Below are 144,179 nucleotides of genomic sequence, written 5' to 3' on the forward strand. Positions count from 1 at the left end.
TGCAATACAACAATATATCATGTAGGGGACATAGGGTACAAGATTCCAGGTTCTCATGTCGGTATTGAACAGACAATTCTAACTAATATCTCACAATCATATAACTTTTCCAAAAAGACTAAAAAACAAAATTTGGGGATATAAGTCCTTGACCCAAATTAACTATTGAAGCCATTAATTTTGTTGTTCATTACCAAATTTATTACTTATTTTCAATAACTTCCATAATGCATCACCATTCCTCTACAAAAGGAAACATTTCTAGACTAGGATGAGATGTCAATATTTACTAAACATTATCTATTTATTTTACTTTCAATCGGGAAAAGGCATAAAACTATAGTGCATCACACTCCGCCAGGGATAGTATAATAGGCACTCAAAGTCAAACATGGACACCAATCAACAACTCCAACTAAGGGGTCACACAAGTGAAAAAGCCACACTAAGGCACATTGATTTCAGCTAACCCCCAAGGGTCGACTAATACCCATCAAATATCATTCCATATCAAAATACAACACATTGTTGCCAAGGTGTGCACATGGACCACACAAGAGTCACAAAACACTTAATGTTCAAGAGCAGCACACCAACCACATGGTTTAAGGTGCTCTGATGAAGTTCTCAAAAATTGTATCATCCATCCTTGAGAGGTGTAAGAAATTATAAGATTCACTTCCTTCTCCTTGCATAACTCAAGTCACTTTTATTGGATAAACCAATTCCTCACATGTAGGTATCCAAGTAACAAGATGTCACAAGCCCACAAAACTAAATGCACATGCTCATACAATCACAACATCTATTATGCAAGCAATATATACACAAAGATCTCAATGTTTGAACATGGGCTCTGATACCAAATGTAATGCCCCACCCAGGAATCCTTAGAAATAAGGATCAATATTAAGATATTTAATTTTAAAGCATAATTAAAGACATATATTGATCAATGGTAGCAAGTGGAAGACTTAACCAACTAACCAACAATTCTCAAGACAGTCATTATTTTCCAACGTATACACTTTACCGTCTAGATTATTAACATACAATGTTCATCCCATTATCCATAATTGCATAAGTTACAGTGTTATTTTTAAATCCCAAAAATAAATTCCTAGATGGTTAACCATACATGTTCATTTCTTGTTTAAAAGTATCAACAATATAAGATATCTTCTAATTGCCCAAAAGTGATCGATATCTGATATGTTCTAACTTGGGAAGGTACCAAACCAAAAAGGGTATCCACAAGTCCAATTTGCACCCTCATAACTTGTGCAAAAAAACTCATTGCTTGTGATGCAACATTATAGGAGTAATCCTCGTACGAGACATAACTAGTTGTAGTATGAGGATTCTCCAAAAATAATGTGAGACAGTGCTAGATTCGTACAAGACCATACTCCGCGTATGAGATCATGCCTTCTCATACAAATCAATGCATCAATCGTATGAAGAAATGAATTATCGTACAATATTTTGAAGGAATCAATGAAAATATTAATTAAAAGTTAAAATTTCCACACCAAGGAGTAATAGACTACACATATTGAAGGTGAAGGTACTCAATTGCATCCAAAAGCATAAATACCAAAAACGTGCAAAAATCTAAACCAACATCATAGATCTAAGATCTCATCCATCACCACTAGTCTAGCGACATCAAATATACATTCATGGACATCATCAAATACAACTTAATAATAAAGTGAGCAACAAGATCATCATAAGAGAACATATATCAAGAGTACAAGAATAATAATAAGAGGACAAGAAGAGCAAGAATGTCAAGGAAAGGTCCTGCAACTAGAAGAATGTCATCCTTATTCTCCAATCTCCAACAGTGGTAAAGGTAGTAATGCCTCTCAATCACGAAGATCTTGTAGGCCCACCTCTTCATGCTCGTGTAGATAATGACCCGACCACATTCAAAAAAGATAAAAGCATTCAAGGCTAACTCACATGTCAATCAGTGTGTGACAAAAAACCTCAAGATGAAACATAAGATCATGAATATATTGCAATACATAAAGTCACTAGCCCAATACGCTATAAGGTAACTATATAGGTACTCTAGTGGAGTGTAAATGCTTGGCTCATACTATCCCAAGTCTTACTAAATGGTATGGTAAATAAACTCCCTCAAGAGATCGCATAACTATGGTATGGAAATTCTACTCCCTTAGGAGGTCACATATTGTGCCTTTGCGCCAAATTTCGCAAAAGACTGGCTACCATTTGGACACACCATCCTCATGCAGGCTCCCTCCGGACACTCAACTACCATCTGCATGGTTATATCTCATATCTCATAGTATGTTCTACTATCTTATGTTTAATATTTGGTTATCACATGTTGAGAACCTCTTCGCATTACCTTGTTGACCACTTTTGGGTTGCGATACACAAGAGAAGCCACTCCACCCCTCTACCTTACATACCCATGCTCATCACACGATGAGTGTGTGTAAGTAGTGCAAATTATAAAACCCAAACCTACAAATGAACGATCACTTGATATCTAGGAGTTTGAGTCTCGCAAGGTCCCATCATATGCATGTGCACATGCTCTTAGGTGTACAAAACCAACTCCACATAAGATTGTGATAAAATCAATGCAAGGGTTGGATTCAGGAAATGCAACAAATGAATCAAGCATAAACACACTCAGGGAAAAATATCCGAGTGAAAACTAGAATAAAGCTTAATAAAACATATCATAATCGATGACTTTTTTAGAGCATGAATTCCCATGGAATCCTCTAATCAACTTGTTAGAATACGAGGATAACATACAATGCCAAAAAACACCAAAATCCAGTAAAATCCAAAAAGAACTAGAAGTCCACATATATAATTAAAAGCACAATTTTGAATCAGCATATAAAATACCTCAAAATGTCTTTTAATCATTTTGAATCCACGAACCTACTCTTTGTAGTAGAGGCTACAAGAACATAATCTAATTCAAGCCAAATAAGGTGATAGACAAATACTATGTGGCACACAAAATGAGGCGACATGAAAAACACCCAAGATTTTAAAATTCTGGAATTTGGTGAAATCAAAAACCTATTTCCAAATCATGCCCAAAACCTCATTTATAAAATAAAATGCAAGTTTTGGGCGCACACACAAAATCCGACAGCACAGCATTACCAAAAGATTTATTTTCAAAAACATGAAATAAGGAAATACACACTCCCATCCAACCAGGTGATAGAATTGCATGAAAATAGAGGGAAACACTAGTTCTCAAGCCCAAAACATGTAGCAAGCGAAAGTAATCAATATAATTAAATCACACCAATTTAATTATAATCAATATAATTAAATATTTAATTAAATCACAAGGGCCCTACCTCAAGGTAAAAGCTCCAAAAATTGGAAAGAGGAGAAATAAAGAGAACACCAAAAATGCTAAAAGTCGTAGCATAGGAGATCCTCACTATGAATCCAACGAGACCACTCTAATGAAGATCTAGCAAGCCAAACTCTAACAATGAGAAAAACACTAAATCCTCACAAGTGAGACTTGGAGTAAAATCCTCCAAACATGAAATTGCAAAGTGAGAAGTGAGGGTAATGAAACTCACTTTTGCCAATATATTAAAGTGACTTGTAAATTAGATTATTAAATCACTTAATAATCTAATAAGCCCCTTTTCCCAAATTAATTAGAAAATTCAGGCATTTAGAATTTAGCTAGGGAAAATTAGTCGATAAAAAAAATGCTCCAAATACAATTAATTAAATTACATTTTATGCGACAACTATGGAACCCTAAATGCATAGACATGCTCATGGATCGAATCACATAATGCATTATAAATATGGATTTACCAATTACTAGAGGGTTGGTAATAAAAAATATATAGATACATCACTCATACAAGGATGGCATTGGCTCAACATAAAAGGCCAAAGTCACTATCTCTTGGTACCCATTATCAGAGATATAAGTACCCACTAAAATCCTAAATTCAAATATCAAACAAGCAAACATCAAGTGCAGATGCTCAATATATAATAGTCGAAGCACAAATAGACACATAGTCACATGAAGGAGAATGAGACTACGTGTAGATCCCGCATTAAAATGACATCATCTTCATTCCTACTTTATACTAGCACCAATAGAGAATCTACAAATAGCAGTGGTGCAAAAACATATAACAACATATAAATACATGATATTTCATTTAAATAATCATTTCTAGTCCTTTAAGCATATATATGAATTGAAATTAAAGGACAAATATCCAGAATATAGAAGCACAATAATCTATAATCCAAATGAACATTTTTCGTATGCAATTATAATCCATAATTGCAAACCCAAATATAGATAAATCTTTTCTCGAGTATTCTAGGCATATAAAAATGGAAATACAATTGAATTACTTAACAACAAGCGAGGCTTAAAACTTTACCAATCCCAGACAGTCATCTTGAAGCAACATCAATAACCTCAAATGTAAAATACACTAGATAACATCACATAGATATGGTCAAAATACCACAAACACATAAGTTAACAGTATTGTAGGAGCTAGAATCAGGTGTAGCAGTCTAATGCATCCCACGGTGCAACCATTGTTCACATCTCAAGGGTACTCACAGAACAACATCATTGTAACATACAAATCTAAGTAAACATCGACACACACCTTAATGAAACCATCAAATACAGCATAAGTCTCACAAGTCGAATGTAAAGCATAATCAGTTTGTTGATACATCATAAATCAAATCACCCCAAGTGTGTAGACCACTCATTAGTCCTAACATGATCGCTCAAAAAGCAAGAACATCAAGGTCACATCAATTAGGATGGCATACATAAATTAAATGGGAGAGGCATACTTACCTCCTTCGTATTTGATGGTTTTTTTTTCTTGTTCTTTTTTTCAAGGCATCAAAATAGTCCTTTTTATCCATCTTATTGGGGGCACATATGGCCTCCTTATTGCAAATATTTTTTATACTTCAAACATGTCAGGTAGATTGCACTAGGATAATACAACGTGTTAGGGCTAGATCACTCTCCTTTATAGATTTTTAGCAAATTCCTTAATTACAATGTTTTCCCTTGTTATCCTTGGTATTGGTTAAACCAACATAACACAACTTGCTAGCCCATTTGACCTCTCCTTTGTGCACATTTTCAAGATTGGTTGAGTAGCATAACACAATTTGCTAGACCATTTTACCTATTTGTTTTATGGGTTGACTAACATAAAACAATTTGGGAGACCATTCAATCTCTCATTTGCATAGATTTTCATGAGTTGACTAGCATGAGCTAGACCATCAAAGGCCTCTTTTTGTTATCTTTAATGGGTGGAACTAACATAAAGTAATTTGATAGACCATTTCCCTCTCCTGTCCTCCTTTCTCTTGCATAGATCACCTACACAACACAATTTATTGGTCTATGTCATCCATGGTTGTCCTTTTCTCTCCTCAATTATTCTATAATGTCCCCTTTTCTAGCCCATTATTTCATGGTGTATCGCTAGCCCTATTTGTCTTGGTCACATGTTCTTACCAAGACTTTACATCGATCATAGTGAAATTTAGCCTGAACAATTCCAGTTTCAAGCCAATTAAAGTTGGTCTATCAGGGTTTCAAATTTATTTTCTATTTATAATAAGTCAACAGTGTCCAATTTTATCGAGCGTTTCAACTTTGGATTTGGAGCATCTCACCGAGAACTTTCCAATGAGCTATCAAACATGGTTTTCCTAGATTGATTGGGTGTTTTTTTGAATGCCTAAAGATTAAATAGTTTGTTAATAAAGTGACAATTAAATTAAAGTGTACATTAATATGTCATTTTATTATTAAAGGGCCATTTTATTATCTAAAGTGGAAAAGGGATATTTTAAAAGGGGGTTAAAGATGAAAAGGAAAACAAAGGAAAAAGAATACTCATAGTGTTATGCTTTAAAAGAACAGTGAGAGGCTCAATCTCATTTTGTTTTTAAAAACAACAGCAGCCAAATAAGGGGTCTAACCCTTTTACAAATACAAGGCCCAACAAGGCAAGAGCCTACAACATAGCAATAAATTGTGAGCCTCGTATCAGAGAGGTCTTGGGTTCAACTATACACAAGCTTAATAAATAATAATAATTAATCACATCACATAATAATAATGAATCTTGGCTTCGGCTTCTTACCGATCGAAGAAAAAAAAAAAAAAAAACAAGGCCCAACAAATGGCAATAGGCCAACAACACAAAGTCATAATGAGGGGTGGTCATTGAAAACTAAACTAAAAGAACAAGGCACTGAGGCCTTTTCCCAAATAGAGTAAGTCAAAACTCACACCACAAGAGAGGGCGGGAGAGAAACATCCTAAACCTTCAGACAACTGGTTGAACACAAAGTGAAGCCCACAAAGGGTCAAACTCACACGACAAAAGGAGATTGAGAGTTCTTCTTGGCCTTTGGACAATTGTCCAGGAGATACAATCCTTAGGTTCCCCAACAAAAGATACATTGCTAGGACAATTGACAGTGCAATAGCCAGAGTGTAGAAGAAGTTGAGCAACATCAACAAAACCATGTTGCAAGGCCACATAACAAGAGGGATAGAAGTGCATCGAGCACTAACAGAGTTGTGGGCAACAATGAGGGAAACAGTAGGAGGAAGACTTGGAAGAACAACAAAAGCCCATTCATGAATGACAATTGAATCTCATTATGGTTTGTTTATATTTTTTATTTGATATTCTCTTGGAGAATTCTAGGAAGCTTTGGCTTTCAGTTTTGAAACCTAGGGATGGACACCTTTAGGATATTTGGTGGATTGGGCAAAAACCCAATTCACTTGTTAGATTCACAACAGAGTTCACAACTGGGCAAGAGAGTGAGCTGGGTAAGGAGGGTATAGAGGGTGAGGGTATGTTGAGGATTGGTGAGAGGGGGAGAAGGGATGGTGAGTGGGTCAGTGGGTGAGGGTAGGTAGTTGGGCGTTAATGGATGGTGAATGGATGATGATAGTGGGTGAGGGGTGGATGGTGATAGTGGGTGAGGGGGGGTAGGGGCATTTCATAATTGTGTTGGAGCTATTTGCATCTATTTGGACAAATTGTAATGGTTTATCTTCTTAATTGGTTTTAGATCTTATTTTATATGATTTCTTGTAATTTGTTGAATGAAGTGATATCAATGTGCATGCATATTGTTTGCTTAAGTTTTTGTGCAATATTTGAAAACTAATTCTAAGAAAAAATATCCTAGCAGATATTATAGAATCCATAGCAATAAACTTTGATATTTGATCGGATTATGGAATTCTTTGTTATCTTTGCTAAATTTTGAACAAGAAATAAAGTAACCAAAAATTAACACAAATAGATGCAAAGCAATCAGGCAATACAAAGCAATTATCCTCTGAAAACCCCTCCATGATGAGGGAAACAAATCCAACATGCCAAAAATTAGTTCTTTTATTGAGACCTAATCAAATTACATGAAAATTAAAGAACGTTGCTCAAATTTCAAGAAAATAGCCCTTGTCTAGAATTGACACCATATTTCCCAAAAGTCCCAATATGAATCACTATGTGAATACAATTTGCCAGAAGCTCCAAGGAATTGACCACCACTTTGATGCATGAACAAGTAACAATAAGAAACATCAATAGCCATTACTAAGAGAAAGTCATTAGAATGAGCAAAGAACCAACAACTGAAACCGTCAACTATGTGAAGAGTTTACAGCTCGAGTGAATTAAACAATTGATGAGAAGAGAAAAAGGTCAAACATAATGAAGCAACACTTAAGGTCATTGTGTCTTATTGGGTGACCTATTTCACCTTTGGACTCTAGTTTTGTTTGGTTTGGACTTCTTTGAAAATCTTATGATTTGTAAAGGGTTTCAAGGTCCCTTCAAAATCTGTTGTTCTTATCAAAAACACTTAAGATAAGCATTTATTTCCAAGTGTTCTCTATTTCTCATCCAATCTCATATAATTCATTTCATCACTTAAGCCCTATATCAACATTCATGGCATCCATATTATTTCGTGGCCTTAGAACTGAACTTCACAAAATTAAAGAACGTTGCTTGAATTTCAAGAAAAAATCCCTGACTAGAATTGGCACCATATTTCCTAAAAATCCCAATATGAATCACCTTGTGAATACAATTTGCCAAAAGCTCCAAAAAATTGACCACCACTTTGATGCATGAACAAGTAACAATAAGAAACGTTAATAGCCATTCCTAAGATAGAGTCATTAGAATGAGCAAAGAACCAACAATTGAAACCATTGACTATGAAGAGTTTCCAACTTGAGTGAATTAAACACTTGATGGGAAAAGAAAAAAGTCAAACACAATGAAGCAACACTTAAGGTAAGCCTTCATCCAATCCCATAATTCATTTCATCACTCAAGCCATATATCAACATTTATGGCATTCATATTATTTTGTGACCTCGGAACTGAATATACCTCATTTTCTCACATCCCCTCATTTCCCAAAACCTATGGTCCTAATCTAAGCCTTGAATTGAGGGTATAGATCAGCTCAATCAATATATACCTCAAAGATTGGGCCCAAACTTGAATTGGGTCCCCATCTCGACAATTGAATGGAGGATTAGGACTTAGTTCGCCTAGTTAAATTTTAACCCCCAAATTGTTGGGTGAGGCATATAAGCACCCTATCTCTCCTCATTTTTAAATCCACTTATTTTCAAGCATTCATAATCAAGAAATCAAGCAATTGGCATCCAAGCATTTTGAAGATATTCAATCATCTAAGTCTCCCCATCTCGACAATTGAATGGAGGATTAGGACTTAGTTCGCTTGGTTTAGTTTTAACCCCCAAATTGTTGGGTGAGGTATATAAACACCTTATCTCTCCTCATTTTTAAATCCATTTGTTTTCAAGCATTCATAACCAAGAAATCAAGCAATAGGCATCCAAGCATTTTGAAGATCTTCAATCATCTAAGTCTTCAAAACATTCTCTGTCTTCATCGAGCATTGTAGCAAACTACACCATCTATTTCATCAGGCTTATCTATCATGATTTCTTTTTAGGTTTTTGCAAAGCCCAAGCTATTGCAGTAACACTTGGAATAGTCAAAGAGGCATTGTGTCATGAAGGCATGAGGTAATTCAGGATTTAGATCCAACTTCTCTTTCATCTTTCCTTTATGCAAATTTGTTACATTTTCAAGGTTGACAACAAATCAGAGGTTTGACTAAGGCAACTCCATTTTCCCAATCTCTTTAAATATTTTTCTATGTGCAGAAACATGCTACAGAATTGTCGAGATATTTCTGAACAAATAGAGAAGAGTTGAATTATCCCCAAAAGTTTTGAGCAAACCCCAAGTACAAATATAGTTGTGTTATACCTAGGTACAGATCTATCGAACCATTGTATTCAAATTTGATAGGTAGCCAACTTACAATGTCGAAAACTAAAAACTATATTTATTCATGATTTTGGGATTTCATCTATCAAATATTTTGATTTGAAGTACTTTATTCTATTTCATTTCTAGATGCTTGTAAATATTTTTGAATCTACATTTTCATCTTTATTATCATTTCTCATTTCAAATTTACATATTTCACGAAGAATAATCAACTCATTTAGTGCTTGGAACCATCCTAGCCTATTACGACATCCTCCTTTCAAATGTGCAACCTTAAAAAGGTGAAGTGGTTTGCCTCATTGCATTACTTCCCTTTTCCCATTGTATGATATCTCAATGCAATCCAAAATTGTCCAAGTCATCACAACCTACAAGTTTGCCTATCAAACCTAGGTGAAAATTTGCCCCTAATATACCAATGGTAAATTTATTTTTATGTTTCTCTTTTTATTCATGTTTTGCCTTGAACACAATTATGTTGATATTACTTCTAAAGCTTGATTCGAAATCATCTAGGTCATCATAATCTATAGATTTAGCCCTAGCAAACCTAGGACAAACTTCACCTCAAAATACTAAAGGTGAGTTTTAAAAAGATTATTTATTTCTGTTTTTATTTCATGTTTTACCTCCAACACAATTGTGTCAATACAGCTTTTAAAGGTTGGTGGGGTGTTATCATGGCAATCGACTCAAATTGGTCTATATAAAGGCAATCTAGCATTACAATGCAGAAAAGATTAAGCAAATGATCCTAGATGGCATTTGGTGGGATTTTGTAATCTCCCTGATTCCGTTGAACCAATGGTGTGCATGCTTTGTTACACTAACGTGGCTAGACCTTGTCTAGGTGAGGTATATAATGGCACTCAATTATTAAGGAGATAGAAGTCGCCATAAATGCAAGAGTAAGATCCGAAAATTACATTTTAGAAAAAAAAAAATTTAAGGAAAAGAAAAAAAAACAACTTTTTATCTTTGTGTTTGTCTTTTGAACCATGCAGACCTTTCTTAAAGCTGAAAACTGGACTCCAACAAGTCTTCATTTTTACACTGCACCACTCCTCCAAGCAATGGTACTAGAATAATATTCTGACGTTAGTTTATTGTTTCATATAAGACCATGGGAATGAATTTCATATGCTTACCTGAGTTTAAATGTCCATAACCATAATTCCAATCAATAATATCCATCTCGATGATGTGTGGAGAGCACATATCCTCATTCAAAATTTCTAGCTTCATACAAAAGTACAATTTACTCCATACATGGTTCTTTCATTCAACATGCTTAAATTAAGCAAAATATCAAGCATTACGCTTAAGACAATCATGAAGAAATAATGTTTCCTTATAAATGAAGAAAACTTACTCAAGATTCCAGAGTCTGCACTCACTGTATCACATTGAACATGAGAAATGGATGAACAAATACTACATTCCCTCCTATCTGTCAGGCAGATTTTTCATTTCCAGAGATATACCTTGTCATTACCCTACATGGTTGAATCTTCTTCAAACAACTGGGCCAATTGTTGATAGGACTCGCAAGGGGGAAGTCTGATTATGGTTTTTTTGAATCATTTATTCTTTATAGAGTGAATCATTTTATCTTTATAGAGTAGGCTCTTTCTATCTGCATCCCTGTGGATCAGAGTTAAACATGATGAGGATCCCAGATTGAAAGATCAATTGATACCTCAGCCAATAAAACAGCAAGAAAGCTCTATAATGTGATAACTTATATCTCCTTGTGATAATCTCTCTTTGGTAAAAGGCCCACATTTATGAAAGCTGAATTTAAACAATGGGAAACTTTTGTGATTTGGAGACTTTGCACTCCTTACTGTTGAACCATGCTTCAATAATTATAGAACATAGCATATTGAAAAAAACTACAGGCATCAATCCAAATCCTGCTGTGGATTTTTAAATCGCACTTACCCAGCAGTTTGGCATCCATTCAAGTATTACGTGTATGTCTTCCACCCTGAACATGACAGCAGCAGCTTGAAAAAAATGCATGATTCATCATTTTCCTTTCTTTTCAAGCTCTGTTTTTTTATGATTACAAGATCAGAAAGATGTTGGAACTTTTATTCTCAATTTCAGCCACATTTGGGGTAATATGGTGAAATTATTGACTGGAAGTAACATTGGCAAAGAAAAGTTAAGAAGGTGAGACAACACAATGAAATTTCAAAAAATCTGCTCAGCATGAACTTTTTGTTTGTTCCCTGATGCTGCTGTCCTAAACTTTTGTCAGGGCAGAAGGATGGAAATTTAAGAAGTTATTCGATACCAATTTCATCTGTTACATCTATGCACCTTAGCTTCTGTAAACATGCAAATTATTATTAATCAACAGATCAAGCAATTCAAACAGAACTAGGAAACATAGGAAGAGATTGCAAGTAATGCATATATATAATATTTATTATTAAAAGAATCAGATAGTGGCTGATTCCTCACCCTGAATCCAGCCCATTCTTGACAGGAAATCATACACTTTGTCCACTTTGCTGGAATCAATTTTAAAAAAACGATATGCATCAGCCCTTTTTACAGGACCACCTGTACTCTTGAGCACTAGAATATTCTTTATTCGGCGATAATGATCTGGGAATAACCTATTCTGAGAGCATAATTGTTGTTCCTGCAACAAAAATAATAGCATTTAATGCCAACAACTGTCTCAAAAGGCAAACAATAAACTAATTCAAATGCAATAAAATAATTACATTGAACATTGAATAAAAGCACTTCCAACACTGTACCCGGATGAAGAGGAAAGCTAACCACAAACCCATGGAAGACTTATAAAGCTTAAATTTGACAAATGCATATACCTTTTAATTATTTGAGAAAACATTAAAGCAAATAACCGTCCTGTTATAACAAGACAATCACCAGGTACACATTGCTATTGAAAATTAATTGTTTCAAACAAACAAACAAAATATTTGGATGACAGAACTCTCTCAGTGCAAATCTACTGAAGGTTACCAAGTCTGATTATGAAATCTTCATACAGATTTTCTCAAGTTATAACAAGAGGACATCACCAAGTACAATGAAAAAAACTACAAAAAATAAATTGTTTCAAACACAGCATTTTTGGAAAAAGACAACTCCCTCAGTACAGATCGAACATGGGCTGATGAGTCTTTTTGAGATTGTGTGAAGATTTTCTTGAGTTTACCAAAAGGACATCACCACGTAAAGAAAACAAAAATAGAATAAAAAAAGAATTATTTCAAACTAACAGAACATATTTTAAAGAAGACACAACTCCCTCAATGCAGATCTACTAGAGATGAGTCTGTTTTTGAGATCTTAGGGCCAACAAATTTTATTATTATTTTATTAATCGGGACCCATTTATTCAATAATTAATTAAAGGTCCTAATATTATTTAAAATTCTGGGACAACTTAATTTTTTTTTTTTGCTAAGTCGATTATGAAATTTGGGGACATTACAATTATGCAGAGCCTGCATTGAGAAGATGTTGTCAAATATGTGGTAGAGCAATGACATAGATGTTCACTCTGCAACAAGACTACAAATGACAGACTACAAGATCTAGCAGGACAGCAAGGGGGTATTCAGCTAACATTGCTTGCAACCCTCCAGAATCATTAGTCAGAGTCTGCCAAATTTCAATAGAAAGTTCTGAAATTCAGCAAACTTATTTTGAGGTTTAAACAATCTCTTCGAATCGTACCATTCACATGTTCTTGTATTGAATCAGAGACCATAAATGAGTGGAAAATCACCTAATACAATTGATTTTATTGGCATCCGTTTGGGTTTTTTTGCATTTTGTTTTCATAGCTCACGTGTATTTGTTTAGATGGATGTATTGAGTAGCTAAAAGAAATATTTGCAGAGATAATATGTACTAATGAAATGGGCAACTGCAGAACGAACAGAAAGAGATGTCATCTCAAAGACATCCTTTGACAGCAGGATTCTTGACAGGTGCTACATGGAAGGAAAATCTTTAGGTTTTACCTTCCTCACTGAAATCTTGTTTTAATTTGTTAACCTAGTTTTTTTATTAATATGATTTAAATAGTGATTAAATATGTGGACACTTGAATATTAAATTTATTAGCAAACAGCTTCTTAATCATTATAAATTTTGATACAAATATAAACATTTTATATTTCTGATCTGACAAATCTACTCATTATTTATTTACATATTTATCAATTGAGATTAACATTTGTATTTATTTATATTTATTAACTTAGTTGCTGATTCAGGAGCAGATTCGGAAGCGGATGTGGGGTTCGGATGCAGGATGCAGGAAAAAAAATTTGAATACGGATGCATTTGGAAACGTGTGTGTGTGTGTGTGTGTGTGTGTACAAATACATACATATAAAATTTTAATATATATGCAAAGAATTTAAGACACTTATAAATGCAAGAACTTAGAAACTTAGAAATATACAAACATACATCATTTGATAGTATCATATGATACTTCACCATTGATCAAGATTCAAGGTTCAAGACAAATCATATGTCAATATGAAATAAATATATGGATATGAGGGCAGTGCTGAGCACATTTAATGTGCAGCGAATGTATAATGAAAACATTTTATCAGTGAGAAGAACCATGTATCTTTTCCAGCAATTGTTTAATGAATAATGAAAACATTTTATCAGTGAGAAGAACCGTGTATCTTTTCCAGCAATTGTAAAACAATTAGCTTGTGGTAATTTTTCTGGAGGTGAGACATCACGATTTTTGGTGGGAAAGTTTCCACCTAGGTAGCCTACAGGCTAATAATCTTTGTTTCCTCTCTGATATCTTCCTTACAATACCAGTTTACAGATTCTAGATGCCTTCTATAGGGAATATAGTATTTCATATTGATTTTAGATTAGATTAAATTTTGAACTATTTTATATTTTAAGACTAGATATTGACACATAATATTCAAAATTAGTATTAAGTTGTGAGACATTACATTCATTGCATATAGTGCTGCCTTTTATATCTACAATGTAGTCATTACTAGAGTTGTTAACTTGAATATTAAAAAAAGATCCCCTGAATTACCTTAGATAATCTCTTTATCTATCAAATTAGATATTTTGTTTATAAATCCATATCTGATAATATCAAGCTGCAATATTAAGATGTCAACCTAGGCCCTAAGGACATTTTAATTTATATACATGAAAGGAACCTCTTGGTGCATAAAACAATCAGGTGCCTAGTGAAAAGAAGCCAATCCTAGCAGCTTTAAACACAAAACCCGGACTACAAGTATAAAAAAGCAACAACACAATAACTTCGAATAATGAATCAGAATTTCAAAAAGCACTTGCATTTCTTCCAATCTCTCTGCCTGTCCCAACTCCCTAAAGCCAGGAGACAAAACGTTCCCTGCTTCTTCTCCATACAATCCCTACCCCTGTACCTACCTTATTCTTCTCGCATTTCTTGTGTTCTTCGTATATATATATATATATATATATATATATATATATATCTCAGAATATCAAAAATGTGCTCAGGTGCCCTGTGGGTGCCACCCACAGGCACCCAGATGCATCCAGATGCCTGAAACTGGCATCCAGACACATTCAGGTGTCTGTGGGTAACACCCACAGGGCACCCGTCCACCTCCAGATATCCATGCCCATCCACTGCTCAGGCACAAGTATCGATATCTGAGTTTATTAAATTGAGATTCCAGATGTATTTTTTATGAACATTTTTAGAACTAGCATAAAACTATACATATTTATAAATTATAAATTCAGGATTATATTTAATAACTATATTTATCAGATTGAGGAATTAATTGTTTATTTTATTTACTATGTTACTGAGTTCTCCAGCTGCTAAACTCAATCCAGGTCCAGTTCGCATTGGATCCAGATACCAGTCCAGCAAAATCTGACAAATTGAAAGAATTCAAGAATTATTTGGAGCATAAGTGAGGAAGGGAGAATGTGAAATGAGCACATGTGACTGTCAGATATGTTCAGAAGCTGTCAGAAGTTGAAAGTGTTGTCCTGCATTTTGTCACCACAAAATGTTGGTAACAGCATGAAAAAATTTCAAGCTAGTTTTGCGTTTCTCTAAGCTTAAATTTGATATTCAATTGTTTAATGTTGATCGATTGATCCATTTCAATTCGTATATCAAATTGTTTTACTGAAGGCCTTTGTCAAGTCCTTTTCATTTTGTTTCTGTCGAGCCTTTGCTTGATTTTTGAAGCCTTCACAATCCGTTCTTTGCTTTTGAGTTTGTGTTTGCTTGTTTTTAGTCCTTTGGTTTTGCTTATGTTATGTCTTTCAATTTTTCCTTCATTTCAGTCTAACCTAGAGGTCAATCGGAGTTGCCAGTCAAGAGTTATGCCCGTTTTAGTGCCTCAAAAGTGGATATTTTAGGCGCAACAGCACGAATTACAAATATGATGTTATATTTTCAATTTGACATTCACTTTTTGAAAAATATGTCATTATACTCACTTCTTGTTATGTTTTAAAGTTACTTTTACTTTAAATTTATAACTTAACATGACTATAGTGCACTTTATGTTATAATTTTAAGTTGAGTTAATTTTTAATTTTTCACTTAAAGTAACTATATAACTATATAGTTTCATTTTAATTTTTTGGTTTTAAAAACCAAATATTTATTTAAATGTCACTTTAAAATGATGTTTATGTATTATATTTAATAATATGATAAATGAATATTGTTTTTGACCCATTTGGTGACATTTTTATTATTTTTAAGTGAATTACATTACTAAAAGGCTTCAAAAGTGGGCATTTTATATGCAATTGCATGTAAAAAACTATGAAAAATGGACTCTTTTCATGCCATTGCATATAAAATTCACTTTGGAGTAAACTTTTCATGTCATTGCATCAAAAGTTCACAATAAGTGGACCTTTTTATGCTATGACATGAAAAGTCAAGTTTTTATTCCTAAGCATCAAAAAGGTGAGATACACCTTAAAACGTGCAAGTGACCTCAAAAGGTTCAATTTTACCCATGAGCACATTTTAAAACATGCTATGCACTCTAAAAAGTGTGATTTCACTTGTAGGCATATTTTAAAACATGCATGACTCCAAAAAGTCTGATTTTGGAGGAAGACATTTTTTAAAATGTGTAATGTCCATCAAAAGGTTCGATTTTGAAAAGAAAATATGCACTTGCTCCTCAAGAACCCGATTTTGGCCATATCGAGTTTTTCTTCATGGATTTGCGCGAAATCTTCTTCATTCAAGGCATTTTGGCTTGGTGATGAGTTTGCTTGCATCAAATATGGATTTAATAAATTAAAAATCATTTTTCAAAGCCCAAATCTACAGCACGTTTTTGTAGAAAACTCAAAATCTTCATTTTTTATCAACGTCTTTGCATGAAGATGAATCGATTTTCTCTTTTTGGGTGATTACATTGCATATCGATTCACATTTTGGTGTTTAAACACCAAAAGGTTTTACTTGGAGATTCATGGTGAAACACGTTTTTTCTAAAAACGTCCCATGAGTTTGTCTTTAAAAACGTTGGAATATGTAGAGGTTTTAGGGCAGGTTTTGGCATATTGCAACAATTTCTCCTTGTTTGCTGCTCTCTCCCATTCGAATTTGCAAGATTGGAAAAGGTCTCACCATTTTTGAAGAATTTTTCAAACATTAGAGCATCTTTTTCCTTCATATTTGGCATGTAAGTGGACTTCTTCCTTCTTGTAATTTAATTCATGCTTATCTCTGTTGATTTTATGCATGAAATTATTAGATGATTGCCATTTGTGAAGATCTTTGGCATAGAAAGTGCATTTTCCCTTTAAATATGAAGTTTTCATTCATTTTCATGTTTTTGGTTCTTTCCCAAGTCCAAATTTCGAATTTGCGCTTTGAAGTGCATTACATCTTGGCATGTTTGAGTTATTTTCCGAAGGTACATTGCTTCTTTTGCATTTTGTGTTTTGTGCTTACTTGCCGGTTTTTCTCCACTTGGAGAAGTTACAAGTTTTTTCCCAAAAAACTTGTTTTTGCTTCATTTCATGTGAAAGCATCGTCATCTTTCACATTCCATTTCCATGTCATGACACTTCATCTCTCACTCAACGAAATGTGATTACATTCACCATTTGCACATACATGTAATCCCATTTTCCGCTTCCATTTTCACCCATCTCACTTTTCGCTTCCATTCGCACGACACGATCACACAAAATGTTTTACGTGTAATTGCATCCAAAAGATCCGATTTTGATTAAAAGACACATTTTGGAAAGTCAAAAAGATGTCATTTTCACTTCCCATATACTTTGACTTCTCCTTTTCACTAAAAGTGACTATAAAACTCATTATCTCACCTCCATTTTCATTTCCATCTCTTCATATGCATTTGTGTTTACATGAGTAAATACATGTTTCTACCTCATTTCATGCTTTACATCTTGACCTTCATTCACACATACATGTAAAGTTTATACTTCACTTGCGTTTGCATCTCATTTCACCTTTCACCTCCCGTTACATGTTGCATTTACATGTACTTGTTTTTCATACAATAAAGCCTTGAAAATGCTAAGTCACTTTTGAAATCAGCAACTTTCACTTTGCACGCATTCTCATGCATTTCACCTTCACACGTTTTCGTTCCATTCCATTTCATTTCATCTTCCATTTTCACACTTTCATATCATTTCATTCCGCTTTCTATGCCATTGCATATGCATATGCTTTCTCTTTGAGGTTACTTTGTTGGGTTTGTAAAATCTCCAATCCATTTTTGTATCTTCACTGCTGATCCGGAATTCACTTGTATGGAGGTTCGTTCTGATGATGTATTTATGTTTTGGGATTTTTGTGTTGCAACACAAACACGAGATATGTCCTCACCATCCAAGTCCAAAGGCAAAATGAAATATCAATATGATAAAGAATTGGCTCATGCAGCTCCTTCTTCAATCATATATGTTTTGGATAATGTGTTGGACACGAAGATTGGTCATGTAGACGTGGCTGATTTTCTACAAAGAATTGAAGCCCTGGCTAGTCATGAAATGAAGCGCATTAGGAGAAGCAACATTCATTTGGTATCCACATTTCCTATGGCGGCTATAGAACCTGACTTTGTTTATGGATGTGCACGGTATTTTACTCCCAAGACGAAGACTATCAAAGATGCTGATGGCAATGTTATAATTAGCCTTGATCCTGAGATTATAGAGCAAATCTTCAAAGTTCCGCGTAAATCAGAATGTGTTGATTTGACTAAAGGATCATCATTGGCTTGTTGGAATGAGTAAAAGAGTAATTATGAGAAGTATGTCAACCTTTATTAGTTAGACAATAAAAGAACCAATTTCTCCAGATGGCCAAAGACTGTTCATCGGTCAAATTTCAAACAAGAGTACAAGGATCTCATCATCCTTCTCAACAGGATTTGTGGCCTAAAAGATTCTTCTGATTTTGAGCCGTGGATGTACAAGTTTATGTTTCAAATTATGGAGAATAAAGAACACATCTTTTGGGGAAAACTTATCAGTACTGCACTCTGCCAGTAGATATGTAATGTGGGAACGTCAGCGCCTTTCTATATTAATTTTTATCTAGTCTACATTGCTGCTGCTATGGGATCTTTCTCTAGTCTTTCTACCGAAGGAGATCTTCTTCAAGTTCCTATTTGGGATTACTATAACCAAATCACTTTGGCAAATAGTATATTCCACTACAGAAAAGTCCAAGATGCCTTCTTCGGACATTTCAGGTGCTTGTTTGATAAGCAGTTGTCCATCAAAAGAGTATCTGATGCAGCATGGGAGAAGGTAAACCGGTATGGCTGCATTTTTCTTCAGTTTCCCACTTTCACATACTTGAGAGTTGGATATTTCAAAGGAGAATCGTATACCTTACCTAGGTATGCTATAGATCGAATCATCCTAATGGAGCTAGCTAGTCAGCTCATGGACATGCAGAGTGATCAGCATGCTTCACATAGGCCCGGATTTGGCATTACCTCAGCTAAGTCTTTGGTTATTGGCAATTAGTCAGTTAAACACATCAATTTTCCACAATGCATCAAGTATAGCAGCAATTTCTGGAAGAGATTGTGTTAGGATTTTTTGTGCAACGTTTCGGATCAAACTCTGTGATCCATCATCAGGACAGAAGAGAGCTAGAGGATGAGTAAGAATAGATTGATTCATTATTCAATTGTTTTTGTGCCTAAAGCAAAAAATATGGAAGCAGAATTGCAATTGATTACATTGAAAAAGTTCAAAGCTAGGTTTGATTTTGACTATCAAGAAATGAATTCTCAGATAAAAAGAGCCTATGCTCATGTTCATTGCATTGAGGACATTTGGATTGATATGAGAACAAAACTTGACATCATGAAGATGGATTACTGCAGATTAACTCTGCAGCAAATAATTGATCTTAATATGTTGGAAATCCCTTTAGATTTTCAAGTTGAAGATGATGGCGACAACCTTGATTTGGAATTTCATCAAGCCGGCTTCGATAAGTGTCATTTTCCTATTCAATGGCAACAAAAGGAAGGTACATCTATCATGGACAGGTTTCAATCCATCCCAGTAAACACTAACAAATGGTTGAAAAGTAAAAGCCTTAAAAGAGTAATTCCTAAGACGGGCCTGAATTGTGGAAGTTTTGGTCCTCGTAACAGGAAATCACAATTGGAGATTACAAGGAAAGATGGTGCCTCATCTTCAAATGCCAAGAGTTTCCTCAAATTCAAATTGAAGGGCGGAAAAGGAAGTAAAACATCTCAAGTTCCTGAGTCAATTCAAGAATCAGTGGCAGAATCAAAAGAGGATTTGGAAACAAAATCTGATAAAGAAGTTTTAGATGAAGAAGGGGAAATCATGATCACATCTCCTCCAAAGCCTGCACAAGCCTATACGTCTTCTATACATGAAGAACCCTTTTTGCAGGAGGTTGATGATGATATTAAGATAATATCTTATACTTTCTATAATAATCAACTACTTGTTTGTAGTCCGTCTTTCAGTCTAGATAGGAATGTTTCCTATCTCGTCTCTTTTTTCTTCAGTCCAGATAGGAATGTTTCCTATCCTGTCTCTAGTTTTGTTTCTAATTCCGTCTTCAGTCTACGTTGTTTCTTTTAGAAACAACGTCCTTGTAATTCTTTATAAGGAACACATTTGTTCCTCTGTTAATCAATGAATCATCTGGAAATTCGTTAATCTGCCAACTCTTCTTGAATCTTGTAACATGGTATCAGAGCTAGTACATTATTTCGAAAACTTATAATTTCTTTTGAAATTATCAATGCATAATTTTTCGAAATTATTTTGTGCATTTCTTGGTGCTCATTCTTAGAAACCCGCCTAGGGTTTTCGGTCTACGGGAAAAATCCCGAATTCGGGTCTGTTTGCAAATCCCAAATTTAGGTTTGTCTACAAATCATCTCTAAAAATCGCGTCCATTTTTTTGGCGATCTCTCTGCTCTAAAAAATCGCATCCGTTTGGGGGCCCTTGTGAGGTAAGAAAACGGATTTCAGAGCACCTGTTCTGCGTCACTGGAACGGTAGCCCTAGCTGCGACCTCCATTTCCAGTTTTGTTCCTCTGCGACTCTGGCCAAAGATTCTTTTTTTCCAACTCGCGACTAATAAAAAAAAGAAAATCGCATCTTTAAGCCTGCACCTGCGTGGTTCGCGTCTGACAAAATCTGCCAATCGTTTGGCGGTCAAACACGACTTTTTTAGCTCCGTCTCAGTCTGTCATCATCCTCTGCGAAGCAGATTCGACCATTTTTTTCAAGAAATTTGCCATTTTTTTTATCTCCAAGCCAACGGCTAGGGTTTTGTTCGAAACCCTATTTTTTGGGGTCGAAAAAATATTTTGTTCGCAAATTCTTGGTGGGTTTTCCGAGAGCTCAACTGGGTTGTCGTCCGTTTTTTTGGGCGCCTCGATTTTTGTGCCTCGATTTTCGAGCCAGCGGATCTAGAAAACGACAGCAGATTCCTTCTGAGTTTTTCAAGCTCTCTTTTGGGTCATTCTCTGATTCTTCTGGGTCTTTCGTATTTTTGCCTCGAAGAACGTGCCTTCACAGAGTTTCACAGTTTTCATTGAAAAACGTGTCATGGCATCTCTGACAAATATTCTGCTCAAACATAATTCCAAATTCAATGGTCGCAATTATGGAACCTGGAAGCAGCGCATCATCGCGATCTTCGAATATCGAAACACCGATCAACTTGTTTTGGGTGTTAGGCAGCGTCCGACTTCTCCAGGTCCTGATCAAGGCAAAGCTGCATTTTTTTGCCTTCTGAATTTGTTTCTGTTTTTTTGGGTTTGTTGATTTTCTCCTCAAAAATCATTTCAAGTTGTCTGTAATACGCAAGGTTGTGTGAGATTCTGGGTTTGTTGATTTTCTCCTCAAAAATCATTTCAAGTTGTCTGTAATACGCAAGGTTGCGTGAGATTCTGGGTTTTACCGTTTTTCCCACAAAAACGAAATTTTGTAAATGCAACTTATTTTGAGTCATAGCACTCTTCTGGCAAAGCTTCTTGGTTTCAGCATTTTGTAGATCCAGGGAGGGTTTCAATTATCACAGAATGTTCCGACATCCGTACGTTGACCATTAAGGGAGGGTATTAAGATAATATCTTATACTTTCTATAATTGTCAACTACTTGTTTGTAGTCCGTCTTTCAGTCTAGATAGGAATGTTTCCTATCCCGTCTCTTTTTTCTTCAGTCCAGATAGGAATGTTTCCTATCCTGTCTCTAGTTTTGTTTCCAATTCAGTCTTCAGCCTACGTTGTTTCTTTTAGAAACAACGTCCTTGTAATTCTTTATAAGGAACACATTTGTTCCTCTGTTAATCAATGAATCATCCGGAAATCCGTTAATCTGCCAACTCTTCTTGAATCTTGTAACAAATGATGTAAATTCATTTTCTATTGTTTTCACTCATTCCATTCCAGTCTCGAAGGTTAACACCATGGCTCTTCCTATTTCATCTGTTGCTCCTCGTGTTCCTGCACATGAACAATATGATCACTTAGCAAATGTGTTTGAAGATTTTTCGACTCTTACCAGTGGTCAAGTTTCCCAACTTGATACATCTTTGACAAGATTTGAACTCTTCATGACGGAGTCTTCTCAACATGTTCTTATGCCTTCAACGGTACAGATTGAATCGTGCTCAATCACTATAGATATACAATCTGAATCAATGCCAATGGTCTCCACTATGCTTGCTTCTGGAGATGAAAGTTTCAGCCTGCCTATATGGTTGAGTAGAATAACAACAAAAAGAAGGAAAGTGGTTGTTCCTCCTAACAATCTTCCTGTGAAGAAGACTAAATCCAAATCTTTGAAAGATAAGATTGTTTTTAGAATTTTAGATGATTCTGATAAAACCAAATTTGTTGAGAATGTTGAGCCTTTGGTAGATAAACCTGTTGAAGAACTTACTCGTTAGGACTATAAGTTTACTAAAATTGAAGTTGGAAAGCAATCTTGTTTGGGTTATTTGCAAGATGCTCAAGATGCATTGACAAATGTATCGAAAAGCAGTCATGCACTTTGGGAAAAGAAGAATCGGTTAAAACAGAAGATCTCTCATTTAAATGAGGTTATCCAAAAACAATCTTCTCAAAGTGTTGTTATATCTCAAACATCTAAAGAAAGAAAGCTGATTGAAGCTGCTAAGTCTTGGATACAAGAAATCATTTCTGAAGGAGTTCGAACTATCACAAAGACATCTACAGTTCTTAAGCATGTCAAAGAGATGAATGAAATGGAAAAAAACTTGATTTCTTCTTTGACTCTGGAAGCAGATAACTTGAAAGAAATCCTTGATGATTGGGATGAAATAGTAAAATTTGGTCTAGATGCTATGGTCTCATGTGATATTCTTCCATCATGTGAGATGTTCTTCAGATTTCAAGGGCTCATTGGTTATAAGGAGGAGACATTAAAGAAGCTGATTACAAAGTTGCAAGTGGCCTTGGGAGATTGTCAAGCAGTTGAGACAAGTGTCACTTGTGATTTGAAATAGATGGGATGTCGTGTTACTGATAGTTTTGGTAATCTTTTGGCAGCAAAGAGAGTGACTTCCAAATATACAATCAGGATCAATGCTGATGTAGATTCTAAAGATTTTGGTTCGCACACAATGAACAAGTTTTTTTTGTATAAATCTTTGACAAAACACTTGTTAGATACTACAACAGCAAATTCCAAAGTTGTGAAATCAGCACATGAAAATGCAGTAAGAGTTGAAGCCATATTGAAGACGATGGAAATTGTTGATCTTCCCACAGTGCATGACATCATTGTCAAATTCAAGGCACTAAGAAACAATCTCTAAGATTGTTATTTTGTTTCATGTTAGTAGTTGTAGAAGATGCATTAGTTGAAGATGGGTAAAAGGATGTAATGCGAGTTGCATGTAACCCTCTATTTTCTATAGTTAGACTAGGTCAAAGTTGGTTAAGTTGCTCCCACTTTTTCCTCCATCTTTTTCTCAACTCCTATGCCTATATAAAGGAGTGCCCCCCCCCCCCAAATTGTAAAATCATCATTATCTTTTATGCAAGAGAGCTCTGGAGAAATTGTGCCAGCAAAATTTTGTTTGTGTAAGCACTATTTTGAGAGAAAGTGAATACAAAGGAGCATTTGAGACTTAACTTTGATTAAGTGAGATTGTTATTTGTGTGAATTGTAAGCTTTGTCCATAATTCATCCAAGTTGTCTTTGATTCATGTAATCTTGTGTTATTGGTAATTGTATCTCATGAATTGAATAGGAAAAGAGTTAACAAGCAATTGAAGTCAGAGCTTTGACCAAAAGCAATTGTGGAAATGTATAGCTAGAAGCTTTGTCTGTAGCTTATACTTCTCTCTTAATTTGCAAAATAACTAAGTATTCTTACTTTTAGATGTCTTTGTGCCCTAATTGTAAAGCTTTTCCATATAGAAGTACGATCGGACTTAGAGCCAAACCGGTACATTTTCAACTAGCCTTTGAGTTAGTGAAAGTTTATCGGTATCACTATTTCTAGCTCTTGATAGAAGTGTAGTTAGAGATTCGCCCTACCCATTACTCGCTCCACGAGTAAGTGAATTCTTTCTTGAAAGTTAAGAAGTAAGGATATTGGTAACACCCATTTTATAAAATCTCTCAACTTCTTGCTTACCTTGAGTTGATCCAAGAAACGGTGAGAAGGGGGAGCCTTCCCTTTAAAGTAAGAGAGACTCTGTCTCACAAGTTGTGGCTAGTCATCCTATTTTGCGACTAGATTTTAACCCAAAACTGTTGGTTGCAAAATATCCACCCAACAAAAGGGATGTCATTGTTTTTTATTCTTAAATAATTTTTAATATTTTGATTATCAAAAAGGTTTTGACTGTAAATATAATATTTTGTATATTCTATTCTCCCCTCATATCTGTTGTTATTAAACACATGTATACATAGTAAATGACATCAACTTGCATATCAATAGCATTTCTAGCACTAGAAATAAGCTTCAACAAGAACAGAATTAGACAAGGGAACAAAATGATAAAAATATCTGGTTATGATGACCAGCAAGGCAAATTTGAGGTTGCAACAGAGAAGTAAACAATACATTGGCCAGAAGTACAACAAGATGTCATTGAAAGAGTCAAGAGGAAGTTCAAAGGATGGTACTATGTGGATGTGTATCTCATGTCAAGACACCACAAGAATACAAAAACAACAGAGAAAATGAGGAAAGGGGCTCAAGCACTGGACTGAACTACCAAGGGAAAAAAAACTATGAACAATAAGACTACAAAACAAATTGAGCTGGTTTAAAATTTTAAATAATAGAAATAATATGCATGTTCAGAACTGTCTAGCAATGAAAGGTAACGTTATATTTCAGATAATCCAAAAAAAGTAACAAGTTTGCCCATCACCACACAGAGAGCATTTTGGCAGGAACATTCTCTATTTTCATGGCACGCATCTTATATATACATGTATATGTATATCATAAAAGAAAACGGTGTGGGTAAAAATCTAACAATATCATAACATCCAGTTGCCTTGACTGCTTCTCACCAAACTGGCCTGGAATTAGACCACGGAATCACGCAGATCCATCTCTTTCTCTACTCTTCTGAATAAATGATTGGAGAATCACTGACTGTTTTCACTGCTCTAAATAAATTTGAAATGCATACTATCAACACATGTTTACATGTAGAAAGCTAGAGAATGAAGGTAAAATCAAGGATAGCGAGGCTTACAGATAAAGATAACATCTCTGCACCTGGAAGACCCTTAACATCCCATGGCAGCAGCGATTTCTTTGTTCCTTTTTGTCCTGTCGTCACAGGACACATGTTGCCAGAAGCTCCATGTGCTGTGGTATTCTTCACCTTTTGGCTCTCCACCACACAGCCTGGACTGCTATCCCCTTCTCCTCTTTCTCTATTCACAGAGCGGTTTACACGGTGCACTGCTTTTGCAGTTCCAGACAATGGACCACTTTCCTTTAATTTCCTGCTACTGGCTTCAGTCTCTCTTTTTGCTTTTAACTGTTCCACATCTGCAAATGTATGACAACCAGCAACATAATATTCCTGCAAATTGGAATTCAGTAGAGTAAACGTAGTTATTTTCAATGGAAAACAGTGACTCGAGAGAAGCAATTTTTTTCCAGATCAAAATTTTAAGGACAAAGAAAGCTCATTTAGATACCAAAGATGCAATTCTATAAGATAGGGAGCCCAAGTTTTGGTGCCCAAAGATGGAGCATAATTTAGTTGTTCCTTAAGTGTGAAATTTAGTATCAGAGAATGAATAGTATATTTTTAAAATTATGGAATATTATACAATTCTCCAATCAATCAGTTATCATACCCACTATCACACATTATCTCTGATTCCTGAGCTATGAAAGGGTTCAACAAACAGAAATAATATCCACTAAAGGCTACTAGATCAAAACCTTTCACAGTACTCTTTTAAAGGATTTGATTGGTTTAATTATTCAGTTCATGTTGTTGAAAGTGAAAACAATTTTTTTACTTGCTCAATTCATCTTAATCACAGTTTTTCTAGCTTCTGTTTCAGGCAAAACTAATTTCTAAAAGAATTGCATCGTTCTATTTGGCTTTAATTGAAAATCATTTGTTATTCCAGTAACCTTTGAGATTTTTTATTTCAAAGTTATGACAGGGCCTCCAAGATTGAAATTCTCTAGCTAATTTGTTAGTAAACCTCAATTATTTAAATCTTGTGGCATGTAATCTGCTGTATGGAACAACTAATGTTGAATTTGATATAGAACAGCTGACTCATACAGGATTTATAGGCGTTGCCTTCAAATATTTCAAAGCTGTACAATAATTCAAAAATTTATATCTTAACTGAGATAAGAGTTCTATACATTCTTCCTCCTAATGAATGAAATAGCTCACAAGTTTGAAAGTTATCAGAAAAAAAATCCGTATGGCATCTGAAATGTGTTAAGTACTATAAATGCTAAGGCTTCATCCTCTAAAATATGAACAGTGCATATAGTTTCTATGTGCATACGCCTAAGCATTAAAAACCCTATTCCCACTAGCAGAGATATCTTGCATAACTCAATGAATTACTTTTCCATACAATCTCAATAGCATCATCTCTCTGGCAAAAGTGAGAAGATTATGTTTTGATAAGTAGGAGATGATTTCCACAGCTAGTGAAATTGTGATGTGAATATCAGGATTTGACTGTGTGATTTTGAGTCAAACTCGATGACCCATGTTTCATGAGTAGTGATTCAACATGAATCCATCTCTCATGAGAATAAATGGAACACTTAGCACTCATTGGATCTAGGTGGTGCTTCACCCCTGTGAGCATCACCTAGATCCAATGAGTGCTAAGTGTTCCATTTATTCTCATGAGAGATGGATTCATGTTGAATCACTACTCATGAAACATGGGTCATCGAGTTTGACTCAAAATCACACAGTCAAATCCTGATATTCACATCACAGATTATGTTTTATTACTTTATCTGCTACAACTAAGCCCCTATACTTTTGATTGGTCCAGAATCTCCAGATCCTTCAGAAAAAAGGCCTTAATCCTTCTTGTGATAATCAAAATAATTAGACAGCAGATAACCAAGCTCTGCTCCACAAGAGGACTGAAATAAATACAATAAAGCTTCATCATTAACTATGATGTATTAAACCGAAAGTAAACATTGTTTATGAATATGTTACAAGTTCCCAAATATATTCATGTGCAACATTCTACACAGCTTTTCCATTCATCAGAGAAGTATTTATCTAATACAATCTAGCATGAAACATCAGATATTCAGAAAGGATAGATTCCAATCGCTAACCAACCTGCAGTTCTTCAATCTTTTGTTTAATCTTACGTTCCTTAATCAGATCTTCAAGCAATTTATAATGTTCTTCTTGCGAATGGAAACGCATGAACACCCTGAAACGCTGAAAAAGCTCTCTTTCCTCCTTTGTATGCAATTTTTCAAGATGCCTAGAATTAAGGAGATCCATTTTCAATATGAAATCTTTCCGCCGTTTGCGTTCATCAAGCCTGTCACTTGCAATATTGTCTTTCTTAGATGAAAAACTTCAAAAAACAACTACCAAGATTGTCTTACAAAAAATTTTGTATTCTCATCAAAAAGATATATTAATTCCCAACCAATTATCAAGTTCTAATTAAGGAAGAATCTATTCCATATGAGATTGTCAATTCATCTACTATTTTCTATCGACCTATGAAAATGCAATCGTCTTTGATTCAAGAGAAATATTAATTGGTTTCATGTGGAGGAGCGTCCACATTACAATAATTAAAAAACACAGGTACAAAATCTTCCACAATCAAGTTCCTGCACGTCACTACTTTTGCAAACCAGTATCAAACACTATCCATATAACGCATATTTTATCTAACAAAAAGAAAACTAGTAGACATAGACTAGCTCCACACACAATTGAATAAAATGCATATATTGTGTTATAAGAGGATCTACATGCATATTTTCAGTAATTGTTAGCCTTTAAATGTGGCTCATATATGTCAATAAATCATCTTGTAAGAGAATCAAATTGCATACATGAAAATATAATCACCAAACATGCAAGGGTGCAAAAAGAAAACTAGTAGACATAGACTAGCTCCACACACAATTGAATAAAATGCATATATTGTGTTACAAGAGGATCTACATGCATAATTTCAGTAATTGTTAGCCTTTAAATGTGGCTCATATATGTCAATAAATCATCTTGTAAGAGAATCAAATTGCATACATGAAAATATAATCACCAAACATGCAAGGGTGCAATATATAATCACTGTAGATGTAACCATCAATTTAATGATAATCCAATATGAATATAGATACGATGAATTAAATGCAATAAAGGATGTCATTAGTATTGGCAATGAGTTGCCCAACATTGACGTTAGCAACCCCCATTTAATTATTTCATTTTCTTTTGGTTAACTGTGATAGTATAGAGAACTATCTTATGTGAAGACCATTCAATAGGCTCATAAAGTATCAGAAACATTCTAACTCCATTTTCATCTGCCACATACTCTCAACAGTATTTTGTAATTTGCTAATAATTCTGCCATGGAATAAGATGCTGATAAGATGCACTCTTGAAAATATTTATGTAATTATTATTAAGCTTTCATAATCTAGTTGTTAGAAGTTGTAATCTTTCCTTGGTGTGTTTATAAACCAAGGTTAGACCTCCTTTATTTATTGTTATAATATATTAGGATATAAGCCAAGGTATCCTAACATATTTCTTTTTTGTCCCTTTTCCACTACATCTTATTTTGTCATCTAGTGGAATATGTGAGGACAAATATATATTGTAATTTGTAATTTAGATTATTCCTCCTTAAGAGGAATCTCACACTTGGCCTCACACACTTATGAATGGTGGCATTCATAGACATGGGAGTTACATTCTAACTCCTCTCTCTCAGCTCTATTTAAGAGATGACCCTCCTCTCTCATTTCTAATGAGGTTTCTTCCTCTTCTCAATTATTGTATGAGCGATTGCTCTCTCTCTCTCTCTCTTCTTAGGCTTTTCATGCCTCATTCATAATGTCACAAGGGGTTTTCTTTGTTTTCCCCTTTCCAAATATCTTGTCTCATGGTGTTGGATCTGGAAGCTTTCTCTCTCCTATCTTATGGTAATATCTTTTCATGCATTAACTCTCTTAGATTCTTTCCTGGTATTGCTTATTTACATATTTTTTTTTTCCATTTCTAACACTAGTTTATGTTTGTCTCTTTTTTCTCTAAGTTTTAGTTTTCTGCTTTTTCCTTTAGCTTTTTTTGCTTTCACCTCATTGTGTACAGAAATCCAAGAATATCCAATTCTGTCATATCCCTATCAACTTGGAAATTTAGGATGCCAATGAAATCCTTCGTATTTTTAGGGCAGTAGAAAGAGCTAAAGCTCTTCGTAATCAATTCTTTGGAGCAACTTTTTCATCATCTCAAACAAAGGGATTTGCTTCTAACTCTGGAAACTACTCTTATATCTAACAACTCATCCTCAAACAACAGTAACTTTTAACAAAATGCTCCAACTCATCCTAGACAATGAAACATTTTCATACAAGGGCTAAACTAAGTGTAAGTCCCCTTCAGTTGTAAAGAATAAAAATATAGTTATATTGTCAGTATAGTTACACACAAGCACATTGACATTTTACAGATAAAAAACTTAATGTTTGTCCCCTTCACCTTGCAGAGCAGAAGTACTGACAGTGCAAGCACATTGGCATTTTTCAGATAAATGTAGTGTTCTCAAATAGCAAATATCCTTCAAGCTGATAAGTAACTACATGAAGCTCCAAAGAGTCCAGTATTCACTTGCAAACTTCTAATGAATTTAACCCTCCCCTAATACTCATGGTTAGTGTTGATGTTTGGTAGCTTCAGTTGTATAAACTCATGAGACTAAACTGAAGTTATATGTGACATTTTACAGATACAAAACTTAATGTTTGTCCCCTTCACCTTGCAGATCAGAAGTACTGTTAGTGCAAGCACATTGACATTTTGATTTTTCAGATAAATGTAGTGTTCTCAGATAGCAAATATCCTTCAAGCTGATAAGTAACTACATGAAGCTCCACAGATTCCAGTATTCACTCGCAAACTTCTAATGAATTTAATCCTCCCCTAATACTCCTGGTTAGTGTTAATGTTTGGTAGCTTCAGTTGGATAAACTCATGAGACTAAAGTAAAATTCTATGTGATATATGTATATATATATATATATATATATATATAAAATTGTGTGTGTAGTTAATTAATCAATTGTTATATTAATTAATTAAAATGAATAGACATGTCTATCTATGTTTCATCCTCAATATAACAAGTGAGATTGCTGCCCTTGGAAAGTACATACCAAAACATGGCAGTTCAAATACATTTGCAGCAATCCTCAAACCTTAACAGTTGGCAATTGTTTTGCTAAGAGTCAGGAAGTTTTGTAACTTTTGTTTACTCACAATTTTCAAAACCAAGAGTAATATGTAGAACTCATCTCCAACCAGCTAGACTTGATTTTAAAATATCAGTAATTATGTACACTTTTGCCAACTATAGCACTCTGCACTCATAACAATTAGTATGAATCAAGAAGGAACTATTTAAACTTGGATCAGGACAGTAATTCTCATGTTGAGATCTAATACTTGGGCACCTTTGAATACAATTGCAATGTTTTCTTGGATGACATCCAGAATTCTAAAAGACTAAAAGGATTTGGACTCGTATTGTCCATGCATGTCTCTTGATACATAGTTTTCCTATCATATCCAAACTCTTGGAAAATAAACATCAGAAAATGCATTCTGCTAAACCAAGATTATTGCAGCATCCTTCAGGATCTCATGACAGTCACAGCAAGAGATGTAAGAGATATGAATCACATCTCACATCTAACCAAAATGAATTGATGATCACCACATTCTTTACACTCTTGATCTTCCCTGATCCGTCTTGGATTCCCCACCTTACTCCACTTGTGTAATACTGACAGGTTTCGACCTTGTGTGGCCTGATTTGCAGGAGATATTGTAGACTCTCCTTGACTTTGACCACCACTTATTAGACTAGATTTGATACAAAATTTTATGCAGTATAGATAAGGGTCTACGCAGTTACTTCAACTTATGATATTATGCATAATGATTGGATATTATTTATATTAGTGAATGGTTGAATACTAATTGAATTGTTTTAAATTCATGAATAATTGATTTGATTATGGATTACAATTTATATATCAACATACTAATAAAAATTTGGATGTCGTAAGTTGTGGACAGGTTGGAAGGAAAGAATGTGGCCCAGATAGAGATGGCTAGCATTTTGGCAGCAAAAAGTCGGACGGGATGTGGCATTCACACACTCAATTAGTCATTTATACTTGTATAATGGATTTCTGAATTCGAGATATTAAATGCTTGTGAAACATGTGTTAAGTGTGTTTGAAAAGAAAATAGTTCAAGAATAATCACTGTCTCTATCTCTTTATGAAGTTAGAAAAATGTATATTTAGGATTTGTATTTTGTTACTTGATTTTATATATATATATATAACAATTTATTCTTGTAAATTACAAAATAGTGCATAAAATACATTAGCTATTAAGGAAAATCATTAATTATGTCTAATGAAATTGAAATATTGTAATTGCTGGTAAGCTTTCTTAATTAATTGAATTAAATGATAATTGCAAAGAGAATGAGTATTTAAATACAGGTGTAAGCTGAGGAAAGAATAAAACTAGTACTAAAGATTATTAGTTTTATTGGCTTTAGTCTATAGGAATATGTGGGAGTTAAAACCACTTGGGAATGGAGAATAAATAAAATTAAAGGTGCAACTATCACACAGGGTATGCACCGAAAATACTGGAGGGTAACTGACAACATATGACTTTAACCTGAAAAAAATGTTAGTTGTTGCTTTTGGAACAAACTCTTGCACTTAAACCAAGGAGTTAAATCTGACACATGGGCAACATGCATTTCAAAACAATTGGGTAAGTTCATTTAATGAACTGAAAAGGAGTTGAAAGTATTAAACATATTAGTTGTTGTTGGCCCTGTCGTCATTAATGTCAAAACCTTCATACCAACATCTTGGCGGTTTTGGTTGGTTGTTGGCAGTTTTAGTTGTGTACCTAATGGCTGTTAATTATGCAACAAAGGTTTCGGTTATACACAGGACAAGTTCAGTATGTGCAGGTTTTGGTGTTCCATGGCAGGTGTACTTGTTTCTACTTATGGCCTACATACTTTGGTACACTTGTATGCTTTCTGTAATCAGTGTTGCATGGAGTTGCCTGTCAGTTCCTGTTGACTGCTATACTTACAATGTTCCTCCAGATGTTCCTGCTATCTGGAAAATGGTGCAGTTTATTAAAAGGTTTTGATACATTGGTTATATCATGTTCTGAATAGATTTTATCAAATTTCACCTATCAATGGGTTCAGATATTTTGTAAATCAAGTCTTAGACTTGGCTGTGGTGTTCCAACAGTTCCAGTAAATGCAATATGCATTGTATACATCTTAATTGCAACCTATTTTTGAGCCCTGTTGCAGCGTGTTGTACAGTTCTCTTAAGTGTCCTAGATTTAGGATTGATGGTAATACACTTAATGCAATTGTAATATCCTTTTGATTTGGGGCCATTACAAGCTTAGTGTGGTCAACATATGTATGAACCGATACCCATAGAAAATAAAGATCTTTTGAATCTGACGTATTCTTTAATTGTAGAATGAAATCGCATATGAATAGATTCATGGAGAAGCAGATATAGTGTAAGACATTTTAACAGTGAGCAGAGGTTTGTGAGGCAGATAAGTGTGAGATCAAGGAGTATTTTGCATACCAAATTGCAGTGGACCAAACAGTGGTATATTAAGAGAGGAATAGCAATTTGATCTACTGTTGGACGTGGCACCTGAGCTTAATTCTTGAACCGTTCCACGCATATTCTAATGCAATCTTATCAGTTCATGTTTTGTTCATCTCTATTGTGATATATATTTGTATAAGGGTAGTTAGCCCGACGGGCAGTGAGCCAACAGGTAGTGAGCAAACCAGCAGTGAGGCACTTGTAAAAATCACCTTAACTGGTGTCACCTTAATTGGTGATCATTTCATGAGAACTAATTTCTCCATTGTTTTCCCCACTTTTGATTTCCACATAAATTCTGGCATTCTTTGTGTAGCATCTTTACATCTATTATAATTGCTTCATGAGGTTACCGGTCAAACAAAAGTTGATATAGGTCTAAAGGTCATTATTATTTGTATGGTTTGTGAGTTTACCGACACAGTAAAAAATGTTAGAAAGTGTTGTGGAATAATTGACTCGCCAATGGCCTTGCACTGTTGTAATTAATAATTATAGATATAGATATAAGTGTACAAACCGAATCTAGGGTTTTAGGAATATTTATAAGCTCGGCCCATTGAAGAATTAATAATTGCCACTTATGTTATAAATGTGTGAGTCCATGTTTTGTAATTGTTTTTAATTAAAGGAAAACACGTTTTGAAGAGGCCCTGAAACCCTTTACAGCTTAGAGCATTAGATATAAACCAATAAAGCCTATAGACAAAACAGTAGCAGACATAAGACAGGCATGGCAAAAGACAAAAGCCAGCCAACCAACAGGACAACACAGAGACAGCCAAAAAACCAAAAGACCAAACAGAAAAAGGACAGAACCCAGCACCGCTAACCCAAGCACTTCCGCAGCTCTGCCGCTTCCAGCTCTAGCTTCTCCATATCTCCAGCAGCTTTCTTCAACTCTTTAACTTCATTTGAGGGAGGGGACACTTTCTTCCAGGTATGCGCTTTGATTCTCTTACTAGGGCCAGCTTGCGAGTCCGTGGGGGAGTCCTTATCATCAGCCCACATGAACAATGGCCTTGTCCAAAGTGACATTATCCACCTTGCTCAGGAATCTTAATGTGTTCATTCAAAGCTTTCAAAATCTTAAAGCTTTGGTCAGCAATACTCTTAAGGGGAGATTCCATACTGTTAGCCTTACCTTCCAAAGCCAACACCCTCTCCTCCAAAGCTTTAAGACCCTCAATACCCATTGCTTTCCCCATTGATCCCACCTTGTTCCCTTCTCCCAGATTGACCTCTTCTGCCAGCTCCCTAACAGTGACAGACACGTAAATAAATTGGGCAGAATTGTCTTTAAGGCTAAGTCCAGAATTCTCCTATTCTCAGTCTCCTTAGCCTGGGCAGAATTGTCTTTAAGGTTATCCTCTTGAAGGGAGGCAGTGTTGTCATTAACAAGGGTATTTTGGCAAGGTGAAGACGAAGCCCTAGCAATGTTCTCCTTACCTTTAAACAAATCCTGAGGGATAGACTTCTTTTTCTTTTTACTGTGTCACCGGTTCTTCCCTATCTGTATCCATCTCAGCACCTTCCTAATTATAATCTTCATCAGTCGACACTTCCCCCTTAGCAATTTTTCTCTTCTTCCCCACAGACTTAGTAGGGGTCCTTTTAGGGGGTTTTCCTTTGCCTTTCCTCTTAGTGCTTTTGCCCTCTTCAACTTCTAACTCAGAATCCTTGCTTGTATCGGTGTCAGAGAAATTCTCATCATCAAAGAAAACAGAATCTTTCGTTTCCTCATCCAGAATCAGGATTCTCATGAATGTGCATTCCAACAGAATTAGCCTTGATATGTTCATATATGAGAACCATTAAGCCATCATGCAATGGGGAATTAGTGACCTCCTGAGACCGGATAACATTGATGCTAGCATTGAGAGTAGTAAACGTGAAAAAAGGAATGGAAACTTTCTTATTGTGCCTAAAAAGGTTTAGAAGTGCAAAATGATAGGAGCAAATTCTGGAAAAACATCCATCCAAAGAGATATTGTACATTATCGCCCTCAACACTATCCTCCAAATTTTCTTAGTACATGTTTTGTAATTGTTAGTAAATGAAAAACTTATTCATTGAGTACAAGAGAAATCAATGAAGGGTAAAATCAAATGCTTGTGTTTTTATTTTTCATCTTCCTCTCCTTTTTTCTTTCTCATCTCATCTTTCTATTATATATTTCTCTTACTTGATTCAGCTTACTGTTCAAGTACATTGCATGTAGGGGTCTTAGTGAGTCCCTTCAGGCCTAGGTTTATATTCTGAATGTCAAACCAGGGTTCTGCCCACATAATATACTGCTTTTAGAAGACAATTTTCACAAAAAATTGCAGTCTGTCATAATGGGTTCTCATGCCTTTTAGGCTCAACAAATACCCCTAGCACATTCATGTCCATTATGAATCCAAGCACTCACTGGATTAATCTGTTAGCATATAATAAATGACACCTCCAAAGTATGCCCACAGTAGGAGAGCACTTGGTTTGTAGGCTCACTTATACTCCAGTAATGCCTTAAATAGGCTCATTTCATAGATTCTCAGAGGTCAGAACAGCAATAGGATAGAATCAGAATTAACACAAGTATGTTCCTCAAACAAATGAAGTTTTCACAAAATTGCATATTTTGACACAACCTGAGCTATCTTAAGATAAAACCCCCAATTACATTAGGAAGCAATTTCAAAACTGCTAATTCACCTATAGGAGCAGTTCCACCTTAACCAGTCTGCTGAAAGGAGCAATGTTGTCCCTTCTACACGAACAAGCATGTGAAACAACCAAAGCAAACCTATTCTTGAAAATGTGGGCAAGAAGACCTTTCAGTGCACAACTAGGATTTTCCAGAACCTATAATAAGATATGGAGATGGCAGATAAATGATAATATCGCTAGAGGCTTGTGAGTGTTGTAGTGAATGAAATTAGGAAAAATCAAAAGTAAAAAAGCCAGCTTAACAGGAAGCATGGGAAAATAATTTTGGTTGTATCCACTGTCTGTCATGATTGTTATTTAATCTAATAAGATTCAGTAGACATGCAATTGTTTCTGCCAACTAGTTTTTTGAGTTTCCAAATCCCAAAGTTTTCCTAGATGAAAATTTCATATTTTGATTTTACTTCTACTAGTGTTTCCCCGTTTCAATTTACATTTGCCAAACATACAATTCTCTTGAGTTATCAATTGAAAAATTCAAATAGAAGTATAATTTAGTTGTGCAGTTTGCTAATTTCTACAGGCAATTTGAGGAAATTATGGATCATTTTGGCATCAAAGGAGATTTTTAATCCTTGGAATTGTGGAAGGTGTATAACAATGACCAGATCTTCAAAAAGAAAAGAACTTTCAGCCCAAAATCCTCTCCTCAAAAATAGATAATCCGGTCAGAATAAATAATCTGAATGTGAGTTCAACATACTTGGTAAGCAGCATGTTGAAGACAATTTCAAAACAGAATTGGGTGATTAACAGCAAGCATACATGAATTGCTCCAAAGAACATGCATTAGCCAAGAAATTTTTGACATGGAAAAGACAAATTTGACAGAGATACATTCTAAGAAGAGAAGAAACAAGAAAAAATTGAAGTAAGCTTTTAAAAAATCTGCACTTGATGTGACCAAGTAAATCATCTCCACTTGATGTGATGAAAGCAACTAAGTTCATTGACCAGATCTGACAAATCAACCTCAAGGTGAATGAGCAACATGAGAGGTTTCAAGTAAGGTACAAGAGCAGGCATGACCAGCATGTCATGTCCCCTTCTCTTGTATAACCCTTATGGGAACACGATTAGCCCATTTTCCCATTCCAGCCGGGCTAATATTTGGTTCGTGAGAGATGCCAGGCAGTCACCATTTGGTTTGTGGAATCATGGTGTAAAAATTAAATTATTTGATGTTGTAATGTTTAAGTCAATTATAATAAAGTTACATTATATATGAAAGTGACTTCATAGAGTGCCTAATATTTATTTAATGCTCATGTGCGCTCTTTGTTGTAATACACAAGGACACTCATTTGAAAATATATAAGCAGGAATCTCATTTGGATGGGGTATGTAAGAAGAATTTCTGAAGAATTAAATCATTGTTGTCTCTGTGACTGCAATTTGTTCTAAAGACGAAACCCTTTGGAATTGTGATTGGATGCAAACCCAATCTCTGAGAGGTAAATTTGCATCTGGACGGTGCATAACTTGTTTGGAAGCTGCGATGAAGTTGAAGGATTGATGCCAAGTGTTCTGAGTCGAAGAAAGTGTGGGTCATATTGTTCTTATGAGGATCGCTGCAAATGTAATAGCACTGCCATTTTGTTTGGTATGTGTTATTCAAATGGCAGTGATCTCTTTGTATTTGTATGAGGAATAAACCAAGAAGAGACATGTCCCTTCATGGGACATGTCTCTTTGAAGGGACATGTCTCTTCATGGGACATGTCTATTCATTAAATCTTAGTTATGAGAGTGTGTGTGTGTGTGTGTGTGTGTGTGTGTGTGTGTGTGTGTGTGTGTGAATCATTACTATTATATTATTTTAGCTCACAAGTTTATCCTACTAAAGCTACCAAACATCAACACTCTCTTAGCATGTGTATTACCTCAAAGTAATATCAAGTTAGCAAGATTAATATTTTTTACCAAAAGATATCATTTTGATATCATGAGCATTGGTCTTCCAGAGCATCAACACATGACATTCACCAAATACACTGAGTAATGGCTTGCAGAACATCGACATATGATATTCACCATGTACTCAAAGAAGATAATGGTATGCAAAATATCAACATATGATATTCACCATTCAAAGAAGATAATGGTATGCAAAATATCAACATATGATATTCACCATTTTGATATCACATTTGATATCATGAATATTGGTCTCCTAAAATATCAACATATGATATTCACCAACTCAAAAATGTTTGATATCACATTTGATATCATGAGTATTGGTCTTCCAAAATATCAACACGTGATATTCACCAAGTACTCAAAAGGTTTGATATCACATCTGATATCATGAGTATCAGTCTTCCAAAATATCAACACGTGATATTCACCAAGTACTAAAAAATGTTTATAAGGTATGTGCACACACATTCTCATAATGTGTACCATATAAACATCCACCATGAAAGGTATAATCTATCATGATCCATAGACATCGTATGATATCCATCATAATAGAAAATTAAGTTATTGTAAGATCATCACCTTTCAATAACTCTTGCAAATACAAGTGATGATCATTTGGAAGTCGTCACTTCTTCATGATATCAATCATGTAGTGATACGCATGATACCAAATAGTTACATGTAGTGAAAACTCCCTCTGATTCTAATATGATCAAGATCTTCAAAAATCAATTGAAACATAACCTCTATCTGCTCCTTTAGACAGACGAGTCAAACTCCCTCTGAATTTGATATCAATCCACTCTTTTCCTGCAATAACATTCTCGGAGGAAAATATCAAGGCATATAGCTCTTATAGTATGTACAGAAATACAATAAATACAAAAGAGATTTATTATATTAGGAATACAATAGTTGAAAATTTAATGTTATTAATTTAATAGCAAATGTATATATATATATATATATATATATATGGCGAATATTGAATACATATAAAACGAAGAGTTCTTTTATGATATATATATAATTATATTAGGAATACAATAGTTGAAAATTTAATAACAGCTGTCTAAAAGTGATAACAGCTGTCTAAAAGTGATCGCTGATTGTCTCTAAGGGTTACTTTAACATTTTAAGTAATTGATAGTAATGTGATAAATATTCCATTGGTTAAGGCACTGATCTGCTGATTACTGGTTGGGTTTTCATGCTGATTGCAGAAAGGGCACAGATCCAGGTGATGATGATCCCTGATCATTGCGCATCACACACACACACACATATATATATACAACATAAATAAACTTTAATTCATCTTAATCTTCATTTATCTTTTGTTCAAACTTTTTAATCAACACCCAAGATCCTCAAGTTATCTGCTCTATCAAGCCTCTAGGGTGTGAGGTAATGAATCAAAACAATAATAAATTCAATGTATAGAAATTATAACAAAACAACCTTAATTTTACCTTCTTATATTTAAATCTCCTCCCTTTTATATCTACTCAATTGGTGGTGGGTCCTCCATGCCCGCATGACATGGGACATTACTCATAACATGTTATGTCTCCCGTGGATGATATTAGGTCAAACCTAATTTCGACTCCCTATATTCTTTCTTTGGCATTTTCTGAATGCTTGTTTATTTCCAATAGTTTCTTGGACCCACAGAATGATTCTAAATTGGATAAGCGTGCAACCACCGTCAATCTCAAAGCCACATGGCTGGAAACATTGTCTGATATGCCTTGAGGTATTGCATATGGATGTCGTTTATGAGTTTGACATCCCCCTTCGTATTATTAGCATGATTGGTCCTTGACAATGTTAATATGCGGTGATCCAATCGGTGGAGTCGATGAACAATTTAACCCACGTCCAAGTCACCTTAGTGTCTATATGTCCCTCCTTGCCTTTGATATCGAATCCAATATGTCACTAGTGTAAGGTTCTTAATCCTTCCTAGTTATGTTTCCCGATTTTAGTTTGATGTTGTATCTTTCTCTTGTTTTGTGCTTGTATAGTCGCTGACATAATAAATATATAATGGGGCCTTTGTTAGTCACATCCTCATCCAATATTTGTGCTCAATTTGATGAGTCAATGCCTAATATTCTCAATTATCTGGTTTTCACTCACGATTATCTCTAGCTGAGGAAAGAACTCGAGACATCCCTCAATATGATTGTACATTTCCTCCTGTGAATGTTGGTTTTGTCATGAATGCTCACGAGGAAGCCCTAGTGTTGGATCTTTTATTGTTCCTTGCTTTTATGTTTTTCTCCGTTGTCTATAGAATGTCATTCGTTGTTCAAATGCCTCAGATATTGTTTAATTAAAATTGTTTTCTCCTTGCGGTATTACCTTCCTATTTTCTTGTTTGCTGTCTTTACTAATAATAACATTTGATTTATAAATTTTCAATTTGTTGACTATGTTTTTGCATAATGACTAGGATTCTATCATCCAATGATTGAATGGTGATTAATTAATCTGCTGGTTTAGTCCCAATATGGTGCAATAATTCGTACTCTTATTGATATTAGTGTATTTGTTATTGCCGACTTTCCTGGAGTCCAATTGTCCATATGATCAAAGAGTTCTAGAAGCATTGGAATTGATTCACTCGAGACTATCGTATATTGAGTAAGGGATTCTCCGTAGGTTATCTTCCCTTATTCACTGACTGCCACAGATCAACCTGATTGTTTTTATGTGTTGACCTCTGTATGCTCCACTACCAATTGCCATTATTGCTTTTTTCTTCATACTCCATGTCGATGGTTTTGTAATTTCTCCTCGGGAAAATTCAGATCAGTCTCTCTTTCCAGTTACTGACTGTCTATTTATTCATTTTTCAAGTAAACATTTTATTTGCAATGTCGCCTTCTTTATTAGAATGCTCGATAGTATGTACTGGCCCGCTAATTGCACGCACTTATCTTTTTAATGCATTTGCAGCCTGCTCTGATACCATGTTTTTTATGAGGATCGCTGCAAACACAATAGCGCTGCCATTTTGTTTGGTATGTGTTTTTCAAATGGCAGCGATCTCTTTGTATTTGTACAAGGAATAAACCAAGAGGAGACAAGTTCCTTCATGGGGCATGTCTATTCATTAATATAATATAATGATAATCTTTAATATAATTGTGTGTGTGTGTGCGTGTGTATAAATCATTATTATTTTATTAATTGATCTCACAGGTTTATCCTACTAAAGACCATAACTCAACAGGTTAAGGATTGTGATCGGGTGGGGTATTGTGTTAATCATTTGGCAAGTTGTGTTTTATACCTGGACCTGGATGTCATCAATTAAACTTGCGAGTTAGTTGAAACAGGATGACTGCAATGGTTTTCTGATGACATTACTGCTGGTTACTTACCATAGATTATAGGGGTCTGAGAAAGGTTTACGGATGGTGATCTCTCCATTGTGGGACATCTGTAGTGGGTGTTCATCCTCTCTGCCATAGAACTGAGACAAAAAACAGAATTTACAGAAATATTGCTATGGTAATTTAGAGGCACGAGTCATATCTACAGAATCGGTGATTAACAGTCCCAAGGGCTGCTATCTCCACACCATATCATCTCTTCTATTTGTTGTGTTCATTTACAAAATCACCAATTTTGAAGGACTCTTGTAGGGTGCAGTTTTGCTGTGAATCACTGCTTGAATGTCATCTTTCATGTTTACAATTCTGTTGTGAACATTTTTGGGTGAAAAGATACTGGTCAATAAACAATTTCCATCTGGGTGTTGAATAAATTTAGTATACGCTATTCGTCTTTATACGAATGCAATGTATACGTTTGGGAAATCCATGATGCCTCTTGAAAATTAATAGAACTGAAGATTTTATAACCAATTCCTTCAGTGTCTCTGAATTCAGAAATTCAAGGAATTTCAGTTCAAACTTCGCAGAATGAGCATTTGACAAAACTATACCAGGTACTAGGGAAATTTTAAGTTCTAAACCAAACAGCGATATTACACGGCACTGAAGGGACCATTAACTAAAAGTGAGTAAATTATCACTGTCCCTAGGCAAATAAAGGTTACATGGACAAGCCAAGAACAGAAATCCTCTATGATTCGTCCACTTTCAGCTTTGGATGCATTTGGAGATGATGTGTTTGATGATGAAGACATGGGGACTAGAAGAACCTATAGAGTCTTTGCAAGTGGGACTCAAGGAAAAAGCATTGTGTCACATAAAGTGGTACTCCAAGACGAAAGTAGAACTCTATCCTCACTGAGTGTCTTGATAAGTTTTTGCGCAAACGGAAGTGTCTATAAGAAGGGAGATGTGATCCATGACTATCCAGAGAAACCAATTTCTCCAAAGAATTAAATTTTCCGAAATTTATATCCTTTGCACACACTAGGAACCAATGCAGTGAAACTGTTAATTACATTAGGAGGCCATTCTACAAATGCTAATTTCATTAAGGGATGGTACAGTAAACAATGGGATGATTCTGAAAGACATGGTTTTATCCCAACAGTAGAAGGAATGTGCGACCTTTCAAAATCTAGGGAAGAAAAGCTTTTATTGCACAATTCAACTCTTCCGGCACATACTTTGAGTCAACACGTTGCCTTTTTAATGGCCTCGAAAACAATCCACTTGCAATCCCAACCGAAAGCATTCTAAGGTGGGATGAAACGCACATGACAAGCTTTTAAAGAATCAATATTGTGGTAGCAAAATCTTCCCACAACTAATCTACAAGAATTTCATTTATAATATTGTAAGAATATTGCTATAATAAAAAAGATGTAATAAATAGTATATGTCATTTATTTCCTCCCTGGCTACAAATTCCCTCCTATGAATCGAATTTATAAAATTGAAAGAAAAAAATTCCCTTATGTCTCTTTATAGCATTGTACCACAATGTATATGAGGTCTCAAAGGTTTTTATTGGGACCAACCTCTCACTACACGTTTTGAGCCAAGCAAAACATGTATATCTATTCTGAATGAAAAGAAGGTGAGAGCTTGAGTTTCAAATAGTAAGCAGCAATATAAATATGTTGGAGTAATTGCTTTACACCTTTGATCAATAATGTGCCATATAGGTTCATATTTGGTTTTGCTTGGCCAATAAAAATATTGAATTGCTTCTTTAGCTTTACCCACATCCTCATACAGACTTCCCATAGGTTTCTATCCCCATCCACTAGTCATAGAACCTTAAACAGCAATTCAAAAATCTAAATGAATAGTGCATTAAAATGAAATTAAAGAATGAGGACAATAAAAAAACAATTGAAGAGTGAACGGAAAATGAGGGAGCTCTGCTATTAGCAACAAAATTCCAGATATTAGTAGCAAATCTTATCCTTTGATAGCAGCGATTTAATCAGGTAGCTGCGATCTAATATCCATGATCAGAAGCACATCCTTCTCATTGCCTGAGCCCACAGCGCACTGCACTAAGCATTTTTTGGCAAATAATACAGTTAGAGCATTATAGTGCTGAGGTGATCCATTCCGACAAGGCCACACAGATATTGTCGAGCCACGACATTCTCTATCAGACATCTTGGGTGCATCGATGTTCATTGAGGCATTCACTGCCTCCCAAGATTGTTGAGCGTAGACACACAGGCTTGATCTGATCTGTTCTCAGGCCAAGCATTGATCTGATAGTCTTCACTCACCACACACCAAGCTCCACATTTATTATTGACTCCAGCCTAAGCACGATCTGCCTAAACATTAACTAGGCAATTCATCTGCTGGCATTCCTAGTGCCGTCAAACCCAAGATCGGATCAGTGGCACATGTGCCTACAGTGCTGAGATAAACAACATCGTCATCTACCCAGCCTGCAAACAAAGGCCGCAGCGATCCAGCCCACTAAGTGCCGAGCTCTGGTCCTGCCACAATCTTGATCAACATTTATCATTCGATCTGGTCCACCCACTTAAATAATGGCTTTCAATTGTGCAAAACGCAGAGAAGGCAGAAGGCGAAACAAAAAATCTGATTAAAGTTTGCAAAAAACAGGGAAAAGACAATGCAGGCCCATTTACTCTTCATTATTCTGAAGGAAGGAATCTCTCAAACACAATATATACAGTCCAAACTCAAAACAAATTTGATGCCCTAGGAGATATTAATCCAATCACTCATCATGAGAGAAAAAGAATTAATACAAATAAACTTTCAGCAAGCATAGAAGAAAGGCAGAAATTCGCATACAAAAGAACTAAACATGCCCTTAACAATAAGCATATTTCAGAATTACGGCATGATAACATTGTCAGTATAATGTTGTTAGTGTATGTGGAAGAGTCATATCAGTTGTTACGTTGTCATTGATATCAAGCCTTAATTGGTTAGACATTATGCTAATTCAGTAAAGTGTCTTATCATTTGATTGATGAAGAAGATTTGAAGAAAGTATGATGAATTAGAGTGTTGATAGGTGTATGGTATTCAATGGGCACTTGAATGAGTTAGACTTTGACTATATAATGTTGGTTTGATTGTTTTACATGATTTGATTAAGTGTTTGAAATCATTTATAAGCAAGACAGTTTGGTAGGTGAATAAACAATATAGTATTAACCGAGCTACTACAGTTGTCACCGAGCACCTGATAAAGAAGTGAAGAAGTTTAGTGTTAATTGCGTAATTTCAATGTTAACCGAGCAAGTCGTAATGTTCACCAAGTATGAACAAGAAGAACAAGTTTAGAAAAGATTTGATCTGAGACCGACATTCAATGAAAATTAAGAATGTTCGAGAACTTTCAAGGAGAAAGACGAAGTTTGTTATGAGATCAACGACAAGAAAAATTCAAAGAAGATCTGATGAAGGAGAATTATCAATTTGAAATGAAGCACAAAGTTCAAGGTGGAAGTCTATTTCCCGAGCGTCTACTTTCAATGAATTTGATGTTGAAGATCTACGATTGTGATTAAGCGGAAAAATCTGGAACGGCAGAAGTTTTCTATTTAAAGGATGATAAAGATGCTCTTTGTTGATTGTTGCTGATGCAAATTGAAGTGGAAGAAGAAAGAATAAGGTGAACCGAGCTAAACAGTATTGTGAAGATCACGCAGAGGAAGCAGTGTTCCACGGGGACACGTCCCCTATGGTTTTGGGGTCATACCTATACCGGGGACAAAAAAAGGACACGGGAACAAATTTTGGCCGTCCCCTGATTCATCTCCTTTTTGGAAAATTTGGAAATGTCCCTGAAACAGCCAATTTTTTTGACAAGAAACTTGGGGACGACCAGCAGTACCGGGGACAGTTTTGCCATCCCCTATCCGTCCCCAAATCTACTGGTTGTCCCCTTTTTTCCAGCCAATCTGGTGAAGGCAAAATGCCCCCCAAAATTCTTTTTTTTTTTCTAATTTTTGTTGTCTAAGCGGCCCCTAGTCGTCTTAAAGACATAATTAAAATATGCAACCCATGTTTGGTCCATTAAAACACTAACTCTTCTAATCATTTTTAGATTTGACATACTTCCTAAGAGGAAGAAAAAAAACATAAGTGCAATAGCAACAGTGAGGAAAGATTGTGTTCAGTGAGGAAAGATTGCTTTTAGTATTTACTAACTATTTTAATTCGACTTCTCTTTATTTCATTCTAATTTCAGCATGATACTTGGAGCCTTTAGGCATTTTGATTTTTGCTATATATGTATGTGATATTGTTATAATGGAAGTACTTAGTATTTGCCATTTGATAATATTCCATATATTGATCTTCTAAAATTTTTATAGTAAATGGTTTATCAATGTTATGATAGGCATGTTTGAATTTTGTCTCTATATAAAAAAAATAGCTGTCTTTAATCGTCGTCCCCTAATGTGCCCATCCCCTAAATTTTGGCTTTGACCAGTACCCATACCGGAAACACGTCCCTGTCCCCTTAGACATCCCCGTCTCGGAAACTTTGTGGAGCATAGAGAGGAAATGCTAAGTTGAAGTGTGAAGTGTGAAGTGTGAAGTGTGAGAATCGGCCGGAAAGGGATCAAAAGAAAGAGATAGAGCAAAGCGAAGATCTGAACAAGCAAGGTAGTGCTAAAACCTAACATATCATTTCACCGTTACTTTCTTACCATTGTAGCAGAAAATCTCTTATCTGAGTGGACCTAACAAGTCTTTGAACTCCTATATGGTAACATTCAATAGCAATGTTTGTAAGTCCTTTAGAGCAAGTCACTCTTCAGAAATGTCAAGGAGTGATAAGCTCTAGATGACCTTTGGTGAAAACCCTCTAACAAGGTCACATTAAAATGCGTATGTAACCTTTAACAAGGTTGGCTCCTAACAGAGCTCACTTCAGAAGAGTGAAAATATTTGGGTTGTCGATTCCCAGGTGCTTTTTCCCTTTACAAGGTTTCCACATTAAATACTTGTGTCAAATGTGTGAATGCTTATTGTGTTGCAAGTTAATTTTATGTTAACTATTTATTGTTGAAACTCAGTATAAGCTAGACGCTCACTCTGATACTTGATATATTAAGGAGTAGTAAGATGATAGTTGATGCAAAGTTTAATAAGTCTGAATTGTGATGACAGATCTTATTACCGAGTTATTAATCTGAAATTTTAAGGAGTTTGAATTGGTACAAAAGTGTTTTTAAGGCCCATAGGATAACTAGTTATAACTGATTCACCCACCGCCCCCCCTCTCAGTTACCTAACAAACATCTATAACCACAAATATGCACCAGAAATTCAGAATCAAGGCAAGGAAGACCTAGAAGCCGTTAAAAAATTTAATCATCTATCTCAAAAGAAGAATGCATTCAAGAAATAATTAGCGACTTTTATACAGAGGAAAACTAGCACAAATTCTGCAATTTAGGACTCCATGCTTACTGAAGGAATCAACATCAAACTCTGCAAAATTACTAGAACAAATTAAAAAAGTAATAAATTACCAAGTATCACATCTCCATCGGCAAATATATTATATTTGGAATGTGAAAGAAAAAAATACGGAATGCTATCTTAGAACAGCCCTTAATTTTTATGGAAGGATATCCCATAAAAAATTTAAAATGGACCCCAGAATTCAACCTAAACAAATTTAGATAATCTAAATCCAACCTAGAGATGATTCCCTAATTACCCAGTAGAGTTAATGCATAGTATTATCTTGAAAAGCGTCAGCAATTTGCTAGGAGAAACTATAGGGTTTGGAGGATTTACAACCACTAATAATGTTAAACTGTTGATAAAACTTGAATCAGAATTTCATTATCTCAAACCCATATTTGACAAGGATTTGAATCAGATGGAGAAAAGCCTTATTATTCTGCCCAAAAAAACTCACTCTTTATACTTTTTACCATCAATCTAATATAGATATAGAAAAGACTAAGCATGAATGGATAAAGAAAAAAACAGAAAATGAAATAAAGAACAATGATATTGAGAAAGAGGAGATTATAGAAGAAGGAAACAAGGCCTCTCAGATTCCCAATGAAGAATTCATATCTAAGGAGGAAGGTACTAAGATGGACAATCACCACCAAAATCTCAGAACAAAAGATCTATGTCTATCAAGGAACATAAAGAAAATATAAACAATTTTAAAATTGCAGATAAGAATGTTAAAAAGGCAATCGATCCACATCCAAACACACCCCTTAGACCAGGTCCTAATATGATAAATGAGAACATAATTATGTCTAAACCATTAAAGGAAAAAGTTAGATCCTCAGACATCATTCAAGCTCAATTCAAGACCGCTGTCAATAATAGCACTAAAATATCAAGTACCCGGATTAAGGTAGATAAGACTGATAAGAATTACGAAATGAACTCTGAACTCAACTTCAATCTTGTCTCAAAATCCACTTTGGATAATGTAATCTCAAATGAAGAAGATTTCTCTGATGATTTTGATTCTGAATCAGAAGATGAAGACAGTGAAGCACTGATAAAGGAGAAAAGATGGTTAATAGAAAGAATCTTGGAAATGGATGATTCAAAATCAGAAGAAGATTAGCACTCATGATTCAGAATCAGAAGAAGATTAGCACTATCTTAGAAATCTGCAAATAAGATATTAGTAAATTTTATACGATATCAAAACTCCTGATAATAAAGTCTTAATACTGTAATATTATTATATTTTAAACATAATGTAAATTATACTCGTGTAGAAGTTATTTACATTAGTTTTTAATGGCAGTATAAAACATAGCTTATAATTGACATAAGAAAAGTCTGAGGCTCAGAATTCAGCTATATAATCATAAATTCATTTAGTTACAGTATTGAATAATAAATTTCATATACTTTTTGAGAAATTCTGATTCAACCACAATAATTAAATGTTACCTTAATATTTCTAATCTTATTATAACAAAATATGACTCTCACTAAACCAATAAACCTACTTAATATGACGCAATATGTTTTAACTCACATTTCACGAAAACTATAATTAATTAAAAAATTGAGCCAATTTACCAAACCTCTTCTGGTAATATGTCTAAAGGAGATATGTTTTCTTTTAATATGAATATTATAAGTAGTTTGTCTATATTAAATAGCTAACAATTATCTTGGTCAAGATGCGTTGAGTTTTGCAGATGCAATCAACATTATTAAAGATGAGGCTGGAAAAGGGCTCTCTTTCACTCTACTATGGTACATTTATGTCAGATGGAGGGATTGGGATGGACAGATTGGGCATGGATAATCTCTATGAAGATAACTAAATTGAAAATTTTATAAACCTTTCATGAACAAGGGTATGCCCTAATAAGTTTCTGTACAAGGAGGTATGCCTCCTTAAGCTTTATATATTCTATATTTTGGACTAGGTCCCAGGCAAGATTGGAGGTTTTTTTCTCCGTTCTTTCCTACCGGTCCCTGCACTGAACGAAGACTCTGTATAAATTAATTTAATTAATAAAAAAAATTGGCCTCAGCTTTTTACCAATCAAAAAAAAAATTAAAATGAAATCAAAGAATTATACCATATCAACAAATAAAAACCCCAAAATATTTCATACTCGACAAATTGCAACATCATAAAATTAAAACAAAAATTGGAAACTGAACACAATCTAAAAAACTCTCTATTTTACATAGAATCCATTTTTGGGAAATTTTATATTAGTAGATATATTCCACTATTGTGACATGTCACATGAGAAGAGAGTCAGACAAATCTAATAGAGAAGACAATTCGACACTGGTGCAATAAAGACTTATCAAGATCATTGTCAGCTATATTTTTAATTGGTTAACAACGTCTACAGACCTATGCGGTACAAAGACCAAGATACAAATAAGCCATGCACCTAGTAAGACAATATGAAGCAGGGCCAAAGTTGTGTATAAGGCAGTCATAGTTGTTTATAAAGCTTACATAACAAGAACAGGTGCATAGACCATTGGAGAAGCTAATCCAACAGTTACAATATTCCCTTAACAGATGCCTATCCCACCCAATGTTTAAAATTATGATACACGGCTTCTACATGAGTAGTTGTGCATGCATGTAATATATAAGTAAAGAACAAACAGCTCACAATAATATATGTAATCAGAAAAAAAACTATTGTATGAGCATTCCATAAGGAACAATTTCGCAAAATTTTAGTAACTAATAAAATGCATATCGTAAGAAATTTACTGATGATACTGTCACAGATGCAACCCCTGGCAGTTAATAATAACCTGGAGTTATATATATGTAACATGCGCAGCTTCAACTCGCGGTCTGTTTCTGAATCATTGTCCTTAAATTCCATCTCTGCCAGAGGCAACTCTGCATCATTGTCATATTCAGGTTCGAATTCCTGTCTTTTAGGGTTATAACCACTTAATTCCAGCAAGGGTTGGCAATCTTCCCCTGATGGCTTTGGTTTCTTCCCTCCAATACTCCGGTTTGTCAGATAATCTGCAGAGTGGCCAAAAAATTTAATATGTACACAAAAAATAATATCATCTTCCAACATTTATTAATTAGGAATATGTGATTGTTTATAAAACAAGGCACGAAATCTGAAAGTTCAAGCACCTGCACTGCTACTGAAAACCTACATGTTTTCCTAAACACTAAAGTACAATGTAAGCACTTCATTTTTGTCTTACTCGTCCAACTCCTACACTGGAAATTTCAATTGGAAACAATACTCTTCTACTTGTATCTCATCTTTATTTGGAAGGTCTCGAGCAAGAAAATTGGAATGATCACTGATTTTCTTTATTCCTAAATCAAAATCTAAACACAGAAAGAACATAAAGCTTGATACTCAAAAAAAATTGCATGGAACTTATGAAGATAAAATGTAATTTAAGTGTTAGAAAAATTGATAAAATTATTTAATGACACCATTTGTGGAATAAAAGCCAACGCATTATGTGATGTCCCTTTTTCAGCAGGAATTGGAGATTGTGATTTGTTAGCCAATCATTGCAACCCTCATGGGCTAACGGGTTGATTTGAGGGGCTTTAGTAGTGCCCTTCCTATCTGTAGTGAGTCATTTGGGAGCATTCCATCTTTGGCAGGGCAGCGCAAGCAAGGGTCCAATCTGTTGGAGACTTGGAATGGGACTTGGTTATTGTGCTTATGTTATAAAGGTTTATTAATTGACAACTGATTTAATTAATGTTGGAACTTTAACTTTATAATATGACCATGAATGGGGCCCATGTATTATTTAATAATAAAGTTGGCAGCACCAAGGAGGAGGCCTTTGTTTTAATAATATATCCAAATGTCAAATGGGCCCATGCATTATTTTAACATTATTTCAATATATGTATCGAGTAAGTGGACTTTGGCTACATGCGTTTAAGTCATTTGAAATGTATGAATTGAGCTCTCTGGTATCATGAGGAAGAAGGCAATGACCAATAGGGTTTGAAAGGATTTTATTTCCTCTTGGAGATGGAGTTCGATATGCTTATTATTATTATTCTTTCCAGGTTGCCTCTGCGTGAGTTTGGATGTGAGTTGAATTGGAACAATTCTGAGCCAGGGATTTGTGAAATTCATGGTGGTGAAGCACTTAGAACTAGTGTGTTTTACCCAGCAATTTGTGCACATTAGGATGGCATTACCTGTTGAAACTTTAGCTTCAGTCGAGTAATACTAATACATTATATATATATATATATATATATACTGCTGTTACCGATTCACATCGGGTTCTATCATTCTTGGTATTACAACTGCCACCAATACACATCGGATTACTTTCAGATTTATCTGTCATCACCAATCAGGGATCGGGCTTCATTTGTGTTACCATCAATAAACATTGAGATCATTGTCAAACATGTTATCGGGTATGATTAACCTTTGAATGGTTATGGTTAACAAACATGTGTTTATGACCATGTAGGGTCATCACCCTACGTGGCCTTTTGGCCATGTAGAGTCATGTCCCTATGGGGACATAACTCTTCACACTTGTATTTATAGTTACTCTCATCGGTGGACAAGGAAATATGAAAGACATAACATACTTGCAGTCCCAGAATTAACAATAAAACATTGTAGATTATAAATCTACTTTCCAGTCAAGCATTTGGAGTTCCAGTCTCAGCATATGAGAAGTATCTCAAAGTAAGTAAAAATCTGATATAATCTGTTATCATTTCTATCAGAGATCCTACAAATTTACATGGTATCAGAGCCAAGTTCCTTCTCTAAAAGCCTAAACAGCTTGAAGGTAGATCAAGGAGGGTGCCAAGTGATTACCAGATGTGTACAAAGAACTCCACATTGCAGCATCAGAAATTTATTCCAGTTCCCTCCATCCCTGATAGCAGACACATCGCAGATGTCTGACTGCTTGTGCGTGATGGATACAACCTCTTCCACTTCATCCAACACTTCCTCTCCAAGCCCATATTTCACAGAGCTTATGGGATAATATTTTGTCACAAACATGACACACATCTCATCTTGATTGGATGTGAATACCATATGAATCTAAAATGTTACAGACTCACTGTCGGCAAGGAAATGCACAGAGGAGGACATGAGATTGTAGTCTGTGTGCACATATCTTGCATTGATAGAATTTGCCCCAATGGAATATTCTGAATTCATACGGACATCTAAGATTGATAAGGGAAAGATTTATGAAACAGGTGCCCTTTGTCCAAATTGGGCATGTGGAAAGGAAAATGAAGCCTATGAAATTATCATCTGCGGAGTAAGGAGGAGACTAAATGCCCACCCAATCCTTAGCTGAAGGAGAGGATATGTCTTTCCATCGCAAGATGTCAGAGATATTGTTTAATCAAATATTAAAGACCGATCAGATGGGAAATATAAGAAATGATATTTTAAAAGGGAGGCTTATTTTTATCAAGACAAGCAGCACAAGGTAGAGATGGAATAAGGAAGTGTGATTTGAAGGAGTGAACTACTGAATGAAATAGGTATTGCTCCAATCTAATCGCAAGAAGATCAGGGAATATGTTGAACCAAGGCAAAGAAAAAAAATATCCAATGAATCTCACTTTTCCATCTGATAGGAAATGGTCGAATTGCATTGTCAAGTAACCATCAAATATATAGAAGGATTATATATCTAACAAATTGGCCTTTAAATTATATTACTGTATATCTTACGTATAATAGTTGCTGATAAATTTTCTTGTTCACAACAATCCCTTTTGGGCCACTTTCTATTACAGGCCATTAATGTATCAACTTTATAATTTTATACAAAATATTATTAAATAACTATGGGACTTGCTCTCATCTGCACAGCACACTGTTAAGTTTTAAAATTGTACTCTACAGAGACATCACTAAAGTCATGTTACATCTTACAACAAACTTTCTCCAATCGTCTGTCTTTGTATTTTTATTTCTCACTGACTACTTGAGTCTTTCACATAGTTAAAAAGTGTCCAAAAAAGTATCCAGTTTTGATTGCTCAAATCTCATCCCACTAAGTATGGTTTAACACAATGCCACTTATTAGCAATGTAAATAAAATTTCCCATGTTTTAACCATACTCCGCATGTGCATTGACCATGGGCATGACATAAGACAGATATCAATGATCACATCAAACAAAGTTCACCCGCCACTCTGTTAGTTTGTAGCTAGTACATATGTTATTTTGGATATCACATCAAGTTAAAATAATTGTGCCAGATGAATCAGCCTGTGTTTCAATGGAATTTTTCTGTACTCAATTATGAAAGCAAGTCTGTATTTGACAAAACCAAAGTTGCATAAACATGGATACAGCTATGGTATCAGACACAGATGGCCATTTTTTAAGACCCCCAATATAAATACGTCTGGAAATGACATCCATTAAACCCATACACAAATATTAACATTATTTTCTAAGTTATTAGACAATGATTCATTACTTTAAAAGCAATATGGAGACATAATTGCTACACACATTATTATAAGCTGATATAACATTTTACAGTATGCAAAAAATAGTAGAGTTCAAATCAAACAAGTATCCAGTACAGTCGGAAATCAACTTTTTGGGCACGTGTGGATATGGTATACAACATGTATCTTATCAGATACAGATACGCACAGCCAGGGAGGGGCAGAGACATATCCCAGCAAATCTAGTCAACAGTAGTAAGCTAGTTTACAATCTCAAAATTATGTTCAGATATCTACATAAGGTTGGGTAGATTTTATTAAATAAAGCCAGATAACACGTGTAATATTCCCTTCCTTAGGAATGTGCATTCGCCATATTTCCTCATTAACAGTGCTTGAGTTCCATCAACTATTGGAATATGAACCAGACACAAAATCAACTCAAACACAGAATCATTTTTTCTCAATAACCTATACACGTTCTACTTGTATATTTTTCACTCAGATTTCAAATGTGAGACATTAACTTTGTAATAAATGATAAAGATATATTTTCAGAATGCATGTGTGCAAGAATGATCTATAGGAATCCAACAAGCATGTCATGAAAACTAGAGAGTTACAGTAAAATAGAAAATTCCCACCTAACTCAAACAAGCTGATATACAGCTACATATCCTTAATTCTCGATAAATAATAACCAAGTAAATAGAAACACATACTGAAACTTTTGTTACCTTCAGCCAATGCTGCACTTCCAGCACGAAGCCCATTTGAGCCTTCCTTGACTTGAGTTGCATTTGAAGCTACTTTACCTGCACCTAGTGAACTGGTCGCTGTACTATTGCCAGTAAGGCTGTTTGCCTTGCTCTCTCCATTTTCTCCTTCAGTGCCTGACAGGCAAGATGCTACCCACTTTTAGTTTGTAATTTGAAACCTTTATATCAAGATCATAAATAACAAGAAAATAGTTTATTCAAGAAGGTTACAACAGATTATATCATCCATGACAATTGACAAGAAATACAGCACCTGCTGTTAAATTAGATGGGGATCGTCCTTCTGCTGATGCATCTTTATTAATATCTTCCACCCTTTATAAGACAGAAACTTGGAAATTAGATGAAAACTTGCAAACTACAATTTCATGCAATGAGCAGATATTATATTTGGCATAATATTAAGATGAAACAATCTTTTACTTGATTCTTAATGGCGATATAGAAGACTCTTCCTTAGGGGGTTTAGATATGCCAGCATCCCCATATACAGAAAACCCTGCAAAAAAGATACAAAAGGAATATGGCAACCTTATCAGAAAGCATGCCAATTAAGATTATACCTCATTAAAGGGCAATATCAGCATGACTAGATTTTATTAGGACAACAGAATTGAATGCACATTACCACTTATTTAATCTAAAATTTTCACTTTTAAATTTAATATAAGCATTGGAGACATCTCCCTGTAGAGAAGAACAAATCAGACTCGCTCTATATTAAAAAAATTGCAATTAGTGCCTTTTGCTTTTTGATTTGTTTGCTTGTGATTGGCTTTATCCAGGCAGAGCCCACACTAATGAAGCGTGTATAAATAATGCTAAGGAAGTTGATTTGTGTTGCTTGACATCAACTGCAAAACATTTTTTTACACAAAGATTCACACAACAATATTAGGAAATCAATTTACTATTAATTGAATGATAAACACTAACCTTTGTTCATATTTCAAACAACCTTAACATCTCTCACCATAAATTTTATTGCATCACTGAGAATAAATTTTATTCTTCCATTTCTTCTATTGCATGTGCTCTATCATCACCCGAAGAACCACAATCCGAAGAGGCTTGAAATATCAATAAACTTGACACGCCAACTTATATGACAGGTGAAATTCATGATTAATCAAAGCCAAATTGACAAATGTACCAAAATAGTCAAACTTCTTCAAGCCACATTTTCCAACACAAATCATCAACCATCAATAAAAAGTACAACAAAATAAGGATGATGAATGATTGCCATGATGGCATACATACACCTTAAACCACAAAATGCTACCACTCTCCTCCATAACTAATGGATCAATATTAACTGTAAGTCTATAACCTATACAAACCACAATGCCCACCACCAAGGGAAACTGTCATGGTTTACTTATGTCAGTCACAAGCCACTATTTCCAATACAAATTCACAACAATGTTGAAATATTTTGGAAGTTAACTAATAAAAAATAGATATTTGTTCATATTTAAAACAAACCTACCATGACAGACTGTGATCATTTGAAAGTTTGAAACATCTATAATATCTTGTTGGTTCCAGAAATTAAAGCCCCAATTCTAAGGGATAAACATCTTCCTAGAATCAAGAATGAAGTTGACCTAGAAATAGAGACAAACCTATGATCAAAATGAGGACAATTAAGGGCCTATCGACAAGAGTGGATTTAGCTCTTCTGCACTTTGAGCTGAGGCTCAAAAGGGTAGTCACTGAAGAATCTCAGAAGACAATGCAAGACTTTATAAAAAAACTGTTGTGAAATAAAGCTATATTCTATGAACAGTCCTAGAACTAAAATTTTATCACTAACCTATATTTTGCCAACTTCACATGAATTTGCAACTGGAGATCTAAATCAGCAAAAAACTGATGATCCCTTGATTCCATAGTTGTATGAAAAAAGGGTAATTCAGCAGGTGGAGGTGTGATCCCTTGTACCCTTGAAGCTCTATAAATAGATAACTTTAAAAAAAATGATAAATCCACATTCCAATTGGTGATGGCTTGGTGATGGACAAATTAAAATTTAAAAATTTATACTTCCCGATAATGTTTGTCATTATGATATTAAGCATTGAATCAAAAGCAAATAAGTAATGATCAGAGCTAACCTTGTAGCAATAAAGTCAAACAGAAGTTAATAAATAAATTTGCAAATGTTTTTTGGGGAAATTCCTAATCACTTGGCTTCGTATTGTATAGCTTGTATTCTCAAATATTCTTTCACCCTTTATAATACAGTTCATTCATAATTATCCACTTTTCAGTTCAAGTATCCCACATATTGAGTTAGAAGTTAGAAAGACTTGAAGGTAACATTTATGTACATGCTAACTAGCCATCAATACAAATGTAGCAAATATCCATATACAAATTTGCAAATTCTTTCGATATAACTGATAAAAAACAGTGACTAAAAAAATATAAAGATAAAAATAGGTCCTATAAAATACAAAAGCACCCTCTTTCATGATACTCTGGCTAACACAGAAATTTCCTATTGTTCCAGTTACAAAGAATTATTATCACTGTATGAAAGACATCAATCATTGAACGTCTTCAATCTTCACAAGAAACCCCATAACTGTTAAATATTTTGTCATTGATGTCAAATATGAAGACAATAAAAGTATTGGTGAATAAATATGAAGCTGGACACCATTCTACAAGGAAATTGTGACCATTGTGAAGAGTTCTAAGCCCAGTCAAATTTTCTATGCTCCCTACACTCAAGCCACAGTTGTTATTTCAGGAAGAACATGAGCTTATCTACTTTGACAGTAGACATGGTTTATAGCTGCAGCTGGACATGGTCACACTCTAGCACAATTTTCTTAATTAGCGGCAGCTTCTCTGGCAATGATTTATTCCTTTTTTGATGCAATGGTTTTTTGGTGTATGGTGGCTGCAGGTGCTTTTATATTCTGACAGCTTCAGAATTTGATGCTTCGTGGTTTTATTTGAAACAAATTCATTAATTTATTTATCCTTTTTTGTGCAACAGCTTCAGAGATTGTGTGTGGGACAGCTGACGACTACAGATTCTTCCTTTGATTGAGTGTGGAGCAGCTTATTTCTGAAGGAATATATAGATACTTCAGCTGATCTTTCTTCTTACATAGAGTTGGAATTGAACATGTATGTTGTGCATTGAGCTTATCAAAAAAATATTCTTTTGCTATTCATTATCTTCACATTTGGTGCAGGAAATATTTTGATACTCTTTTTCAGCATATTGGAGATAAGTACTCAAGAATTGTATAAGGGGATGGAATATAATTTTTCTATGGTAACTGAAGTGCTGAGTGTGTTATGAGAAGTATTATTAAGTTTCAGTGCATTCAAGTTTGTGTAAAAACTAAAAACTGAAGTTGGTGCTTTGAGAAGGGTTGGTGCTCTCTGTGAGTTGGTGTTCACTTATATAATCTGAGTTGGTGCCTGCCTGTTTATAGAAAGCTATTGATCTGTCTTGGTTTTTTACCCAAAAGGGTTTTCCACATAAATTTTGGTGTTCTCCTTGGTGATGTTTGTTCTCCCTATTCTATCTTTCCATCTAATGTGGTTCATGTGTTTAAAAGTTTGCATTTTTCATGACAATGAATCCCAAAAGTCACTTATATTATGATTGGAAAAAAACATACATTAGGGGTAAATATGGTTTCTCTCTTCCAAACCTCTTGTGTTGTCAAGATCTCTTTCCTTGAAAATGATTGTCAACTTCAGAGTAGTGTCTGATTAATACAACTACTCTCCCTTTTATCCTAACACTGTCAAGAGAATGTGGTCTTGAACCTATCAATGGTGTCAACAAAGATGTTGAAGGAAGCAAGTTGATGGCAGAAATTTGATCCGTTACTACAGATCCCACAGTCAAACTGAATGCAAGTGAAGGCCTCTGGTCTGGTAATTCAGTGTATGCAATTGTCAACTTATGTTGCAAAAGTTTGACCCCAACCCCTTCATGAAGTTTGCACAAAGAATATATGTTTTAGTTTTTTGTCCACTTCTTTGGTGAGAGGATAAGGAAGAACAGACAGTTTATGCCCATAGGCCACCAAAATATTTCAATTTGAATCAATACATAGAAAAGTCATGAATGCTAAATGAATATGAAGAGAAAATCCTTAAAGATGAAAAGGAAATAACTTTGAATTTAAACAAATATGCTAAATAACTATAAATACAAAGATGTCCTGAAATAAAATTATAGTCATTAATGGGTGAATTAGGTTTATAAACTGAAAGTATACCATTAAGGACTTATACCAACCAGAAAACCAAAACATATAGAAGAAAATGTCTCAAATACTTCTGCAACATGTACATATCAATTCTGACCATGGACAAGCAATAATTTTTTTTGTACAAAACTAGGTAATGTCCATTAATAAATTTCAGAGAATTTTCCTTCTAAACCAACCTTTTTTTCCCTCTCCGTGTACCTTGGCCATGGTTAAAAGTTCTGCCTTTGTCTTTCCAATGACATGTGACATGTCCTGAAAAAGAATTGAAGTCTGAAATCTTAGTTTCAAAATAAATATTCAAGCAACATTACAAGCATTGGAGAAAGGTAATATGAATGGAAAAGCTAAGTTGGCACCATACAGGGAGAGGATAACAAGGCGAATTGATGTATGCCTTCATATAATGATCATAACATTGAACTTTTGTTTTTGTTCCCACATGTTCTGCAACTACTCCCCAATTTCCCAATCCATACATTTCAACTCCCTGCATACATAAGAATTTTGAGAATTAAAAATTGCAAATAAAATGAAACTAGCAAACAAGACGTATGGCAGAGGATTAATCTATGCAAAAAGTAAAATCGCAATAATGTAAAGTCCAATAAATCTTCTGCATTTTCATACCTCCAAGAGCAACATCTCTTCATCTGCATTCCAGTCTGGGTGAAAGAGGGGAAATGACAGATTGTCCTTAGGAAACAAGAAAACAAAGAAGCATTATAAATTTAAAATTCCCCAAAAAAAATTAATAAACAGATGCAATGAAAAAAAAAACACAATGTTTGCAGCACAATCTATTTTGATCATCTAATATCTTGAAGCTCTCTGGTTTAGCTACTTCAATTAAAGCTTGCAATTTGTTGTTTGTCAAAAGATAACCCGTTTGATGATGATGTTAAAATTAAGCAAACCTGCTGCTACATTTGATGTGACCATATCAATTTTAGAAAGAAGAGAAAACCTTACCCATTGTTTTTTACTTAATGTCTACAATATACACATTGTTTAAAACAATGGATGTTATGACAAGATTTCATTTGCTTCAAGTTCGGTGTTGCATAACGTAGGAAGATAATACACCAATTTCCAGATTGAGTGTTGAACTCCAAAGGATGTTCAATTCAACTCTAATGTCAGATACTTAACGAATATGATGAATGTTTTGTAATATAAATTGCTTAACATTACTGTATTTTTTTAAATATGTTTTCATCCCCCAAAAATCAGCCTCCTACCCACTGCCATCTCAGAAATCTGTTCACACATTTTGAATCATACTTGTTCCAAAAACATTGGAACTTAGTTGTAAAGTATATGTGACCATTAACTCTAAGACTGGCTAAATCGTCACAAGCAGCTGGAAGGAAAGGAAAGCATTACTGTCAGACATGTGGTGAGGAGTAACAGAAAAAAAGAAAGCAGTCAACCATACAAGTCCCTCCCTATGGTGGCAACCTATGCCCTTGACCCGTCACCACACGGAAGGCAAAATTTCATTTAATTTAAAATTCTATCAGTAAACTATATGTTACAAATTTAATAAGATGCTATGCATTTATTGTTTAATTGTAAATTGCATAGTTCTAAATTTCTAATATAGTACAATAATATATACAGTTTAATTTATATTTATTGTTTTCTAGTCTCATTTATTTTATTTTTTAAATTGTTTACATATATAAATCCAGAAATAATTTTAAAATAATTTAATATAAGCCCTCTATGCATTGTAAACTTACAGCATTATTAATATTAATCTATAAATTAACTATGCTCCATGGAGTTTCTGGGACGGGGACGTTTTAGGGGACGGGACCTCAGGGAACGGCTATAAAATATAGGGGATTTTTAAGTTTTTATATATGGAGTACTAGACTTTAGAGATATATTTCAAATATGCATATCATAACATTGATAAACCATTCACCATAGAATACATGGAAATTGAAAACTATCAAGATTAAAATCAAATGAGAATATGATATGATGATATATCCGAATATCACATACAATTAGCAAAAATGCCCAAAGGCTCCAAGCATCAATGTATCATCATCATGCATGAAATGAAGGCAAAACCTCCCCTTGCATCCAAAATACACTCCTCTTTGGCTGCTATTGTTTTCCTCTTCCTCTTCCTAACTTGCCAAATAACTCAAATGAACAAAAGACTTGACTCTCCTGTGTTTTAAAGCCAGAGTAGGGTTTACTATATTTTATAAATACCTAACGTCCATGTGAGGCTTGCACAGATGGGAGACAAAGCCAAAAAAAACATTTTTTTAAACTTTATTCAACGCTGACTGCGTGCTGGGGAAAAGGGGTCGGGATGGGGTTCCGGGGACACTTGAGGGACAGGAGCGACGTCCCTGGTACGGATTTCCGTACCCAAGTTTCTAGCGAAACAAGAAACGGCGTTTCGGGGACGGTACCCAAAATTGCCCATTTGGCACAGCACAGGGGATGGCCAAAAGGGGTACCCACGTCCCCATTTCGTACCCAGTACAAGTACGAGGGTAAAACCCCAAGAAACACATCCCATGGAGCACAATTTAAATACTACATACACGAAGACTTAACTAAAATTAGAAATATTTAATATCACAATTAAACCATTTTTTATAATAAATATTAATTATTAAAATAAAATTTTATAAAACAGTATTTATGTTCAAAACTTTGGCATTTGTTGTTCTCAATAATTGCTTTTAGACTTGTAGTAGAGAGTGCATTCTAGCTCTTACATCCACGATGCCAAGTTCCAAATATACTGTTAGAAATATATAACTATCATTTGTTGTCATTGATGTCAAACATGGTGTTCCAGAAGTTTCAAAGGAGTTTGAGTTTGAGCTCCCTCAAGCTTTGTAATCACGAAGTTTGCTACTTGTAGTGATGTGGGTATGTATGCTGAACCTTTAGTATAATGGAAGACTAGTATGTTCCCTACTACAGAACTGTGGAAGAGAGGAACGTTTCTTGTATGGTCTCAAAACAGTGGAATACATGTATGTATCCTGCATGGTCTCAGATCAATAGAAGTCGGGTGCTTTTCTTGTGATCATGAGTAGATGGTGTTTTACAGTGCTCCTGTGTTATACTCCTATTTCCAGAAGTCTGGTTGGTCCACATATCTTTTATTTTGCTATAGTAGCAGTGTGTTACATTGCAGTTAGCAGTTTTACAGTTGCAGTTATTTTTCTTTCCAGAGCAGTTCTCTTTCAAAAGTCAGGTAGAAGTTGTACTGCTACTCATTCAAATGAGTTCAAATTTTTTCTCTTGCTTGTGGTGTTTGCTGGTGATCAGGAATGTGTTCCTAGGGTTCCGGAGACCATGCCATCTTGTGTTGTCATTCTTTCCAGTTGTTCTGATCTGAAAATATGCTATGGCAACTTCTGACATGGCATATTGACATGGCTTCTGATGTGGCATATAGTTCTCTCCATGGTGTGTGGAGGTGTAGTTATAGTTGGCAGTTGGCTTATATACGCTTGATTTATCTTTGGTTGTTGTTCTACTTATTGCAAATATGGCATTGGGCATATGTGTAGCATGTTCTTGGTCCGTCTTTATCCTAGGATGGATCATGCTTTCAGTTTTAGATCTGGGTGCTTTATTTATTGATTGTGGAAATATCAGATTTAGGTCTTATACTTGATGCTTATATCTTATCTAGATGGGTTCATGCCACAATTGAAAAAATCACAGATATATTACTATATATCACAAGCCAAAATGTGAAACCATAGTTCCGAGAATCACGGCGATTCATGCGATTCACGCGATTCGGCGATTCGATTCAAGCCAAACGATTTTTTGTGAATCGGTGAATCGAATCAGCGATAAAGGGTTTATGAAATAAGTTACTAAATTTCAAGGGTTTTTTAAATTTTCCGATTCGTGGCCGATTCGATTCCGATTCATGGCCGATTCACGATTTGATTTGGCCTTGCCGATTTCGATCCGATTCCAATTCTTGTTACTTTGTGTGAAACAATATGATTGCTCAGATATTCGGACCTGATATTTTCAAACAATCACAACATTTTTTGGTAAAAAATTGCAGTATCACACCATATATTTGACATGAAATCGACAGTCAGATAAAAATGCAATTTGTTAAATAATGTGTACGATTTTTAGGGTTTACTTTTCATTTTTAACTGACATGAAAGACATTTCTTAGCAAAGAGAAGATAGAGTGAAACATAAAATGCAAGGGTTTAGGGCTTTGATGGAAAGAAAAAACATAGGCATTTAGGTTTTTGACTTGGAGCTTCAGCAAATAGTTTGAGTTCATCAATCATCAATTGTTTGCAACTTTACAGAATTAAATATTAAGATATTGACGAAAAATCTTAGATAGATACTATACAAACTTCATATATATAAAAAAAAAATCAGTTAATATATATAAACTGATTTTTTTTAATTTCAGACCAAATATAATGAATATTAAAGTGATTTTAAATTAATAACTATTACATTCAAAAAACATTGCAAAAAAAATATTAAATATCATATAATTTCCAATTATAGAAATAAAATGTAATAGATGATCTATTCAGAAAACATGTTACAATATAAATGTGCTAATAAATAATAAAAATCACAAATGAACATTAATATATTTGGTAGATGTTTAATATAAATGTGTTAAGAGGGCCCAATGCTAATTTTGTAAACTCTAATTGCTATGTTTTTAGCGCAAAACTTTGATTTACGTATAGTGGAAAATCTGAAATCAATACATGTTCTACAAATTTGGTGTATATGCATGTATTTTAAGAATATTTCAAGAAATTATATATTTTCAAATCTTCGATAAAAGTGCTGATATATTTCCAATTTTTTAGTCAAGTTTTTGGCGAGTCCCAAGTTTTTAAAAACTTCGGGCTAGCCGAGTTATTGCCAGGTCTGAGATTTTCAACTATGGTTCATGCTATACGAGACCTATGTATTTAATGATTATTGCTTACCTGTTTGGGTCCTTGGTTCGGATGTTCTTGGTATTGATACTATTTGCATTTTGCTTATGCCTTGGCCAACATGGAACTCATTTGAAATATCTTTTTGGTTTGGCGGACATTGTTGTAATCTCCAATGATCTATTTTGTCTATAAGGAGTGTTCATGCTTTGGCAAAACGCAAGCATGAGGGAAGTGAAGTGTGCAGACCAGTTCAACAGTCAACAAAGCAAAGTTCAGTGACAGTGGCAAAGAAGGAAAGGCAATCATAGTTTGCTACTAGTGTGGACAATTTTGTGTAGATCAGCTGCATTATCAGGAGAATATAGTTTTATCTACTCTGAAGAGTTGTAAGTACTTTGAGATAGTTAGTCTTGAGTACTTGAGTTTTTTATTGTATATTGGTACTTTGGCAATGCACCTCTATATGCAATTCTGGAATTGTGAGCTCATGTTTAAATTGTAAGGTAGTAAGCCTTCTTCCTTATTCACATTCATTGTTGTATTGGCATTGAGCCTATGATTGGTTTTCCGGAGCAGTGAGCTCCAAATCTTTTGTACTCAGATTATATACTACAGTAATTATCTTTATGGGCAAGTTCTCACCGTGGTTTTTCCCAATTTGGGTTTTACACATATAAATCTCAGTGTTCTTGTGTTGTTGGTTAGGTTCTTTACTTGCACATTGATACTTGAGAAGGTTACTGAAGTTAGTTGTTAGGATTTGTTTTATGCTGACTCAGCCCCCCCCCCCCCACCCCACCAACAAGCATCCAAAGTGTGCTCACCATAGACTCAAAAATATAATGAATCCTTGAGGTAGGGCAACACCATGCAATGCTCCCTATTAAAAGATGCAATTGCATGCTATGCTACACAAACAAGATCCTAAATGCATATTTATGAGTGTCTTAACTAAGCATCTCAATTGATTTCACACAACTACTTATAATTCTATTTTTCAAACATTATCCAATACAACTAAATGTGTGCTACAACTAAGCATTGCCATCAACCAATATATATTATAGTATCATACCCCTTGGACCCTAACATTCCAACCCCCTAACATGTTTCATACTCAAACACAAAAAGAAATAGAATGGTAAAATTGCTGTTCATTACAAACATGATACCATGCTCTATCATAAAGTCATCCATATGTGCTTGATTGTACCTAACCCCCCGCTTTGCTCCATATTTTGTCGTCACTGTGATTCCATTTGCCACCATACTAATTATTCAATGTAGATCCATAACTATAAGTCATGTGATACCATGATTGTTCATTCTTTGTCCTCCTTTGATACTAGGATTGCAGCCACATGAATTTATCTCTCACAATGATGTGGATGTATACATGTTACACCTTTTCTGCTATCTCTAGATCATTCTTTGATATATTGTTCATTTGGATCTTGCATAGAACCATCGCTTTCCTCTTGATCCTTTTTTAAATTTTCCTCTTGTTCTTCTTTCAATTATTCAACTCCATTCTCTTTATCTACCTTGAATTTGCTTTGGTCCCCATTATTTGTGATATCTTACAAAGTTTCATTTTTTTCCCTATTTTAAAGCTTCATTAACTTCTGCACATTAATGTATACCATCCCCTAAACCTTTAACCAAAGATATCCAAGAGCAATATATAACATATTCCTGTCCAAAGCATAATTATTTGAATGTGAAACATTATGTCCATGGTGAATCTTACAAACTATTTTGGTCTTCCTTGATCTTCTACTTTTAAACTTAGAGTTTCTTGGCTAAGTCATTGTTGATGGAAGTTGTACTTTTTGCTAGGTGTTATGGATATAATGGCTTCTCTCTTTGCCACCATACTAATTATTCAAGAAATTGTTGATGGAGTTTATAAATGAAATTGAAATATTAAATCTCCATTCCTTGGAAAGAAATTGCATGTACTCTTATCCTATGTCTTGTACACCTCCATTGTTAGTAACAACGTCTCTTCATTATCATTGTCTATGTGTTTTGCTTCTTATTGATCATCCTCCTAATCCTTATCAACTATTCCTCCTTTTGTCACTCATATATATAGAAAACTTGTTATGTTTTGTCCCAGGAGAACTTGATCATGCATTGAATAAAATCAGAACCACCATCCTATAGTATTAGCACTGCCATTAAATCTAGGAACCTCAATGAAAATGAGGATTTCAAAAAAATCACCTTAACAATCATAAAGCTAAAAATGAAATAGTGAACGAAAGTAGATTCAAATATTTTCTTCCACTAACCAAAAAAGCAAATTTTAATTTCCTCGCTAGACCTGCAATATTTATAAAATTTGCCCTAATTTCACATTTGAAATCAGAATCATGAGATCAACTTAAAATCATAATATCTCCCCCGATTCAATACTAACCTATATATGGCTCTCTCTTGCCTAAGCACCTCAATGTATTTTCCAATGACCACTTCCCCACTCGTGATAAATATTTATATTCTAACATTTCCCAATATTAGAAGATGTATGCCACATGTCACCATCTTCATCAACCAATATAAGTTATAACATCATACCCCTAGGTCATAGGTAAATAACTGAATTGCAGGGTTCGGACAATGCCAGCCAGGTCTGGGTCCAGGTTTGTCACGGGTCCAGATTCAGGCTGGGTCTGTGGCAGGTCTGCGAAGGATCCAGACCACAGACTGTGGGTCTGCACAAGTTCCTACAGCACTGTCTGGAATATGACTTTAATCTGCTAATTGAGATATGGTTTTGAACTTTTGGTTGCTAAATAATGATAGATTAGATAATTTTAACACTAGTAAGTTGTTCAACTTAACATAAATCCTAAAGAGAAGCTGCTTAATACTTTCTGTATAGAAATGACCAAGTATATCAGATCTTGTATCAGCAATCAGGCAAAGTTTGATCATACACAACTCCACTAAGCACACGTCAGTATCATGTCCTCTAGTGTCAACAAACTAAAAGTTGCATGTGACTAGAACTATGACTTACAATTCTGAAATTCAACTTATCTTGGACAGTAAATTCAGATTGGATTTCTCTTAAAACCTAAGTTGCCGGTTCACATTCCTTTTAGGATGCGGGTTCGAGATTCAGGTTCGACATTCGCTCAATTTTTTTTGGACTGGGTTCAGGTTTGTTTTGGGTTGGTCCGTACAAGATATATATATATATATATAGATTCTGTTAAAATATTTCCAGATGTGCTAATCATTTTCTTTGCTCTGTCCTATAAAAACTTACATAATAAGGGATGCTAATCCTCTTGCCTCTTGCCTCTAGCTAATCCTCTTGTCGTTTCTTTAAAAAAACATAAAAAACTTAACATTATAAATTATAATAAATACCACTTTAGCAAAGAATAAAATGGTGGAATATAGGAAATACCCGTGCTGTTAACTAATGGCAAAGGAAAGAATTTGTTAAATATAAAATTTTAAAGTACTGTGAAATGCCCCATGCTAAATTCTGTCCAGTTATTTTTATGTTTTTTTTTTCTGTCAAAGTCAGTTATCCCATCTTAGGACAGAACATGAATTCATTGTCAATTGCCCGCTAGTCAGTCCACTGTAAACTGAATGAAATTTTGTCACTGTCAATCGACGCCATAGAAGTTCCATCATGCAAAACTATAATTCTGTCGTATGCAGAACAGAATTCCGTTATCAGCAGAACAAAAAAAATTGTCACATATATTATATTCTCTGCTAAATGACTATGCCTGCATTTTTTGTAAGTACTGTCGCACAAATTTCTGATGGTTCTTCCGTCATGTTTCTCTGCAATTATTGCCTATGCCTGCATTTGTTGTGCCTGTGATTTTCTGTAAAATGAGTCGCGATTTTCTGTAAGTGCCGCTTTTCGCTGAGCCGGTGCCGTTTTTCCTTACAGAAAAGACAAAAAAGAAAATTTAAAACTTCAATAAAAACAAAACCAGACTCAGTGTCAGGGGAAAATACATCCATATTCGCTGAAAAACAGTGAAACATGTTTCCAAATTGTTGGGAGAAGTCTGAAGTCAGTCAAAGTCGCCTCTAGTTTGACCAGGGGGAGCCTGCCGCATTTACAACGAATTTTCCAGGAAAAAAATGAATATGATACAAATTTGAACCGAATTTGAATGTCGAGCGAATAGACTTTCAAATTCAGGGGTCAACCAGCGAATATGGTAACTTAGCTTAAAACTAGCATAATCAAAGTGATGAATTCTATGTGTATTTCATTAAATCTCAGTTTATAACATTCATATCCAGCATTATGGTTAGCCTTAATAGTTGTTGTTTTGCATATTGTGGGTTCAATTACTGAAAAATATCATAAAATCCAGATTACTTGTATTGGGTAAATTACAATGTTCTCAGTGGATGACTATCTACAATTCAAATTCGAAAGAAAACTACAAGAATTGAATCCAATATCTGCACCTGAGTTTGTAAGTATTGAATAAACAAAAAAGAATTCTTTAGTTCTCCATCAGAGAAATATAATCCACACTCTTCATATAGATTAGGATCGTCTGCATTATCTTTTATAATCCAGCATTCTTACGATTTTTTGCATGTATAATGCATATATACATACACATCAATGGAGTTACTAAAGTTAATATAGTTAGCAGGGAAGAAAAACTATCTGGGAGAATTACGTAGAAATCTTAGTTTTTGTCAGGGACTATGTGACAACTACAAAGTACAAACACCATCTTGGATGCCACAGCAATCTTCTGCATGAATCAACTAGCAATATACTTGGGAACCTTTAAACTGAAGATAGAAAAGGATTCTAAGATCATTACGAACAGCCTATCTAGGGGCACAGCTGAAAATTCTAAGGTACCACAAATCTTAAAAAATTGTAAGGGAGTTGTGGAGGTACTCAAGGAATTTACAGTTAAGCATTTTATCACGAAAGCATTTCAGTGGACCAGCCCACCAAATTCAGAAATGGTGTTATCATTGTTATGGGTAGGCATTTGGTTATAGACCCAGCAACCACCCCTCCTCCCTTTGCTTGATATCATTAGCAAAATACGCTGATCCTCCTAGGAGGCAGGGACAACAAAGAAGCCAACAGTTGCACAGAATAGAAGGTGTATCTTCTTATCAACTTCACTTCAGATTTTCACTGTATTACATGATAGGACTTCCATGCTACGGATGAAGTTGGACAATACAATGAATTACTTTCTTCTGAAATTTCTGTTCATATTATTGGAATGTTATTTGAAGTAAATGATCTGAGTGCACCCATGGCATCTATGGATATCCTAAATAACACTTGACCAGTTTGGTGATGAGAACCCTGACTAACCCCCAAACTTTTGCCTACAAAAAAATCAAATAATGGCATGTTTTTCAGCAATAAGACTCAACCACTCAAGTGTGCAACAAGTACACATCTGATGTGTTCCAATATATTATGCAATAACATGAATTCAAGATTTTATTGCCCAATGAAAAAAGATAAATTTCCTGCTGGTACTAGGGTGAACTTGTATGTATGGTCAAATTGTTGTCTAGATTGACTGAAATTATGATCACTACTAGAAAAAGTCATCTGAAATTACAAATGCCTACCAAATAATATTTCAAAAATTATGATAACTAAAGGATGGCACCTTAGTCACTTACCATAACCTTGTAATTATGATTGCTCTTGTGAGGAGTGACCTCAACACCTACAGAAAAGCACTCAACACAGAGATCAAAATCAGGGCATTTAGCACATTTGATGCGTATTGTTCCAGAAATGTCCTTGCTGCAGTAATTGCAGTGATACAATGCCCTTTTTCCTTCATTTGCACCTGCACAATACCCAAAACAAAGGAAAAATGTTATCAAGAATCTGACTATTTATAAAGCATGATATCCTTACTAAAGACTATTTGTAGAAGCATGGTTGCTTTCAAGCAAAAGAAATGAGAAAAATCTGTTAATATCCATAATTTGGAACCCTCATTTTGTTACATTTATTGGTCCATTAACATCTTTTTGAGCAATCAAAATGCCATCATATAAATTTGAATTGAAATTTAAATCATATCACTTCTGCCAGATGACCAAAGTAGGCCAATGGAAGTGAAGAGCACAGCTATGGATAACAACCAACATGAGCACCCAGTGAGAGAGTAATTCATCAGGAAGAAAATAGAAATATGGTACTTATTAAAGCCAACAGACATGGTCTTCTTGGGATATGAGGATCCACTTTTTAATAAAGATTGAAATGTCATCAGAAATAAATTATAAAACAGAACATTTAACATGCCCAAATCGTACTTAAAATCTTACAGTATCTCCTCAGCAGAGAAAAGTTCATAAACTTAGATGACAATATTCTTGGGTTCCAGTTGCAATCACCAGCCATGGAAGGCTAAAAGATACAATATACTAGCATCCACATGAGCAAGACCATGGTACTGAAGTCAAGATCCTTTTAACATAAGGTCTTTGGATGGCTAGCACTTGATCAATGTTAGGGAATCAAGGTATATTGAAACTCATACAACCATGTCATCTTGCAGTATTTGTGGAAAAAAAAAAAAAAAACATTAAGCCATGTCTCCTGAAGATAAACTGTTGCCAAGACCTTTTGTAATTACTTCCAAGCTTAATTCATTTTTTTGATTGCTTCAACTTTCCAGGGTAAGGATGCACTTGCAACAAACATATGATCCGAGAAAGTTGTAACATACTCACAAACAATTTGGCTGGTAGCATTTCTACTGGACAAATCCACCTTCAGTGTAACAAGACTAAAGATTAAGCAAGATGTGCATCATCTTAACAAAGCCAAACTTGACATTTCTCAATTATTCATAGGCCTGTGACATCCTGCCACTTGGAGCCCAGTACAATATATTACCTTTTCTCTTCTTTAAAGGGTGGGATTTTCCTTGTCAACGTCTTGTTAAATTGATGACATCCTATCACCTCTAGCTGTAATAAGATGCATTTCTTCAAATATCAAAATTGCACTCATAAGTTCATAACCACAGAATTAGTATAAATAGATACAACCAAAAGTGTATGATCGATAATCCTGCAAGAAAAGTATTAGAATAGTATGTGCTACCATTTAAGCATTACTCGGCAAAAAAAAACACAATCATGAACTGAAAATCTTTCATTGACACCAAAACCATCATCAAGTTCAAGCTCTTGGGTTTAACTGGGCTGAATGGCCTTCCTCAATGACTCCGGTTCCCTAGAATTAAGTAGGCCAACCCAAAGGATGGAATCATCAAGGTGGATGTTCCTGCCCCTTGTGGACCAGAGGTGAGTTGTCTAGGATAGAAATTGCATGACCAGTAACCGGTCTGCCTTTATGGCTTTCCTCTCCAAACCCTGCTATGGTTGATTTAGGGAAATGGAACCCTTTGTGCTTAATTTCTAAGTTCAATCAAGTTGCATGGTTTATCTAAGTAGGTTAAGATGATGATGGACATATAGGTTATATGTATTTGTATTTGTTGTTGAATCCCTGACCCTAATGTAAATGTATAATATTATGAATTATATTTTTCAAATTTTATCTAGCATGGTTGCAGGACCTAAACCTGCAGGATTTATGTCGATAACTATATTACATTCCTTATTTCCAACAAATTTATGATTTTAGGGCAAGATCAGTGATCATACAAAAAGGTGACACTATACTGAATCACAACTGAAATACTACTATTTATATTGCTTATTATCAATTTCAATCATGGTGTTATAATTTGTGTTCTGTGAGCACTAGCATTCTCAAAATAGTATCAGAAAGTGCCAATCATTAATGATCACAAAGAAAAACATGAGGGGTCTTGCTGAGAGTGGTTGCCTCAAAGTAAAGGTTACAGAAGTCTTGTTGAGAAGTTTCTCAATACCTTATTCTGCTGGCAAACTACACACTCCCTACATGCCTAAGGAGCTCATATTCGACTACTATCCATACAAATTGTAATGTTCGTACTAGTGAGTATTCCTGAAATTTCTATGTCTATTTCACAACCCCAAGCATATACTCAACCTCCTAATGTCAATATTGGGGTTGCAGATCAAGGATATGGATATAATTGTCATGGCGAGTATATAGGTGTGCAACGACAAGATCCACAAGGAGGTTATAACCTTGTTGTGCAGAAAAATGTGTTAAATCCTAATGTAAAATCCCAATATAATTTACAAGCAAAACCCAAAAATATGCAAGGAACTTCTCTCTTTGCGTCTTGTGCAGTAAGCCACCTATGGCAGTACCAAGCGAAGCTCTGTGGAAGAAGGATAGTTTTGTGTATGAGCATAGCAATCCTGAACCAACATCCATCTATGAATAGGGATCGTGAGGTAATCCAAGCGGTGGGTACAATATATTGCTTGCACAGGATTGAGGTTTCAGGATTGAGCAGCATTGGAGAAATGCCAAGAGAGAGATAATTGAAAATTAAATAGGAGATAGCAAATTAAGTTTCTGCTGCTGTAGATAAGCAATTAATAGTAACATGCCTTGAGAACCTAAGGATGGCAAGAGAGGTACATTTATTAGGAAGTAATTGATAAATATTTGCTTGTTATTAACAAAGACCAAGAGGTCTATATATACAAAAGAATGAAACGATGTTTCCTTAGGAAACGATCGTAAAGAATAGAAACTTTCTATTCTAGCTAAAAGAAAACTAATAGTTATCTACAAACTAACAAAATATTAGAAACATTCTAATATTTACAATAGATTCCAAATAGATAACCATTAACTAATAATAGAAGCTTATCTATTATCGTAATACCCTCCCTTGATGGTTAATCTATCCACAACACCAAGCTGTCCTCTGAATTTGACAAACTTATCAGGCCAAGAGGCTTGGTGAGAATGTCTGCAGTCTGATCCGTGGTAGGAACATATTGCAGGTCTACTGTCCCATCTTCAACCAGTTGTTGTATGTAGTGACAATGAACATCCACATGCTTGGTTCATTCATGGAAGACTGGATTTCGTGCTAACTTGATAACACCTTCGTTATCGACAAACAAAGTGGTCAATCCTGCTGGTGACATCTACATATCCCCAAGCATCAGACAAAGCCAAACAACTTCACAACCTACCTTAATTGTTCCTCTGTATTCAGCCCCGATGGAGGAGAGAGAAACTGTCTATTGCTTCTTACTAGTCCGTGTGACGGCACTGGATCCCAAACTGAACACATATCCAGAAGTTGACTTTTTATCGTCAACAGAGCCTACCCAATCTGAATCTGTGAACCCACTGAGTCTAGGATTAGAACTTCGATAGTAAAGCAATCCATAATCTGAAGTGCCCTTCACATAACAAAGCACACGCTTTGCTGCCATCCAATTATCAGCCTTGGAAGTTGTCATAAAGAGTGAGATGTAGCTGACTGTGAAGTTGATATCAGACCTAGTAGCAGAGAGATAGATGAGGCTATCTACTAGTTGCATGTATGCAGTATCATCAACGGGAGGAGAATCAAACTTTGTTGATAACTTGAGATCTTTCTACATGGGTGTAGATGCAGGCTTGCAACACTACATACGGAATTTGTCTAACAGAGCCCTAGCATATTTGGACTGAAAGATGAATATACCAGAAGATTGTTGTCAAACCTCAACACCTAGGCAATAATGCATGAACCCAAGATCAGTCATATCAAAAGACTGGCACAAATTCTATTTGATTCCCTGAATCAAAGATGTCGAACTGTCAGTGATAATCAAATCATCCACATAAATAACTCGAAGGATGATGTCACTGTTAGTAGTCTTGATGTCACTCTTAGTAGTCTTGATGTACAAATTTGAGTCTAAGGAACTCCTTTGGAAGCCATGATCACTAAGGTACTTATCAATTTTCTTGTACCATGCCCAAGGGGCCTGCTTCAAGCCATAGAGAGCTTTCACTAATCTAAGACTCTGATGTTCTATACCGACAACCGTTGAAACCAGGAGGTTGCTTCATGTAGACCTCTTTGCGGGGGTCTTTCATTCAAGAAAGCACTCTTGACATCCATCTAATGGACCTGCCAACCAAATTGTATTGTCATGGCTAGGACTAATCTAATTGTGCTCATCTTTGTAGTAGGAGCAAAATTCTCATAATCAATGCCCTAACGCTGAGAAAAGCCCTTTGCAACTAAACGAGCTTTATACTTATCCAAAGTACCATCAGATTTGTATTTGATTTTGTAAACCCACTTGCAGCCAATGGTTTCTTCCTTGGTGGAAGATCAGAAAGAACCTAGGTGTTACTCGTCGGCAAGCTCTGATGTTCAGACGTCATGGCTTGTTCCCATTTTGGAATTCCTTTAGCCTCGGAATATGTTTGAGGTTCAAACACACTATGAATATTGGCCATGAGAGCAAAGTTAACAAACTCTAAATATTTGCTCTTTTTTCGAGCGGTTCTCTCATCAACAAGCTCATTATCAGAAAGATCAACAAGTGTCTTAGCCCACCACATAGGTCGGAGAGAACGTCCAACATTAGTATCAAGAGAGAACGACCAACATTAGTATTAGTGAAGGCTCATGATTTAGGAAATGCATTTGATTTCTTTTTAAGAAAATACACCCAAATTTTTCCATTGAAATCATCAACAAACAACATAAAATACCTGGACCCAAGAACAGAAGGAGTGGCCATAGGGCCGCAGATATCGGCATGAACAAGCTAAAGTACCTGAGAAGCTCGCCATGAATCGCCACTGGTGAAAGGTGTGCAATGTTGCTTCTCAGTGTTACATCCCAAATGTTGACCTAATTAAAATAAGTTTATAGTCGTTGCAATGATTAGTTAAAACTATCAAATGTCATGATCATGTGAAAAGGGAAATTATAGTTAACCATTTATTTCATGTGAAATTGATTTGTTATAATCTTGTGTATTGGAAATTGGTTAACTATTTATCATGTTTACTTATTTATTGATAAAGGTAGTTACCCATTGTTACATTTATCAGTTAATATATTCTAATGTTTGATTTAAATGGAGGAACTTGTTATTATTGTGGAAACGTCACACTGGTGGTTGTAGGAGCAAACGAAGGGGAGGAAACATTGCTAAACGAGATTCAAGGAATCGAGCACTATCCTAGTCCATCATCAGATTATCAAGTATGACCTCTAACTACCTTGATAAAGAATTTAGCGACTTCACAATAGAGTACATCGTTGGACAATCATGAGCTACTTGGTCAAACATTTAAAATCAGTAAACATCTAAATTTCTTGTTTAGAACAATTGCCTCTTTGTTGTTATGAGACCCCAGCAGTGTTATCATTATAAGTTATTACTATATGTGTGTGTGTGTGTGCTCATCTTGATACGTGGATGATATTTGTAATCATACATATACATATATGTGTGTGTGTATGCGCGTGTGTATACAGAGGGAAATGATAAATTGCATGTTCTCTCCAAATCGCATACATATATAGATGTACGTATACATATAAGTACGATTGTAGGTATAATCAAGTAACATGATGACTCCTTTATATTTTATAATATTAATTTTTTTAAGTGGAACCTTGAACTAAATAGCTTCATATTATTCTTCCTTCTCGTCAACTTGGCGACCAATACAAGCTAGTGTTCATTTCTTATAACCAATGAGCTTTTAAAAAAAATAAACGAAGTAATCTTTGTGAACCGGCGATCTTGATAACCGACCACAAGACTAGAGCTATATCTCACTGCGGGTGCGAGTGAGCCATTCAATCAAAGTTCATTCCACACAAGCAGACCGTAGAGCAAGCATTTCTTACTCCTCACCATTATGTCTTTCTTCTCCCAAAAATTCCATACACAACACCCTGCGACCAGTAATCTTCTCATGCGAGTGGTGCTTGGGCCGAGTTGTTTTCTCAGCTATACGTTCAGGTTATGATTACTATTTCCTTGATCATTGAACCGCATTGTTAATATTCCTTAGATGAATTGTTATATGCGGTTGGCAAATATGCAAAAAATTTCAAAGTCTTAGACCAGCAGGCCAATCCTATGGCCATAAAAGATTTATGCTTATAATCTGATCCATTTTATTGATTCTAACTCGGGAGAGTTCTATTATAAATTAAGAACACTATGTGCAGTATACCGATGTACATGTAGGTGTACGATGTACTTCTGATATGGATTTTCTTATTAATCTATGAGACCATGTGAAAGGATGTCAAAGAGTTTGATAAATCTCCAAGGACTCACCAAGGCTAGTGAAGCCTTAATTAATGGGTGAAGAGGATAGGTTTCCTACAAGAAAAAAAAGAAATACAATATGATCAGAACTTCCATAGTTGGCAAATTTTCCTTAAAATGAAAGCTATTAAAAAGAGTCAACTCATGAATGTCTAAAGTTATACTCTGTTGTCAAGTCGAGCGGTGGTGATCGAGTTAACTGATGCCCATCTAAATCCTTGGCCAAGCTTGATTAAAGGCATGATTGCCTTTTTTTTTTTATCACAAAGAGGTCAGTGGTGCCAGCTAACAAAGCAATGGTTAGAGGAGGAATATCCTCAACCTTGCCTATTGTTGAGTGGACACTCTAACACCGGTAAGCTCGGATGGCTGGACTATAGTGCCCCAAGCCTAACCCGAGGTAGGGAGGGTCTTTCTTGTTTAAAGATTGTGTGGGGATAATATAAGGTCTGCAGTTGGAAGGTTAAGCCTATGTCAATGCTTCTCCTCTTCTCTAAAAGCCGAGGCTTGATCAACACAACAACAGTTAATTCAGTTACAAGTATGAAATATGAGTTCTTATCTATCTCCTTGTTAATTTATCAGCATAGATTTCACTCCTAGTTTCCTTTCATATAAATATAAATGGCTTAGATTAGAATTGTCAGTTTCTTTCAAATGATTATAAATGGTTGAGAATATGATTGTCAATTCTTTTCAAATGATTATACGTGGGTTAGAATACGTTATCATTAGCTGTAGCCATTATCATGATAATATTTTCTTGATGTAGATATATGCTCATTTCCTCTATGTGATGATTTGACAGTTAAATATTCTAGGGCATAAATTTTCTATATATAGTATAAGGCAAATACTTTGAGACCTAACCCTAGGGCAAAATCATCTATTTTTAACTTTGGAAAAATTCAATTGTTACACCTAACCTGGCATGCATCACAAACTCCAAGTTATTGAGTCTGAATCTCTGACAAACCGAGGACAAGCTCCTCCCGAGCAAGCTGAGAGAGATAATGCACATTTAAGTGCCCATATTGTTGATGCCAAAGTGTGCCAACAAAAGACTGTCGAGCAACCATAACTAAGTCTTGAGAATCACCAGAATCAATAAAGGCAACAAAGATCATGATCCCCAAGACCCACTGCAACAATTGACTGAGTTGCCCTATCAATGATGGTACACTGATGTGAACTAAAGGTGACATCCAACAGTGGAGAATGTCGCAATAACTGACCAACTGAGAGTAGATTTAGTTATGTCCCTGGAACGTAGTACACATCGAGGAAAATGAGATTCCTCCCAAAAAACTGAATCTAAATGTTGCCTTTACCAACAACTGTGTACTCTTCTCTGTCACCAAAAATAACAAAATCTGAGTAAGGCTGGTAGTCAGGTGAAATAACGAGAGGCACCTGAATCAATGTACCAGGCAGACGACTTCACATGATCTGTAGGTCTTTTAGCCATAAAGGCGTAAAAGGCAGATTTTGTCTTCTCAGTGTGCTCTGCACTCTTCGCTTTGGGTTTTGAACTTGATTGCTTAGATTGGGCAGCTAAGCGTTTCCAACATTCAACCTTCATGTGACCAAACTTGTGGCAATAATTGCATTGAATGTTCTTTCGACAGCCTTCTGAAACTAGAGCAAAGGAATTCTGCTGAGAAGACTGTTGAGACTTGCCTTTATTCTCCTAAAAGGATTTAGCATCAAAAGCTTGCTTTGTAGAGGTGGAGCTAGAACTGCTACCATACTGTTGTTTCCACCGATCTTGTTGAAGCAAAAGTGTGCAGAGATCAGTGAACTTCAGATCAACACCAGAAGACGTGATGTTGAGAGTCTCGATAAAATGCTCATAAGACTTGTGTAAACTCCAAAAAGTGATAACCACAATGTCCTCTTCCTCCATCTTGTGACCAATGGCAAGCAATTAATCATGAATTCCCAAATCCTATTCAGGTGAGCATGGAGCGATGTTCGCTCATCCATGATAATAGAAAACAAAGTGTTCTTTAAAAAGAAAGCTCTGCTTTTGTTAGAAATCTCATGAAGATTTTTGAGATGTGCCCATATCTCAGCAGTTGTCTTGCCGGATCGAATCTGAGAAAGCTAATCATCAGCTACAAATAATTGGAGAAGCATCACCACCTCCCAATTATTCAGATCCCATGTATCTTGATCAATACCAAGGGCAGTTGTATGTTGTGTAACACCCAGAACAATCTGAACAGTATTCCAATATTCAAAAATTGCTATTATCCATTGCTTCCAAGTGCCAGAATTTCGACCATTGAATTTTGAATTACTCTCGAGCAGAATATTAGTCAAAGATGCCATAGCACGTTTTTCAATGACAGCGTGAATCTATGAAAGCACATTCTTCAAGGCAAAAAAATGAAAGACCCAAAAAATTTGAAGGGGTACCCAAAAGAAAGCTTGAAATACTCAAAAAGAAAATGTTGTCAATTTTCAAAGCAACTGGCTCGAAAATTAAGGCATAGAAATAGAGGCACCTATAAAAATTGGACGACAACCCAATTGAGCTCTCGAAAAACCCACCAAGAATCTCTAATCAAAAAAAAATTCGAGCCCAAAATTAGGGTTTCAAAGAGAACCCTAGTCAGCAGCAATGAAGGCAAAAAAATGGCAGAAAAATGGCTAATTTTTCCAAGAATAGGGCATTCTTGCTTAGACGACACAGAAGATGAAGAAAAGACACCAAAAAATGGAGATTCTTCACCCTAAAAAACGTGATTTTTGTAGACCGACGACCAGCAAAAAACGCCAGGAAAAAAATGTCCTTAGAAAACAACAATGGCACACGATTTGCAGGCAAAGAACTCATGAGCTTCAGGAAAATATCAGAGACAAGAAAATATGAGACGTTTTTGAAAAAAAAATGACCAGATTTATATATCGATGCAATTTTTGCCAAAAAGAACGTGAATCCTCAGACAAAACCCTAGTTTGAAAATCTCAAGGTGTTGATATTATGAAGCAAGTATCACAAAAAAATAATTTTAAAAATAGGATCTAATAATTTCGGAAAAGAAATTATGACTTTTGAAAAAATTTATAATATTGGCTCTGATACCATATTAGGAAGTAATTGGAAAATATTTGCTTGTTATTAATAGAGATAGAGAGGTCTATATATACAAAATGGAAAATATCTCCTTATTATTAACAGAGACAAAGAAGTCTATATATAAAAAAGAATGAAGCGATGTTTCCTTAGGAAACAATTGTAAAGAATAGAAACTTTCTATTCTAGCTAAAAGGAAACTAACAGTTATCTACAAGCTAACAAAATATTACAATAGATTATAAATAGATAACCATTAACTAATAATAGAAGCTTATCTATTATCGTAGTAACATTTGCATTTTTTTTGTATTTATCTTTAGGGAATGTTTACTATTTTCATCACCTTCTTTGATTCTTTTTATTCTTGGGCACTAATAGTCTGAGGAATGTACACAGCAAAGAGTTTTTAATTTTGTAAGGGCAGCTGAGAAAAGACTACGCACTTCCTACATGCCTAGGGACCTCATTTTAACTACTATCCATACAAATTCTAAATATCCATACACTAGTGAGTGTTCCTACAATTTCTATTTCCATTTCACAACCCCAAGCATATACTCAGCTTCCTAATGTCAATATTGGGGTACATATCAACAATATGGATATTATTGTCATGGCGAGTATATGGGTGTGCAATGACAAGATCCACAAGAAGGTTATAACCCTGTTGTGCAGAAAAATGTGTTAATTCCTAATGTTCAAGCCCCAATATGACTGACAAGCAAACTCCCAAAATATGCAAGGAACTTCTCCCTTTGGAGGAGCCTTGTGCAATAAACCTCCTATAGTAGTTCCCGGTGAAGCCCTCAAGAAGAAGGATAGACTTGTGTATGGGCATAGCATTCCTGAACCGACATCCATCTATAAATTGGGATCATGGGCAGAAGGTACAATATATTGCTTGCATAGGATTGAAGTTTGAGGATTGAGCGGCATTGGAGAACTGCCATGAGAGAGATGATTGAAAATTAAATAGGAGATAGCAAATTAAGTTTTTGCTACTGTAGAAAAGCAATTACTAGTAACATGCCTTGAGAACCCAAGGATGGCAAGAGGGGCAACATTTGTACTATTTTTTTGATTTTATCTTCAGTGAAACTTTATTGGTGAGAAGATCACCACCTTTCATAAGAATTGAGTCGCCACTTTTCATTGTTGCCTTTGAGAATAATATATTATTCCCCATATTGATGTCTCTTGAATGGTCCCTCAAATGAAACCTTCTCCCCTTTATATCTTACAATGTAGGAAACAGTCACACCCCTTCATCGTGTCCTCCCTTTGCAATGGTCACACAATCTTTCACAAACAACACCCTTCGAAAAATCACAACACTTCATCATTTCTACCCTTCAAAAGAGTCACAAACTTTCGTAAATGTCAATCTTTGAAAGAGTCACAACGCTTGATCATTGCTGCCCTTGAACAGAGTCACAACCTTTCGCAGCTACCTTCTTCTGGAAGAGTCATAACCCTTCATCATTTCTGCGCTTGAAAAAGTGACAACCTTTCATGCCCGTCATTCTTTGAAAGAGTCACAATCCTTAATAACTTTTGCCCTTTAGAAGGACTCTTCTTATTTTCTTCTCATTCCTTTTTTCTCTTCCATTAATTGTTTCTCGATTCACACCTTCCCTTTTCTCTTTCTTCCTCTTCCCCCCTTCAAATGCAGTTCTCTTTTGCCTTTTATATCCCGTGTTTGAGGGAGTCACAAATTCTCAATTCATGCCTTTTACTTTTGACCATTCATTAAACTAAATTATATTTTAATTATGTTAAATTTTACTCTTACTCTTTTATGTTTTAAATTTTATTTTTATTTTTATTCTTTTATTCTTTAATTGAATTATCATTGTTTATTATTAACTCATATTTCAAAAGAGACATCATAAGTGTGAATGTCTCAATTCACATATGGAGTGATGTCCTTGTGGAGAGTTGAGAGTGTCCCAATTCACAAGACTGGTATACTTGTGAATTGAATAGATGAGTACATCTCAATTCACGATTTCATATGTATTGTCGGACAATAAGGGTGTACTGATATATTCAGTTTGGTATTAATAGGGAGAGTTAGGTGATTTGGTGAAGCCACTACATCCAATTACCATGTAGAGTTGTTGCGGTCAGACTTGGTGCAATGTTCCTTCCTTTGGAATGGTGTAATAAGGGGGGAAATGTTGGATATATTACATCATTATATCATTACAAGGATATATTGCATCATTATATCATTACAAGTTTTGTAGATAAGCATTAAAATAAAAGTTAGAAAGTGGGTTAATATCTAAATAAATAAAGGTTAGCTAATTTGATGTAGGAGCATCTTGCATCAGAAAATAAAAGGGAAAATATTTTTGTTTTTGTTTTTTTTTTCAAAAAAAAACAAAAGAGGAAAAAAAATTATGGAGGAGAAAGAAAGTAACGAAAATTAGAAGAAAAAAATTAAAATAAATAAAAAATGGAGAAAAGAAGGAAAAGGTATTTAATAGGTGGCATTATTAAATGTAACTTGTGGCTAGAAGGCTTATTTAATGTGAGGGTTTATTTAATGTAACTCGCTAAGCCGACTTGTGGCTTGAGGGTTTATTTAATGTAACTTGCTAGAGGCCAACTTGTGGCTTGGTTTGGTATAAGTAGAGGACCTTGTCTTATCATTATTCATCATCCATTTTGGAGAAGAGGATGCAAAGAAGGAGTGAACTTTAAAGAGCTAGTACCTACGGCTTGGAAAACAAGGAGATTGCTTGGTGGGCTTGCGAGCACAAGTTGAGATCTTCCTTGTAGGTTTCTACCAGAGTGTGGATCTGAACTAGCTAGAGTTGGGATTGGATCTTGAGGGATCTTGTAGAATTACTATTGTAATTGCTTATGTATTTGGCCATAACTCGGAAGGCCTTACAGCAGGGCATGTTGGATGTAAATCTTAATATTATATTATGAGAATTGGCATTATTTTGGATCTAAATATCTATGTTATTATTTATTCTTCCTCTGTATGGTTATTTGCTAAGGGCCAGGACATCTCCTTTGAGGATTCTCCTACCTTGCATTGCATCAAGTGGTATTAGAGCACAGTTGTTCCTGGGTGTGTAGGCAAATCGACAAAGTTGGGGCAGTTTGCAACAGGACCTTGGGAGGACATGCAAATGGATCTATGGTTGTGAAGATGGAAGGTTGATCTTGTTCGGGAAGATTGATTTGTTGGTGACTTGTTACAGAGGGTTTGCGAAGATCCTGGAAGATGCTTCTAAGAAGATTGGACCCTGGGATGATTGCAAATATTCGTAATATAGTAGAGACAAGGATTAATAAGACGATTGCTCGGGTGGATGCTGCTTTTTCTAAAAGAGTTGAAAAATCGAAGAAGAAAATCATATGCTACTGGAGTTGGAGTCTACCGATCCGGAAGAGACTTGTCTAGCCGGTTAGAAGACTTGTTCAAGAGAAAAGCTGGCATAGCAAGGTCAAGGTGGAAGAGGTTGGTTTTGTTGATCAATTTGTGGAGTCTAATGCAGAACTTGCAGAGAAACTTGAGGTTCTTGCTGAGGATATTCCTAACCTTGTTGATGTTGGGATGGAGATTAGTTTTCATGATTAGTCGGTTGAGTCTGACATGAAAATTGTAGAGGGCTTGGTCGTGGATAATCAAGTTGTTGTTGGTGATGAGTTGTGTGTCACAGAGCATCTTGTTGTGAGCAATGAGATTGCTTGTATTGAGAGTTTGGCATATGTTGCTAAGGAGTTACATATTGTTGCTAATGTGGATTTGGTCTTGGATCTACATGTCGTCATTAGGGATGTGGAATTGGATGCACTTGTTGATAAATATGGATGGATGTAATAAGTTGCATGTTGATTGGTTACTGGTGATTCAGATGCTTCTATTGTTTGGATGGATGAAGCAGATATGGATGATGTGCAAATTGGTTTTATTGCCTTTGGTGAAGATGAAGATGGTTGCAGATATTTATTTTGGCGTCAAAGTGTGGAACGCACTTTTCTATCTACCTAGGGAGTCTGATGCAGGAGCATCTTGCATCAGAAAATAAAAGGGGAAATAATTTTGTTTTTGTTTTTGTTTTTCAAAAAAAACATAGAGGAAAAAAAATAAAAAATGTGGAGGAGAGAGAAAGTGATGAAAATTAGAAGAAAAAAAATTAAAATAAATTAAAATGGAGAAAAGAGGGAAAAGGCATTTAATAGGTGGCATTATTAAATGTAACTTGTGGCTAGAGGGTTTATTTAATGTAACTTGCTAAGTCGACTTGTGACTTGAGAGTTTATTTAATGTAACTTACTAGTGGCCGACTTCTGACTTGGTTTGGTATAAGTAGAGGGCCTTGTCTTGTCATTATTCATCATCCATCGTGGGAGAAGAGGATGTGGAGGAGCGAAATTTGAAGAGCTAGTAGTTGCGGCTTGGAAAACAAGGAGATTGCTTGGTGGGCTTGCGAGCACAAGTTGAGATCTTCCTTGTAGGTTTCTACCAGTGTGTATCTGAACTAGCTAGAGGTGGGATTGGATCTTGAGGGATCTTGCAGAATCACTATTGTAATTGCTTATGTATTTGGCTGTAAATCGGAAGGCCTTACAATCGGACATGTTGGATGTAAATCTTATGATTATATTATAAGAATTGGCATTATTTTGGATCTAAATATCTGTGTTACTATTTATTCTTCCTCTATGTGGTTATTTGTTGGGGGCCAGGACATCTCCTTTGGGGATTCTCCTACCTTGCATTGCATCATAATTGTATGTGAATAGCATCTCATATGATAGATTCTGTGTAGTTGAAAGAGGCTTTAGAAAAGCATTCAATGTTTGCAAATGTGATGAATTATCTATATTTTGTGAGCTCTACCATTTCAAATGCATCTGTTCTAAAGGAGATGAACAAATTAGGATTAATGAATCCAGAATTTTTAGCTTCTCCTATCTGGATTAGAAAAAAATGAAAACCAAAATTTTACTAATAAAATGTGACAACAGCAGTCAGGTAATATACATTTGACTCATTCAAGATTTGATGATTTTTTTCCTAACTCAAATCAACAAACAAGAAACCGGAAAAGTTAAAACATTGAATGTAAAAGCAAACTCACAAGTTAAATCAGAACTAGAAATGAAGATCTCAACAGGAACCAAAATGTCAAGGTCAATGATAACAAACTATACTCTTAGCAAACATACAATAATAAAGCAATCATCTCAACCAACATATACAACCATTCGTGATTGGAAGGGAAGACATTGAAGAAAAAATAATTACTCGGTGATTCCAGTATACAATAATTAAATGACTAACCTGAAATTACACTCTCCAAATTATCTCCACCTGAAGCAAGCCTTCGCCTTTTGGACCTGAAAATTGTAGTTATATAAATAAGTCTGTTCCCAGGTATCAAAACAAAACCTAGTAAGTAATCAGAACTCAAGAATTCTGCTTTACAAAGCATTCAACTACTAGAAAAGAACCCCCCTAAATTTAGATTTGTCTAAAAGATATTTGCGATAAGATTTTTTAATATTCTCACAGCCAATTCAACACAAGGATAATTAATCTTGTACATTGAGGGCACCTTACCAGCATTTTTCACTTCTCAATTTGTTTTTCTTGGGTAACAAAAACCAGTTTCTCGCTATGTTCCATTTCAGAAACGCATTACTGAATTTTAATGTTGTTTGGCATTCAAAATTAATTTCCCTACATTGTCCCAAAATCGTTATGTGATCTTATTATTATAAATCAGTCTTCCACTTCAAAATGATCTTATTATTATATATAATAAACTATCTGACAGTCTTCCACTTCAATTAAAAAGGTAACAAGAAACCTAATTAGACAGGATAAAAATCCAACAAAGAACGGCTGAATTAGAAAGATGCAAACATTATGTTTAGACAAAGCTTCTTATTTATCTATATCCTTCTTGATCGTGTCATTGTCTCACCCTTCAAGGGAAGACAACTACAAGAGACACCCAGAATTATCTAATGAGGAAATAGACAACCAGTAATTGCCTCGATACAATAGCAACATAGATGCCTTGGTCCACTACAGAAGATGGTATAAAGTGAGGGCACCCATTGCACCTATATATGGTTCCTCGTTACCCTAATAATGTGTAAATAAGAGACTAAACTAAAAACATCAAGGAACTCTCCACAGGCACAGAATCATGTCCAGAGCATAATAATCTATAGCCTGACCATATACGCCCAAACAAAGCCACAAAGGTAGGTGGCCTTAATGCCGGACACATCTTGTTTCAAAGGTCTATAGAAATTAACAAAAGTAACAAAAGCTCTAGATCCCTAACCATACTAGTGGGATAGATCCAGATATGGTTAATTTTGAAAATAATACCCCTTCCAACTAATGTTGCATTTTGGAATAAGCTGAGTCGTGTGTCCTTCAGTTTAGCAGCAGTTGGGGTTTTCAGTACGTGTCAGTTCTATCAAGTGCTTCCAGATAACACCATCGATTGTGATATGTACAATCCAGTTAGGTGCCACCGATAAAGAAGTGATGAACTAGGATTTAGGATCACAGGAAACATGGAATGTTAGAAGTGCACAACTGAAAATTAACAAGTAGAATACTCAATTCCTTCCCCAGGAAAGTTATACCGACTAAACCAGTATTTGCATGTCATACAAAAGCCTGCAAACACACCAACTTAATTTCTTATGAGTAGAAATCCTCGGGAAGCAGTTAGTGGTACAGACTGACAACAGGATTGTACAGTGTGTCCAGAATAAGCAAGGCAATCAATTTGCATACTGTACAGTTCCCAGAGGTATCAAAGAACATAGTTCAAACTATAGTTATCAGCAACTTATCACCAAGGGCAAAAAAGAGATATTGGAAAATATCGGAGATAAGTCGGAAACTTCTTGGGAAAAGATTGGGAACTTTAAATATGGTTTTCCAGTCAAGAATCTGATTTTCCAATCGAGATGGAACCTTCTTTCTCCTTGTTGCCCTTTCTCTCCTCTCCAAATCTGTTTTTCATTTTCCCCTTTTCTGGGCCATCGGGCATTAAGTTTGCTATTTATCACAATTAATTAGAGAAATATCACCGATATTTTACGAAGTTATCAGCAATATTTTGAAACTTCTCTGTGATGACTTATCCGAGATAAGTTGACATTACTTCTCGGGAGCCAAAAAATATCGAGATAAGTAGACTTATCACAGAAATGTCTGAGATATTTTGAAATATGTCAAAGAACTTCAGATTTGGATGCTTGGCATGTCTTGGGAGTTGCATTGGACTGGTTGATTTCCATTTAAACGTATGTGTTTAAAACTTTAAACAATATACTATTGTTAAAGTCATTTTGGGATTTGTTTTCTATATGCATTCAGTTTGGGCTTCCACACCAACAACAAGAGCTGTGAGACTTATATGTTGATTTGCCTAATGACAATGAAATATCTCATAGCTACACCCTGGCAGAGTTAAATGGAAAATTATAGTTTATTGATGTTTATATGATAAAACCTCACGGATCCTCCGGAAGAATGCAGGAATCATTTTACAGTGGTGTGGTACCTGAGAGGCAAATTAACAGCATTTTTAAGAGGTGCTAGAGTGTGGAGATCTAGGGCATCTATGATGACATATTTTCTGAAGAAATTTAAATCCAAAGTGTCATCAAAGCCTGTCAAGTTGGGTTGGGTGTGCTGCTACCTGAGTATGAAGCTTCTCCCTCAGTCCTGGCTGCAAACATAAAAATGGTGGACGAAGGTAGTTCAATAATCAACAATTTGCCACATAGAGAAATGTTGATCTTAGGATAGAACACATAGCAGTTTGTAATTAACACCAAGTGCTGCAAAATGTTTGTGATGATATGGCTATGAGAGTGAAGCATCTTGTAGTTAGGTACCAGGGTAAACCACAAATTTCTAGTTTATGCTATTTATATCTACACCATTACTAGTGAAGGCCAAGCCTCTCAGAAGCACAAAATCATCCTGGGGGAACAACTCAGGTATATGGATGATTGCAAAACCTGTCAACTTTCTGCTACAAGGGATGGTGTTGAAGGTACATCCAAGCGATATAAGATTTTATAAGCATGCCAAATTTTCATCTATAGCAGTTAAGAGCTAATCAGATGCTCAAACAAAGCGGAGGTGTTCCAATGTCGATTGGTATTTGTTCTTACTTCTTACTAGTTCAGATTTAACTTCAAAGCTAAGGTAAACAACCGTTAAAAATTTGCATGTTAAAATCAGAAAGTCATTTTCCTGTAGTTGCATTACTAAAGACCGAACGGCTGGCCTAAACATTGTAAATGCAATAAAAAGTCAACACAGCTGAAGATAACTCACTCTTGGGTCTTAAGTAAAGCCAATTTTAGAGGTATCTCTTCCTGGTACATCTTGGATATCTTTTACTGACAACTAGATTAAAAGCTAATTCACGTAGGCTCTCTACTAAAATACATAATGTGATATTTTAAAGTACAGTGTTTTCACAAAAATGAGATGAATTGTCATTTATCAAGTTATTTTTGATAGAAAATAAGGCTACAGAATATGGTAGTGATGGTTGTCCTAGATTGTCCACCAACACATTAAACTGATTGCAGCAATCAGGCCTCCACCGTCTATAAATTTTTAGCTGTGTGTTTCCAAGATAATCATGTGAGATCCTTTTAAATCAAACTAATCTCCACGTAGTCAAAAAAATTAATAATAACTTCACTAAGTTGAACACTTCTTAACTATAATTCTACTATCGTTTAAAATGACAGAAGAAGCAAAAGGGGCATCGTGTGCTCATGTCTGCCAATATTTGAAGGAAGCAAAAGAGAATACCTGAATTCCCACTAGTTATAGAATTTGAACGATATGGCAAACAATTATGTTGGACAAATTTAAAATAAAGAAAAATGGAGAGGAAAGACTTACCGTTGAGAAGGATCATCCTCAGTAGAAGCGAGGACTCCCCTCGAGCGACCCATGTCCACAAAATCCTTCGACTATTTATTAGCCTCTTCGGATCAAATGTGACCACTTGCCGAAAACCAGCTCCAGGCGACACCGGGGCATCTTAATAAAACGCTGTGTTGGTAACGTTTTTGGCAGAAGCTAAAAATGGCTATAAGCGAACAGAAAAAATGGAGAAGTGTAGACTTGAGGATCTATTTTCTGCTATCTCAATTACCAGCGCAATGAATTGGTTAAATAATTGGACATACCCTATGATCAAACCCTTCTGCCCGCACTGTGCATCATTCGTATATTACGACGATGAGTCTACAGCATACACCGTATGTATCAGTCATGCTTTACCTGTCGGCTCGTTCGCGTGAACATGGATCAATGAAGTTCCGACTCCCTGGGGGGAACAAGATTGTGAGCAATACAAATTTCCTAACGTGTCAGAAGAAGCATCATCCCTACATAGCCTCGTGAAATTTGTTCACCGTTCTGTGGTCTTCATTTTATGTTTAAAAAACTTGAACTACCTTCACATAAAATGTTAACCTAAACAAGAGCCCTGAGACCTTGAGTCCTTGCCTTACTAAAAAACTTGAACTACCTTCACATAAAATGTTAACCTAAACAAGAGCCCTGGAGACCTTGAGTCCTTGCCTTAGGTTTTGATGATAAAAGTGTGAAAGATTATGCTAAGCAATCATATTCTTAAATTAAATAGTGTTAAAATAAATATATATTTTTTTAGTATAAATTAAATATACTAGTTTGTATAATATGATTAATAATAATTAAAGAAATAAAAACAAAAATGTATTATGAATGTTAATTTTTTTAATTAAAAAGAAAGAAAAATTATTTTATGGTTATCAATTTTGTTGTATAACAAAATCTTAACATGAATGCAATTCAATATAATATAAAAGTTAAAAACATTTAAAACTTGTAATTTTTTTACATAATCTACAAAAATAATTAATTATATATAAATTATAAAAATCTATTAATATTTACAGAGATAAATATTATATTCTCTTACAAAATTCAGTGTAAAGCATAATAAATCAATTTCAACCATCTATTATTTAACAAATTACTACTACTCTTTACCTAGAATAGATTTATCAAGTTTTAAAGTTTGCTTCCAGAAAAGATTTTTTTTAGCATCGACATCCTGAAAGGTATTAAATGCAAACATTGTATAAAATTATTTCATTTGGACAGCAGTCATCATCACAGCATTTCTCTCCTTTCTACTCACACCCATGGAAAAACAATTATAAGGAAGGCCCGAAATTGATCATTACGAAATGAAGAAATTGTTTTAGTGTATCAATATGTAAGGCTCTGTACTGCCTTTACATAGATGAAGTATTGAAGCAGGATTAAATGATGGCATTTGCAAGACCTTTCAGATCCAGACACGAGAAGATTGTAGAGGATACTTGCGAAAATTGTTAATTTTTTTATTTTTTCCCTTTCATCAAGGATTTCATGGGTTGTGGGAGTGATGCGACAGAAGTTGAAAGGAGAAAAAAATGTGAGATTGGTGATGGAATGAAAGTTGTTTGGAGTAGTGAATCTATGTGATGTGGTAAGTTTAAAACAAGGAATTTGTTTGGCTGATAAATTGCAAAGAAAGTGCATCACAATTTTTGTTATGTCCTGCCCAAGATTACTGGATCATGGCCATTGATATTATGAGAAGATTTCCATTATCAATTGTGCCTGTTCTTAGTTGGTGGAGTCTTTTAGATCTTTCCAGAAAAGAATCTTCTATTTTTTATATTTTTTGAATTAAAAAAGAAAAATTACCTCTAAGAAAATATTGTCCAACTAATCATAAAAGAGTAAATAGTCACTGAAAATTAATTTAAAAATAAATGAATTTTAAACTTTAGAAGTTCTGATCACAAAAATTAATTATGACCCACCACTGAAAACATTAGTTCCTTGCCTATGTATAAGCAGGGACTAACAATAGGATGGTAGTGTTGGGACTTTTAAGAAGAAACTTGGGGTTTTTCTTTTTGATGGAGGGTTGAGACGTGGGAGGCAACCACACCAAAATCACCCTAAGAAGAAACTTGGAGAAATTAAAGTAAAATATGATTCAAATTTTAAACTAGCATGTTTTTGTGTAAGTCGATAGGTGTTCCATAATAATAATAATAAATATATATATATATATAGGTAAACGGCCAAAGCCTAGATTAGTTATCGTTGCATTGTAGGCTCTTGCCTGTGTGTGTGTGTGTGTGTGTGTGTGTGTGTGTGTGTGTGTATACACACACACACACACACATATATACACATCTATATATGTGTGTGTGTGTGTATATATATATATGTGTGTGTGTGTGTGTGTGTGTGTGTATATATATATATATATATATACACATACATATATATATATATATACATATATATATATATATATATATATGTATGTGTATATATATATATACACACACACACACACACACACACACACATATATATATATACACACACACACACATATATAGATGTGTATATATGTGTGTGTGTGTGTGTGTGTGTATAATCTTATGTGAACAAATTAGATTATTAATAATTTTCAAATTAAATAACATAATATTTGCTAAAATCTTTTAAATAGATTAATAAATATTATTTATTTAAATTCAATTTATCAAATATGGGACAAAGGTTTGTTTTTAAAAATCTCATCAAAAAATCTTTTATGAAAAATTAATAAGAGAAATTAAAATAATAGTATTAAAAAATAACGTCTCTAACAAATATTCTATTGACTAAATGAATTATAGAAACTAAAAAATAATATTTAAAGAAAAACCTAAAGTAATATCAAAAAAATTAATTAAAATAATTTAAAAACTAAAATCTAAATCAAATTTAAATATCAAAAGTTAAATAAATAGAGATCACAAAATGAGCTAATGTGGAGATCACAAGTAATTATTTTTTAAATAAATAGGAAAAGAAAAATAATAGTTCAAAGTGGAGATTTAAATTATAAACTTATGTGAACAAATTAGATTATTAATCATTTTTAATTTAAATAACATAATACTTACTAAAATCTTTTAAATAGATTAATAGATATTATTTATTTAAATTCAATATATCAAATATGAAAAAAAAAAATCATTTAAAAAGACTCCATCAAAAAAATCTATTATGAAAAATTAATAAGAGAAATAACAAATAATAATACAAAAAAATAGCCAACGTAAATATTCTATTTATTAAACAAATTATAGAAACTAAAAAACAATATTTAAAGAAAAAACTAAACCAATATAAAAAATTAATTTAAATAATTTAAAAACTAAAATCTAAATCAATTTTAAAAATCAAAAGTTAAATAAATAGAGATCACAATATGAGCTAATGTGGAGATCACAAGTAATTATTTTTTTATATAAATAGAAAAAGAAAAACACTAGTTAAAAGTGGAGAGAGATAAAAATTGGCCAATAAATAATTAACGAGAAGGATTTACAATTTCTCGGCCAAAATGACAACTTTTTCGGCCAACTAACAACTTTTCTATCAAAAATTCAATTTACGGGAACAAAGTTCCCACAAATAGCCTATTGACTAAAAAAAATTAGGAATATAAGTATTATGAAGATGTTAGGAATTAATTTATCAAGCATTATCAAGATGTTAGGAATTAATTTATCACGATTGTTATCAAGTATTCGCATATTATTCCACTTATTTTTTTCATTTATGTGTGTTATTTTATCGTGTAGAATGTTGATGATTATTGCAAGTGTTTCTTGACTTCTTAAACTTTAAGTATAAAGTGGTTCAATTTATGATGGCATCTTTTGGGAACTTGATTCAGAAGGTTTGTTCGCTCAAGCCCCTCTATGGATTAGTTTGATGACTTTGGAACAATTATCAAAGATAATAGGGAAGTGTACAATATGTATAAGATGATGATGCAATCTATAACAATACAATTAAAACTGTCAATAATGATGTTATGACAATGTGCAAATGCATTAAGACATGTGGTACAATTTAAAATGAAATAATGTATATCCTTAAATACACTAGCATTTAACACAAATTCACACAAAGGTATGTTAGGTTATCTCATAATGACTAGTAGGAACAAGTTAGCCAAGTTAATTTAAATGTTTAAATCTGTTGAGTTTGTGGTTCTTAAAAGCAACCATAAAAATGATGAATCAATTTCATGTCGACATATATAATCCAAGGTGGTGAACGAGAGATCTAGGATTAAGATCGATCCTTAAGGATAAGTGACGATTGACAAGCTGGCATAGTGGTAGGGGCTAATTTTAACAAAAAATGGCTGCTTGTAAACTTATTATGTTGGATTGATGTTACTATTGAGATTGTTAAAAGAGATTATTATTGGTGAATGTAATTGTTTTTTTTTTTTTTTTTTTAAATCGGTAAATGGCTGAAGCCTTGAATGATTTTATTAATCTTAAAATAAAGATTACATCGGCTTGACTTCGTTTAAACAAGCACTAGTAGGAAAGAACGGAGAAGAAAACCTCCAGTCTCGCCCAAGACATGAAGTCCTATATAATTACATCTTAAAAGGGGCATACCCCAGTGAGAACATGACCTATCAGATAAAATTTCAAAATTACAATATAGTGAGGGGCATATCCCTACCAACATAATATCTATTATGGATATAAATTGTTAATAGAAATATCAAAATTTGTATAATCTGATGTCCATAACCACCTCTATGCGCATAGATATCTTGATTAGGACAACACTCCTTCCATAAAACCTTGAATGATCAACAAGGTTAGTATACGAAATAAACATTTATTAGAAAAAAACCACCTATATGCATCCAAGCTTTGGATAGTCTTGTGCTCAAAAAATGGGGGTTAGTAAAGATAAAAACAGAGTGCTCAATATTTAGATTCATCTGAGATTGTGCATTTATGCAAAATAGGGTACAGATAATCTCATGGTGAAATCACTATCCAGCCTAATCCAAATGATGTCATAGACCCTAACCTCCAGTAGAGATCTCTGACAGTCTACAACATGAATTCACGTTGAATTCAGGTTACACCTAACACCAATTTCAATTTCATAGCCATATCTACTTCACCATACCGAGTCAACGAAAGAGGATAAGGACCGGACAATTTAAACATCTCCTTTTTACCATTCTTGAGACTGATCACCAAGGGAGCCCGATATAGATTTTGTTTTAGGCTATAAACAATAAAGACAATTTGAACCAAAGCCAAACCCTAGTCTAAAGAAGATAAACCCTAATCTAAGATGTTAAACAAGGAATATTAGATTTGCCATCAAGTTGTGGACAAGGGACAGCTGTGTCACCTCCTCTAGTCAACAACCCCAAAATCAAACGGTTACATCTTAATCAAATCTAAAACTTGCCCTAACAACAGAGCATCACTAATTCGAGACAAAATCCTACAGAGATCTAAAATCCTAATACCGACATATAGTAATGATCGAAGAAAAACCTGCAAAGCATGATACTAACTACTAAAAATGAAAAGGTAATTTAAACCTGAATTAGGATTATAAACCATTACAAACATAAAGGAAATAAAGCACTAGTAATTGAAGTTCTAAAACAAAAATCCAAACACCTTAAATCCTAAAGCATTCAAGAAATGATTAACAGACAATCATTAATATTAAACATATATCTTATATTCAGTCAAGTATCAGTACATATTTATAGAAGAATGTATAACTGCAAACGTTTACAATACAAAGCTACATACATAGATTGAGCTTACAATATAACAGGTATATATAAACCATTGTCAAACATTTTAAGCTTGGATTAGCCTATAACCCACCCAGACTATACATGGTACCTTATCTATCAGCTTATAAACAAACCAAAACTATACTTAAGCAAAACTGACAAAAAAATAATAGAGGCCACACCTTATTTCCAGACCACCATGATGACTTCAAATATGTCATTAGGGTTCTCAATATGAAAATTAGGAGGGAATTTGAAACTAGTCTTAGCCCTACTAGACTTTTTTGAATTTGGCATGCAAAAATCTAGGGCATTCAGGTTGTCAAAGTTCACTCCCAGTTATATGCAGGCATTGGACAGAGTAAGATAGTTCATTAACCAATCCTTGTTATCATCGGCTATGATTCCTCGCCAGCGAAGGAGAAAATGGATGCTGGCCTCCATTTTAGGCCATTCGCAATAAAATGCCAAGCTCTCCCGAATCACCAAAGACAGATGCCTAAATGCAGTTTCCAATTTAGGGGCACCCGGCAGCAATTTCATATACTTCTCTGGCAATGGAATCCAGAATTTGTCATCAATACTTTTAACGGATTTCTCCAATCCCTTCCTCCAAGTTGGGACAAATATATCAGAGCAAAGTCTTATTATGGCCTTAGCTTCCACCTTTGCCCTCACCATGCATTCGATGAAGGAGCTGATGATGTCACTGTTGGTCCTCCAAGTGAATTGATAGTCAAAGACCCCTTCTCTGATTGCTCTGCTAATAGCGAGTCGTGACATGTCATCCACCGGGTTGAGGATCCTATTCCATCACTCTGGTTTCACGTTTCCACAAAATGTCATAGTTCTATTTTTGGATGCATGAAAGAGATAAATGTTGTTTCCATGTTTATGAAATGAGGTCGGCAGATGACAATGTGAACAAGAGATCCTAGATAAAGACAGAAGAAGCCTCTAGAAAGGTCTTGGCGGTGATGTCATCCAATGATGTAACCTATTCTAGCTTAGCATTATCTTGCCTTGGCTTCAATATGATGGCAACTTCACTGAAGAGACACGACGCTAGCAATGCATTTAAAGGCTAATGGGGGGCCATCCCAATTCATGATGGGGAATAAACTCTACTAGCAGACCCTTGTAACAAATGAGATGCCGTGAAAAATATAATGAATCAAGACATTTGGCATGAAAGAGAATCAGAAAAATTGATTTTACTAAGATAGACATAGCACGAGAGGGAAGGAAGACACACACACACACACACACACACACACACACATATATACATGTATCTATATATATCTATATATATATATATGTATATGTATATATATGTATATATATATCTATATATATATACATGTATATATACATATACTATATATATATATGTATATATATGTATATATACATCTATATATATACATATACATGTATATATATATATATAGATGTATATATACATATATATACATATATATATATATATATAGTATATGTATATATACATGTATATATATAGATATATATATATACATATATATACATATACATGTATATATATATAGATATATATATATATGTATATATAGATATATATATACATATATATACATATACATGTATATATAGATATATATATATATGTATATATATACACATACATATATATACATATATATATATATATATGTATATATATATATGTATATATATGTATGTGTATATATATACATATATATATATATCTATATATATACATGTATATGTATATATATGTATATATATATCTATATATATATACATGTATATATACATATACATGTATATATACATATATATATATGTATATATGTATGTGTATACATATATACATACATATGTATATATACATATATGTATGTATATATGTATATATATACACATACATATATGTATATATGTATGTGTATATATATATACATATATACATACATATATGTATATATGTATGCATACATATATACATATATGTATGTATATATGTATATATATATACACATACATATATACATATATGTATGTGTATATATATACATATATACATACATATATGTATATATACATATGTATGTATATATGTATACACATACATATATATACATATATATATATGTATATATACATGTATATGTATATATACATGTATATATATATATAGATATATATATACATATATATACATATACATGTATACATATATATGCATACATATATACATATATGTATGTGTATATATACATACATATATGTATATATACATATGTATATGTATATATACATATGTATATGTATATATACATATATATGTATATATACATATACGTATATACATACATATATTATATACATACATACATATATATATGTATGTATATGTATGTATATATAGACATGTCTATATATACATATATGTATATATATACATGTCTATATATACATATATCTATATATATAGACATATATATATACATACATATACATACATATGTATGTATATGTATACATATATATATATATACATACACATACATATACATATATTTATGTATAGATATATTTTTTTTAATTATAAAATTATTTATATGTATATGTATATGTATTATACATATATATGTATAATACATATACATATACGTATATGTATATGTATATTTATATGTATATGTATATGTGTATATATGTATACATATATATACATACATATACATATACATATATACACATATACATATACATATACATATACATATACATATACGTATACGTATACATATATGTATATGTATATGTAGATGTATATATGTATACATATATATACATATACATACATATACATATAAATATACATACATACATATATATATATATATATATATATATATATATATATATATATATATATATATATATATATATATGTATGTATGTATATATATGTATGTATATGTATAGATATATATATTCTAATTATAAAATTAGAATATAATTAGAATATATATATCTATACATATACATACATATATATACATACATACATATATATATATATATATATATATATATATATATATATGAGGGAGAATCAAAAGTGCGCTTAGATATATAGAGGTGAAGAAAATCGTGATTGAGAAATACATGAAGATGAAAGAAAGTTAAGAGGATAGGGCACAAACCAGAATACGAAAACCACCATCATTCTGGCAAAGGCAGATGATCCTTAATGATTAAAGAATTAGCCCCATCTACCCCCAAATTTGCTAAACTATCTGCTATCTGATTGCCTTCCCTATATAGGTGACAGATCCTGCAATCTGCTAACTTATCAAGAAGAGCAAGGACTTCTTCCAGATTGGAGTTGAGTACCCAGTTGGGGGTTGATCATTTTCTAATCCCATTTAATATGATTTGTGAATCTCCCTCAATAATAACTTTGGTTAATTTCAATTTGTGGCACAATTGAAGTCCTTGTTTCAAAGCTTCCAATTCCACAAGATTATTAGAAGTAGGTTGAATAGAAATAGCTTTTTTGGCTATCCAGTGACTAGCCTCATCATTAATGATGCATCCAATGCCATCCATACCAGGATTGCCTCGGGCAGCACCGTCAAAGTTCAATTTAGCCCACCCATTCAAGGGAGGGACCCATCTACAATTAGCTCTAGCCACCTTACTATTCTTTAGATAAAAAAGCGAGGGGTTGTTCAATTTAGACCATTTTTTCTTCCTTTGCTCATCCCATATGGAAAAGGAGCCTTCCTCTTTCCAGGTGTTTCTGAGATGCGACTTAGTAGTTTCTATAATGCTAGCTTCGATTTTTATAATCAATTCTTCAGGTTCCAATTCTTAGTTACAGAAAATACTTTGATTTCTTTCCTTTCAAATTTTCCATATCAGAATGGAAGGACAAGTGTTCCATAGTTTTTTGTAAACACCCTTGACCTGGCTAGTGGGCCATCCCTTGAGCAGTTTGGGCAAAGAATTCAAGAACGGTGTCGACCATCCCAACATACTCCTAAGCCATTCCCAACATTTTTGAGAAAAGGGATAGTTGAATAGGATGTGATCAGAGTCTTCACTATTCTGCTTACATAAGACACATCTAGATGGACCTTGCAAACCAAGCTTCCTCAACCTGTCCATGGTTAGAATTTTGTTTTGGAATGTGAGCCATAAGAAAAATCTTGCTTTAGGAAGACACGAAGAGTCCCAACATAGCTTGAGCAAAATATCCACATTGGCCCATCTATGAGAAGCCAAAATGGCCCTATATCCATTTTTCATGCAATAAATACCATAGTTAGAGGTTGCCCATATAAGTTCATCTTTATTCTTAGATTGCCTAATCCTTCTATCTTCTAACAACTTTTTATAGATTTTAAGTGATTCAGCATCCACATCCAAGCCCTCCAAAGATTTCCACACCCATTTTGGGTTACCATCTTCATAAACCATGGTCTTGTAGTCCCTCGCTTTGACTCCCCATAGAGAAATTAATTTGTCTTTGAGATTCTTGATTGTGCAACTAAGATGCAAAGGAGGGTGACCATTCCACAAGTTTTCCCAAAACAAGGCCTCATCGCCCTTACCTACAGCCCAAGTCAAGTACTTTGAAATTAAATGTCAACATTTTAGCATAAAGTTCCAACATCCCAAGCATTTCAGAGGGTGTTCCATCCTGACATTTGATAGAGGATCTTCCTCATTTAGGTATTTATTGTATATTATTTTGGCCCATTTGTGATCTCTATCCTTATAGAGGTGCCAAGTGAGTTTTTTCCCTAGTGCTTCATTTTGCCATTGTAGATTCTTGATCCCTAAACCACCCAAGCCCTTAGGTTTGCAGATTTTCTCCCATTTGATGAGCGCTAGTTTTTTGTCCTCTTCACAATCTTTCCAAAGAAAATTCTGCATTTTGGATTCAAATTTAAGGAGGTTCCGTTTGGACACTGGCAAGCAAGATAATGGGAAGGTCGGAATGGCAAATAATACTGATATGATCTTTGTACATTTTTTGGCCTTTGTTAACCATCTATCCTTCCAACTGCCAAGTTTGGCATCCATTTTTTCAAAGGTATTAAACCACACCTTGCTTGATTTCATCCCTTTTTCTAGGGCAATTCCCAGATACTTGCAAGGGAATCAACCTTTTTTGTATCCCATGATTTTGCAGATCTGTTGTTCCAGAGCTGGTTTCATATTCATAAAATAAATCTCAGATTTAAGCTCATTAAATTTTTGACCAGAAGCTTCCATATATGCTTTGATAATGGATTTTAGACCCAGAGCCTCATCTATCCTACTTCTGCCTAGCAATATGGTGTCATCAGCATATTGTTGGTGAGTGATATTGGGCATATTTTTAGTGACCGAAATACTTGATATTTTTTTCCTATTATATACATCGGTCACTGCTCTCCCAAATGCTTTAGCCATAATGATGTAAAGGGAGGGGGATAGCGGGTCTCCCTGTCTAATGCCTCTAGATATATCAAAGTAGCCTTTTGGTGTTCCATTAATGAGAATCGAGATTTTGGCAATAGATATGAATTTGTAAATAAGGTTGATCCATTGATGAGAGAAGCCAAAAGCTTCCAAAATCTTATAGAGAAATCTCCAATCAACCATGCCATATGCTTTTTGAATATCCAATTTCATGAACATACATGGCTCTTTGTTCATACGTGCTAAATGGATTGTCTATTGAATGATAATAATACCATCTAGAATAGATCTGCCTGGCACGAAGCCTGTTTGTTCTTCTGATATAATTTTAGGAAGTATATCCTTTAACCTGTTAGCTAGAATTATAGAGAAAATTTTATACACCGTATTGCATAATGCAATGGTTCTAAAGTCTCCTGGGGTTTCAGGTTCTAACTTTTTGGGAATCAAGGTGAGGAACGAATGATTGATATTGGATAAAAGAGCACCTCCATTTCTAGACACTTCAATTGCTTTCCAGAGGTCTACACCTATGATATCCCAACATTTTTGATTAAAAAAGGCTTGAAAGCCATTTAGGCTTGGGGATTTATCCAGATTCATTTCAAACACCACCTTTTTGATTTCTTCCAATGAAATAGGTTTGTTTAGAACCTTATTATCTTCTAGTGTGACAATTTTAGGAATCACTTTAAGTAGATTAGCTTGTGATGATCTATTAGACCCTTCATAGTTGTTTAAAGTATTTTGAAAATATTTAATGAAGGTATCTGCAATTTCACTCAGTTTATCTGTCATAATGCCCAAATGATTCTTAATAGAAGTTATTCTACTCTTTGATCTGTTACATAAGGTGGAATTATGGAAGAATTTCATGTTTTGGTCTCCTGCATCTAACCATTTCTCTCTAGATTTTTGTCTCCAGAACATTTCAACTTTGGTTAGAATATCCTCTTCCCTTGCTAATAAATCTTTTTCTCGCATGTAGCTGGCATTGTCCATCCCTTTCTTAATCACTTTTGAGTTTAAGTCCTCTAATTGTTTTTCTATATCTAATTTTTCTTTAAAAATATTATTGAAGTGCTCCTTATTCCATCTGAGGATTCATTCCTTGAGCATCCTCATTTTGGCAACAATGCAAACATCTTAGATCCTTCAAAATTATCTTGAACCCACCATTCTTTAACCCACCATTCTTTGATGTTATTAATAAAGTCAGAATCTAAGAGCCACATTTTCTCACATTTAAATGGATTCCTAGTAGGTTTATGTGGTTCTAAAAATTTGAATCTAACCAAAAAGTGATCAGACCCAGCGATAGGTAGCATGGAAGAGTGAAAATTAAGGTTATTTGCATCAAGGTCCCCTTTTATCATGAATCGGTCTAGTTTTTCAGCTATGTAAGCAAAATCTTGTCTCCTATTGTTCCATGTATAAATACCATTACTAATTGGTATATCTATCAAGCTATGAGAATTGCACCATACCTTGAAGTCCTTAGAAGCTTGCGATAATTGCTGATTACCACCTATTTTTTTATTAATATCTAAAATTGTGTTAAAGTCTCCTCCTAATAAAAATAGATTATCTTTAAAATTATTCATAAACGAGCCAATTTCTTCCCAAACTAATTTTTTACTAAAGTTGGTAATAGGCCCATAGATATTTATTAGGATGAATTTGAGATCAGATTTTAAGCTCTGAACCCAGCCACTCATCTGATTGTTACTTATGTTAATGATATTTATATCTACCTTCCTGGGATTCCAGAGAATCCCTAAACCTCCTGAAGCCCCAATCGATTCTTGAAATACTAAATTCCATAAACCTAACATTTTATCTAATTTAGAAATTTCTAACTTATTTAGTTTAATTTCATGAATGAGAACAATGTCAAAATCAAAGGATTTGAGGTTATGTTTTAATAACCTCATTCTGCTAGGGGTGTTAAGGCCCCTAGCATTCCATGTCATGATCTTCATGCCTCCTTGAGAAGGCACTTCCCCTTCCCAACATTAAAAATCTGGTCAATCTTTTGTTGTTCTCTGTTGTGCCCGTCTGCTTCTCTGAGTTCTTTTAGTGATCTTCTACCTCTTTTGCCTTTCATTTTGCCACAAATAGGAGATTTAAGCCCTTCTTGGTTCATGTGAATCCCCTACTGATCTAGGTTAGCTTCTGTCATCTTAGCTGCACAAATTTTTTCCTTAGGGCTCCTTTCCATTTCTTCCTGTACTAGTACTTTAAGTAGCTGATACACAAGGCCAAAATGATTCTCTAAGTCTGCATTTGATCCCACTTTGTTTTTTTCCCTAATATCTTTGTCCTTTTTCTCCTGCACAGATCCTTGCTCTTTCATCTAAGATTGGCTCAGATTTATCCTCCTTTTCAATATTTAATAAGTCTTTCCTTAGGTCTTCATATGTGTAGTTACTCCCTCCTAATTTGAGGATTTCCTAAATTAATTCCTCTTTTTGTGCATCTATGCTTTCATCAATATTTTCAATAAAAAAAACCTGAACCAGCTGGTTGGTAAGATGGTTCAAACTGTCTTCTTCTGATTTTGATATGCTCAATTCCCCCATTGTTGGATCCAAGATACTGTCCTTATTCAAAAAATCCTAAAGTTCTTTTAATGGTACCTTATTTGTTGATCTTGTGTTCATATCCCTGCTTTGATGGCTACTATTAGGATTAAATGGAGAGCTCCTTGAGGTTGTTGGAGTTTTCCAAAACTTGTATGGCTTTCTAGATGCCGAAGGTGTTTTGTCTGCCATATCTTGAACCTAAATATGCTCCAATTCACTCGTTTCCTTCTGTATTTTAGAATCCTCTACAATTTTCTCTTCAAAGTTGAATAGAAAATGATTCTCAATATCCTTTGTATTACTCCCTTTATTATCCCTTTTGGTTTTTGCTTGTTCGCTGCTTGAGGTATTTTCCTACTCAACACCTTTATTTGCAAGATTTAAGATAGGTCTAGGATGATTTTCCTTAGCTACATTCTCTATCTTTTTCAACTTTTCCATCTCTGAGGCTCCATATACTTTTTCTTTATTTATTTTCTACTACTGAGGAGGTAGAGGCTCTCTATTTCCACTCTTACTTGAGTCCTTGTTGCTTTTAGATGTTTTTCTTTCCCTTTTTGCCTTCTATTTTTTGAGGGACTGGCCATTAGTTACCAGATCTATTTTTTCCTTATGATCAGCCACTATTATTGATTTAAGCCTTCCTTTGTTTGCTGGAGGATCCTCTATCCTTCTGATACTTGTCTCTTTTGTGTGAAGCGGCTCTTTCTGGAATGCATACTCCTCCTGAGAATTTGTAGTAAGACTCTGCTCTATATAATTCTGGTTCCTTTTTTTCTTCATTATTCTCATCCAAGGAAACTTACTTCTGAAATTAGAAGTGAGTGGGAGGGTTTTGAGTCCGATTTTGCCAATATCATCTAATTTTAAAATTTTAGATATTTTGCATCCATAAATGTGAGAGTTCTGATCATATGAGGCTTTATTAGTAATTATTTTCTTTTGCATCTTCATTGGATGATTGAATTTGGTTTTGATAAGCAATTTAACATTATTGCAACAATGATAAGAAGAATCAATACCTATGATTTCCCCCAAAGCCGGTCCTATAGACTTAAGAATGTCTAATTGAAGCAACTCCAGAGGAAGAGAAGGCATATTAAACCGTGTAGGAATCTTACATTCTAACTTTTCTATGCTAAAATCATGAGACCATTCTATGAATTTGAAAATATGACCCTTAAAAAAACACTCAGAGACTTAAATGAATCTTTTCTTAATAGATTCTTCCTCACATTGTAGATAAAGAATCCTATCAGAGTAGTGAAAAATACTTACCTGTTCCTCGCAATTTTCTTCAAGCCAATCCAATAGAAGAGGGAAATCTCTCAGGGTGCCATTCCAAATCATGAAGATTCCTCCCTTTTGGCACTCAATCTAGGTCTCTTCGACTTCTTTAATGGTAATCTTAATGGGTTTATCTATGGGATTGATCGAGGAAATCAAACTAGATGGTACTTTAGGGTTTGATGGGGGGGTGACATTTGAAGGTGCTTGCCGATGATTCGAAGGGATGTAAGAAGTCGAGGATTTCAAATCTGATGGAGAATGACTCCTTGAATTTCTTGGTTGAGGCTTTGCGATAAGAGTATGACAATTTGATATGGGGGAAGGCTTGAGTAGATAAGGATGCGTGTACTTGGTTAAATTAAAGATCCTAAATTGGTTGTCTAAATGTTCAATTGTAAAGAAAGATTGGTGAATGTGGGTACCTAGTAGGTTTGAGCACGCGGGAGGGATTTCGGGTGTGGCTTCCTAGCAACTATTTCTCTTATGTTGCGTTTGAATCCCCTCTTTCCATCGATGAATGTGGAGATCACCTTCAGGTTTTTCCAAAATAGCGAATCTATTTGTAGTTTTTGCAGATCTTGGACAGCCATGGGGAACCATCTTCGACCTTTATTAGTAGATGCATTATGCCATAGATTGCCATTTGGGAGCGAATGCCTAGGGTTTTTGTTCCTCTTTTTTTGATGAAAAGTTTGCCCTATATTTTTCATAGGTCTGTAGAAGTTCAACATTTTCGCTTTTTTATTTAACTAGACTAATTTAAAGAGAAGAGAAAAAATGGTCAATGTAATTGTTGCTAACTATATTTGGAAGTAATATTTTGTCATTGATGTCAACATATATATTTATCATACAGTATATATGTTATTGTTTAGTGTAGAAATAGGTTCACTGGAGACACAATTTGACTCGCATGTGTTTGTGCTTATTATGAAATAATTATCAATGAGTCTCCATTTATGTTTCCTATCGCACAAGGTGGTGAGTGTAATGCCTCGCTAGGGAACCCAAAAGAAATTAACCTATTAAATCACTAAGTTTATTAAACTTTTTTTTTTGAAAGATTAAAGCAACAAGAGATAACATAGCGGAAGCAATAACTCACATACATTCAAAAAATACATAAATAGATTACATCTTTTAAGGGTTCCATGACATTGAATCGCATATAAAGTTTTATTAAGATTAAATTGATACATAACAAATCTGCATCATTGGGAACATTGAAGAAGTTAAGAATTTGATGAAGAGAGCCTCACCTCATGAAGCTAAAAATAGAGCTATTGATCAAGTGATAAGGGGTATATAGAAGAAGATGAACATTCTGGAGAATAGAGTTGAGGGCACATAGAATGTTTTGAAAAAACTTGATGATCAAAGCTTCTTCATATTGAAAGTTGTTGTGGAGAATATCAGGAATTTGTTGGATAAGCTGGAGCAGGGGAGAAATCAGGGTACAAAGGAGGTGAAATATGATCAAGGTTCCAACAAATACACAAGGGCAAATGTAATGTCTCCATATTTTATCATCTTAGTGGAGTTCTTAGCATTGACATTCTCTGAAGGCTAAGTGGAGAAATAAGGAGAAATTAATTAAATTAATTTCTTATAAAGTCATTAAATAAATTAAAATAAAAAGGTGACTTTATATTTAATTAATTTAATTAACCGAGAGTGCATTAATTATTGGAAGGGGGAAACTTCTAGTAATTTAATTTTCTAGAAGCACAATTAATTATTGTATTGCAAGAGAGAAGCTTCTAGCGAGTGCATTAATTATTGGAAGGGGGAACTTCTAGTAATTTAATTTCCTAAATGCACATTAATTATTGGAAAGGGAGAAACTTCTAGAGAATGTAATTATTAAATATTTTATTTCCTTCTAAAAGGGTGAAGGAAAAGTATAAATAGAGGTGAGAATTTCATTTTTATCATCTAATTATTATGAATTGCATTTGATATTAAGTTGGGAGAAGAAATGAAGGTTTTTGATTTCAGTCAGCCATTGGAGAATGTCAACTCTTCAATGTTGCAACCGTTTGAGGTGGTGAAATATCCACTAAAATTGGTATTTAGGAGAGCTTCAATTCAAGAGTTCTATTTGTTCTTAAATTGGAGAATAGATTTTGGCTACTGTAGTACGCATGCACGATGTCACGTTGTAGTAACTATGTTTGATTCATTTCCATTCTTGGGCATCACTATTGTCAGGTTCCTCTTACATAACTATTAGTAGTTATCATTGTACTTCACAAGCATATGATTTTGCTGTGATAATTCAGAATCAAATTTTGGCATTACTGTAGTCATTATTGTATGTAAATTGTTTTGCATTTCATATCTAGTTTCCATGTATTTGAATTGAAAATAACAAAAGAATTTCACTTGCATATTAGTTCCTTGTAAGAGGATATTACATTGGTATTAGAGCTTTCTTGCAAAGTGTTTGACAAAATGCCAAACAACTAAACTAGAGAAGATTTTGGTGTTTGAAGAAGTTATAACCTATTGGGGTTATTACATTGGTATCATAACTAAATCCTGCCATCCTAAGGGTTTAGCAATCACATGCAGCCACCTTGGGTTGGCTCTCATAGATTTTCCACTCGCAGGCAAGCTTTATTTGACAAGGAACAAGAGTTTTACAGGCAGCTAGACACCATGGGTGATAGGCAAGAGCGTAGCCCACCAAGAGACAATGGGAATGAGGATCAAGAAGTAAGGGAATTTTACAGAGAAATGGTTATAGGACAAGAGCGGATGGCTCAGGCTTTGCAGACACTCACCACCATGTTTGAGTGCATGAATCCATAGGGTAGACAGAATCAGGAATAAGAGGATAATAGGAGTGTAGTGGGATCACCTGTAGCTCATAGAACTCTTTCCAGAATAGCAGATAGGCCCACATGTGCTACCTTTGTTAGAGAAGAACTAGTACAAGAACCAATGGAGGAAGTTAAGGATGAGACATTTGCAAATATTCTTATGGCTACAAATGATGAATGGGAATTATTGGCACCACAGGTTCGGGAGAGGATGACCTTTGAACACTTTGTAAATTAGAGAAGAGAACATTACAGGTCACTCAGATAGGATATGAGGCCTAGGGATCAAAATAGTGAGCTGAAGAGGGCTATAGGCACACTTACTATGCCTACATTTGATGGGAGTGGTAAGATGACAACTCAAGCTTGGATTCATGAGCTTGACACATTTTTGGCACTAAGGCCAATGACAGAGATTGAAGCTATCAAATACACCACTTTGCACTTGGAGGGAGTAGCACATGATTGGTGGTGCCATGGTATGGTAACGCTTTAGCATAATTAGGTGACAGAGTACCAAGACTTTGTGGATAGGTTGGTTGAAAGATTTGACAAGAAATATCTAGAGGTTTATTTTTTAGAATTAGTACAGCTAAAACAAATAGGCAACTTGGAGTATTTCATTAGTGAATTTCAGCGATTGACAGTCATGGTGCCAAACATTTCAGGTGTAGATTGATAGTTCTTTTCATTGAAGGCCTATTTGAACCATTGAGAGGTTGGATAAAAGCATTTGATCCCATTTCTTTATAGGAAGCTATGAAAAAAGGCAAGAAGTATGGAACATGCATTCCCAACAAACAAATCTTAGTCCAAAGGAGCATCTTTTAGTAAGAATAACAAACTATTCTATAAAAAACCAGAGAGGACTGATTTTAAAAATTATTCTAAAGATAAAACTCTAGCACCTTTTGATAGGGAAATATTATTAAATGATTTGAGAAAGAAAAAAATATGTTTCTACTATAAGGGACCATATGATGCAAACCATGACTATCCTCTTAGACTAAAGGGCAAAGCTAACAGAGTTATGTGGGCATACTATGGGGAATGGTCATCAGATAATTCAGACTAGCAATATGATATAGAGGGAATAGATGGTGAAAAAAAGGAAGACAAGGCTAAAAACTTGTCTAAAATAGAGTTCAAGGATGGGGAAGGGGATGGGCAACCTAGGGAAGTTGGTCTCACTAGTATTAAGCAAGAAGGACCATTTCAAATGAGAGGAGTACTTCCAAGGCAATGAGTTATAACTTTGGTTGATACTGGTGCCACTCATAATTTTATTGATGCTAGGTTGGTGGAGAGGCGTGGCATACAAAGAGAGGAGTTTGGTGGAATTAGAGTGAGGGTAGCTGATAGCTATGTCCTTAATTGTGATTGTAAGATCATTGGACTCCCATTGGGAGTTAATGGTTAAGCCTTTAAGGCAAATTTCTATGTTGTGCCTATGGGAGATACAGATATAGTCCTTGGAATGAGTTGGTTGCACGATATTGGTGAGTTTAGTATTAATCTCAAGGAGATGGAGATGAGGTTTAAAAAAAAGGGAAGACACATATTCTTAAGGCAATGAGGAACAATGATTTCAGAATGGTCTCTTTCCAGAGGATGGCTAGATTGATTTGACATGATCAAACAGAGTGGGCAGTAGAGTGCATGTTAATGCCATCATAGGAGGGGCAGTAGAAGATTGAATATCCTCCCGATATTCAAAAGCTTAGAGTTAAACACTCTAAGGTGTTCAGTGACATTCCACTAGGTAGACCACTAGATAGGGGTATTGAGCACATCATTACGTTAGAGGAGGGGGCTAGGCCCATCATGATTACACCTTACAGGCATCTGAAGAGGTTGAAGGATGAAATTGGAAAATCCATAAAGGAGTTACTTGCTATGGGGCACATTAGACTGAGTGAGTCTCCTTTCAATTCTTTAGTGGTGTTGGTGAAGAAGAAGGATGGGACATTAAGAACATGCATTGATTACAGGATGCTTAATAGGAAGACAATTAAAAATAGGCAACCCATTCCCAGGATTGATGAGTTGATAGATGAGCTTCATGGAGCTTGCTTCTTCTCAAAAATAGATTTGAGATCAGGTTATCACCAGATCAGGGTTAGAGAGCAGGACATTGAGAAGACATCCTTTAGATGTCATTGTGGCCATTTTGATTTTGTAGTTATGTCATTTGGGCTAACTAATGCACCTGCTACTTTTCAGGCAACAATGAATAGGGTTTTCCATCCTTAGTTGAGGAAATTTGTACTTGTATTCTTAGACAATATCTTTATTTATAGTAGATCATGGGAGGAGCACTTGGTTCACCTTGACACAGTGTTGGATATATTGGGCAGAGAGTCCTTGTATGCAAAGGAGTTGAAATGTGATTTGGGTATGACAGAGTTGTTGTATTTGGATCACATCATCAGTGCAGAAGGCGTATGCGTGGATCCTAAAAAGATTCATGCCATTATGGAGTGGCCTTCACTGGTGAACCTTACGCAGTTGAGGGGCTTTCTTGGATTATGTGGTTTCTACAGGAGGTTTGTGGATGGATATTCTAGGCATGCAACACCCTTGACAGATTTGGTGAGAAAGTGAGCTTTCTTGTGGACTCCTGAGGCATAGGAGTGTTTTGAGAAATTTAAGGAGTTGATGACTTCTTGTCCAGTGTTAGTGTTATCAGATTTCATCAAACATTTTGAGCTACACTATGATGCTTTTAGAGAGGGCATTGGAGCGATGCTTATGCAGGAGAAGCACCCTATTGCTTATGAGAGTGGGAAATTAAGAGGACCAGAGCAGAGCTTAAGCATATATGATAAGGAGATGTTAGCCATTATCCATGCTTTGGCTGAATTCAAGAAATATTTGGTAGGTAGCAAATTTTGTATCAAAATTGACCATAATAGCCTAAAACACTTTTTGGGGCAGTGAGATCTCAATGATAGGCAACAGAAGTGGGTGAGTAAGTTACAATCCTATGACTTTGATATTACATAATTTAAGGGGACACAAAATGTAGTTGCCAATGCTTTATCACGTAGGCCCCATTTGAGCTTATTGACAGATATATCAAAGGATTGGAGACACTTGATCCTTGTAGAGTATACAAAGAATGTTTGGACTGCCAAATTCATAGATGGAACTATTCAAGATAGTAGATACACCCTTGTGAATGAGCTCATCATTTACAAAGGGCAAATATTTTTGGTTCCAGGCTCAACAGTGAGGAGGATGGTTCTGAAATTTTTCATGATTCACCTTTGACAAGACATCCTAGTTTCTACAAGACATATCGATAGATTAGAGAGCGCTTCAAATGGAAAGGGCTCAAAGTAGAAGTACTTCAGTATATTAGGGAGTGTCCCACCTGCCTGTAGAATAAGCAGGAACACTCCTATCTAGGTAGTTTACTTTAGCCAATTATGATTCTTGATAGGAAGTGAGAGTGTTTATCTATGGACTTCATCACATGACTGCCTAGTGCCCAAGGCAGGGATTGCATATATGTGGTTGTGGATCACCTTACGAAGTTTGCACACTTCTTTTCGATCACTGCTACATACACTACTACACGGTGGCAGAGTTGTTCTTCAAGGAGATGTTTAGACTACATGACTTGCCTCAGAGCATTGTGAGTGACAGGAGACAATAGGTTTATGAGTCATTTTTGGTAGGAGCTATTCAGGTTGTGTGCGACAGAGCTCACTCCAAGTACTAGCTACCACCCTCATATAGATGGTCAGACAGAGATAGTGAATAAATGGGTGGAGGGATATCTTAAAAATTATATAGTAGGGAAACAAAAGGCATGGGTAAAGTGGATTTATCTCTATAAGTATTGCTACAATACCACTTATCACATGTCTATTCAGATGTCACCCTTTATGGCCTTGTATGGGCATGAGGTACCCAATTTTATGGATCTGCTTTTGAGTGACAGTAGAGTGCCCAGTGGAGGTGATTTGTTATAGGAGAGTTAAGACATTGTTAAGACTCTCAAGGATAATATAACCAAGGCACACAATCAACAAAAGCAGTATGCAGACTAGAAGAGGATAAAGCAAACTTTTGAGGTAGGAGATATGGTGTATCTTATGTTGCAGCCTTATTGTCAATCCACTCTCAACAAGAGTGGTGTTGAGAAACTTAAGCCATGATACTATGGTCCATTCAGGATTATTAGGAAAGTAGGAGAGGTGGCTTATGAGTTAGATTTGCCAGCAAAGAGCAAGGTGCACAACGTTTTTCATGTGTCACACCTCAAGAAGGCGCTAGGACATCATATTGTTCCTTCTACAGTGCTCCCACCTTTGGATGATGAGGGAAAATTGTTATTGGTGCCACAGGCTATCATTGATTTCAGGGAAAGGAACTTGAGGCAGCGCATTATAAGGGAGTATTTGGTGAAAAGGAAGGACCTGCCAGTAGAGGATGCGACATAGGAGAATGAGGAGATTTTGTAGCATCCAGACTTGAAGTTGCTTGAGGACAAGCAATTTTAGGGAAGGCGGACTGTAATGTCCCCATATTTTTAGCATCTCAGTGGAGTTCTTAGCGTTGACATTCTCCAAAGGCTAAGTGGAGAAATAAGGAGAAATTGATTAAATTAATTTCTTATAAAGTCATTGAATAAATTAAAATAAAAAGGTGACTTGATATTTAAATAATTTAATTAATTGAGAGTGCATTAATTATTGGAAGGGGGAAACTTCTAGTAATTTAATTTTCTAGAAGTACAATTAATTATTGTATTGCAAAAGAGAAGCTTCTAACAAGTGCATTAATTATTAGAAGGGGGAAACTTTTAGTAATTTAATTTCCTAAAAGCACATTAATTATTGGAAAGGGAGATACTTCTACATAATGCAATTATTAAATATTTTTTCTCCTTCTAGAAGGGTGAAGGAAAAATATAAATAAAGGTGAGAGCTTCATTGTTTATCATCCAATTATTGTGAATTGCATTTGATATTAAGTTGGGAGAAGAAACTAAGGTTTCTGATTTCAGTCAGCCATTGGAGAACATCAACTCTTCAGTGTTGCAACCATTTGAGGTGGTGAAATATCCATTGAATTTGGTATTTAGGAGTTCTATTTGTGCTTAAATTGGAGAATAGATTTTGGCTGCTATAGTACACATGCATGATGTTGTGTTGTAGTATCTATGTTTGATTCATTTCCATTCTTGGGCATCACTATTGTTAGGTTCCTCTTGTAACTATTAGTAGTTATCATTGTACTTCATAAGCATATGATTTTGCTATGATAATTCATAATCAAATTTTGGCATTACTGTAGTCATTATTGTATGTAAATTGTTTTGCATTTCATATCTAGTTTCTATGTATTTGTATTGAAAATACCAAAAGAATTGCACTTGCATATTAGTTCCTTGGAAGAGGATATTACATTGGTATCAAATCTTTCTTGCAAAGTGTTTGACAAAATGTTGAACAACTAAACTGGAGAAGATTTTGGTGTTTGAAGAAGTTATAACCTGTTGGGGTTATTACAGAAAACTTGAAAAAAATAGAGGTTATTGATGATAAAGAGATCGACAAGCTCAGGGCCTTTGTTGTGAACATGAATATTTTAGTTGATTAGGAAACTAAACTATTGAAAACTTTATAGTTGTCTTGTTGCTATCTCTTTGTTGTCTTTTTTCTGTCCTTTTTTTCTGCATGTTTTAGGGCATTTTGTTTTGGCATGTTTAGTTTTTTGGTGTTGATGCATGGTTTCTCCTAGGCTTTTACTATTTATCTGGTGTTATAACACTTGCTTGGTTCTTTGTAAAAGGTTTCAGGTCCTTTCAAAACTTATTTTACTTAATCAAAACAAAATCCACATCATAGAATAACCATAAGTACAAATCAAATGAAATAATATACAAACACATAAGATACCACATGGCATAACTAGAACACATATTCATCCTTTGTACAAGTCACAGGGTATGAAATGCTAAAATAATATAAATCATGGAATAGATACAACATCTCATAAGATCTCCAATAATCAAGGTACAGTAAATCAACATATGACCATAAAACAAAATCACAAGATCAGAATAATGGAACAACTGCACAAGTACATCTAGCAACGACATCCAGTTGTCAGAATCTCAATGGTATAAGAAACACTACCACCCAACCTCATGGAACCTAAATGACTCGCTCCCATCATGCTGAGGAGATAATCTCAAGTCCCAAATGGATAACAATCCAAATTGTAACAAGAATCCAGGTCAAGGAATCTTGATAGCAATCTATCTCAAAGGTACCAAGTACATGTGTAATACATAATCACATAGGCAACAAAGACACATAGGAACCTTAATATGCATGTGGGCAAGTGTCATCACATGAGCCAACTCTAAGGTTATCCTAGCAGCCTCTTTAGACTTCGGACCCCTAGTGACTCTATGCAGCATCAATATCCTTTCTTATAGACAAGGCATACTAACGAGGCAAGGTCACAACCAAGCATCCCCTCTACTCCCATCCTAGCATGTACTAGCACTTGAGGAATGGGTGAGGTAAAACACTGACTCTTGTTAATTAATTTTAACCCACTTAATGAAATATTATCACTTATTAATACAACTTACAATGGGTTACCCATGCAGCCTCTTAGGACTCCAACCTCCATTGCACGCCACTTCCCAGCATACACATAGATAACCTATCCTAAGCTCATAAAAAATATATCTTGTAAAACCACAATATTCACCTCAGTCCTATACAAGCAATTGAAAAGCACCAATAGATAACTAATCGAAAACTTCATAGGTTGCACCAAGAAAATCACAATACATGAGCTTATAAAAAAAAAACTTGATCTCATCATACAAACATGTGGATATAGCACATTGGTTGGGAATAAAATAATCGTGACAAAATAACATCACATAGCAACATCATAAAACCATCACTTCCCAAGCCTTTGGTAAACAATCCTATTTTACCGATTTATTAGGTTTCCCCCAAACCCACCACAAAATAAAAAATGAAATCTCGACATGCATTTAAAACAAGTGTAGTTATTTAATTTTTTTTAAATTTTTATTTTAAATATAATTCCATAAAAATTGATTTGTATCAAATTGAAGTTTTCATTTCATAATCATTTCACAGTTGGATTAAGGTTATCAATTGTGCAATATTGTCATGTTATTAATCTAAATAATCTAAAATCATGAATGAATGAATTAATAACATAAATGTATATTTTTAGATTAAATCTTAATATCAATTTCATTTCTAAAATTTAATTTGACTTCTATTTAAGTCTAATATTAATATTTACTTTTTCTTTAATTCATAATGCAACTCAAGATAACTCAAACTTGAATTTATAATTATACTTAAACTATTTACAAATTCTCTTGTAATATTTAAATATTCATAACTAGATGATTATATAGTTAACTCAACTATAACTCTTCTTAAAATATAGTTACATCACAAATATATATTTATTAACTTATAACTCCACTTACATTAATAAATATTTAACAAGTTATAACCCTTTGAGAGTTTTTAAAAAGAATTAATATTAAAAACTCACTTATAAAAAAATAAGTAGTGTTTATTTATTTAAATTTCAAAATAAATAAGTAATATATATTTTAAAATAAATTATTTTTATTTTTATTTTTAAATTTTTGAAATTAATTATTAATCATAAAAAAAGTTAGTTTTTTAAAATTATATTTTTTTAAATTTGAAAAATAAATTATATATTTAAAAAAATAAAAATAAGCATGCAATTAGTATTTTCACATGTCTTTGACCTCTTTAATCATGCAACCATAATATACTTAGTTTTCTATATTTAGTATAATTGTTTTCACATGCATGTATAAGTTTAGCTACAACATGTAGGCAAGAGCCTACAACACAATGGTAAATTGTGAGTCTCTTATCGAAGAGGTCTTGAGTTCAAATATACTCGCGATCACGCATAATAAACAATAATAATAATTAATTACAACACATAATAATTAATCTTGGCTTTAGCCTCTTATTGATCCAAAAAAAAAAGTTTAGCTACAACATGCTTTCCTCTTAATTAAACTTTTGTTTTTCCAATAAATTTTGCAATTAAATTATTTTAGATATAAGAAGAATATTTATCTTTATTTAGAAAACTCATGATAATCACATGACAAATTTGAAGTTCAAACCCTAGTTGTTTAATTTGTTGTTTTCTTCCAATTTTTTATAGTTGAATTAGAAAGGGTTTTAAAAGAATACATTCATAATAATTTTCTAAATTTTTCTATAGTTTTCCTCGGTCACTTTTCCCTAATTAATAAGTTTTCCTTTTCAAAATCTACAACATAATTCTTTATCCAATGATTTATAGAGTAAATTAATAAGCATTATGCAAGCACCCATGAAGATACGAAGTAGACAGATCTTTCAATAAAATTCTACAATGGGTTTTAAAACCCTACCTCAAAACAACTGCTAAAATCTAAAACAACCTGTGAATGCATGCAAATCCAAACCCTCTGAAACTTTAAACAATTATTTTGCTCCAATTTCATATTTTGCTCCCCAAAACCTGTGTGTAGAGAAATGAACTCTAATCTCCTAATAAAGGATTTTCTCTTGTTAGGTTTTCAGTTTTACAAACATGCAAAAGTTTTTCTTTTTATTATTCTAATTAATTTAATTCTTTGTGCATACTTTTTGCGTTTTAATTATAATAAAGTTTATTTAATTTTTTCTCACTTGCATTTATTAAATAATAAGACATATTTAGAAAGTGTATTTATTAATTTAAATAATAATATTTAGAGTACATTTTAAGATTGAAACTTCTAATTAATTATTATTAATTTAAATAAATATAATTACACCAAATTTGGACTTCTAATTAAATCTTTAAATTTATTTCCTCTATTTAATTAATTTCTCAATTAATTAAATTTTCATTTTTCTTTATAATTTTTTTGTTTAATTAAATCATTTTTTTTGGGTCGATAATAAGAGTTTATTGAAATAAACTGGGTTAACCTTGGCTCGAACTAGTAACAACAATAGGGATACAGTCAATCTAAAAACATCAATATCTTAGAAAGAAACAACAATAAAACCAAAGGATAGGAACTATGTTTTTGCTCTACCCCAAGACTGAGATCAAAGGATCATCTCAAAAGGCTCTTTTGCCCCCCGCTTCTCCTTTTTGCCCTTCACCATCTGCCATCCATCCTCCACCCTTGCAGCTTGCATCTGCCATGCTGCCTCCTTTTGGGAATGAGAAACCCCTTCATTACCCATTTTTTGCACTGCCATTTGTGTTGCATCCCTTTCATAGTGTTTACACTTCTCCTGTCCTTCTGGAGTATCCATGCCTACCTCAGCCTGTTGCTTGCCCTTTCCTTCCTCAAATGCTAAATTTCTCTTGAATTTTGGAGGCATATTTGAGGCTGTTGGAGATATCCTTTGTGGAGAGTCCGTAACAATTTGGGAGAAACTCTTTTGTTTCTCACCACCATCCATAGTCTTCACTACCGTGTAGTGTTGTTCCTCACTATCTTTCCACCAAGATGCTTCTCGCTGGACTTTCACTTTTGAGCAATTTGCAGCCAAATGTCCCACTTGGTGACATCGCTTGCATCTAAATGGGATGCCTTCATAATCCAAGAGTTGAATCTAGCAACCCTTTGAAGTTTTGATCTCAATTTTTGCCGGTAGCCCAAGTGAAATATTCATTTCAACTAAAATTTGAGCATAGGTGGAATGCAAAAGGTTTGAGGATCCTTCATCTACCATTAAAAATTCACCTAACGAATTCCCAATAGCTTCCAAACAGGAACTAAACCATAAGTGCAAAGGAAAATAAGGAAGCCTTACCCATATTGGGATCGTCTCAAACCCTTCTAAATCCGAACAAAAAATTGGGTGCCATGGTTTCAACATCAGGACATTTTGGTCCTCCCAGCACCAAAAATGATCACATAGGACCATTTTTTTTATCTTGGATGTTCTCAAACACTATGATAAAAAACCCTTTTGCTGCAAGGTAAATCTGGACTATTCCTGTTAACAAGGGTCCCCAATTCTCTGAGATCCATTTATGCAGCTCGCTCAAGCTTGGCCACAAACCACAGAACCTTCCTATTAATCTGAACTCAGAGAAGACTGAAACATTATGCAACACTTCCTCCTCTACTCTTGTATCTAAAACCACAGACAAACCCCCTTCTTTTTGTTGCACAAGGGGTCTTGAAACTAAGCCTAGTTTCCTACCTCTGCTTTGGTGACATTCATCTCCAACAAACCAATCCTTCTCAGTGCCTTTACCCTCACCATTCAATCTATCCCCATTAGCTAAAAAGTCTCCCACTTTTCCATTACCAACAAAACCTACCCTTGCGTGGCCTTTGCTGCCATCTTTGCTGAAACACTTTCCACTCTGATCATTAACTTTCTCAAACCCCTGTGTGGCCCATGTTCCTCCATCCGCACCTTTTTCCATGTCACCACATATGTGCCCTCCTTTGGGTTCATCAAAATGCAGGGGCGGTAGTTTTGCACTAGTGATATTGTCATTCGTCATCTGAAAACCTATTTCGCCTTTGTCCTTTGCCTTTCCAAATGAAACCAGTGAAGAGGAAGCTCTTCAAATTCTACCATCTCCATGTAGCAAATGGGAAGAAGCCCTAGGCACCGTGGCAACAACAAACATAAGCGTCATTTCTTACCTTTTCCACATTTAATTAAATCATTTAATAATATCTGTTTGATTTAATTATAACCAATAATCACAATAGACCCACAAACTGAATAGGAAAACTCATCTAAAAGACAAAGTATGAATTCAAACTGAAGGGTCAAAATCTTAAATTCACATCACTTGATGAATTTGGAAAGGTAAATAACTCAGATACATGTCTTATATTTTAAGACAATTGGCTCAAGTTTAGGATATGGACTCAAGAACTATCTCCCCTCTTTGCCATTGAGATATTGCGATAGGGCACGCTCATCCTAGCAATTCAGGGAATTCGATGCCTGGTACCTGCAATCTGCATAAAAGATGAAAATGTACATATGCATATAAATCTAAACTAAAGAGGCAATGGCAGGGAGTGGTACATCGTGTAGATCCCAACTAGCTAGTGACTACGACTCCCTCCCTCAACCACATCATAAACGTTAAACATAAAGTAAAACAATCATGTACACCATACACATGCAAGTATGGGGTAAGTAACCATAAAACCACATATTAATCACTCATCATCAAAAGAATAACCATGAACATGTGAAGTAGCGATCCAGAAAAAACTTTTCTTAAAGAAGGGGACATGAACACAAAGCATTTCTAGATGACCACTATGAAACATAAAATGGTTAACAAAATTTCTAGACTAAAATTGAATGTTCTTATTATCGAGGATGATGAGGATATTAAAGGGGAAGCTATTAGGTTTTTTAGTGGTCTTCTAGAAAAAGAACCTCAACTAGACAAGGAGAAACATAAAGAATTCCTGCACTGTATTCCCAAGAGCATTACTTAAGACCAGAACAAATTTCTCATTGCTATTCCTTCTAAAGAGAAAATTAGAAAGGTTGTCTTCTCCTTTTATGGTGACAAGGCACTTGGCCTAGATGGTTTTCCTTTCCTTTTTTTCAATATTATTGACACATCATACAAGAGGACATTACCAATGGGGGTTAAAGAGTTCTTTGGCTCTAGAAAACTTCTAAAAGAATTGAATGGTACTTTTATTGCCTTGGTACCCAAAAAGCCAGGGGCAAACAGTATGGACCATTTTAGACCTATTAGTTTATGTAACTCTTTTTATAAGATCATATCCAAAGTCCTCACTCTTAGGATTTTGACTTTTTTACCAACTCTGATTTCGAGACAATGAAATAGTTTCATCCCAGGAAGGCAAAATTTGGACTCTATTATCTTAGTCCATGAAAATATTCACTCTCTTATCAAATCAAACAAAGAAGGGATCTTAGTGAAGCTTGATTTGTCCAAGGCCTATGACATGGTCGATTGGGACTTTTTGAGGTGTGGTTTGGAAGCCTTTGGTTTTAATAACAAATTTCTGGATATGGTTCACATGTTGGTCCCCTTTGCCACTTTTTCTGTGTTGGTTAATGGTTCACCAACTCCTTTCTTCCATGCCTCCCAAGGCTTAAGACAAGGGGACCCTATCGTATTTATTTTAATGGCTGAATGTTTGGGTAGAAATGTGGAGAAAATGGTTCAAAAGGGGGATTTTGTGGGGTTGAGACCCTCTTCGAAGGATCAAACTTGTTCACGCCAAAAATTTGTGGATGATTCAATTGCGATGGGAGAAGCTTCAGTAAAAAATGCTAGAAATATTTAAAAAGCTCTTGAAGACTATGGCTAGGCCTTGAGACAACTTATAAAATGGAATAAAAGCTTTATTTATTTCATTAATGTTAATATGAGAAGAAAAGTTAAAATCCAAAGAATTATGGGGTGTGAGGTGGGTAGTCTTCTGGGGTATTATCTTGGTTTGCCTCTATGCCTTGATCCTCCTAAGTCTTTTTGGAACTCTTTGATTGATAAAATCCATACTAAGCTGGCTGGTTGGAAAGTTTCCCTCCTTAGTCAAGGCAGTAAGATTATTGTGCTAAAATCTATTATTCAAAATATTCAACTTTATGCTTTGAGTATTTTTAGGATTCCCAGCAAATTTGTTGTGGCTATTGAATGGATTTAGAAAAATTTCTTATGGACAGGTATGGAAAAAAAAGAATGATGCTTATTGCCCAGGACAAGGTTTGCAAGCCCATTAAAAAAGGTGGTCTAGGGTTAAGAAAGATAAATAATATGAATGATTTCTTACTTTCTAAGCTCATTTGGAGATTTTATAATGATGTTGGAGAACGGAAGGACATTTGGAAAAACAAATATAACATGGAGAGCAAAAGCTTTCAATATTTCCTTAGCAGTGATGATGTCCAACGTGGTTCAACTATTTGGAAATAGACTTAGAAAAATAAGCAAATTATTAATAAAGAGGTGAGATAGAAGATGGGTAATGGTAGGACTATTCAATTCTAGGATGATATTTGGATTTGTGATCATGCACTTAGTTTTGATCAGTAGTGGAAAGGCTATATGATGCAATGCAAGACTAACTTTGGGTCATCGGTTGCTGACCATTGGGATGGTGAAGAATCGTTGGATCTAACTAAAGTGGATGACTCTCTCAATGGACTTAATAAAATGTTGAATGATGTGTTTTTAGTCAATGAGGAGGACTCTCTCATTTGGAAGTTTAATCCTAATGGATTGTTTTCTATCAACTCTTTGTATGGTGATACCTTTGATGATTGTTACGAACCTTGCTAGGCTAAAGGCTGGTTCAAGGGCATGACCCCAAAAGTTAACATTTTCTTTTGGATTTTATTGTAGGACAAAATTCTCACTATTGGCAACTTTTTTTAAAAAAATAAAAAAAGGACTTTGTCTTGTTAGCAGATGTTATCTTTGCAAGGAGGAGGAGGAGTCGGTTGATCACTTGACCATTCATTGTTCCTTCACTAGAAACTTATGGGAAAGGATCTTTAGGCTATTGGAAATGGAGTGGGTTCTTCCCTATAGTATCCAAGATTTGATCTTAGCTTAGAAGTTGCCATCCCGTAATACCTTGATTAACACTCTATGGATGTTCATTTTACCTTTTTTATGCTGGGGTTTCCAAAAGGAAAGGAATGATAGGGTTTTTCGGGGGAAGGAGTCAAATTTCAATCAGATTTTTCATAAGATCAAGAGGTTGATAATTGAGAATGTCAAGCTAAGTGGTAAGTTCCAAGAGAGTAAAGATGAGTGGGAAACCAAAGTCATTAAGAATTGAAAAATGGAAGGGGCTAGTTATCCTTAAATTGAAAGAAGTCTGAGAAGCTATGCTAGATGGGATTGCCCACCCAAGGGTTGGTATAAGATAAATTTTGATAAGGCCTCAAAAGGATTTTGATGGGGCCTCAAAAGGAAACCTAAGGGTTGCAGGTTGTGGGATTACTATGATAATGATAATGGGTATAGTATTGGTGCAACGACAATCCCAATTGGCAACCAAACTAATCACATAGCAAAAGCCAGTGTTTCTCTTTATAGACTCTTATATGTCAAGAGTATGAATATTGAGAAAATATGGGTAGAAGGGAATTCGTTAAATATCATCAATTGTCTTAACAAGGTCACTACCCCCCATGGAAAATTCATAATATTATATCTAAAGCTATTAATTTGATCTATACCTTTGTTGAATGTGTTGTTACACATAATTATAGAGAAATTAATAGAGCGGATGACTGGGCAGCAAACATGGCTTGTAAAACTCATGTGAAGATGATTTAGAATAATGGCAATGATATCCCAATTGATGGACTATCTCTAATGGAGCATGATAGGATTGGCAATATGAATTTTTCTTTAAAACAATGATGGTAACGCCAATGAGGAATAATTATGAGACATGCTAGAGTGGGGGTTTGTGGATGAGTGATGTGACAATTTACTTATTATCACACAAATTGTTGGTGTTTTTGCAAAATATAAATGCCTATTGTGACATTGAAACTAATAACCTAAAAAATTTCGAGCACATTGGGAAGAATAGATTGTTTTACAAAATCAAAAACATGGGAGGTAGGAGAAAGAGGTGCGAGCCCAGAAATTGTAAGGACTAGAAGCAAAATCTAGAGATTTGGGATATTTTGGATCAGGGTAAGATTACAACCTATTTGGAGAAACTAAAGCGAAGTAACTTGTTTGTCACGAGACAATTTCTCAAAACCTAAAAGAATGGTGTCTTACTAGTTAGAAATCAAAGAACGGAGGTCATAGAGGAAACTATTTTCGAAGCCACATCCTTAAAAATGGAGGGGATTAACTTCTATAGGGACAGGAAGATGTCTGACAGAGCTATGGATGAATTCATAGAGTCAACTAAGGAGAGAAAAAGGTTGGTAAAAGTGAGCAATTCCTACTTTTCCCCTAATAGTATTTCTAGACCATGGAGGGTAGTTATGTTTGCTTTGGTAGAGTATATAGCCCTAGATGGCCACTATAGAAAGATTTATGGCCACCATTTCATGTTGGTTAATTACTTTAGGCATGAGGTTAGGATTAACTTTCCATTCTATCTTAGGCATTTTCTAGAGAGTACCATTTTAGCCCTTCAGAATGACCCAAATGGGGATCACGCATGTTGTGAAGGTTTGATGGTTTTGATTATGAGTTTGTTAAAATCAAAGAAAGTGGACAAACCTCATTTGAGCATATAGACTTTGGATTGTGAAATTGAGGGAAGTGACTCAGATGAGGCCTATGATGGAGAAACTAAGAAGGAAGAAGTGGAGCTGGTGGAGAAAAAGAGAAAGAATCTAAACCTTAGGGGCTCATCCTCAAAGAAAAGGAAAATAAATGAGGGGGATTATGAGAAGGAGACTACCACTGATGAGGAGAGTGTGGAGGAAAAAGGGACAAAGGGTAAGGGCAAGAATATTGTCAAGCGAACAATTGGTAGCAGAATAAGCACCTGAAATAAAAAGAAGAAAATTGAGAGAGGCATGAACAACTCCTCAAATGATGAGCCCCTGACTCAAAAGAATGAGAAGGGCACGAGAGGTAAGAAGAATATGCCTCATGGGGAGGCTGAGGATAAAGATAATTATGATGTTGATGCTAAGAGAGATAATTTGAATCTAGCTGAGGATAATTAGAATTAGAGTTTTGTCCCAGATAACCATGGGTATATGAAGGGTGTCTTTGGAAACCCTGGTGAGATGAAGAAGGACATTAATAGTATGAAAGAGCAAATGCATGATCTTAGAATGGAGTTTGATCAACTGATCAAAACCAACAAGGTTGAGAGGACTTTAGGCCAGCATCTGGATAGGCTCACGAATCTGATTAGGACTACTAAAGATGTTACTAATATCATGAAGAAAGTCCCCCCTCTTGAAGGTAAAACTAGAGCTATGGATCAAATGGTGAAGGACATGTAGAACAAGATTGATCTTTTGGGCAACAGAGTTGAGGGTACTGAGAATGTTTTGAAGAAGATTGATGATCAGAGCTGCTCCATTTTGAAAGGTATTGCTGATAATATCAAGGTTATGTTGGATAAGCTAGAGCAGGGGAGAAAGAATTAGGGCACAAAGGAAATGAAGGAGGACCATGGCCCTAGCAAATGCACAAGGGTAAATTCAAAGAAGACTGAGATTGTGGATGATAAAGAGATTGATGAGCAGAGGGCTTCTACTGTGAACATGAACATTTTGGCTGATTAGGCTACTGACCTATTGAAGACCTTATAGTTGTCCTATTGTTGTCTTTTTGATGAAGGGTGCTCCCCTTAATACCATAAACTCATAACAAAAACAAAGAAACAACAACAAATGCAAGAACAAATTATGGACTTCTTATTTGTGCCACAAATGCATAATTATAGAAGTCATAAGTACAATATGCTATCGACATGGGTGCCTTCATTATAGTAATTTGCAAGACTAAGCTGCGAACTACCACCTAGAGTTATTCTAGACAATGTTAGAGCCTTCCTTAAATAGGAAATCTTATGTCACATGAGAAGGTTCTATACATTGAAACTTAATACCTAGGGCTGACAAACCTTAACAAAACATATAGAGTTGGCCAATTACATCTTTGACAATTATTTTAGAAAATTTGGGCAGCCCAACTTCAGAAGGCCATAACTCACAAACCGTTGCTATGATTGGCTATTATAACCACTTTTCAGAAATGCCAGCTTCTGATTTATAGGCTTGAAATAGTGGTAGCACCCCTTTGTCGAGTTTTTGGACCTCATCTGAGCACTCTAAGGCCTCCAACAGTGAGCTTGAAGATTTTTTCGCAAATTTTTCCACAAAAAATCTGTAATAACTTCTCTAATACTTATGCTTGGGCAATGAGATTTTTATGGTAGGCTTACAACTCTAAAATGAACCTTCCTATAGAAAATGAGAACATTTCGAGCTCGTATGACAAACTTACTAAAAATAGAAAGCTCCCAAAAATAGCAACCCCCTGTCTACTAGTCCTTATTAAAATAGAAAATACTGAAATTAAAATATTGCTCTTACACCCAGGACCCTCCTGCATGAGAAACCTAGGTAATTTGAGAAGTGACCTCATCACATCTCAGGTGTTCAGAGGAAAACCAAGTCAGTTAATCTCCTTCTTTGCTAGCCATGATGAATCCTCTACTGGCCTCCCTTTCCATTTGACCAGATATTCCTCATAAGTTCAATTCCTGGTACTTTTGCCAATACGGCTATCCAGTATCTCCTCAATCTCCTTTGTAGCTGAACTAGCTGTTGGAACACTCCATTGTGCTTCTACAACTTCATCTCCATCACCTCCTTCATAATACTCTATCAAATATGAAATATTAAATACTAGTGAAATATTCAATTCAACTAGCAACTCCACTTCATACACATTGCTAGAATCATGTTTTTTCACTATCTTGCATGGTACAAACTTCTTCATCTTCAGCTTATTATATGTACCCACTGGAAAATGCTCTTTTCTCAAATGAACCATGACTTCATCCCTAATCTAAATTTCCTTATACCTCCTTTTCACATCTACCTTAGCCTTATATTATGTATTCATTTTTATAATGTGCTTCCTCACCTCCTCATGAATGTTCTTCAAATGTTCAACAAATTCTTCTGCTTCAACACTACTTATCTCTCCTTTATCCAACTGCCTCAATTCAGAAGCATTTCTAGGACTACTCCTATGTACAATCTGGAATGGTGACTTACCAGTACTCTTGTTGAAATAATTATTATATGCAAATTCTGCCTGTGGTAAAATCATATCCCATCTTTTTGGCTTGTCTCCAACCAAACATCTTAGCAAGTTTCCCAAACTATGATTCACAACTTTTGTCTATCCATCAGTTTGTGGATGATGTGATGAACTGAACTTCAAATCTATCTTCAAATTCTTCCACAATGTATGCCAAAAATACCCAACAAATTTGGTATCTCGATATGAAATTATACTCTTTGGCAGACCATGTAGGCTCACCACTTCTTTGAAAAATAACTCTGCCACATGAACATCATCACTAGTCTTCTTACAAGGAATAAAATGTGTCATCTTTGAAAACCTATCAACCATCACAAAAATAGAATCATGCCCGCACTATGTCCTCACTAATCCAAGAACGAAATCCATGCTAACATCCTTCCACAACTTCTCTGGTACATGCAATAGCTGATACAATCCTGTATTCTACTTCACTCCTTTTGCCATCTAACATATTTTGCAACTTTGTACAAACTTCTTCACATCTTGCTACAATTATGGCCAGTAATAATTCTCAACAACCAAAGCTATGGTTTTATCTTTGCCAAAATGTCTAGCCAATCCTCCACTATGCTTCTCTTTGATGAGATTCTCTCTCATTGAACTTCTAGGAATGCACAACTGGCTTCCTTTGAACAACAAACTATCTTGGATCATGAGATCCAACCACTTTGTCCTCTCAAGTGTAACAGGTTCTGTACAAGCCTTCCATGCCTCACTAAAATCAGGATCATCTGGATATAAAGTATTGAGTTACTTGAACCCAACCACCTCTATCTGCATTTTTGTTAGCAAAAGTTCTCTTCTACTAATAGCATCTACAACTCTGTTAGACTTCCCACTCCCGTGTTTCAAAACAAATGTATAACTCTGTAAAAACTCAACCCACTTTAAATTCCTTTGGTTCAATTTTCCTTGACTATTCAAATATTGCAAAGCTTGATTATCAGTATACGAAACAAACTCCTTAGGAAGAAGATAGTGTTGCCACTTTTTCAATGCTTGAACTATAGCATAAAATTCCTAATAATAAACAAAATATTTTCTTTTTGCATCATTCAACTTCTCGCTAAAATAAGCAATAGGTCTACCTTCTTGGCTCAAAATAGCTCCTATTGCAGTACCACTAGCATCACAATCTACTTGGAACACCTTGTTAAAATTAGGAAGTGCTAAAATAGGCTGCTAAGTAACTTTCTATTTCAACAAATTAAAACTCTTATCTGCTCCTACAGTCCACTTAAACTCTTTCCTATCCCCTCTTATTGTTTCAATCAAGGATTCACAAATATTGCTAAAACCTCTTACGAACTTTCTATAAAATGTAGCCAGTCCATGAAAAGATCTTACCTTTGTTGCACTCCTTGGAGTAGGCCATTCAAGAATAGCCTTCACTTTCTCTGGGTCCATTTTCAAACCTTCTTTTGAAACTACAAGTCCTAGGTACACGAACTCCTTCTTTACAAAACTGTACTTCTTTAGGTTTATCAACAACTTTTTTTCCCTCTATTTATCAAACACCTTGTGAATATGGATCAAATGCTCCTCCAATGTCTTACTAAAGATCAAAATATCATCTAGGTAAACAATGAAAAACTTACCTAGAAACTCCTTCAATACCTCATTCATGAGCCACATGAAAGTGATTGGTGCATTGGTTAGCCTAAAAGGCATGACTAACCACTTGTATAGTTCTTCTTTGATCTTGAAAGTAGTATTCCACTCATCACCTTCTCTGATATGTATTTGATGGTACCCACTCTTCAGATCTATCTTTGTGTAATACTCAGCTCCACTCAAATAGTCCATAATATCATCCATCCTTGCTAATCAAAATCTGTACTTGATTGTGATCTTTTGATAACACAAGAATCTGTGCACATCCTCCATTCTCCATTCTTCTTTGGTGCTAATATTGCTGGTACAACACATGGACTCAAACTTTCTTGAATCAACCCCTTTTGCACCAACTCATGAACTTGTTTGTTCAACTTTTCACTTTCTACTAGTGTCATTCTGTGCACTACCTTGTTTAACAAACTGACTTCTAGAACCAAATCCATCTGGTGACTGATCTTCCTCATTGGGGGAAATCCATTAGGTACATTATCTAATACAATATTAGAAAACTCTCCCAACATATCTACAACTTATGCAGGCACCTCCTCTACTTCTTCTTTACTATCTTTTGGAATTATAGAAAAACACACATGCTCATGCTTCAAACCTTTGAGAAAGTCTTTTCCATCAAAAAAACATATTCTTGCAGCACTACATACCTTTTCTTCTTTCTCCTTCAATAATTTCAACTTATGTTTCACTCCATCCTTGGTCAGAGTGTAGGTATTTGCTCACCCATCATGTACAACATGCCTATCAAACTGCTACAGCCTACCCAACAACATATGACATATGTTCATAGGTATGATATCACAAAGTACTTCTTCCTGGTAGCTTCCAATCTTGAACTTCATTGAACACTTGAAATGTCCCCTTTTCTGATTTGATATGGTATTTCACACCTCTAAGCAGATTTTCAAAATCAAACAACTGCTATCACAAAGATCCACCAAATTTCTCAAGAAACCCCTAATCGGGTATGCCGAAAATAGTGCCAAAAAGCTTCACAGCTTCACCTGTTATTAATAAATCTGAAAGTGAAAATTTTTACAAAAATTTCAGCAGCATAACAGCCTACAAAATGATGTTTCCAGATCTATATAGCCTTTACACAACAGCTCACAAATGTAGGACAAAAACTATGCTCATCGGGCTCCCGAAATTAACACAAAATGCTCGGAAACACCACAAAAACACTAATAAACTATCTTAGAAGTTTAATCACATCCCAATATGTATATTCAGCTCCATTTTAATAGCTTAAAGTCTGAAATACAGCAGCAACCAAAACTGATATGAAATGCTCAACTGAAAACACCAAACTCATGCAAAAAACACACCCAAAAACCCACAAATCTACACTGTTCAGCACAAAGGCAAACTCTGTATGAGCATGCACATGGAATGGCTTCAAACTCCCGTCCTTAGCCTTCTTGGAAACTTGCAAACTCCCGTTCTTGGGTCTTCTTGGAAACTTGCAAACTCCCGTTCTTGGGTCTCCTTCTCCACAAGTTTGGCAGCCTCTGAAGAATAACAAAGAATGAGCGAAAATCAAGTCTGGAATCCCCCCCAAAATGCCTCCAAACCTCTTTAAAAAGGGCATAACTATAACCCACGTCCAAGAGAGGTTAATGAAACATATTTTAATAATAATTATCATTTATTAGTCCAACGATTTCCAAAGATTAACTCCCTTTTTCCGAAACTTCACTTTCTTGGGCCTGCCTGTCTTAGCAAAGATTATTATTTTTTAATTATTTGAAAAGGGGAAATGACAAGTCCTCCCCTCCCAAACATTGCTTGTCCTCAAGTAATGGCTAAACAATAAACCAATCAATCCTCCTGGATCCCAAATGTAGTCATGAACTATACTACTACCAATTAACATAGACTCCTGCAAGATCCTCTGCAATATGACCAAGAGGAATCCATAATCAAACTCTAGCTCAACCAAACTCCAAAATCACCATTACCACAGTCAAAAACCCATGAGACACAAACTCTTAGAATATCAAAACCCAAGTAAAGTGGACTACCAACATAGTAAATACCATCAATGCATTCCACTGGCCTATATGGAATGTACAATCCAACTCTGCAACAATGGTGAATGCTCTCAAATGAAACTATACCAAGTATGGAGAATCCACACACTGTACAACTCCTGCAGTCAACACAACTCTATAGATCATTGGCCACTGTCTCATAACCATAACTCCCATGCACCCCTGATGGTGAAAAGCCATCACAAGATAAACAACAAGAAATGGAACCCAAACCAAATTTTCCATGAACAAGTGATACAACCCACTGTGACTGATCACTAGTTAAGTCAGGAGATGTCATAGCCAAAGGAGTAGAATCAATAACAACACTTGCTGAAGCATCACTCCAAAACTCCTGCTCTAAGTCATGTATTATCAAGCTATCAACTACAGAACCTGTCGCCATGTCGTGCCCATCACAACTCTCATCTCGAGGCATCAAACTATTCCATAACTGATGATAAGCACTAGGAACCAAAGTACATCCCTGTATCATAATCTCATCAACATGGTCATCAAAGGTAAATTGATGAGCGTACCTCACAGTGTAATGCCGATAGAATGCGCCAATCTCAGTCAGTGGCTCAGACTGTAATCCAGATGAAACTAACTGCAATTGATCATCAACCATGTTGGAACTGACTACTACCTCCAAAGATATCACCAAGGGAGTAGTATTACTAGCAGGAACCATGCCAACTGTCGACTCACCAACTTCACACATGACCTTTGATACATCTCTAGTCTCTGTGCCTTCAGTACTAGAGGCCACCACCCTGTCAGGCATACAATAATCTGCTAGAATACCCAACTCAACTAAACCTGACTCTAGTGGGAATGAACCTGATATGCCAATGTTAGTATCAAGGATGGATGCATCCCCATCTCCACTGTCTCTGACAATCTCAGCCATGGACATCCTCAAATCACCAAACACCATAGCTTGTGACTGTATAGAATCAGATAAAGACTGTAGTCGCTCTAACTCCATGGTCACCTTAGCCAAATGAAACTGTGACTCCTTGAAAGCCAACTGTGTACTCTCAAGAATCTCAGAAGTCACCTCAAGCTGCTCAGTAAGCTCACTCACCTCATCTTCCTTGGCCAACAATGCATCATATGCTGTACTACCCCACTCCATAAGATAATCTCTGTCAGCTACCAATTGCATATAATTCTATCTCAAAATCCGAATAGCCTCCCATAAAGAGTGGATCTCTGTCAAGGAAAGATAACTTCCTTCCTGCTCATCACTAGTAGGAGAACCCCATCCATAAACTGCTAATAACTGACGAGCAGCATCAAAATGTTGGCAAGTGATAGCAATGTCTCGGTCACTAACTCTCAACTGATTAAACACATGATGGCATTGGCTTGACTGTCTCCTACAAACCTCCTTTGATGCACTGTCTAAAGGAGTATCCTCAAAGTTACTAGTCTCTAGAGTATTACCATCCATGTCCTGTGAATCAACTCTAAAGCTCATATCAACATACAGAGTATCAAAAACTGTAGCACTGCTGTCCAACTCCTCTGTACCCAAAGAAACTAAGTCTTCAAAATTGCCCACTACATCCTCCTGGATGTCATCAATGCCAATATGATCCTGGGACTCATCTATACACACTGCCAAATATGAAAGATCATCAACACATTCCAGCAAGTATGGTCGACTGGATATATGAACAAAGCCCAACACCGGTGTATAAAAACTAATACCAACATCAGACAAGATACTGGCACAAGAAAAGACAACACCGTGTAATCTGCTAATCAAATCCATGATAGCACCCAAACAAACACTGCTACCAAAAAGTGTTAAAGATCTCCAGTCAACTGAATCCCAAACACCAATATAACAATCTCGAGTCCATATCCGTAAACTAGAATCAACTGGTAACTCAAGCAAACTCCTCACCTGAGTAATATGACCAATACCAACTAACTCCACATACCTGTCATGATGAGGTAATGAAGTCACAATACTATCTTCACTCACCTTCAGCTGGCAGGATAAATCATGTGAAGTACTACCTGCCTCAACCTCATGTGATGAAGCATCTAACTGCGCCTGGTACTCTTTCTCAGCAAAGTCATGAATGCTCAATGTCTACTCATCTCTACCAGGTATCTCACCATCCTGCATAACAACATCCTCATAATCATCATCTGAACCCACTACACTGTAGTCACTGCCTGTTGTAACTATACCATCCTGAATACCTGTGGCATCACCCTTTGACAACCTGTAAACAATTGTCTCAATTTGAGTATCAAGTTGACTGTTACTATCAATCTATGTAATATCCTTTCCCACCACCTCCTGTGGCAAAGTAGAATCTGAGACCTCTACCTGGCTATCAGCTAGTTTCTCAAACTCCTCATGCAAGTTCTTGGGAATTGTATCATCTGTCTTGTGAGAAAATCTGCCAAATAGAAATCCAGTCAACTTATCCACCTTAGCTGGGTCAGATAACATGTCATTCATTATACGGTGGCGCTCAACCAACTGTTTAGACATGTCATGGCTTATTTTCATAATTTTATCTCGAATGTCTTAATAACCATCCTTTCTACTATTTTGACTCTGGCTATCGATTGTCCAAGATCGTTCCCTCTGAGACTCTGTACTATACCTGTCCATTCTGGATAAAGTAGAGTGTAACCCCAATAGGATATAACTTCTTCAAACACCAAGAACTAACATGCAAATGATTAGAAGTAGCATGCAACCATATATTTGGACATGCAACTGATTAGAAGCAACATGCAACCACCAAATTATGACATGCAAGATCTGGGTAGTTGTCAAAACTGACATGCAAAATCTGGGTAGTTGTCAAAATTGACATGCAAACTTCTACAACCACCAAATTCACCAAGAACTAACATGCAAATGATTAGAAGTAGCATGAAACCATAGATTTGGACATGCAAATAATTAGAAGCAACATGCAACCACCAAATTATGACATGCAAGATCTGGGTAGTTGTCAAAACTGACATGCAAGATCTGGGTACTTGTCAAAACTGAAATGCAAACTTCTACAACCACCAAATTCACCAAGAACTAACATGAAAATGATTAGAAGTAGCATGCAACCATAAATTTTGAAATGAATCTGATTATAAGCAACATGGAATCATAATTATGACATGCAAGATTTGGGTAGTTCTCAAAACTGAAATGCAAGATCTGGGTAGTTGTCAAAACTGACCTGCAAACTTCTACAAACCCTCAAGCTGGCAAGATCATGGCTCTGATACCATTGAAATGTCCCCTTTTCTGATTTGATATGGTATTTCACACCTCTAATCAGATTTTCAAAATCAAACAACTGCTATCACAAAGATCCACCAAATTTCTCAAGAAACCCCAAATCGGGTATGCCGAAAATAGTGCCAAAAAGCTTCACAGCTTCACCTGTTATTAATAAATTTGAAAGTGAAAATTTTTACAGAAAGTTCAGCAGCATAAAAGCCTACAAAATGAAATTTCCAGATCTATATAGCCTTTACACAACAACTCACAAATGTAGGACAAAAACTATGCTCATCGGGCTCCCGAAATTAACACAAAATGCCCGGAAACACCACAAAAACACTAATAAAATATCTCAGAAGTTTAATCACGTCCCAATACATATATTCAGTTCTATTTTAACAGCTTAAAGTCTGAAATACAGCAGCAACCAAAACTGATATGAAATGCTCAACTGAAAACACCAAACTCATGCAAAAAACACACCCAAAAACCCACAAATCTACACTGTTCAGCACAAAGGCAAACTCTGTATGAGCATGCACATGGAATGGCTTCAAACTCCTATCCTTAGCCTTCTTGGAAACCTGCAAACTCCCGTTCTTGGGTCTCCTTGGAAACCTGCAAACTCCCATTCTTGGGTCTCCTTCTCCACAGGTTTGGCAGCCTCTGAAGAATAACAAAGAATGAGCGAAAATCAAGTCTGGAATCCCCCCCAAAATGCCTTCAAAACTCTTTAAAAAGGGCATAACTGTAACTCACGTCCAAGAGAGGTTAATGAAACATATTTTAATAATAATTATCATTTATTAGTCCAACGGTTTCCAAAGATTAACTCCCTTTTTTCGAAACTTCACTTTCTTGGGCCTGCCTGTCTTAGCAAAGATTATTATTTTTTAATTATTTGAAAAGGGGACATGACAACACTGCTCATTGACCATGACCTTATGATCATCTTGCACCCAAGCAATGCAATATTGATGCTAGTGTTTCTGTCTCTTCAGGTTCGACTTGGTGACCATCATTTCAAACACCAGATTGTCAGTACTTTCACCATCAATAATTACATCACAACACTTATCTTCACATCTACACCTTATGCGAAACAAGCTCCTTCTTTGATTAGGTTCATTCTCACCACTCAGTAGGACTCTTCTATTAACTAGAACTTCTCCTCTTTCAACCTCTTCAAAATGTGAGGATCTGACATCTTCATCAACATGTGCAACTTTGGCCTGGCCTTTTGTTCTTTGATCTATCCTTCCTTGGCACTGGTACATTCAAATGCTCAATGCCCTTCTCTGCAGTGAAAGCATTTCCTACAGAAGCCTCCTCTTCTAGATCCTTGTCCTCTACCTCTTCCTCTCTAATCTCTATTGTTTTGATCATGGAAACAATTAGAATTGTTTCCCCTTTGGTTTTGACTGCTACTTCCAACCTCATCCTTATTGTATTGATCATCATTACGGCCTCCATAAGATCATTTGCTAGATCTTCCACCGTGACCTCTTCCACTATTCTTGTTGTTAAACTTCTTGTTCAAATTTTCTTCAACTCTTAAGGAAAATTGTTATGCCTCCTCAATACTGTTCATTCAAACTAGACTTAGCTTGTCCTGAATGCTTGGCCTTAACCCATTAAGATAATGGACAACTTTCTCCTTATCGACTTCTGCATGGCCAGTTCTAATGAGAACTCGGTAGAACTCTTCAATATACTCTTGAACAAATTTTCCTACTTGCTTCAACCCTTGCATTCTCTTTAATAGATCAAGCTCATAATCCATAGGAATGAATTGTTGCTTCAGTTTAGCTATCATCTGATCTTATCTAGTGATTTTTTCCTTTACCTTTCTATTTCACTCCAACTAAACCTCCTACCACCAGATCTTTGCATGTCCCTTTAGTTTTACCTTCACAAACTTGACCCTATCTAGATCCTCAATATTTTCATACTCAAAGTACTCCTCCAGTTCATTGATCCAATTGATTAGGTCCTCTATGTTAATATTTCCCAAAAATGTGGGAACTTCAAAATTAGGTCATTTTCCAATCTTAGAGATAGCCTTAAAAATCCTTTCTTCCTCTAGATTTAGAACTGCCTCTACTTTGACATTTTTGTCTACTTCATCTTCATCCTCTCTTTCATCTCTTACAAGAAGATTTATTCCCCTACGCATTTGTTCTTCTAATGCTTGCATTTGCCTTTGGAGGGCTCAGAAACCCTCAGGTGTAACACCCACAACTCTTCCACCATGCTCTATTCGTGGAGGCATTTTCATGCTTCCACTGAAACCTTAGTGCAAACTACCTCACAATCGATAATTTGTCTACACGCTTGGCCCAAACCATGGTCCTGGTGTGAAGTGCCTCACAATTGGTAATCTATCCACACACTCAAGAACTCTAGCTCTAATACCACTTGATGAAGGGTGCTCCCCTTAATACCATAAACTCATAACAGAAACAAAGAAATAATAGCAAATGCGAGAACAAAATATGGACTTCTTATTTGCGCTGCAAATGTAGAATTACAAAATTCACAAGTACAATATGCTAACCCACATGAGCACCTTCATTATAGTAATCTACAAGACTAAGCTATGAACTACCACCCAGAGCTATTCTAGATAATGTTCGAGCCTTCCTTAAATAGACAATTTTATGCTGCTTGAGAAGGTTCTAGACATTGAAACATAATACCTAGGGCCGACAGACCCTAAAAAAACATATAGAGTCAGCCAATTACATCTTTGACAATTATTTTAGAAATTTTAGGTAGCCCAAATTTGAAAGGCCATAACTCACGAATCATTGCTCTGATTGGCTATTATAACCACTTTTTGGAAATGCCAACTCCTGATCTACAAGCTTGGAATGGTAGTTGTGCCCTTTCGTTGAGTTTTTGGACCTCATCCGGGCACTCTAAGGCCTCCAATGATGAGCCTGCAGATTTTTCTACTTTATCCACTGAAAATCCGTAATAACTTCTTTGACATTTATGCTTGAGCAATGAGATTTTTATGGTAGGGTTACAACTCTAAAATGAACCTTCCTATAGAAAATGAGAACATTCTGAGCTTGTATGAAAAACTTTCTAAAAATAGCAAGCTCCTAGAAATAGCAACCCCCCTATCTACTAGTCCTTATTAAAATAGAAAAGACTGAAATAAAAATATTTTTTGGTGATGCAAGATTGCTCTTACACCTAGAATGCTCTTGCATCACTTTCTCTTTTGAATGTTGTTTTAGGGCTTTCTATTATTGCTTGTTTATCTTTTTGGTGCTGATGCATTGTTTCTCTTAGTCTTTTCTAGTTTCAATGTAAAAGGTTTTAGATCCTTTCAAAAACTATTTTTACTTAATCAAAATCATGTATCAAGTAGCTCATCAAATATATAAACTAAGTATGAAATAACATCAATCAAATCAGGTAACCAAGTACCACTAAATCATAACACATAACCATAAAAGTTGGCCTAAAAGAATTTGGCAATAAAACATGTAAAGTAAACTAGGGGTAGGCACTACAATGAGTTGTTTTAGTGGAGTTGCAAAGGATTCGATAAAGATTGGTTATTGTCAGTATTTATAGATGAATAATTTTAGATAGTGGTTCGATTTTTTGTTAAAAGTTTTGACGGAGTAGGATTACAATTTGCAATTCAGGATATTTCATGAAACCATACATTCTTATGTTTTTACATATATTCTTAACGATAATTGGTTAGGAAGATAATCTTTTTATTGGATAGAGAATGAGAATTCATTTCCTAGCTGACTTGATCAGGAACTGTGCTACTTAGATTGTTAAGATTGTCTATTTAAGTGTTAGAGTGTTAATTATTAATGTTAATATTTCTATATGTTTTCTAATCAACACTTATGTAATCATATTGGTTGATGCATTAGGTTCCATATTGAGACAACCAAAAGTGTTTTCGACTTGTATAAGCAAGTGAATTTATTTGTAAATTTGATGTGTGTATTCATGAGAGGATGATATAGCATGAAGCTGAGAATACGAGATTTGGATCAGAGTAGAGATCAAATTTATTTGAGAAGAGGTATGAGGAGAATTCAATGTTGTGATTTAAAGATTTTGAGTTGGCATGAATTATGCTTTCAATCTGTTCATGTTAGTGGATTGTTGTCCATAGTGATTTTTTGTTCACTCTTTGGGTTGTTGTCCTTTTGTAATTGGATTATAGTCCAAGAAAGGTTGTTGCCCTTGTTGTATTAGAGAAATGAGCTCTAGGTGAGTGTTTTAATGCATGTGCACTCCCCATTATACCTCAAGTAAGATTCTATATATGCTAGTATATCATTTTGAGGGTTTGATCCCCACCAAGATTTTTTCCTTAATTGGATTTTCCTCAAGAATAAAATATTGGTGTTGTGTTGTGGTGTAATTTTGTTTGCATTGGTGTATATGTTTTAGATCTAATAAGTCATGGAAGGTTTAATGTTTTAATCTTCTCATAGCTGATTCACCACCCCCCCACCCCCCACCTCCAAGTTGTGTGGTGTGTTGTTATTCCTAATAATTGGTATTAGAGCTCTTTGGTCCTCTTTTTGAAGCTTAATTGCTAGAGGGAATTCACAATGGTCTTTAAATAGGATAGCCCAAAAATTGATGGAACTAAATATGCATGTTGGAAAGGATGATGATTACACACTTGATTTGCCTGGGTATAGAGCATTGAAACATTACTAAATACCCTAATCATGTTTCAGTTCTTGAGAATGTAGATGAAGAGAAAATGAAGAAATTCTACTATAACATGGTTGCAAAGGAATCCTTACTTAGTGCCCCAACAGTTACTGAATATATAGATGAGATGAAACATGAGGTTGCTAATGAGATTTAGGTAAAACTAAAATCACTTTCTAAAGGAGAAAACTTTGTGGAACATGTGAGGTTATAAAGTTTGAAGGGAAAGTTAGAATCAATGATAATGGGTGGATATGAGATGTTACGTCCTAATTTTTGCCTAATTTTAAATTGCTTAAATAGTCATTGTGCTTTTATGTGAAGTTAGTTGGCAATTAAAATTAGTTATAATCATGTGAAATGGTAAGATGGTTAATTGCCAGGATTTCATATGAAGATGACATGTTAATTATTCATTATGGTGTTGTTATATTGTTATTTAGAAATATTGGAAAAATGGTTACTCATTCATGAGAAGTGTAATGGTAGTAAGTTGTTATGATGTTTTTATAATCAGTAACTAGTTATAGTAAATTATGATTATTCGAGGAATATGATATTATTATAGAGAATTTCTTCTTGTAGGAGCATGTTGAAGGGGGGAAGCATTACCAAGAAAGAAATTGGGCAAGGGATACCACTTCACCTATAAGTGAATAGGCATAAGTTCTAACCACCAAGGCTAAGGGGTAAACAACTCGACAAGCAAAAGTATACTAGGGACTACCAAGAGCTATCAGTAAATACATGCATTAGTAAAAGAAGATCACTAAGCATTTAATTAAAATATTTTACATTATGATTTTGATTATCTCAAGGCTTCTTATGATATTTCCATGCCTTAGTATAATTATATCATATTATCTACACATGCTTGTATATACATACACAAGCATGTCATGTGATATTATTTTACTAAGCATTAATCATGAGTTAAAATTATTCCTTGGAAATAGTTAATCTTTCATCTTGAGCGGCTATATTTCCATAATGTTTTCATCGGCCTTATATTTTTTTGTTTGTGGGTGACCAATTTAATATTATTTCATTTGACACATTAAACCAATGGTCATGTATCTTATAACTATTTCCACCTTTGTAATCTTGTTCGTAACTGAGCATGCGGTTGAGAAGGCTAAGTATTTTGTGTGGTAGCTCATTGAGCACATACAATATTTTTCATCTTAGCAAAGTATACCATGGTGAACAAAGTATCTCTCTCTCTCTCTCTCTCTCTCTCTCTCTCTCTCTCTCTCTCTCTCTCTCTCTCTCTCTCTCTCCCCTTCTTCTCAATATTCCTGCGACCTTGATAAACATTTATATAGGTGTTCCTTCAATCATAATTCCATATTATGTATCATAGGCAATCATTGCAACTATGATCTTTTAGAGTTGGTAATTTGAAGCATTTATCAAGTGACATTCATACCATGCAAGATGACTGATAATCAGGTCATGTTATTATCTCTATTTTGCTTGTTAATATGCATTTCAAATGAATCGTGAGGCTTAGCAGAAGTTGTTGGAAAGATCATATAATGCTATTGTATCATATATGAATGAATCAATGTTCACTTCTTATGAACACACTTATGAATGTATCAAATTGTAACACCTCTCATATAAGGAAAATCTCTTTCAAAATGATAACTAAAGAGTGTACAACTTCTACAAGGGTATTTGAAATATACTCCCTGTGATAAGAGATTTGCACCTTGTAAATCAAGATTTGTATATGTTTCTAATTTCAATACCATTGTGTAATGACATATGTAATGGTTGTAAAAAGAAATGCTTAGATATTTAAAAGAAACTCCCTTTATATTGTCAATGCTCAAATGATAGATGTATTGGTTGTACATATAGATGCTTAAACATTATATATATCTGTGTGTGTTTGTGTGTGTAATGCCAACACTAGAATGGCAAATGGATTGGCTATGCATATAATGCTTATCAAATTCAAACTTCCTTTATAATGCAAAGGCCAATTGGGTAGATTTATTGGCTGTGATTACAATTATTCATACATCCACCTGATGAATTATCCAAGAAGACCAACATGGTCAATATGAAGGGTATGAGCTATAAATCATTAAACTATGGTTACTCCTACATGATAAAAAGAAAGAACCATCAGTAACTAAAACAAGTAATGTGATTTGATTAAAATCTTGTGTCAGCTAATGATAGTCCCTAGTGTAGTCTTGTTGTCAATTAGTGGTGGGTGATTGGGTAAATAGTGTCCTTAGAAATCCTTAGCCAAGGTAGGTTAGTGCCATGCTTACTGTTGTGATTACTAGAGATCAATGTGTTAGTTTGTGGTGACTGATCATGGAAGTACTATACACTCTTTGTAATCCCTTGGCATGGTTCGAGGGTGTAGCCCCTGAAAAAAATTGGGCCTATTATATCAGTTATTTTCCTGTGGGATGACATGTTGTAATTATTCTAACCTTAATTTTGGAAGCAGAAAAAATCTTGTATAAAATGGCTTAGGGTTAGGGATTTCATTAGAAGTCTAATGCGATAATATCTTCTTGTGATGATATTGATTTGTAAGGGGCTATAGATTGTAATAAGGTTGTAATCAATAGGTAAAAAAATATTGGACTTGTTGTTTGGTGGATGTAACCTAGGGATTGGGTGAACCATGTTAAATATTTATGTCTTTTGTTATCTTCTAGGTGCATTATTATTTTCTGTTATTGAATATTCTTGCATGTAATTATTATTTATGTCTCTTTAAATCTTAACAAGTGGTATCAAAGCCTAGTTGTTTCAGTTATCCTGTGTTGAAAAGTCTTACGGTTGAGTGGGAACAATGGCAGACAAGGGTATGCTGAAGGTTGAGAAGTTTAATGGGTAGAACTTTCATTTATAGAAAATGAAAATGGAGGATTATCTTTATTAGAAGGATTTATGGCATCCATTGAAAGGAAAATCCAAGAAACCAATTGCTATGACAGATGAGGACTGAGATATTTTGGAAATAACGACACTTGAAAGTATTAGTTTATGTTTGGCATAATTGGTGGCATTTAATATTACAAAAGAAAAGATGACAAAAGAGTTGATGCAAACCCTAGCAAGGTTATATGAAAATCCCTTTGCTTCAACTAAGGTATTTCTCATGAAGCATGTTGGTAAACAAATTGTTCTTTCCAATGTAACTCTTAAATGCCCGAACCTGTGAGAAACAATTTGATACCAACAGTTGGATAATCTATCATGAGGTTGATAGATTTCCTCTGAATTGAAAGGTACAACTCCCTTATCAATGATATTCAATGAATTTGTTTATTCCTAAACTAATTGGGTACGTTCTTAACCTAAGAACGGAAGAGGGAAAACTAAGCCAGTCCCAGACGAAACTAACTCAGGCAGATTTTAACTCCTAAATCTAGCCAATGCCAAGAACCCACAATTCCTATGACTTCTTGATATCGGTAATGCAATATGAATGTTGTAAATGTAAATGCAATGAAACTAGAATGAAAAGAAGATTAAATGTTTGAATCTTTGCAATAGGAACAGTTGAAAATACTTTGATTTACAACCCATTTTCCATTTCATGACTCAAGATGTAAGAAAGTGTTCAAAACTGAATATGACCATGCTCTGATTGATTATAATAAAAAAAGTAATAACCAAATACTCTGATTCAGAATAAAACCTCTTTGTATTGAACACCACAAATAAAAATACTTTGACTTTATTTGCTCACAATTCCTTTGCCAAATCCATTACAAAAATCCAAATACAAAATCCCTTAAAAATAGGAAATGAAATGCACGAAAATAAACTACTGTCTCCCCTCTACTCCAGCAATACCTACTCTTGCAGAAAAGAAGAACCCCTTCAATGGAAAAGGTTTTACAATAAATACATTCTCCAGCAACCGTTGGTTTCTTCCAGTGACTATTCAGTTCTACAACCGATCTTGTTTCTTTGACTTCTCATATTTTTCCTTTTGAAAACTGATAAGCTTATTAACTTTTAAAGTTAATAATGATATATATTAACATATTTAAATTATATTTTAGCAGTTGACATTTAAATATGTTAAATCAATATCCAAAATCTTTCCTTCATTGAGTGGACAATAAAATAAATAGTTCTACCAGGTAAAAATGGGCCATTTTTCATGGGGCATATCTTTTTATTCCATCTTTGGATCGAGCTCATTTATGGATATGTTCTTCCAAACTTAGTTATCTTCATTTTGACTGGAACGATTGGAAAAATAATCATTGAGTCAAAAGATACGAGCTTCTAAATTCTACTCTATATGACTGCTACAAAATCAAAATTAATAAAATAAAATTTCCAGCCATTCTTCTTTCAATGCTCTATAATCCATGTCTTCAATCTGCAACAATGTTATCTTCCATGCTTACAATGTTAATTCTCTACTAAAATTTGGTAGAAATTCTCTAGAATGCTTATAGTGGAAGTCTGACTTTTGTCTTCTCCCTTTGGTGGAAAATTGAACTTTGACTGCGAAAGTCGCAGTGGAAAATGAATTTTTCATTTTACATTTAATACCACATTGATGTTCAAATCCTCAAACAATAAATTATTATGAGATTATCATTCATTTTTTAATTAACTAAAGCTCTTTTCCATCTCTCTATCATGGATTTGATGCTTGGTGGAAATTCCATTTTTGAGTGCGAAAAGCGCACCCAATCTTCAATTTTCCATTTCCATGTAGTGGGCACAATTTTGATGTAGATTGATTTACAAATTATTTTTTTGGAGTGATCTTGATGCTAGACCCCATATACCTTCATTTTGGATTGAGATTTGTCTTTTCTCTCCTCATGTGGAAAATTGGACTTTGCCTGCGAAAGGTGCAGTGGAAAATGAGTTTTCCACTACACTTCATTTTTCCTTTGGTGGAAAATCCCAAGTTGACTTCTCCATTGCAAAAATTTAAAAAAGTGCTTCTCCAATGAAAAATTAGAAAATGACTGCGAAAGGCTTAGTGGAAAATGAGGTTTCCACTACACTTCATTTTTCCTTTGGTGGAAAATCCCAAGTTGACTTCTCCATTGCAAAAAATTAGAAAAGTGCTTCTCCATGGTGGAAAAATGAATTTTGACTTCTATTTGCTTCCACATTTGCATATCTGGACTCAGAAATAATTCAATCCTTCATAGAAACTTTGCTAAGCATACTAGGAACAATTTTTGGAAAATTCTTTATGGGAGGCAACTTTAAAAGTTTTTAAAATGGTGTACTGAAAGTGCACCTACAAAGCATTTATTTAATATGAAGATGCAGAAGGTGGATCTAGTGTAGATCATTTAAATTATTTTAATATGGTTACAAGTTAGTTATCTTCTATAAATGTAAATTTTGATGAAGACATTAGGGATTTCTTGATTTTGTGTTCATTGCTTGAAAGTTGGAATGGCTTGGTAATAGTTGTGAGTAATTCTATTTATGGGTCTAATACCCTAAAATTTGATGATGTGATTGGTCTTATTCCAAGTGAGGAAACTTGTAGGAAAAGCTCAAGTGGATCTACATCAGGAAGTGTTTTGAATGCACAAAGTAGAGGCAAAACTAATGAGAGAGGAAACAATTATGGAAATCATGGGAAATCAAGAGGAAAATCAAAGGGGAAGAGGTCTCAATCAAGGAGACCAAGAGATTTATGGTACTATGGGAAACTAGGGCACAAGAAGAAACATTGTTGGACTTGAAAGAACAATGAAGGAGACAAACAAGAAGGGAACAAGGAGGAAAATGTGGTAAGTAATAAATTCGAAGAGGATGCTTTGCTTCTTTCTTTAGAAAGTGCTGATGATTCATTGGCTTCATTTCATGCTACTACCCATAGAGGCTATTTCCTTAATTATTTCCAAGGGCATTTTGAGCTTGTCTATTTGGGGGATAATGCACCCTGTCATATTTTTGGAAAGGAAAAAGTTAAGATTAAGTTGTAGAATGGGAATCATTGGCTACTAGAAGAGGTAAGACATGTTCCAAGGATGAGTATGAATTTAATTCAATGAGGCAATTGGGTGATGAGGGTAGTGTAGTTACTTTTAATGATAAAAGTTGAAAGGTTTTAAAAGGTTCAATTATAGTAGCAAAGGGTGTGAAAGTAGGAACCTTATATCTTTGTAAAGGTCATCTTTTTTCTTCAACTTTAATTGTTTCAAAGAAAGATGAATATTTAGGAACACTTTTGTAGTTAAGCAAGGAGAACATACAAATGTTACAACACCATGACACAACAGACTTGGGCACATGAGCGAGAAAGGTATGAAATTACTTTATTCAAAAAAAGCTTTACCAAGCCTAAAATGTGTCAATATGGATATCTGAGAAAGTTGCGTGTATGGAAGACAAAGGAGAGTTAGTTTTGTGGAGAGTGGAAAGGAAAAGAAAAATGAGAAATTAGAGCTTGAACATACAGATATATGGGGACTAGCTCAGGTATCTTCCCTTAGTGGCTCTCATTATTATGTTACATTTATTGATGATGCAACTAGAAAAGTATGGGTTTATTTCTTTAGATAGAAATATGATGTATTTATAATTTTATAGAAATGAAAATGCTTGGTTGAAAATGATATTGGTAAAAGATTAAAATGTCTCAGATTTGATAATGGTGGTGAGTATTGTAGCAATGAAATCAAATATTATTAATTCAATAATAGTATTCATAGACATAAAATTGTTCCAAGGACTACAATAAAATAGAGTGGTTGAATGCATGAACAACACAATAATGGAGTGTGCAAGGAGTATGATGTTGCATGTTGGGCTACCCTCAAACATGTGGGAAGAGGTTGTAAATACTATTGTATATTTGATTAATAGAGGTTCCTCTACTCCTTTGGGTTGTGGTATTCTAGAGGAAGCATGGATTCATAAGAAGGTGAGTTATTCTTTTCTCAAAACCTTTGGTTGTGAAGCATTTGCACATATAGATTTTTAAAATAGAACCAAGTTGGAAGCTAAATCTAAGAAATATATTTATCATAAATGGAATTGATGAATTTGGTTATAGGCTTTGGGATTTTAAAATCATAAACTTGTAAGAAACATGGATGTCACATTCAATGAGAAAGTGTTGTACAAAGATCTATTGCAGCAACATGAGAAGAAGGAAAATGATTATGTAGTGTTGGATGATACTCAAAAGGATGATGTTTCTATAGTCCCTCATGCTTTGAAACAACCACAATGACAAATACCACACACCCCAACAAATGTTAGACGGTCAACAAGGCTAATTAGACCTCTAGAAAGATTTTCTCCTTCTTTGTATCCTATTTTATAAACAGATATTGGTGAAGCTGAATGTTATTATGAAGTTGTGCGAGTAGAGATAAAGATTCAGTGGGAGTCTATAATGATAGAAGAAATAGACTCTTTGTTGAAAAAGTAGACTTTGGATTTATGTAAGTTACCTGCTAGTAAAAGGGATTTATAGAATAAATGGGTTTACACATTGAAAGAAGAGGATGGAGGTAAGAAAATATTTAAATCCATGCTAGTTGTAAAAGGGTTTGCACAAAAAAGGCATTGATTTTGATGAGATATTTTTCCCTGTTATTAAAATGAATTCTATTTGCACTGTTTTAAGTATTGTGGCTACTAAAGATTTGTATTTGGAGTAGCTTGATATTAAAATGACTTTTCTTCATGGTGATTTGGATAAAGAGATATATATGGAACAACCACAAGGATTTGAGGTCAATTGTAAGGAGAATTTAGTGTACATATTGAAGAAAAGTAAATATGGCTTGAAGTAATTACCTCAATAATGGTATCTTAAATTTAATAGTTTTATGAATGAGCATGGTTATACTCGGTGTCATTTATACCATTGTATTTATTTTACGAGGTTGGATGATGAAACTACATTATTTTATGATTATATGTTGATGATATGCTTGTAGTTGGGTCTAACATGGATCACATTAAGGGGTTAAAACAACAGTTAGCACATTCAATTTCTATGAAGGACTTGGGGGTAGCAAAATAAATCTTTGGTATAAAAATTTGTAGAAATGGGAAGAGTGGACGATTGACATTATCTCAGGCTTATTATATTGAGAAGGTGCTGCAACATTTCTCTATGGAGAACACCAAAGTTGTCATCACACGTTTTCTTGGTCATTTAAAATTGACTAAGGAGATGTGTCCAAAGACACAAGAAGATGAGGATAAGATGTTAAATATACATTATGCTCCAGCTGTAGGGAGTTTTATGTATGCTATGGTATGTACTAGGCCATATATTGCACATGTAGTGGGAGATGTTAGCAGGTATATGAGTCATCCTAGAATTGAGCATTGGAATGTAGTCAAATGGATTCATAGATATTTGAGAGAAACATCCAATAAATGTTTACATTTTGGGGGGTCTACTCTAAATTTACAAGGCTATGTTGACTCAGATTTGGTAGGGGATCTTGTTACCAGGTAGAGTACTATAGGATATGCATTTACTATTGGTGGGACAATAGTGAGTTGGGTTTCTTAGTTACTGAAGGTGAATGCTTTATCCACTATAGAGGTAGAGTATGTTGCTAATACAGAGGCAACAAAGGAGATGATATGGCTTCAATTCTTCATGGAAGAATTAGGACATCTACAAAGAGATAATTATTTGTATACAAATAGTCAGAGTGTCATTAATCTTGCCAAGAATTTTGCTCTGCATTCAAAGAAAAAATACATATAGCTACACTACCATTTCATTCGGTCATTTTTGGATGATGGACAATTAAAGTTGAACAAGATATGTATAGATAATAATCTAGTAGATATGTTTACAAAGGTAGTAGCAAGGGAGAAGCTAAACTCCTCTTCAACTTTGGTTGGTCTTCTAGACTAAATATAATAAAGGAACAATTGAGTCTAGGGTGGTTCAATCCAATGGGAGCCTCATGGAGTAGAAGTATTGCTATAGGAATAGTCTCCAAGTGGGAGGTTGTTGTCTAGTGTGGAGCCTAATTAGTCCCCAAGTGAGAGATTATTAGTTTGTGGTTACTAATCAAGTAAGTACTATATACACTCTCCATGATTCCTCGGTAGGGTTATTGGTTATTTTTTCGTGGGTAGATATGTTGTAATTATTC

The 144,179-nt window shown here is 34.8% G+C and overlaps 1 protein-coding gene across 2 annotated transcripts; it reads right to left on the minus strand.

Annotated features, from left to right (window-relative positions):
- Window positions 1-10,749: 10,749 nt before the first annotated feature.
- Window positions 10,750-88,202, minus strand: ADA2B (ADA2 2B). 2 transcript variants are annotated; one of them, XM_089807016.1, is made up of 15 exons: window positions 87,877-88,202; window positions 87,587-87,727; window positions 83,966-84,021; window positions 69,009-69,181; window positions 59,035-59,100; window positions 58,769-58,894; window positions 58,584-58,659; window positions 54,578-54,653; window positions 54,408-54,469; window positions 54,113-54,268; window positions 49,728-49,950; window positions 27,802-28,012; window positions 25,699-26,034; window positions 11,889-12,072; window positions 10,750-11,752 (listed from the first exon to the last, which is right to left on the minus strand). In XM_089807016.1, exons 2-15 carry the CDS (start codon window positions 87,637-87,639, stop codon window positions 11,724-11,726), a joined length of 1,827 nt encoding a protein of 608 aa, XP_089663142.1. In that variant the 5' UTR covers window positions 87,640-87,727; window positions 87,877-88,202; the 3' UTR covers window positions 10,750-11,723. The 2 variants fall into 2 exon arrangements, with proteins under 2 accessions (XP_089663142.1, XP_089663143.1); XM_089807017.1 differs by having other exon boundaries at window positions 87,587-87,739; window positions 87,877-88,104.
- Between the last annotated feature and the right edge of the window lie 55,977 nt (window positions 88,203-144,179).

This window comes from Cupressus sempervirens, chromosome 10 (assembly GCF_028749045.1).
Source record: "Cupressus sempervirens isolate cs-2001-9-10 chromosome 10, ASM2874904v1, whole genome shotgun sequence".
Classification (NCBI taxonomy): Eukaryota; Viridiplantae; Streptophyta; class Pinopsida; order Cupressales; family Cupressaceae; genus Cupressus; species Cupressus sempervirens.

What these genes read in the sequence shown, in the direction of transcription:
- ADA2B (XM_089807016.1), bottom strand. Translation starts at nt 87,639, where the DNA reads ATGGGTCGCTCGAGGGGAGTCCTCGCTTCTACTGAGGATGATCCTTCT. An exon ending in AAGTGCAGCATTGGCTGAAG is followed by an intron (nt 49,951 to 54,112) that starts GTAACAAAAGTT and finishes GCCACTCTGCAG; the next exon opens with ATTATCTGACAAACCGGAGT. An exon ending in AAAAGATTGAAGAACTGCAG is followed by an intron (nt 26,035 to 27,801) that starts GTTGGTTAGCGA and finishes TCCAATTTGCAG; the next exon opens with GAATATTATGTTGCTGGTTG.